Below are 144,179 nucleotides of genomic sequence, written 5' to 3'. Positions count from 1 at the left end.
TGTTTGTAGTTTTGATTAGTGTGTTTTTGCCAATTCAATTTTAGGCATTTCATAGATCAAAAAATATGTGTGAGTATGGAGTATTGATTATGTATATACATTTCTTAGTCTCCAGCAGCTTGCATAAAGTGTTTTGGATTGCAGTAGAATTAGTAAATGACACCCCTGTAGTGTCCAACACCTTTTCCAAGTTGGCCTAGATTGGTGTGGGAATAGTAAATGTCACCACTTTATTGTTCAACACTTCCTTAAAAATGGTTTACGTGAGTATGTGATTATTCCATTTTATAATTCTAGTGGGAAAAACATTGTTCAAGTTGTATTTTTATGTAGTAGAAATAGTGTGTTATTAAATTAGTATTGTTGATGTTTATACATACAATACAAATAGTTGTATGTTTGTAATAAATAATATTATTAATTACATATTGTTATAGAATAAAGACATGTGACACATTTTTCTAATTTTATTAATGTTTTCAAATTTCATTTAATGAAATGTTTACATTTTTAAACATACACATTTCATCTTAAACATAAACATTTATATATAGATAAACACATTTTAATGTATCTTTATTATTACGTAAAAATGTAAGCGTATTTAAATACTATTGCATGTTGTACATTTTCCACTTTTCTTTCCATTGTTTGACATTTCTTAAATTGTTTTAGATACATATTTTCAATATAATTTTAACAGAACTTTTTCAGTAAATATTAAATACTTGAATATATTCACAACATTATTTGACATGTTTTACATGGTTAATAATTGTTATCATTTTTAATACTTGTCTTCAACATTTTATATTATTTCCCCACACAATTGTATAGTGAGATAGACTTTTTTACTTATATTTAGCAGCCACTTATTTTTACTGCCAGCTTCTATTTTGTAGTTTGTGTCATTTTTAGTGTGTTTTCTGGGATCCAGGTCACGGTAAGGAGCTGCTGTTTGTTGGAACAGGTAATTTCCTCTCTTAAGAGTTTTCTAAGGGTTTTGAGAGTAGGTTGGTGTAGAAGGGATGTCTAGCTATAGTATAGTTTGTGAGTTTTTGTACATTTAGGGCCCGATTACAACCGGCAGCCTCACCTCCCCCCATCGTATTATGATGTTTCCACCAGATTGACCGGGAGAAACATCATATTATGACAATTTCACCCGATCAACCCAGAAGAAACTTTGTGGGAGCTGAGGCCAATGCCATTGCACACCAGCACTCTTGGAATGCACAATGTCTGCATAGCAGGCAGTGTGCATTCTGAGGGTGCTGGCAGGGGGGTCCTGTACTGCCCACAACATGGGTGCCTCCAGCACTGACTTTACGCCAGTCTTTCCATAGCGGTGCAACTGCCATGGAAAGGCTCCCGAAAGTGGAGTGATGATCAGAATGGTGGGGGTTAACTCGACAACTCTGTGGCTGACCACGTATCTGATCGCCACCAACCCATCGGGATCCATGATCCTGGTGGAGGTGGTAGTCTCCTGGAAGTCTGACCGTCAGGATCATAATCTGGAGCTCAAACCACCAGGAGTGTGGCAGTCAGACAGCCACCACAAGTTTGGTGGTTCTCAGGCTGCCAAAGTTGTAATCTGCCCCTTAGTTGTATTATCAGTAATTTTTACACTAATGTGTAGTTTTGGTCTTTTATACACTGTTTTAGTAATGCATCATTAGGTTTCATGATAATTAAGTATAAGTGTATTTTGGGAAATATAGGGGGTCATTACAACATTGGCGGTATAAGGTGCTTACCGCCGTGCAGAAGACCGCCAATACACCGCCACAGCCGCGGTAGACCGCCACAGCTATTATGACACACATCACGGAATCTGCCGAAATTCAGACACCCACACAATACCGCCACACCAAAGGTCAACGATAAACATGCGGAAACAAATCCTCCACCTCCACGCCAACAGAAACACGCCCATGCCCTTACGACCCACGAATCCACGTGGCGGTCTTTCAACCGCGGTATTCCATTGGCGGTACACACCGCTGCGCTCAAAATACACACACATCTACAAAACACCGCCACATTGGACAATTACATATACACACACCTGATACACATACACACACCACTCCCACACACCCAACACAATATAAAACACACACCCACATCACCCACAAACCCCTACGACCACAAGTCACGACCGAAGGCCAGAGAGATAGCACAGAACAGACAACCCCATCACACAGAGGCACACAACACCATAACCCACGCAACATCCAAGCACAAAACACCACATACCACCCCACACATCACACATCACACACACCACCCCATGTCACGCCAAAGACACCCCCGCTTCTCCGAGGAGGAGCTCAGGGTCATGGTGGAGGAAATCTTCTGGGTAGAGCCACAGCTATTTGGCTCACAGGTACAGCACACATCAATAGCCAGGAAGATGGAGCTATGGCGAAGAATAGTGGACAGGGTCAACGCTGTGGGACAGCACCCAAGAAATAGGGAGGACATCAGGAAGAGGTGGAACAACCTACGGGGGAAGGTGCGTTCAACGGTATCCAGGCACCACATCGCGGTACAGCGGACTGGCGGCGGACCCCCACTTTCTCCCCCTCAACTAACAACATGGGAGGAGCAAGTCTTGTCCATCTTGCATCCTGAGGGCCTCGGAGGAGTCGTTGGAGGAACGGACACTGGTAAGTCAAATCTTAACTATCATAACCCCCACCCTACCTGCATGATATCACACACCCCCACCATCACACCCTCCCCTATCACCCCAAATCCTCACCTATCTACCTATGACACCAACCACCCATCCCAACCCCAAGACCTGCATGACATAACTAAGAATGGACACCCATCACCAAAGCATGCCCACTGCACAGACCCAGAACACCCCCCAGCCATCAGCACACAAGCCCCCCCACAGGAATGCCTGCACTGGGTTACACGCACACCCAACCATTGCACACCATGAAACACACACATGCAATAATCATGTACTTATACCCCCGCAGGAACCTGAAGGAACGTCACCACACCAGAGGGTCCAGACAACACCACTCCACCCCCAGAAGAGGCCCACAGTGACAACAGCAGCTCTGCCCCACTGGATCTTGATGACCAGCCCGGACCATCGTGGGCCTCAGGACAGTCGGTTCCCCTTGCCCAGCCACAGCCCAATACCGAGCTTACACCCTCTGGTAACACCAGCACAGCACCCACCCAGCGGGCCCAAACCAACCTACCCAGGACAGGTCAATCAGCGGTGTGTCCACCACTACAGGGCACCCAGGCTAACCCAACACCCCAACAACAACAGGGACCCGGGGGCAGTGGTAGTGGGCACACGGTCCAGGGGACGGAGGCACAGGAACACAGGGGAACTGGGAGGGCTGCTGTGCGACAGAGGGAGGACAGGCCAAGGGAACCCACTCTCAACGAGGCCCTCTCCTCCATCATGGGAGCATACCACCACTCCCAGGAGACGATGGCCACGGTCCTGGACAAGTTGCAGGAGACCCTGCGTCTGCAGGAGGAACAATATTTGGGGTTCAGGGAGGAGCTCAGGACCATCGGCTCCGCCCTGGGCACCATCGTAGGGGTGCTGATGGACATTCAAAAGACCTTGAGGGACACCGTGGCACTCCAAGGGGCCCCTGACACTAGCTAGGATGACGAACTGCCCACCACCTCCGCCGGTGCTAGTGGACAGGACGCTCCGCCACAGGACCACCACACCAGCACCCCATCCCCTGCAGACGGACAACCACCATGCAAGCGGGCCCTGAGATCCAGGAACAGGACAGAGCAAGATGGCAAGACCCCCGCAAGGAAATGAGACCATCCTGATTGTCCTCCCACTGTCCCACTTTGTTACCCTGCCCAAATCGTAACTGACCCAGCTCCACTTCCAATGCCCAGATGTGCAATGTACCTGTGAGACTAATAGACTGGACTCTGCCATGGACATTCCTCCACCATCACCCATCACCATTTTACAACCCCCCTTCATTTTTTTGCACTTAAATAAACACCCTTGAAACACTAAAAAAAAATGGAGTCAGTCTATGATTTGTAAATCTGTATTATCAATTACAGTTTCATAATGGGTTACCCATTGGAAGGTTAACATACCTATGTCACACATCACAAGCCCTTCAAGGATGCAAACAGTTGACACGTAGGTTACCACATTTGTGAAACTGAAATGGAAGGGGACAACTCAGTTAACAAATAGTGAGTGAAATGTCGGTACAGGATAGAGGTAGATGTGTGAAAGTTAATGTAATGGTAAAAAAGAAAATGTTCTCACCTGTGTGTCACTAGAAATATTGCTGTATGACTGACTCCCTGTTGTCGTTTTCGTCTTCCTCAGCTTCATCCTCATCACTGTCCACAGGCTCCACAGGCTCCACAGCTGCTACAACACCGTCATCTGGATCATCCTCCTGCAGAAAAGGCACCTGGTGTCGCAATGCCAAGTTATGGAGCATGGAGCAGGCGATGATGATGTCGCACACCTTCTTCGGTGAGTAGAATATACCTGTCATATGGAGGCACCTGAACCTGGCCTTAAGAAGGCCGAAGGTGCGCTCGATAACCCTCCTAGTCCGCCCATGGGCCTCATTGTACCGTTCCTCTGCCCTGGTCCTGGGATTCCTCACTGGGGTCAATAGCCAGGAAAGGTTGGGGTAACCAGAGTCCCCCAATAGCCATACACGGTGCCTCTGGAGTTCACCCATCATATCAGGGATGCTGCTATTCCGCAGGATGTAGGCGTCATGCACAGAGCCAGAGAACATAGCATTTACCTGCGAGATGTACTGGTCTGCCAAACAGACCATCTGGACATTCATCGAATGATAACTCTTCCTGTTCCTGTACAACTGTTCACTCCTGCGGGGGGGACCAGAGCTACATGGGTCCCATCAATGGCACCTATGACGTTGGGGATATGTCCAAGGGCATAGAAGTCACCTTTCACTGAAGGCAAATCCTCAACCTCAGGGAAAATGATTTATCTCCTTACGTGTTTCAGCAGGGCAGACAACACTCTGGACAACACGTTGGAAAACATAGGCTGGGACATCCCTGATGCCATGGCCACAGTTGTCTGAAAAGACCCACTTGCAAGGAAATGGAGCACTGACAGCACCTGCACGTCAGGGGGGATTCCAGTCGGATGGCGGATTGGTGACATCAGGTCTGGCTCCAACTGGGTACATAGTTCCTGGATTGTGGCACGGTCAAACCTGTAGGTCACGATTAAATGTCACTCCTCTATTGTCAACAGGTCCACCAGCGGTCGGTACACCGGCGGATTCCGCCATCTTCTCAAATGTCCCAGCTGACGGTGCCTACGAAGGACAACAGCGAAGAAACAGACACTATTCCTCCAGGTATGTACCCACAGTCACACACAAGAGTACACCAGACAATAAACCCTTCCTGTATGTGTGTTGAGTGTAGGCCTCAGTATGTGTGATGCAGTTGAAAATGAATCCATGTGGGCCCCTGAAATGGCGGCTGCCTGACCTCTAAAGTGGGACAATTGGATTGTGGGGTAACAGTGCTGGCGTTGCACACCGTTGCGGTAGGCGGTCGTAGAGCGCGGCGCAATGCTGCATTGGTTAACATTGGACCCTATGGGTCCCAGGAGCCAATGAAGAGGTGCGCCGGCGGTGATGATGCGCCCCGCCGCAGACGTCACCGCCGCGGACGTCACTGCCATTTTCTATCTGTTCAATCACTAGATACCTGACCTTCGACAGGAGAGGACCTACACTGCTAGTGCTGCTGTGACCTCGATCTGGAAGCGACGATGGCTGCTGCGTCTGGGGAAAGGGCCCCTGCCTTCACTGCACAGGAGTTGGAGAAACTTGTGGATGGGGTCCTCCCCCAGTACACGCTACTCTACGGTCCTCCAGACCAACAGGTTAGTACACAGGGAGCACGTTGTAGGGGCTAGGCCTGGGTGGACAGGGCTGGGTGGAAGAGGGAAGGGGCAGAAGTCATACTACAGTAAAGCATGGGAATAAATGGGCCACATGGTCAGAGTATGGAGGGGGCCACACACATTGATGGTGCAATTGGTAATGACTGTTCCTCTTCCCTTGTGCATGTCATGTAGGTCAGCGCCCACCAGAAGAGGGACATTTGGCGTGCCATCGCCAAGGAGGTCCGGACCCTGGGGGCCCACCAGAGACGGGGCACCCACTGCCGGAAGAGATGGGAGGACATTCGCCGCTGCAGCAAGAAGACGGCGGAGGCTCAGCTGGGGATGGCCTCCCAACGTGGGAGGGGTGCCCGTCGTACCATGACCCCCTGATGTTCCGGATCCTGGCGGTGGCCTACCCAGAGTTGGATGGGTGCTTAAGGACATCACAGCATACACAAGGGGGTGAGTACAACCTCATTCTGCGGACTTTGCGTGCAGTGGAGGTGTCTGGGTGGGGGAGGTGGGCTGTGGGTGTCCCTAGGCCAGGGCGAGTTAGTTAGGCAAGGCCCCTCCGTAATGTAGGCCATGTGGCACTCTACTCCACCTCAGAAAAGTAGCAAGTTGAGGTATAGTTGCCCCTGTGGCATCCATGTGCGCAGAATTCCACCATTGCCATGTAGGCCATATCCATGAAATTGCATGTGCAGATGGCAGGAGCGCGGCGTTGTGCATGGGGCTGCTGCATCTGTCTTGTCCGCCAACGTTAGCGGTATGCCATGCACTAAAACTCTCTTTGTTCTGTCTCCCCCCCTTTTCCTGCTCTCCCTGTCCTTTTGTTCATCAGCATCAACAGGCCGAGGTACAGTGGCACCGGAGCACGAGGGAGCTGCATCCCACATGGCCATGGAGGGCCACACCACAGACTCTGAATACACCAGTGGGACGGAGGGCGAGGGGAGCTTCACGTCGGCCACCGGATCACCAACCAGCGACACAGACACGTCCGCCGATGTGAGCTCCCCTGTGGTGGCGGCACCATCTGTGCGCCCCACTTCTACAGGTACAGCCGCCACCCCCCCTACCAGCACTGCCCTCCCAGCAGTCCCTCAGCGTTCGCCCTGTGCCCGCTCACCCAGGAGGGTGGGCATCACCTTTGACCCAGGTACCTCAGGCCCTGCCCCAGTCACCCCTGCTGCCCTCAGTGAGGAGGCCATTGATCTCCTCAGGTCACTCACTGTTGGGCAGTCTACCATTGTGAATGCCATCCAGGGTGTAGAAAGGGCGTTGCAACACAGTAATGCATTCCTGGAGGGCATTCATTCTGGTCAGGCTGTCCTTCAGCGAACCCTGCAATCTCTGGCCTCAGCACTGATGGCAGCAATTGTCCCTGTGTCCAGCCTCCCCCCTCCAACTTCCTCCACCCAGACCCAATCCCCTGTACCCCAGCCCATCCCAAGCACAACTACAGACCAGCATGCACACAAGTCAACACACACAAGTAGCTCAGGCAAACATAGGCACTACACATCCAACAGGCACTCACACAAGCATCACACCCAAACAGACACAGCAACATCCACTGTCTCCACTGTGTCCCCCTCCTCCTCTTCTCCCTCCTCCCTCCCAGTCTCGTCTACACACACACCTGCATGCACCACATCTACAGGCACTAGGACTCGCACCAGGACACCCAGCACCACACACCGCTCACCTGCACTCACCACCTCCACTACCATTTACACGTCCCCTGTGTCCTCTCCCAGTGTGTCTGTGACGCCCCCTCCCAAAGTTCCCAAACGCCGGCAATCACTCACCCAACATCCATCCACCTCACGACAGCCTCCAGTACCTGCACCTGCACCCAAAACAGCTACAGTGACACCTCCTACAACCACCTCCTCTTCCTCCACTCCCAGACCCCCTCCAGCTACCCATCCCAGTGTTCGTCAGAAACTGTCCCTCTGTCAAATAGACCTTTTTGCCCCCACCCCCCTCCAATTCATCAGTCCCGTCGTAGCGCCTCAGCCAAAAAGCCTCCAGTACCAGTGGTGCATGTTCCAGGTTTTTGGAGTGCACCGGCCACCAGGGCAGGCAGTAGGACCCGGAGCCAAGGCACTGGCAGCCCACCCCCTGTAAAGGCTCCGAAATTGGAGAGTGGACGCCGGGACCGTGTCAAGACTCCTGGTGGGACAACAAGTGAAATGGGATCGAAGGCGATTGGTGAGTCAGCTGTAACTCCAAAAAAGGTGGGGAAGGTCCAGAGGAAGTCTGCCCAGCCTGTTGTGAGTGTCACGGCGGAGAAGTGCGCCATCATTTCTGGCGGTCCAGACACAACCGCCAGCACCGTCGTCATTGGTCCAGAGACCACCGCCAGAGTCAGTGCCCAGGAGGGCTCAAGTATCGTCACTGGTCCAGAGACCACTGCCAGAGTCACAGGCCAGGAGGGCCCAAGTATCGTAACTGGTCCAGAGACCACCGCCAGAGTCAGTGCCCAGGAGGGCTCAAGTATCGTCACTGGTCCAGAGACCACCGCCAGAGTCAGTGCCCAGGAGGGCTCAAGTATCGTCACTAGTCCAGAGGTCACCGCCAGAGTCAGTGCCCAGGAGGGCCCAAGTGTCGTCACTGGTCCAGAGACCACCGCCAGAGTCAGTGCCCAAGAGGGCTCAAGTGTCGTCACTGGTCCAGAGACCACCGCCAGAGTCACAGCCCAGGAGGGCCCAATTATCGTCACTGGTCCAGAGACCACCGCCAGAGTCAGTGCCCAGGATTGCTCAAGTATCGTCACTGGTCCAGAGACCACCGCCAGAGTCACAGCCCAGGAGGGCTCAAGTATCGTCACTGGTCCAGAGACCACCGCCGGAGTCACAGCCCAGGCGGGGCCAGGATGCCACAGCCCCTCTGGGCAATAATGGAACATCATGCCACACACCAATGTCCAGTGTGGAAATCGTCATGCCACACACCAATGTCCAGTATGGAGATCGTCATGCCACACACCAATGTCCAGTGTGGAAATCGTCATGCCACACACCAATGTCCAGTATGGAGATCGTCATGCCACACACCAATGTCCAGTGTGGAAATTGTCATGCCACACACCAATGTCCAGTATGGAGATCGTCATGCCACACACCAATGTCCAGTGTGGAAATCGTCATGCCACACACCAATGTCCATATCAGAACCGCCATGTCAAAGCACCGCTGAACAGTCCTGAACCGCCATGGCAAAGCACCGCTTAACAGTCCTGAACCGCCATGGCAAAGCACCGCTGAACAGTCCTGAACCGCCATGGCAAAGCACCGCTGAACAGGGCAAAGACCGCCATGTCATAGCACCGCTGAACAGGGTAAAGACCGCCATGTCAAAGCACCGCTGAAGAGGGCAAAGACCGCCATGTCATAGCACCGCTGAACAGTTCTGAACCGCCATGTCAAAGCACCGCTGAACAGGGCAAAGACCGCCATGGCAAAGCACCGCTGAACAGTCCTGAACCGCCATGGCAAAGCACCGCTGAACAGGGCAAAGACCGCCATGGCAAAGCACCGCTGAACAGGGCAAAGACCGACATGGCATTGCACCGCTGAACAGGGCAAAGACCGCCATGTCAAAGCAACGCTGAAGAGGGCAAAGACCGCCATGTCATAGCACCGCTGAACAGTCCTGAACCGCCATGTCAAAGCACCACTGAACAGGGCAAAGAACGCCATGGCAAAGCACCGCTGAACAGGGCAAAGACCGCCACGGCAAAGCACCGCTGAACAGGGCAATGCACCGGGTAGGAATGAATGGCCCACCACATCAGGCATCCTTATCCCATGTGCAGCTGGGACAGTGACAGGACACTACCTTTCACGGGGAGACTCATCCAGTCTGGGCACCAGTCACCCCCCAGTACCAGTATGGACCTGCATCAACTTGTGAGACTGTGGCTTTGCACTCCCCAGGATTGAACAGTGGGCAACCCACCCACTGTAGAGACTTGTGAGACTGTGGCTTTGCACTCCCCAGGATTGAACAGTGGGCAACCCACCCACTGTAGAGACTTGTGAGACTGTGGGTTTGCACTCCCCAGGATTTAACAGTGGGCAACTCACCCACTGTAGAGACTTGAGAGACTGTGGCTTTGCACACCGCAGGATGTAACAGTGGGAAACCCACCCACTTGTGAGACTTGAGAGACTGTGGCTTTGCGCTCCCCAGGATACATCAATGGGCATGGAGCCCCGTCGTGGATCTGGCTTTGCATTCATGTGGCTGAGGTGCCCCGCCTTCCCTTCCCCCTGAGGTGCCTGTAGTGTTTCTATCTGATGCCCCGGCAGTGTTCTCTCCGATTTTGGTCAGGTATCTATTGTGGGCCTCGCATTTTTGGACTGTTTGTGCACGGACATTGTTGTGTACATATCTGCACTACTCGGCGCACTTCTCGGATTGTATATGTAAATAAGAGTGATTTTAGAATACATATATATGTATATTTTTGCATGACATGTATAGTGGCACATTACAAAGTTTGACCGAAATTCGCATTGTCTTTGCATTCTTCCGGGGGGATTGTGGGTTGTTACTGTTCTTTTTGTGACTGCATTGGTGTGTATGTTGTAATATGCGAGGGTGGGGGTGTTTGGTGGGTGTCCCCCTAACTTTTGCCTCCCCGTGTCGTAGGTGCTGTACTCACCGGTATCTTCTGCGCCTGCGTCGCTGTTGGTCGTGAAGGAGCAGAAAGACAAGGGCAGGTAGTATTTGGAGTTCCGGGTCCATGGAGTCGTCGTTCCTCGTGGGATGTGTAGAAGGTGAGCGTTTTCCCATAGCAAAAGCTGTTTCCGCCGTGTTTTTATCCACGGTGATTCCGCCCCGGAAAAGGTGGCGGATTGGCCTGTTGTGATACTGTGGGCGGTACATTGTCTTCCGCCTGTCTGTTGGCTGCTTGTCTGTACCGCCGTGGCGGGCGGTGTGTTAAAGTGGCTGTCTTTGTTGGCGGTTTCCGCCAGGGTCATAATTCCTTTTTTTTGTCCGTCTGACTGTTTGCGGTATTACCGCATCTTTAACACCGTCCGCCAGGGTTGTAATGACCACCATAGTGTGTTATGCTGGTGGGTTTTCTTGTTACTTTAGAGGTTTCTGTCTACGAATGTATCCTATGGGGATTGGGAGTTACCCTGTTTTATAAGGAAATCACTTTTTATTTATAGTAAACCAGCATTTATAAAGTCTGATTTTCTGCTTTTTCAGGCGTGTTTATTTTTAAACATATTTTGGGGATTTTTATCGTACCTACATACTTTGGAGTGCTTTAAGGGATGACTAGTGAATTCATTTTATTTCTGAATTTTTTATGGGTTTTTCTGCAAATATTTTTCCCGTTTTTTGTGGATTGTTATTTTTGACTACATAGATACAGAGAATGATCTGCAGCTACAGAACAGTAAGTCACATTTATTTTATTTTATTTGGGTAGGAAATTTTAATTTTGTACTGTTTGTATAAATGTTATGTGATTGTTATTTGGAAATATGTGGTTTATGTGTTGCACTTATTTTATGTGATGGATTGAGTTTGTTCTTTGAGCTTTTTGTTTGGTGATGGTTACATTTCTCATGTAAATAATTTATATATTATTTTATTATCTCAGTCCAATTTTGCCCAATTGATATTAATTCCATAGATCCCACCAACTCTGATAAATTCCCTAATCCCCCCTCGGGGGGTAACATTTGTACAGTGTGTGTAGTATAGGGAGTTCAATGACTGCAACTTCCAGGAAGCACTGTTACTGCTACTCTTTCCTTTTCCAAACACCCTCGGTGTTAACTTCCAGTTGAAGTGTACTCACCTGGGAGGATACAATTTGTCAAGTGTGTGTAGTACTGGGGCTCACAGGACTACAACTCCCAGGAGGCACCTTTATAGTGACTCCAACCACCAGCACAGTGTCCTCTTCTCCAAACACTTGTGTTTGGGAACTCACAATTGAAGTGTAATCACATGGGAGGATACCATGGGCTAGCTGTTGAAAAGTAGAGGGAGTGACATGACTGTAAAGCCCAATAGCCCGTGTTTCTCCAAAACCAAACACCAGCCCAGTGTTCAAGTGCCCAAATATACATATATGTGAACTCTCAAATGAAGTTTACTCTCCTGGAAGTATACCATTTGTCAAGTGTGTGTAGTAGTGAGAGTAACATACCTGCAAAGCTTAATAGGCACTGTTTTTGTAACTCCAAACACCAACACAGTGTTCACTTGCCCCTGGGGGCACAAGATATGAATGATGTGTGTAGTAAAGAGATTGACATGAAAGCAAATCCCAGGAGGCTCTGATACTGTTACCCAAACCACCAGCACAGTGTCCTCCTCTCCAAATACCCTGGTTTGGTAACTCACAAATGAAGTCTATTCACCTAGGGGCATAACATTTGTATAGTGTGTGTAGTAGAGAGAGTGACAGGGCTGCAATCCCAGGAGGCACTGTTTCCATAACTCAAAACACCAGCAAAGTGTTCCCTTGTCCAAGGGCCCCTGTTTGTCAACTCACAAATGAAGTTTATTCACCTGGGAGGATACTATTTGACAAGCGTGTGAAGTACAGGAAATAACATGACTGCAAATCACAAGAGGCACTGTTTTTCTGACTGCAAACACCAGAACAGTGCACATTCAATCAAAAATACCAGTTTGGCAAATCACAGTGCAGTTTTACTCAGAGGTGAAGAGAACATTTGAAAAGTGTGTGTAGTAGAGGGACTGACATAACTTCTAAAGCCAGGAGGTTCTGCATTTGTCACTCCAGTCACAAGCCCAGGGTCCATATACCAAAATAGTCATGTCTGTGAAATCCTCAACAGGGAGGATATCATATGAAAAACGGTGGGAAGTAGAGGGAGTGACCAGAATGCAAATCCCAATCGGCACTGTTTCCCTAACTTCAACAACAAAATCAGTTTCACTTGCCCAAATCCATCTAGTAGAGAATTCCAAAATAAACTCTACACACTGAGAGGATGAAAATTGTAAAGTGTGTGCAGTAGAGACAGTGACATGACTGTAACTCCCAGAAGGTGCTGTTTCCCCAACTCAAAACACCACACCAGTGGTCACTTGATCAAATACCCTTGCCTGCTAAGTCACATTTGAGGTTTACTTCTCTGGGAGTGGCCAGGATACAGATCATGCCCAACTCTGGGATATCTCTGGCTACCTAGCTCCATCTTGACCTGCTATGCCAAGATGAAACTAATGACAACAGGAAGGGCAGCTTACTTAGTGTGTACAACAAGTATTCCTAAGGCCTCAAGCTGCATCACCAGATTGGTATTGGCAGCAGACAAATTCACACTGCAGAAACCGCATGATGACTTGTGTCACATATACAGACTCCTGGGTCTGACTGTATCACTTTTGACTAGGCCTCAAAATGGGCAAAATCCTAACTTGCCTAGCAACTGTTTAGCCTCCACTTGTGGCAACCTGACATTCTCAGACCATTCCCCAAGGTACAATGTTTTGCACATCTCAGCAGCTGTTTCAGGCAAGGAGATCTGGCCTGCTCTACAAATGTTGTGTCAATACAACTAATACCATGTGTACCTGTCACAATAGGATTACCTCAAAATCAAATATGTACAGGGTCTTTGCAAAATGTCACTGTAAACTTTTGGAGGTAGATGTCACAATGCAACCAGTAACATTATGCATTTCACATCAACAGGTTGAGCTGTCACTGGCCACACAGAGCCCACAGAAGAGACTGCCAATGCCCCCATGGATGATGCCCTCAGTGATGAAGATATTCCTGGACATCTGAATGTGGAAGATGATTCACGAATATCTGGACAACCTGGTCAGACATCAACAGTGAGTCTCACTTTGACCACTACATCACCTCCCAGCCCAGTTGCCTCCATATCACAGACAACCATGCACCCCACCAAACTGTGTCCCTAGAAGAGTGTCAAATATCTTGTGCCCCCCAGTCCAGGATCCTGAGTTGCAGCACAACACCGCTGACAATGATGGTCCAGGAACCAGTGGGAGGGGGCACTGTGTGGCAAGAGCACAGGGATGTGGGAGTGGGGCACACAGGAGGGATGCTGTGGGCCAGTGGGGTCAGGCCACTGGGGCTGCTCTTGGCCAGCACTCTATCAGCCACATCTTGGGAGTCTAGCAGGAGTCCCAAGGCATGACAGGTCAGGTACTTGCTGAACTTCAGGAAAAGAAGCAGCTGCAGATTGACTTCCATCAGGAAATACTTGAACAGTGGAATGCTCACAATATTAACATTGCCTCCCTAACAGCGGTGCTGAGGGATATTAATACCACACTGATCAGGAATCGACAACAACAGTTCACCCCTTCCTTTAGTGCATCTACACCAGACCTTTCACCAGTGCCACTCACTGGAACGGAGGTCCTGTCAGGGGAAGAACCTGCCACCGGCCACACATGCCTCTGTAGCAGCAGATCCCCCAACCACACATGCAGGGACGTCCAGTGAGGAATCCAAGAGTTGTGGATGGCAAGACACCCACCACTGCCAGCAAGTGACACCTTCCAAAATGACCTCCTTTGTGTGCTATATATTCACTTTGATGACTGTTCTTCAACCACCTTCCATTTCCAATGGGAGCAGTACACTGGACTTTGGACTTCCAATGGTGTGGCATCTCTTCCAATGATTTCATCTACAATTAACTAACCCCTTCACTTTTCTGTTCCCTCATGCCCTGATTTTATTTTCTCTGCACATTTTCAATAAACCCACCTATCACAAAGTCATTGCCTGCTTGCTTCTGTTCCACATTTTGCTATATAGAGATGTATGACCATGTGAAGCAAATGAGGAAGACACAAGATACTAATACAATGAGGGATGCGTTACAGGTACAGTGTCCTGCTAAGGACTACTACCAACATACACAAACACAATGCTACAACTGTCAGCTCACACCTAACATTTTATAGCACTGTATAGCACATAGGTTGTTAAAATGTCTGGACTGTCATAGGCAAGAATAGCTGACTCATATTGTGTCAAGGTACGTCCCCCCAACATACAGCCTCCCAGACCATGGAAGGAAGGGTCGTGTCAGACATTGTCCTTTAGCACAGGCAAACAGAAAAGTGGATGGTGTCACCAGTTGTGGCCATATCACATACCACACCAGAAAAATCCACCATCACATAAACCAAGGTAAAGTCAGAGAGCAGAACAACAGTCCTTGATTACAGGCCCGTCATAATCCAATGACTATACATCTGGTGGCATGACACAAACATATGTCAGTGTTGTGGCACAGGCATTGTGGCCTGCAATTATGAAACACATCTACAGTTACATACATGTCATACAAGAGGAGATGTTAGCCTATGTGAAGGGTGAATGCTGTGCTTGCAATAGATGACAACATATTTCATACCCACATGATCACACACAATGCAATTGGCCCAAAATAGCACACCAAACAAGTTCAATGTACATGTCTGACCTTCTACCCAAACACTATTCAATCTGCCTTGGCACAGGTCTCATACACCCCAAATCTGTGACCTACATTACCTGGAACAATCATTGTCCACTTCATATGTCAGAACAACATCGGATAGCTGCCAATGTCACAACTCTGAAATCCACATGAGGATCGCATGGTGAAGGTACCTGAAAAAGACAAAACAAGGAGTATAGGCTTGAAAACATACCTATTACACAAATCAAACAGCAATAATCTGGAAAGGAAATGAAATAGCAATGAGACTAGCATAAGCAGCTTCATCAAGGTGGGGATATAGCAATGGCTAACTCATCATGCAGCCTTTGGCTGAATATTGCAGAGTATCAGTTCCCAAGTTGTTGCCAAAACACAACTCCACACATTCTCACATCTACAGTTCTTCATACAGTCACAGTCATTACATCACATGACAAACTTACACTCATAAAAAAGTAGCTGTTGATGAGATCTTCTCACAAGTCAGCTCCTTTCTCTTCACCACTGTCATGCTCACTTGGCAGTTGAGGAGTCTCACCTGGTGTCACTGCAGGCTCACTATCCTCTGGGATGTACAGGATATTCCTCTGCAGGGTGATGTTGTGGAGCATGGAGTATGCCCCTCTGATCTGATACACTTTTCTGGATGAATAAAGGAGGACCCCACGAGTCCAGCCCGGACAGTGAAATCTGGCCTTCTGGAGCCCAAAAGCTCGCTCCATTCCCCATCTTGTTCTTCCATGGGCCTCATTGAAGCAGACTACTCCTGGGGTAGTTGGATTCCTTATTGGCATTAACAACCAAGGAAGATTTGGATATGCAGAGCCTCCTGTTAAGTAACGGGTCATGTGTGCATCAATGAGTCACTCAGTTCATGACTGTAGCACCAGACATTACACACACACACACAACAGGACAGATGTGACTTACCAACCAGTCAGGCCCTCTCTGGGTACATTTTTGACATCAGCTGGGGAATGGTGCTGTTCCGCATTATGAAGGTATCAAGGGCTGACCCCTGGTAATGGGCACAGATCTGTGAAATGTAGAGATCCGCCAAACAGACAACTTGCATGTTGTGGTATACTTGTTCGTTGGCCTGAGGTGGGAACAAGCCAACATGTGTGCCATCAGTGGCCCCCCCACATATGGGATGCATGCCAAACTATAAAAGTCAGCCTTCACATGGGCTAAATCCTGACGTTGGGCAAACTGGATGTAGCCGTCCAGGTGTTTCAACATTGCTGAGAGTACATCTTTCAACACCAGACTGAACATAGGTTTGGCCATGCCACCTGATAGGGCCAATGTATGTTTAAAGGACCCTGTGGCTAGGAAGTGCAATACTGACATGTCTTGTATAATGGGTGGTATGCTGGTTGAATAACTAATTGCTGGAATCACATCTGGCTCCAACTGATGACATAAGTCCACTATTGTTTGCTTAGTCAGATTGTAAAGAAGGATAATGTGGTGTTCTTCCTGGTGTGAAGGTCTGGCAGTGGACGGTAGACAGAAGGTTGTCACATCATTCCCTCTCCCTGGGATTTCTAATGGGGTGGACTGTGCCCCTCTGTTAAATTGCACCTGTGCCCTGCAACATACTATAATGGGGTTTTAGTAGTAGGACCTACATGACAAGACAAGATAAGCATGTTTGTGAGGTCAAAAATGCATTTATGGAGGTATGATGCAGTCTCTAAAGCCCAATATAGCATTTCAGGCTGCCAAAATGGTGGCTGCCTCACCTACTCCACTAGATATTAGGAGCGGCCCATGACATCCGGCAGAAGTTGTCATGGTGGTAGGCAGTTGCAATCGCGCCGGACACAGCCATAGGCTAACATTGATGCCAGTGACGGTCACAGGCCAATGGCTGTGTTCGCTGGTGATGACGACCACGTGCATAGTGGACGTGACCACCATGTTCTGTAGATTCATTCACTTGACTCCTGACACTGCTGTCAGCAAGACCTCCACAACTTGAGCTGCTGTGTACCGCCTCTGAGAGCAATCATTCAATGTCCTGCAGGTGATAGGGCTCCTCTTTTCTCTCCAGTGAAGCTGGAGAGGCTAGTTGATGAGGTCCTACCCCTATATAAACAGCTCTGTGGTTCACCAAAGAAGCAGGTAAGTACTTCATGTGCACAATGTTCTCTGTCTTTCACCATACTTTCCATCCTCACAGGCTAGAATGTGCCTTTTTATGCCAATTAGACTACTCATATGCCTGTTGTTGCAGTCTCTGTGGCATCAATGGGAGGGACAATGTGCAGGTATTGGTGGCCAGTGTCACATGTTACATTCAGTCACGTTTTGTTGTGTGAGGATTTTGGGGTTATAAATCCTCCTTGTGATGAATGCACAAAACTAGGTGGGTAGACATTACTGCCATCCATTAACATCCCTTTCCTCATGATTCTAGTAAATGTCAGACAACATGTATGTACTTGATAGCATGAGATGAGTATGCATGTTGTATGAGTCAGTTGAGAGTAATGTGAGCAATGTGTATGCTGGCACAGAGATTTCTAAACACATCTGCCCTTCCTAAACTGTTGTTTGGAAGGCATATCATGACTCACTCTGCCCTTCAGGTTGCCACACACCACATGCTGATTTGCTGATGGCTACATGATGTACTGTCATTCATGAAAGTGATGGAATTGGAGTGTCATGTAGGTTCTCTCAGCTCAGCCTGCAGAGACCAGGGCGTGTCACATGTATCTCCCAGTATGGGACCTAGTTAAGGCTGGGGTAGAGTCACTTTGGCTTTGCAGCTGTGGTACTGTGCCCACTCCCTTTACCACAGCAGATCCTGTCATGTGGCCAATATGAGGCTCTGGATGGCAAATCCGGCCAAGAATGCCTCACTCCTTTGACTAGATTAGGAATGGGTACATAGGTAAGCCATTAAACTAAGCTATGTGCACACTTAGCATCATTGTCAATGTGTGTGTTAGATTCATGACAAGTCCCCTACTCCCACAGCTCTGTTGTTACCTTCCCACAGGTCACATTTGTCCTGCACAGGCTTACTGCACAAATGACAGTCCCATAGTGCAGACAGTGTGTTGGTTCCTGGAATGCCATAATATGTGACTCAGTAGCCTGTTCACATAGCAGAATCTATTCAATGAATGCCTTTGTCTGTTGGATGTCATCTCTGTAGGATGGACATGCATGTCCAAAGTAGTGTTCTCTGGTACAGATACATAGCACAGAACTCCGCCCCTTGAAGTGTTCATGGGTCTTCTTTTGTTATTGCACATGTCCACGCATGGACAGAGAAGTCACATTTTGTACCCACCATGCCAGTCCCTGCATTGTTACTCATGTTTAATGTCTGATTATGTACACAGGCAATTGCCTGTAGGGACTTATGCAGTGTGTCATTCTCACAGAGTGTGAATGTGCTGGTCCATTCATGCCTAAGGTGTTTTCCCTTCAGAAGCTACATATATGTAGTATGTTTCCGAGTTGCTCACATCACCATGCAGGGTGCTAGAGCATGGGCTACATGATATCAATAATCTTGCTTAGTCATTGTAGAGTCTGAGCTTGGTAGTGGGTTAGTCTGCAGATTGAAAAAAATATGTCTGAAGTCATATCACTGTACTTATTGGCTTGTAAGTGCCACCTTTAGGGAGTAATGACAAATAGGAAAGTCCTAGCTTGATGTTACTGACATGTATATGACTCAACCATTTGTGTTGAAAATTGTGATCATGATCTCTTGATTTCTCTTTTGCATCCATGCAGGTCAACACCCATAAAAAGAAGGGATTATGCAGAGCCATCACCTGAACGGTGAGGGCCCTGGGAGTCCACAGTTGGCAGAGCACCCGTTACAGGAAAAGGTGGGAGTGCCAGAGACACTGGGCCCCGTAGATCGCTGAGGTCCAGCTAAGGATGTCCTCCCAGTGTGGGCGGGGTGCCCAAAGGACCATGACACCCTTAATGACCCGCATTTTGGCAGTGGCCTACCCCGAACTTGATGGACATTTGAGGGCAGAACAGCATCCATGGTGGGGTGAATACAGGGCATATTCCTGGCTGTCACATTGCAAAGTAAATGAGTTAGGTTCTGACTGATTCCCCTGAAAATTAAGGATGAGCCATGTGTTACACAGTAGGTGAATTATTTGTTTGTGTAGACATGTCACATGGTGCACACTGATGTGCCTTGCCTATTGGCTCAGGGACCTAGGACACAACTTGGTAGTATCCACAAACTAATTGCTCTTCAGGGACGACATATTGCTAGGCACATTTATCAATCAAGTACTGTTTGTTGTTGGAGTGTGTGTAATTTCAGACCACTATGCCTCAAAGTAACAGGCCAAAGGTAAGTAAGTGATGGATCACTGTCCTCAGCCATGTGTCTGGGTAAATGGGATATAGGCATTTGCCACCCAGAGGCCACTTGTCTTCAGTGTATGATGGGTGCTGATGCCTCACTGCAGTCTGTTATGTGAAGATGGACAACATACATGTGACAGAGCTTACATTGTTCTCTGGGTCAGCTATAGATCAATACTTTCCCTTGTTAAGTGGGAAATGTCCATCATTGTTTACAACATTCCTTGTGCGTACATGTCAGCATGTGTCCCTTTCTGTTTGGAAAAACATTTGTAAGCTGCTGTTTTATGCGTGGTCTACCTATGTTGATGACATGATGTCTACATTCCCTCATAAATATGTGCATGCAAACTGTGTGTGGAATAGGACATTTACAATTGGGGTACATTTCATATTGGACCACATACAGGAGTGTGCCACCATTGTTTATTGGCTGACACATTCCCTCATGCATCATAGCACGTCATTTGGCACGTACAGTAGCAATGAGAGACATGAGAGGTAGGCCTAGGGTTTTGAGCCAAAATGTGCATTTCTTTGTCCTTGATGTGACATCATGTGGAAAAGTGCACTACACATGTGTAATGGGTAAGGTTTGTGACCTGACGGTTGGCCAGCATCATGGAGTGACTTTCAGTTATGTTATAATCACATGTGTTTGGGTACAAGCATTCATCCACAGACATCTGGGTCTGCATGACCATAATGGCCTTCAACAAGTACTTGCAAATCTCTGGGGCTCTCCAACATCCAAGGGATTAATGGTGTATACCAGAGGTCTTCAGACTTTTTGATGCTGGGGCCCCCCCTTAAAAAAAATTAGGTGTAAGGACCCCCTCCTGATAAAAATTTCTAGAACCTGGTACTCCTCATCATCAATAAGAATAATAAACGTCCCCATTTCCCACAGCAAATAATTTTTACAGTGAGGAAATAATATTAAACAGTGTTTAGCAAACCAAAGGTCAGTGAGTGTGGGGGCGTGGTCAAGGGTGTGGCTAAAAACAAAGGTCATCACTGATGAGGAATTGACGTGGGGCAGTGCCACAAGACGTCTTGCTACACTGCCCCACACCAACACAAAAGGGCAGGAATGCACCATATTTCTGAAACACTGCATTCCTGTCCTTTCCCCCTGCGCTGGTGCACAATTGCTGCCTAGTGCGAACATAGGCAGGATTGTATTTGTGCAGGAAGGGAGACCTTCCTGCACAAAAACAATCCAGAGGGGAATTGCACCTCTTTCTATATGTGCGGCAGAACGCAACACACACGGAAAGAGAAAAAAACAAGGAGAAATTAAAACATTTCTTCCTCATTATGCCTGCTCTAGGGAGGCGTAAGGTTTTGGCACTGCTCCTGTTTACGTGATTTTGTAAATCTGGGGTAACATCAAAATCCATCTGTGTTTCGTGGGAACACCCACCACAATGCTCATGGAACGCCTCCTTGACGCAAAATAAGGCAATGCAGCGGCTTGCGCTGCTTTGCCTTACTCCATATCTACAAGGCCATTCAAAGCCACACAGGGTGGCTGTGCGTCACCTCATACGTATTATTAGGGGGCTTGTGCCACTGGAGCGTAAAAAAATGTGATGCTCCCGCAGCGCAAACCTCTCATAAATAAACCCCAAAATATTCTAAGTTGTTTTTAAGTCACTGTCAGGTGCTACATATAAAAGAAAGCCAGCTTAAATTTAAAATAAATAAAAGAAAGTTGTTACTCAGTGGTAAATGCACTATAGTGCATTATGAAGCCTCTATTATTTAATGCACCACAGAGGTCTGTGTGTAGCCAGAGAGCAACAGAACTAAATCTTGGTTGGTGAAGTTGAGAACAGTGACATGTATTTTAAGTGCCACGAGGTCACAACCTGTGACAGAAAGCACTGTGAATATGTAAGGCATTATTTTATACTTGTATTACAAGCTGTATAAGATAGGCCACTACAAAAAGGTTTAAGATAAAACTGTGGTTTCAAAATGTAGATTTAACTAATATCAGAGCATATGCCATACCTTTTCTTTTAAATAGCTGTCCCTCCAGGTGAAGTAAGCACTGTAGACACACAATTAAAAGCACACTTCACAGGGCAGTTGTTAACTCTTTGCACTATCCCTCAAAAAGAATAAATGTTTGTCCTCACAAACCTTTGAATGATTTAAAGCTGCTCCCAAGCACCCTTTACATTTGCTGATTAGCTCCTAGAGCACGTTTGCATTTCATTCAGGAAGCAGACGCCTTGGAAGACCTCCTCAGCTGTCTGTGGGGCTTTCACAGCACAGGAGACTCAAAGTTCAGCTGAGGCATTTTGAGGATGGGCTGGGGGAATGTGGGACCCCCTTTCCAGGACTCCACGGCCCCCCTGGGGGTCGTGACCCCCAGTTTGAAGATCTCTGGTGTATACTGATGCACTCAGAGTATGTCATTGCAAGACGCTAGTGGTGATTACCCTGGGGCTCGCTGATTCATTGTGTTGTGGATTTTGGGGATGTCTCTCCCTGACATATTGCACATGATGTCCACAGTGTCCATTTCTATGCCAAATGTGTGGCCTATCTAAGCAACATTAATACTATCTCCATGACTCTATTTGGACAAATATCACTTGGTGACATGGGCCTAGTGGAACTGCTTCCAGTGTAACATCAGTATTTCCATGTCACCTTCTCCAGGCTTGTACTTTTGTCATCAACATAGCAGGGTTTCGGAGCATCATTTCTTGTTGTTGGGTCATTATGTGTGTGACAAATAGATGTGTGCATGACCTTGTGTGGGATCTGTATGAATGCATCTGGCATTGGCCTACTACTGCATGACAACAGGAAAATTAGATCTGCTCCATGGGGAAAGCTTTGAGGGTGAAGGTGTCTCCTACTTGTTGAATGGTTATTGGGATTACATAAATTCAGCCATACAATTGTAGTTGAGTGAGGCCCTGATTTTCCAGTGGGCAACTGTTGACAGTTAGGATGGCATGCAGGCATTTAGTATGGCACATGTATGGGCCACTTAGGTGGAGTTTGTTGCTGTGCCCTACTTGATATCATGGTAATGTTTGCTATTCAGAGCTGTTCATGTATGATCAGGGACATGTGATGAACCTATTTCACTTTGTATTTGCAGCATCAGCACAGCTGAGTTGGGAAGCATCTGGCCACTGGACCTCGGGTCAAGACACTACTGAGACAAATGGACCCAGTGGCCTGGAGGGCATGGAGAGTGCCACAGGGGCGATTGGAACATCCTCTTCATCAAGGGATTCTTTCTCCAGTGGACACTCCGTAGCGGTGGCAGACCCATCGGGGTATCCCCCGTACCATCTTTGTCCACCACCCCCGATCTATTACCGCCCTCCCTCTTGCTCCCCACCCAGTTGACCATGCCTACTCACCCAAGAGGGTGGGCATCTCCTTTGCTGCAGGCAACTCCCCCCAGCCCCTGCTAACACCGCGGCCCTCAGTGAGGAGGCTATTGATCTCCTGCAAAGTATCTCTGTGGGTCAGTCAGCCATTGTAAATGCCATGCAGGAATTGGCAACCCAACTCCAACAAACAAATGCATTCCTGGAAGGCATTTATGGGTCAATGGCTGGCCTACAGAGGTCATTTCAGGCTCGGCCTCCTCACTTAAGGCAGCCAGTCACTGCCCACCTTCCGTCCCCCCTTCACCTCCCTCTTCTCAATCCAAATCCCCCCTTCCTATACCTTCCCAAAGCACACCGATTGATCTGCATGCATCCACCTCAACACACAAGAGCAGCACACACAGACACAAGCACCACAAAACACACCAGCACGCAAGCAAATAACAGAAACCCACAGACACAACAAGAGTCACCAGTTACCCAGACACCCCCACTACCCGCATTACACACAACATCAAGCATACCCACAGACACCACCACAACAGTCAGTGACACACTCACCACACCCAGCATAGCCGCAGACACCACACCAACAGACACCCAGACATCTACCACAAGCACCATACCTGCAGGCACCACACAAACAGATACAACGACATCCACCACATCCAGCATGCATGCAGTCACCACCCCAATAGACACACACACATCCACCACTCCATCCCCCGGCACTTCCACCTCCCAAACCCCCAAGACACACAAACACACTCATCCACCCAACAGACACCAGCCAAACACAAGCAAACCTCTTAGAAACATGTACCCATTACAATTCAGGCTGCCAAAATGATGGCTGCCTCACCTACTCCACAACAACACAGCTGACAAAAGCACCCATACTTCTCCCCTCAAGAAGATGCCCACCCCTCCTAAAAAGCAGACAACCATCCCAAACCCAAATCCTAACCCCCCTCCCAAATCTGACCAACCCCTCCAAAGATGATCCCTAAGGTGACTGACTGCACTTGATGCCCCTTCTTGTGGAGGTTCCCTGGCAGTTAGGAGTCAAGTGATGACACCATGATGTGCCTGTGCCAACACGCATGGACTTGCCAATGGCCTTGGACTTTTCATAGTTATATTTGAATGAACCCAAACAGTTGTTTTTGGGGTATACATTTGTCCTGTAATTCCTTTTCTACCTTTATGGTTGTTCCTGAGTAACTTATGTTCTCTGTCTACAGTTGTGTGTGTTTCAGTCTTCTTGCTGATCCATTTGCTGTTGTTTGCAGTATCAGACTCTGTGGGCAGTGCCGCTGTCCCCCTAGACAAGGGCATATGTTGATTATATGGATATGTGTGTGTATATGCATTGGTGGTCTCATGGGATTGTGTACTGTTTGTTATGGTAAGTATTTCATCTTGTGTTGTCCAATGTGAGCATGTATGGTGTTAGACTTGTCCCCCGATATGGATTATGGATTCACCTCATGCGTGTCAGCTTGAGTTTTGTTTGTGCAGACATGGAGTGTGTTCAATTGTGCTAGCTTTGTTTACATTTGACTGGGCATGTGTCCATTCAGCTGTGTGTACCTTGCATCTACTTCATGTACTTCCCCATTGTGCAGATAGGCATGTCATTTGGGTCTAGAATGGTGTATTGTTTGCCCCAGAGATACCTGAAGTGCCAGTTTCTGTGCAATAGTTGTTTGATGGGCAGTTGAGAGGTGATATGTGTCCCCGTGTAGCCTCCTTCCCTGGGTGTTCCTGCTGATCCCATCCCTATTGTGCAGGTATTGTTTGCATAGTGAGGATGGTATATTTGTCTTTCTAACTATTGTGCATCCCATAGTCCTTTCATTGTGTTGCAATGTGTGTGATGTGTGTGCCCATTGCAGGGCTGTTTACTGGGAGTGTTGTTTGTGTTCCATGCCACATCCATACATATTTGTACTGAGTGTGACAGCAGTCTGTGGCATGTGTGCAATATGAGTGTGTGAGTTGTATTTGTAGATGTGATGTTGGTGTTGTGTGAGACAATGTTGTGTACAATTCATTGTCCCTGTGCCTGAGATAAGTGGATGTGTGTGTTGGTGTTGTGTTGTGATGCAGTATGAGTGACCTGCCCAAAGGGGTCATATTGTAACTGTGCAAGTGCCCTTCTTTGTATATAATTCTTACCCGAGACAGAATGAGACATGTACTTGGTGTCCGGAGTGTGACCCCAGTATCATGTGAACGAAGGCACAATGATCCATTGTCACAGTTAACAATGCAGGTAGGTGATGATACAGATGGTTGTACCCACAGCGGCATTGATTTTGTGCACCTTCGATGATCAGCAGCAGCAGGATGTATGTCATGGGCTCCATGGTGGCACCAGAGGTGTAAGGCTGCCTGCAGGTGAGTGTCCTCCTGTATAGTCTCAGTTTCTGCCTGCTGGGATGTGGTGGTTGGACAGCCACGGTCACATTTGTGATGTGCAACCTCATAATGTGTCCGATGGAAACACTATCTCCGCCGGCCTGCATGTGCTGCCTCGTGACCACGGCGGTCTGTGCTTCCTGGTGTTTCCGGGCAGAACTGCGGTGGTCTTTGCTCCATAGGCCAGCATGATTCATAGACTGGTGGTCCAACCACCACCACAACGGCGGTCAGACTTCCGCCGCAACCATGGTGGTCCACGGACTGCCAAACTTGTAAAGAGGGACAAAGACAAAGTAAATGCTTTCCTTTCTGCAATGTTATATAATTAGGTCTCTATGTCATTGTATCTGAAATTAGTGTAATACTTTAAATAAACAACATTTTTTTTCTTTAAACGTTTGTCATTTACAAATAAAATTATGCAACTACTTTTATATTTTATACTCACAAGTATGTTCCTTTTAGATAGTTCATTAAGGGTGTTCTAATATGGAGCAGGTGCTTTCTTTTTTGATGGAAGGAAAAAAAAGTGCCAGTTTTAGTTTAAATGTTAATTTGTTGGTAGTTTGTAGAGGTTGAGGTAATTACATTTATTTTTACTTGCTATTGGGGTGAGTTTATATTTTTTAATAACTTATGTACACTTACTTTGTTTTGTCATTTTGCTGGTTTGTGATAGGTACCTTTTCCTATCAGCTTATCAGTTTTCAAAGTTGCAGTGTTTTCTTTTAGAACATTTGTAAGTACATTTACAAGTACGTTTTAGTTTAAATATAAGTTTTACTTACTTGGTTAGGTAGTTATTGAAATGCATGTATTTCTTCATTAAGGGTCTGGTCAGAGAATCTGGCAGAGTTTCCTAGTCTTGCAGCGTTTGTAATTTCTAAAGTATTTCATTGATAGAATTAGTGTGTCTTTTATATTGTTAATTTTATTGTTTGTCTGATTTTATTAGTTATTTAATTTTAGTTTTAGTCCCTCTGTGGTAAATGTTGATTTGGGTTTTAGGTATAATGTCTGATATATAGTTAGATAGATTCGTATATAATTTCACTGTGAACTTCGCTTGGGGGACCGGGCTTACCAAAGGGGACTCTATTGCCCATAGCTACTTGCGCTTTGAGGCTTCGTATAAGCCCTCCCACCTCTAGGTGGATAGTCTTACTGCTATAGGTGCATGCCTAATTTGCAGTATAAACTCCAAAATTATGATCAGCTATAGGATGCGCAACAATATGCATGCCTCTCCAACTACAAATAATATTCCTAACCCAGATACAGTTGCACCAGCTGGGTCCAGTTGACTGGGAGACTTTCCTAGAAATAGCGTAGAAAGTTGCAGGGGTAGGAGTGGTTGATAGATTTTGGCACTGCCACCATTGGAGTAGGCCCTAAAGGGAGAGCATCCCAGTGTAGCAGCATGGTATTTCACACACACCAGGATGCACAAAAGCAGCCAAGAATAGGATCCAAATTTGGTCTTGAATTGTGGTAGGGATCAGAAGTAAGCTACATGAGGAGGGTTGGTGCCAATTTATAGAGGCATGTGACATTTGTCTTTTCAAAGAAACCTGGAGTATCTCCCCTATTCTTAGGAATGGTTACTTGCCCTTTTGTAAAAATATAGTTTAGCCAAAAAAGAGGGAGACCCTCTGGGGCTTAGCAATCTGGGTTAAGGACTCTCTTCAATTTGTAATTACTTCTATTTAGACAGATCCACTATATATAATGGCTGTTACCCTGAAACTCTTGTCAGATGTGACCCTGACCATTTTTAATGTTTCAGATGGAAGGCCATTCAGGAGATGCAAGTGTACTAATGGAGCTAGACTCTTTGCTAGCTGAGCTCCCAAGTGATTCCTATGTAATAGTGGCTGGGGATTTTAAAACTGCTATAGAACCTTTAATACCTCATGCTCCAGAGTTGACCTCTGACATAGCCTCCCAGTAGCAGATTCCCCAAATCGATCTCCCGTACGTTAAGTAGGCCTGGGCGGAAGGAATGGAGTCCAGCTTCATGGAATTCCGTGGAGTTGGAAAAAACTCAGTGGGATTCCGTGAAGACGGAGTTCTGTGTCTCCCAGAATCCTCCTGAATGCGTCCATCTCGAAGCGTTAAGCAGGGTCGGGCCTAGTCAGCCAGGGCATATTCAGGAGGGCCGTAGGTAGTGAAAGCTACCAGGTCTCTTGTGCACCAGCCTGCCCCGTGTGCACTCCACACAGGGCAGGCTGGTGCACAAGAGGCCTCAAACAGAAGCGTTCGCTGCCTACGGCCCTGGCCTGAATTCAGGCCAAGGCCATGGGCAGCGAAAGCTGGCATTTAAGTCCTTGTTTTTGCACCAGTATGCACAAACAACAACAACAGAAGAGACAAGAACTTACCTTGGTCTTCCCGACGGTCCTCCTCTGGTCAATTGTCTGAAGGCATTGAGTCTCAGCGCGGCTGCCTCCGTCTGGTCTGCTCCGGTGCACGTTGCAGCCCAGTTATAGGCTACACAGCGCAACTGGAGAGTGTCTGGGCTTGCGATGTGCAGCCCACACTGGGCTGCAGTGAGCACTGGGTGAGCTCCACTCCGTTGGTGGGGTTAACAGAGTTTTTTAGAGCGGCGAGTTCCAAAAACTCAGTTGGCTCCGCCAGAGGAGTAGAGCTCCCCGACCATCCCTAACGTTAAGTTGACATCACGGGCAGCCCAAGCTAGGCATTGCCTCTCAATTTCATCATTAGAGCAGCCAATAATAGGACTCCATCAGAGCAAAGGGACAAACCCACCTTCAACTGAGTAGGCCACTCCAGCAGAATTTATTACTTTCTGATTAAAGCCAGTCTGTGGCCCATTGTTAGGGATATGAAAGTTGTGGAGAGAAATGACAGGGACCACAGTGCACTTTCCTTTCTAATAGAAAGTTGTAGGGTTGATAAGTCTCTCCATATTGGCCATCAGGACATTGGGGAGCTAATTTATTCCAACATTGGCAACACAATTTGGTGGAAGCGGGTATAGAGAAACCCCAATGTGATGAATTAAACCATTGAAATGGTTATGTAGGAGGTAGTGAAACTCACTGACAGTGCAGCAGAAAAAAGACCAGAAATATGTTTCGAAGAGCATGACCGGTTATTTAATAACATTAGGGGCCTTCTAGCCACTAGGAGGAGGACTGTAGAGCAAGTTTACCAATAGGCACTTTGGTACACCCAATCCTGTAGGGAAGCTGAAGCCAATCTCCTCTCTGCAGCCAAAGTTGGCTGCAGAGACTCATTTTTGAAGTGTAGACAATGATATAAGAGGGAATTATTGAAGGCTAAGAAAGCTCTCTATGAGTCTCCCTACAAGAAGCTTTAGTAACCAAGGACGTTATGGGCCTCATTACGAGTTTGGTGGTCCTAAGACTGCAAAACTCGACGTGGCAGTCCGATCGTCGCAATCCTGCTGGTTCGATTACGATCCTGACGGTTGGACCACCAGGATTCCGCTTCCTCTGGATCTCCTTTGGATCCACTACTTCCTGGTAAACTAAAACTGTTGGACTCTAAATGTTTAACTTTGATAATGGGGTTCCTTAATTCTTCTTTATGGGTTGGGGTGTTACCTCTGAAATGGAAGCATGCAATGGTCCTACCTCTACTGAAAAAGCTGAATTTAGATTCTCCTAACTTAGCAAACTATCATCCCATCTCTTTGCTACCGGTGTCCTCTAAACTCCTTGAAAAACATGTCAATGCCCATCTCACTACCTTCATTGAGGCTAACAATGTTCTGAGTCTGCCTTGCTGTGTTTTACGGAAAACCTGAGATAACATCTGGACTGTGGTGGTACTGCTACACTCATTTTATTAGATCTGAGTTTGTCTTTTGATACTGTATCCCCCTCCATTTTAAAAGGCAGATTTGAGGACCTCGGACTTAAAGGCTCAGCTCTGAGATGGCTGATTTCATTTTTGTCAAATTCTAAGAGGGGCAGGGAGATCAATGGTCTAGTGTACAGTCTCCCAAGCAATAAAACCAATACATAAGAGTACACTGTTCCAAGAAAGAATAGTAAGTCCACCAGGCTTTCCTCTAGTTAGAAGCAAATGCCCTCACACATCCAATAGGATGTCATGCTTCATCATCGAGCTTGCTCCTCGTCAGACTGGTGCTGCAATGTCTGACGGGCACCCCATGAAGAGGGCTCTTTGCCGGGGATCTTATATTGATACTATATGCCATAGTATGGTGTGTAGAGAAGAATTGTAACCCACAGGTAGGCAACCAACAGGAGAGAAAAGAGGGAAAGATAACATTGGCTCAAAAACCCTCCAAAAACCACAATGCATTGGTCAAGGCAGGGTTTTGGTCAAGGTTAAAAGCAAAAAAACTGGGAGTGCACAGAGAGGTAATGCTTTATCACTCTACCTAATAATATATAATCGAAGATGAAGGAATTACCCTCAATCTCTACCGTAGGTCAACGTTTTTCATACCTGAAGGGTTCATACGGATCTGAGGGGGCTTCGTCAGGACCAGAAAACAAAAACACTTCTCCTCAATAATAAAAAAAGACTACAATGTGTCTAGAAAAATAAGTGCAACAGTCACTTACTCACAAAACAAATCTACACGTCAAACTAGTCGTATGTAGAAGGAGACTTGTGGAGGAACAAAAAAGGAAAAAGATACAATCGCGAAATTCACATGTATACCAATATAGTGTATGTACACATGGTGACGTGACACTCTGTTAGTAAAGTGATTCCATGCCCGGTGACCAAGAGGGATACTGGTGTATTGTGGCGTACCATCCCAAATTAAGGCCCGGGCTCCATAGGGCCGAGCGTGCTGTAGGACTGGCGTTCTATCTACATGGATATAGGAGAAAAATTGTGAACCATAATGTATATCCAAAAGGGATACCCTCAGCATAGTGAGTGACCCACATGGCTTTATCCAATAGATAAGCACACATTGAAATGATAACTCTAGATCAATCGAGATGAGATATATAGTAATCATTCTCCCCCTACATTCTTTTACCTGACCACACTCAATATTACAGAAAAGGAAGGAGAAAATCATCCAATTCATGTCTAAGTTTAAAGAAAAGTAAGCGTTCATATATGACTCAAAAATCACAGACCTGAACATGATTAAAACTGTGTGTCTAAGCGTACTCATTGGCTTGAGAGGGCAATGAAAAGAAAAGAAGAGGTCCCGTAAAAGAAGGTACAGTTTAACTTACTTGCTAGTAACAGTCCCGCACTTTGAGGCCTACACAGAGGACGCGTCCCTGAAACAGTAAAGGGGGCGTGTCCTCCGGGGTAAGTAACGAATGAGGGGACCGGCAACAAGCAGAAACATTCTCTGATTGGGTATCCGGAACAGAGGAATTCCCCTAAGTTGAAAAAATATAAATAAAAGACAGGATTCATGCAGCACAACACGTGCTACAAAACAAAAAAAGGACTAACCTTCCAATCGTCTCGTCCTACACTGGTAATTACCAGTGAAGATGGACTCAACCAACAGTGAAAGGTACCAAACATAAAAAAAGGACTCCGTTCTTTATAAAAAGAGTTTCTACTTGCAAGAGTTCTTTTATGTACGTCCAAAAAATTAAATGCTTGTGTAAATTACAAAACATGGTGAATGTCCCATAGTTAGCATATCTATTACCCTGATATCGGCAGTTCAGAAAATAAAGCCAGTCAAAATTTGCATCGAATGAGAATACTGTGCCTTGCATATAACTGTGTTGAAGGACAAAACTACGAAATAAAATTGATAAATCAAAAATAATATTTGGTGATATATAAAGTAGTCTGTATGGCAGCAGAAAAACAAATAAACTGAATCAAAAAAATATATGTATTTTTTTTAACAAATTTGATATAAATGACAAAATAAGGGAGTAAGACTCTGGGGAGATGCCAATAGCATCTGGTATAAGGAATGATAGGTTCAGGTTTCTACCCACATTGTTCTAACAAACAAATTCAAGAAGATTGAAAGGGAAAACTCATCCAAGGGATATCATGATTTAGTCCCTGTAAATGAGGACCCAATCTAAATACCCAGCGTTGTTCTCTTTCTAAAAGGGACTTAGATCCATTAGGTACATACTTAGGAGCATTTAGAACTATCCACCACATGTCATTTGCAGTGTGGTCTGTCTCAAGAAAATGGAAACTCAGGCCCTCATTACAACCCTGGCGGTCGGTGATAAAGAAGCAGTAATACCACCAACAGGCCAGCGGAAACAAAATGGAATCACGACCATGGCGGAAACCTCCAAAACAGCCAGCTACTTTAACACTCTGACTGCCACGGTGGTAGCAACAAACACCGCGGCGGTAACCGCCAACAGACAGACAGAAGTCAATGTACCGCCCACACTATTACCAGGCACCAATCCGCCAGCTTTTCCGGGGCGGTACCAACCCCATCAAAAGCACGGCGGAAACAGTCTTTGGAACGGAAACCACTCACCTCACGACACCCAATGATGAACCAGGACGCCATGGAGTTACATGTCCTGCCCATGTTGGTTTACCTCCTCATATATCAGGAACATCAAGGATGCCGGCAGCGACCACGGTGAGTACTGCACCTAGCACACAGGTGAGAGGGGGAGGAAAAAGAGAGTGACACACACACACACACACACACACACACACGCAACACGAAACACCCCCATACACAACCACATACACACTAACACATCCAAGTACATCATAGATACACCCGTCACCCCCTGGAAGAACGCAAGGACCAAATAAAATGAGTTTAACAAGTGTAATAATCGAAAATTCAGATAGGTCAAGATAACTTTAAAATATCAGTATATACAAATATTCATAGTAAGTACACAAGTCCGTATACAGTCCCATTAAATGTCTGTGGACCAGTGGTCCCAAAAAGCATGGGCGAAGCCCACACTTAACACCTGCCTCAAAATGGAGAGAACACTGCAGGGGCATCAGGTTGAAAAAAACACAAGCTCCTCAGGAGGAGGGGAGGGAGGGCACCTCAGCCAGATGATGGGACAATGCCACTGCTCCTTGAGGGGGCTCCATGGCCACTGCCTGGTCCTTCCTGGGGAGTACAAAGCCACAGTCTCTCAAGTGGGTGGTTTGACCACTGCCTGGTCCTGGGGAGTACAAAGCCACTTTCTCTCAAGTCGGTGACATGTTCCACTGGTTCTGGAGGGGCCTTTGTGCCCAGAGTGCTTCATCCTGCCAAGGACTGGGGAAGTGGATGCTGTTCTTCACTGGTTCTGGAGGGGGCTTTGTGCCCAGAGTGCTTTATCCTGCTAAGGACTGGGGGAGTCGATGCTGTTCTCCACTGGTTCTGGAGGGGGCATGGTGCCCAGAGTGCTTCATCCTGCCAAGGACTGGGGGAGTGGATGCTATTTTCCACTGGTTCTGGAGGGGGCTTTGTGCCCAGAGTGCTTCATCCTGCCAAGGACTGGGGGAGTGGATGCTGTTCTCCACTGGTTATGGAGGGTGCTTTGTGCCCAGAGTGGTTCATCCTGCCAAGGACTGGGGGAGTGGATGCTGTTTTCCACTGGTTCTGGAGGGGCATGGTGCCCAGAGTGCTTCATCCTGCCAAGGATAGGGTGAGTGGATGCTGTTCTCCAGTGGTTCTGGAGGGGGTCATGGTGCCCAGAGTGCTTCATCCTGCCAAGGACTGGGGGAGTGAATGCTGTTCTCCACTGGTTCTGGAGATGGTATGGTGCCCAGTGATGCTGCACCAGCGGTGTGGCAGTTCCCATTCCCTCACATGGGAGTCTGAGCCACGAGATTGACCTGTAACAGGTAGCATGATACTCCATGGAGGCAGAGCCACACTCCTCTTTGCAACGACTAAGGTTGCTGGTAGTGCCACGGCTGGTGGTGGTGCCTCATGTTGTGTGTGCAGGGTCCGGGACGTCTCCTGCAGCCTCGGAAGCCTGCACACTGGGGATGCTGCTGATGTCCGCTGTAGTGGCACTGGCTGGGCACATCGCGGGGCAGGTGACGGTGTCTTTGGCGGTGTCTGCGGCAGAGATGCTGCCGGTGGTGCAGGTGTCTGCACTTGTGGAAAGAGACACCACGCCATTTCCTGCAGCCTTGGAAGGGTTCCCAATGGGGATGATGCTGGTGCCTGTAGTAGAGGCAGCAGAGTTGCAGGTGGCGGTGCATATGGCGGTGCAGGTGGCTGTGCAGGTTGCGGCCATTGCGGCGGTGGTCACCGCCGTACAGGTTGCTGGTCTGTCTTGCAAAAGGGGTGACACCAGTCCCTCATCCGGAGGCTCCGTGAACTGAGCTGACTTCCCTTTGCCCTTGTGTCCCTTCCCCACCTTGGAAGTCGCTGCTGGGACCTTAGCACTGTCCTCTTTGGTTCTGGAAGAGGCCTTGCTGGGTGGTTGGTGCGGCTTTTCTCTTTGGCAAGCTGGCCCCTTCTTTACCTTGGCAGGTGGTGGAATAGGGTGGTCCTTGGCTTCACTAGGTGGCACACTGGCAGCCCTGATGGGTGCCACCTTCGATGTTCCCGGACTTGCAGGGACCACACTGGATGAGGATTTGGTCGCTGAGGTGCTGGGCTGGGATCTATACATCCTGGCCCTGGGGTAAGGACTGGGGGAGGTGTGGTTAAGAGTTAAATGGCAGATAGGAATTTTTTTTTAGATACACTGGGACGGGAAGATGGAGGGGGTTTGGGAGTCGAGGAAGAGGTAGTGGTTGTAGGAGGTGTACGTCTGCTGAGTGTGGGTGAAGGTGCATGGGCTGGAGGCTGTTATGAGGTGGATGGCTGTTGATTGAGTATGTGCCGGCTTTTGTGTACTTTGGGAGGAGGGCTCACAGACACACTGCATGTGAGCGGTGTGTGGTGATGGGCGTGCTGGTGATGGAGGTAGTGGACGAGGATGTAGTTCATGCAGGTGTGAGTGGAGACGAGACTGGGAGGGAGGTGGACGATGTGGAGGAGGGGGACACAGTGGAGGCAGTGGATGTCGGTGTGTCTGCATGGGTATGGTGCTTCTGTGAGTGCCTGTGGGATGTGTGGTGCTTATGTTTTCCTGAGCCACTTTTGTGTGTGCATGCTGGTCTGATGGTGTGCTTGGGATAGGCTGAGGTAGAGGGAATTGGGTCAGGGTAGTGGAGGTTGGAGGGGGGAGGCTGGACACAGGGACAATGGCTGCCATCAGTGCTGAGCCCAGAGCCTGAAATGCTCTCTGTTGGGCCGCCACGCCAGAATTAATGCCCTCAAGGTATGTATTTGTTTGTGGCAAATGCCTCTCAACACCCTGGATGGCATTCAAAATGGTTGACTGCCCAACAGTGAGGGATCTCAGGAGGTCAACAGCCTCCTCACTGAGGGCAGCAGGGCTGACTGGGGCAGGGCCTGAGGTGCCTGGGGCGAAGGAGATGCCCACCCTCCTGGGTGAGTGGGCACGGGAAACACGCTGAGGGGCTGCTGGGAGGGCAGTGCTGGTAGGGGTGGTGGCAGCTATACCTGCTGTTGCGGTGGGCACAGATGTGCCCGCCACCACAAGGGAACTCCCATCAGAGGAGGAGTCGCTATCGCTGGTGTCCCCTTCAGTCCCCGTCGTGGTGCTCCCCTCACGATCAATAGAGAAAGAGTAGTGGGAATCACGTGACGGGGCAAAACACTATTATCCCCGAGTCTTCGTGAGGGAGTACTCATAAGTCAGCACGTATGGATCCAAAATCTTTTACGGTGCGATCTGTAAACAAAACAGTTCTTTTCGGTAAATTCTTGTGTTGGGGGTGCTGTAGACAGCACGTATGGATCCAAAATCTTTTACGCTGCGATCTATAAACAAAACAGTTATTTTGGGTAAATTCTTGTGTTGAGGGCGCTGTAGACAGCACTGTAAAAGACAGCGACCCCAACACAAGAATCGTACATTATCTTGAAGAGTTTTTCTTGATTAGGATAAGCCATCTATTCATGTTAACACCTTACTTATATTTTGCCCTGAGGAAGTCAATGAGATTAATTTCTCAGAGACGAAACACGTGTTGGCTGTTTGATGTTGTTGTGATGACCACATATGGAATCTTTCTGATGTGATGAACATGTATGAAAACCTCGTACAAGAATAAAGACACTGAACTTTAACTCTGTTTGGATTATATATTGATTTTCCTAAGACCAAGAACCTAACTGTACAGACTCTCATCTTATTTCATACGAGTGCCCTGGCCTTTTGAATCAGTTTGGTTTTTCCTATTGGAGAAACACTGGAGGTGCTGGGAGGACCCTCCGTTCGGGAGCACCGTATTTACTGTCCACTGGCACCGACGGACGTGGAGTACTGTTCATCGTTCAGGCTAGTGTCAAGGGCCTGTTGGTGTGCCACTGTCTCCCTCATGGTGTTGGCCATGTCTGCCAGTACCCCTGCAATGGTGACCAGGGTGGTGTTAATGGACTTCAAGTCCTCCCTGATCCCCAAGTATTGTTCCTCCTGCAGCCGCTGGGTCTCCTGAAACTTGTCCAGTACTGTGCCCATGGTCTCCTGGGAATGGTGGTATGCTCCGATGATGTTGGAGAGTGCCTCGTGGAGAGTGGGTTCCCTAGGCCTGTCCTCCCCCTGTCGCACAGCAGTCCTCCCAGCTTCCCTGTTGTCCTGCGCCTCTGTCCCCTGAACCGTGTGCCCAATACCACTAACCCCAGGTCCCTGATCGTCCTGGGTTAGTGGGTTTGCCTGGGGTCTGTGTAGTGGTGGACACACTGCTGATTGACGTGTCTTGGGGACAGTGGCATGGGCCCGCTGGGTGGGTGCTGTGGTGGTGTTTCCTGAGGGGGGAGGTTCAGTGGTGGTTTAGGACTGTGGCAGGGGAACCGACTGTCCAGAGGTCCCTGATGTGCCAGGCTGGTCATCTTGATCCAAGCGTGCAGAGCTGCTGTTGTCACTGTGGGCCTCTTCTGTGGGGGGATCGCCAGTCCTCTCTACGGCTACCTGGTGTCTGGATACCACGGAACGCACCTTCCCCCGTAGGTCGTTCCACTTCTTCCTGATGTCATCCCGTGTTCTTGGATGCTGTCCCACTGCGTTGACCCTGTCAACAATTATCCGCCATAGCTCCATCTTTCTTGCAATGGATGCCTCCACCATGACCCGGAGCTCCTCCTCAAAAAACCTGGGGTGTCCTTGAGGTGCCATAATGTGGTGTGGGTGATGTGTGAGGTGATGTTTGTTGTGATGTGTGATGTGATGTGTTGGGGTGTGTTCTTTGAGGTGCATGGATGTTGTATGAGTGATGGTGTTGTGTGCCTCTGGATGCTGGTGTTGTCTTTGTTATTCTCTCTGCTTTTTCCAAAGTTGTCGTAAGGGGTTGTGGGTAGTGTGGGTGTGTGTTTTATAGTGGTGTGAGTGTGTGGTGTGTATATGTGTGTCAGGTGTGTGTATTTTGAATTGTCTAATGTGGTTGTGTTTTGTAAATGTGTGTTTATTTTGAGCGCAGCAGTGTGTACCGCCAATGGATTACCGCGGTTGAATGACCGCCAGGTTGATTCGTGGGTCGTGATAGTGTGGGCTTATTTCTGTTGGCATGACGGTATAGGTTTTGCTATCGCCAGTTTATCACTGACCTTTGGTGTGGCAGACTTGTGTGGGTGTCTGTATTGTGGTGGATTACGAGATGTGGGTCATAATACCTGTAGCGGATTTTCGCCGCAGCAACGGTATGTTGGTGGCCGTCAGCACGGCAGTAAGTGGGATTTACCGCCAGGGTTGTAATGAGGGCCTCAGTTTGTTAGTAGCACAACCACATCTAATATTACTGTGATGCTCATTAATCCTAACCCTAACTGCTCATGACGTCATTCCAATGTAGTGTAAGTCACAGGGACAAGTGATCATATAAATACAGTTATGAGTATTACAATTAGTATGTTTCAAAAGACGCCATGTCCCTATGGGTTCCACATACACAGTGTCCAATCGTTTAGTAAGTGAGCACACATTACAGTTACCACATGGGTGATGACCAGAAACTGGGGGGAGATGCCAAAGTGTGGTCTGTTTGTGCATATGTGCCAATTTGGTGTCACTTGTTGTGGCAAGGCACACTTTACAATACATTCTTATGGCACCCTTGCTTACAACAAAGTTAGTTGTCATAAGAAACATAACTGGTCTGAAACAAGCAAGTGAAGAATTTCGGACATGGTCAAACACACCTATCTAGACTTTAACTCCATGCCTCACTGCTGTATTTTTCACAACAGTGTCAAAGCAGTGAAGTAATTGAAAGAACAAACCCAGAAAAGTATACAGATATTAGATAAATAAAAGTGCATGAATGAATCATTGAATAAATAGTTACATGAATGCAAAACTAAATAAACAGACGGCACACCCCTGGAATGTCCTGTTTTTTTTAGACATTCATTAGTATCTTGGTTGCATGCCATGAGAGAAATAAAGCAAGTTGGATACGCAAGCATGTTCAACTGAGGGAAGGTGGCTCACACGGCTGTTCATACAGAGGGACTACAACTTCCTTTCTGCTCCAGTGCCCCAGGAGGTAGTCCCTGAATCACCTGGACCTGTTGCCTGGAAGTGCTACATAGCGTGTTCTTCCTTGCTGCAGCACGGGACGAGAGCCTGTTCAGCTGGGGAAAGGCTGCTCATAAGGAGGGACTACAACTTCCATTCTGCTTCAGGGCCCCAGCAGAAGGTACCTGGAATCACCTGCACCTGTTGCCGGCAAGCACTACTTAGCACACTCTCTTTGACCACAGCACAGGACGTGCACAGGGCACACTGGCAAAGACTGGGCCAGTAGCGGGCTCATCTTGCACCTGTCAGTGGCCGATAGAGGCAGGGCAAAGCCCCCGTCTAACATCTGATCTTAAGAATATTGGCTTTTTTTTTTACAATCATGGGAAAACATGAAGCTAGCCCAGTAAAGAGGTCACCCCTGAGCAAGGAAGGAACTGCTCCCATGGCAATGCAGGGTAAGTCTTCAATCTTAACATACTTGTCCTTAGCAGTAGGTGTGCTCACAGAGGAGATTGTGATTGTAGAAAAAGAACTGACTTCCAATGTTTAGACACAAGAGAGCACTTGTCCAGTGGTCTGCGATAATGTTTACTCCTGTCTCTGGATCTTGCCTTGGTTTCATCCATGGTTCAGGTTATACCCACAGGAACTTGTAGCAGTAGCCGTAATTCCAGTCTTATCACTGCAGTTATTCACCGGCCACCATCATCTCCTGAAACCACCCTGCAGGCCCAAAGGAGGAAGAAGTAGATGGGTCTAAGACAGCGTAACTTAGCGTAGAGCAAGGTTTGTGGTCAGCCACTGAATGAACCGACCCAGGCTACAGAGACCAGCTGGTTACGAAATGTAATGGATGGGTTTTACTCCAAAATTAAAAGTCTAATCGCTAGGCTCCTGGAGCCAACGCTAATAACATGTGGACCAGATTGAGCAGATGATTAAAAACAAAGTTGGATCTGCCCTGCTAAACAATTAATTCTGCTGGCTCACCCTTGTGGAGAAATTCTGTTGAGGTTGGGCGGTCACGATCTGCCCAGGGACTGTGCTCTCCTTAAAGCGGCTGCTAAATTGGGTGACACCTTAGTGCTGGACAGCAACAGGATCTAGTTAACAAAGGGCCCCAGCTTCACTCCACTAATAGGGCAAATGTCAGGGGTCCCCAACCTCCACCTCAGTTGACACCCATCCCGGCCATACTGCAAGATATTCTAAGTAATACTTCACAGGGGAATAAGCTGCGAAAAGTGACTATCAGCCTTCCCCCAGAGGCGACTCCAAATGTTTTAGGGAATGTTCCCTCTCTTAATCATGATTCAAGTGAAAGCTTTGTGCAATTAAAAAATAAAGTGATGCATTGGTTCAGGGCACATACTTCCCTGGGAATCCTTCCTGGCACTTGGAAAAATATGGTTAGGCGAGTGAATTGGATCAGAAGCAGTACAAAGTGTTTCCTGGAGGACTGTGTGATCATTAACTTTTCTAGGGCTGACATGGCTGCTTGCATCTTTGATTCTGTTAGCCCGTTTGCCAAATCATCAATCTGTGCCCTACCACTGGGATATTTGTATAGGCCAAATTTCCTTTGTTTTTCCTACATCGCACCATGGAAGAAGAAATTTGAAGCATGTGGTTCCCTTCATGTTGGAAACCGTGAATAGATTTGCGCCTCTCGGGGCTTTGGATTCTTGTGATTCACTGACTCAGTCTCTCCCATGCCCAAAACTTCCTGCTGGGCTGAACATTTCCTCTAGAGTTGGTAACACTTTGAAATCTTCAATTATGCATGACTTTATTAGCTGGAATGTTGCTGGTCTGGAGCTAAGCTCAATGATTCTGACTGGGTGGAGTATGTGAAGCAGTACGTAGTAATATGTCTCCAGGAGGCTTGGGCTCTAGATAACTGCCACCTGGAGGGATATAAATCGTATTGAATTCTGACTAGAGAACCCCATAAAGGTGGGGCGTTGAGTGGTACACAGCTACAGAGGCACTGGAGGAATATCTCTCTAGCAATAAAGGGCACAGTGGAAATCCTTGATATAGTGTCCCCTAAGCTGCAGGCCTTGAATCTTTCCTTTGCAGGTACTCCCACCACCCTGCTGCTAAACTTCTATAACACTAAGACTTTTCCACAGGTCACTAGTGATTTACTTCTCCTGGATTATTTTCTTGGTTCTCTTGAGGGCACTAGATGGGAGGGACAGGGCATTATATTAGCTGGCGATTTTAATTGTCATCTATGTGAGAACCCCTGTGTTTTGCCCCATAAACCTTGTCATTGTTTCTCGTCAAAGGGCTTACACTTTGATCATAGCCCACAGGGGAATTTGCTGAACTTGTTCCTTAGCAAGTATGACTTGGTTTTTACCATGGGTAAAATTGTGTATTCTACTGGGGTTGAGTTGGTCCCGACCTTTACAGGTAAAGGGTGCATTTCCTTTATTGATTTTAGTTTTGTTTCACCCTTTATTTTTTACCTACATTTGGAGCTTGCCATACATCATAGCCCCCATAGTGACCGTAATCCTAATTGTATCTCACTTAACTGGCACATGGGGACTAAGCAGAGAATTGGAGAGCTCAGAGGATCCTTTAAACCTATTAGTTATGGTAGGCTGATACACTGATTGCAGGTCCGCCCTGACCATCTCCACCTGGCCCTTCTTACTAAATGCCCTCAAGAGCTTACTATTGTTCTAGCGGGTCAGCTTGAGGTAGCATGACCTTAGCTGCCTTTTCTCAAATAGTTACTGAATCCCTTACTCACTCTGGTGGCACTAGTGCTAAAACAAGCATAAGTTGGTTTGACAATGGTTGCTGATTTGCATTTAGGGAACTCAAATGCGCCCTGAAAGCAACTCAGAGAGATGCTACTTTGGTATCTCTTTTTTGTGGTATTCATAAAGGCAAGGTCTCCCGGCGAAAAAACAAGATCAGAGATGATATTTGAAGAATCTGCTCGACCCAGGATGCCTGAGGAATAGTGCAAAGTTTTGGGGTATCATCAGTCTCCCATTTTGGCCCAAATCGACACCTCCTGCTATAGTGCATTATATTGAGGCAGACAGATGGATCTCTCATTTTAGAATGGTGGCTCTGAAATAGTGAAAAGTGAGATAATCCTTCAAGGATAAGGGGTTTGCCATTTTTTATTCACCAGAGAAGTTCAGAAGAGCATTATGGGCCTGTCAAGGAGCAAAGCCCCAGGTACCAATGGAAATCTGCCTTATTTATACCTGAGGAATGAGGCTACCTGGGTGCTGGTCTTGACTAATGTATTGAATGCAGCTGCAAAGGATAGTTCCCCTTCTTCTTGGTTCACTGCTGTCAGAATTCCAGTCCTCAAGAAACAGAGATAGGGGCAGTCCCTCATGTTATAGACCAATCTCCCTCCTTGATTCTATTATCAAGGTGGTAGGAGATGTCCTACCTGATAGGCGTATGCATTGGTCTGAGGCGTTTAACATACTGTCCAACCTCCAGTATGTTTTTTGATCAGGAAGATCAACAGCCGATCAATGCCTAAATCTTTATCTCATCTTGAACAAATTTACAGTGGCTTGTAAAAGAGCTATCCAGTTAGCTCTCTTGGATTTAACCTCAGCCTTTGGCTGGGTTAACTGCAATAAGGTGTGGAGAATCATCTTGAATATGGGGGTTGACCAGAATATAGTATTTTTTTAGGCACTTCCATGAAAACACTGAAGCTGCAGTTAGATACTCTTCTGGCTTTGGCTGTACAGAGAGTTTTAAAACTTTGGGGGATGTCTGTGTTGTGGGGACACTGGCACATCCAAGAGCTTGATTACAATAACATGCTGTTGCTTGCAACATTCAGACTTATTTGGGCATATTCATTACATACTTGATTATCAAGTTTGCAATAACCAATGCTTGTTAGATGTTTCATTTATTCTAAACAATGCTTGTTGTTTATGCACATTGTATTCCAGCTGCTCTGATTATAACTGCCAAAAATGTGCTCTTCTCCTCTGGCCAGCCTCAAGTCGAGTTATGGCGATCCTCGCTCTCCGGTCGGCTTCCTGCGAAGTGTAGGCTGTGCTCTTCCATCTTCTGCTGACAATCCCGTATTTCCTGTAAAAGAGAGAAAATGAGAAAGTTGGAAAAACCCAGTTTGAGTTCTTCTGAAACTTTCAAGCAAGTAACTTCATTTCAAGATAAAGAAAGATTAATTGCTTAAATGCAACAAAACAGAGCAATGTCTTTTACATAGTTTATGACAATAAGAAGAAGCGTGATTTATCATTACGGTGCGAATCCAAAATACCGCTAAACAGACATTAAGGAAAGACATATTTCCTGTAACAAGCACTCCCCTGAGAATTAGGAGATTGAAAATCAAGCTAGTTTATCAGAACTATTATTGACAAGAGATTATGCCAGAACACAAAGAAGCCCTTTAGTCAAGTTGATTGTTTTTTAATTTGGACATTGCTTAAGAGACTCTGAAAATATTGTAAAAAGAGGAAGAGACATGTTCAGCTTTATAGAAACATATACACAATGTGTCAACAATAATTGACATTATGCAATGTAGAATAATTTATGCAAGTTCAGTTTATAAATGAAGTAATGATTTTGCAGCCCAGAATCCTAAAAAATAAAAAAAAGAACCCAGTATTTTGAGAAATCAGAGTTCCTGACGCCCAACACAACACGCAGTCAAGGTTCCATCAGTCAGATTCTGCAGACCACAAAGCAGAAGCTGGTATTTTCAATCCCCAAAGCCCCCTGCCCCTTCGAGAATTTGTGAGAGGGCAATGTACTCTTCATCAAGGTCATGTTAGTCCTCACCAGGATTTCAGAATTGTTCTCCCCTTCGGAACACCTGGAATTCAGATAAGTGGCTTGCACAGAACAGTCTGGCAAGGGTGCATCTTGGCCCTCTTTTTATTTACATTATTTCTAAATAGTCTTGTGTGGGTTTTAGAAGATGAGGGAATAGGCTGCCCACAGGTTAAGGGACAGCCCTTGTCTGTTCTGCTGTATGCAGACAATGCTATTCTAATGGCAAAAACAGCCAAGTATCTGCAAGCTCTTATTAACATGTTCATGGGATTCAAAAATGAGCTTGGCCTTAGTACTAATATAAGCAAGTCACACATTATGATAGTTGGCCCTAGAAGTACAAACACCTTAACATTTAAGATATGGCCCTGTGACCTTCTGTAGGATAAAGCTTTTCCGTATCTAGTTTTATTTGATGCTTGCTTACACTGGATGAATTTACTTTCAGATGAATTGTCTGTAGTCAATAGGTCTAACGCTGCACTCTGGAAATTTGAATCCAGATGGGGGAGGAGACCCTTGCTACAAGTCCATTGAGCGAATGCAGTATCTAAAGTGATGAATGGGAGTGAGATTTGGGGGTATGGTAGACATTACACCTTACAGGTAGTGGAAAACAAGTTTTACACCAGTTGCTCTGTGTCCTTCTAAGTACCCCTACCTATACAGCGCATGAGAAGTTGGGGTCTAGCTAGGTTTGTTACACCATTGCCGTCTGCCATCTTTTATGCTAGGTTGACCTGTGGACCAAAAGAGCCCAATTGAACTGGCGGATAGTACTGCATATCCCTTGACTTCGCTTTGTGAATACCTTGGATTAGGTATATTAACAAAGAGCTCCAGGCCCTGGGGGGGTCTTTTTACTTGCCCAGACAGAACTGTAAAGGCTGATCGTGGTAGGCTAAAAGATAATTTTTCAAGAAAAAAAATAATTAATATTGTATTCATAAGCTTTCCAAAAGGTTTGGGACAGAAGTATGTATTGTTGAAAACCCACCAGTTTAAAGAGCCCTTCCTTACATTGGTAACTTCCTACCATATTCTGTTCCTGCTAACCTGATTTAGATTGAATTTTCTACCTCAGCCTTTAGCAATTCCTTAGGAGTGGCATGAACTTTCATCTTTAGCACCCTGCAGCTGCAACCATAGGTCTCCGCTGAACACCATGCACTTTGTTCTCTTTTGTAAATATTGTGAAGTCCAGACAAAGGCTTATATAGGCCCCCTTCTTAAAGTGCATGGTTTTAAACAGGTTCGCTCAGCCCTGACATTTCTGCCAATGCAATAGTAAGATATTGTATTTCATGTTGCTAGTTTTTTTAAAGTTGCCATGAGTGTGAGGGGTTCGATGATAGATTGATTCAGTTTAATTGTCCTGTACGAACTGCTGGTGAAGTTAATTTATTTTTTATTAATTTTAAGTATTGTATGATCTTTTTATTTTTTTACATTGCTGTGATGATGCTTTTATGGATGTTTTATTACTACGGAGTAAAGCTTGAATTGAATTTGCTAACTTAGTTGTGAGTCATCTAGTCATGTAGTTTGTTGTAACACGTATATGTATATGTTTAATTGTCAACAATTTTACTTCTAATAGGGTCACAGACTAAGAGATTTTAACCCGAACGAGTCACTTTCAAAAATGAAACAAGATGCATGTCATTTTCATTGGTTGTTTTTTTCTTGTGGTCAGTCACTACTGATTTAGAAAATACAATCCATGTTATGCTCTCTCATTGGACATAATCAATACAGTGATAACCTTCAATATGAAATAAACTAAATAGATAATTTGACAAGGCAATTATGAACCGGGAATCACATAGATAAGTGGATGGATTCATTAGTTAATACATTCAACTATCTGTAATGCCTCTTTATTGAATCTTCTATTTTTACAAAAAGTAGAACACTTTCAGCAGAGAAGGTCAATTGAAATAAAATGCATTAGCCACACTTATATGAATTAACACTGACGCTTCTCATGAAGAAGCTGTGAGCTTTATTAAAATTGGAAAAAGTAGAAATCTAAAGGAAAAATATGGAAAAGAGTTAAGAAGTTGCTATTAAAAGTGAAAAAAAAATTGAAAAGACATAAAAGTAAGGAGAAACAAAGAAATGTAAACCTGATGTGTGGCAACGAAAGTCTAAAGCTGTATGGACCAGCTGTACAACCCCACCATTTGTCAATTTCATTCCCAGATGTTACCCTGTATTTGTAATTTTTGACAAGTTGAGGAAGTTCATTAATACAAGCTACCCACAAATGTAATGCCACAATAGGAGACAGTTGGTGATGTTTGGGCCAGACAAGACCCTGAATTGGTCTCTCCATAAAGTGCCCTATTATTCCATATTGTAGGATCCGGCTGGTGGCATGGCCCATGTAACTTATGTGCATTAAACTCCAGCAAAAGGCACCTATTTTTCATGAATGAATGATAACAATGATAATGTTTATGATAATTATTGTTATATTGGTGGAAATACTGATCTTAAACACTATAATACAGACAAGTACAAAAGTGATCATTGTTGGAAATGTAAAGTCACCCCCAAACATTTTGCCTTTTCCCTCCATTCTTTGTTGAATTTATTTGTGTTGGACTTTGGATTCTGTGTGCTTTACCACTGCTAGGCAGTGCTAAAGTGCTTGTTCTCAGTCCCCTAAACATAGTTTGATTGGTATATACCGAACTGGCATATTTAATTTACTTATAAGTCCGAGGTACAGTGCACTGCATGTGCCCAGGGTATGTAAATGAAATGCTACCAGAGGGCCTGCTGCACTGATCTACTTATGTAACCCTGTAAACATGTCCCAGGCCTGCCATTGCAGCCTGAATGCAGTGTCATGCTGCCTTGTTGAGTTTGCATTTAAAACCCTTTGACACGCGTTAAACTCCCCTTGTATTACATTTACGTCACCTGTGTTTTAGGCCCTAGGATAGACCATAGGGCAGGGAGCTGTGTAATTAAAAAGTTGGACATGTACTCTACAGTTTTATATGTTCTGGTAGTGAAAAATTCCCAAATTCTATTTTCACTACTATCAGGCCTACCCCACTCACAGGATAACATAGGATAACATTGGGGATTCCTTATTACTTTTAATAAGCAGTGATTCCTGATTGGGAGGAGGTAGATCTGTCATGTTTAGTACCAAATTACCTCCTTAATGGCAAAGTCGGATTTAGTGTAATAATTTTAAAAATGCCACTTATAGAAATTTGGCATTTATCCTGCTCTTAGCACTGTGTGCCTCCAGGCTGTATCTGACCACTTTCCTGGGGTGGGTGACAACTGGGCTTTGTATATTCCTTCTAGACAGCCACACACAATTGGTGCTTAGGTATAACTTAATGGCCCCTGATAGCCCATCAGGAGAGGGTGGAGGAGCTGGCCACAGCCTCACACTTACACCTGAATAGGCTGTGTCCTGTCACCACACAAAGGGCTGGATACCTCCCTCAGATGTGTATGGAGCCAGGGAAGGAAGGGAGAACCTCTATGACCTTCAAAGACTCATTTGAAGTGTTCCCTCTTTAAAGGCACCACTGGGTATAAGAACTGCACCTCAGACCCTACCACTTCAGTAAACCTCTGGACCTAAGGATACCCACCCAGGAAGAAGGACTGCTGTGCTGCCACAAGGAATGCCACTCTGCTGGGCTGTTACTCTGAAAGAACTGCTTCCTAACTGTGCTGACCTGCTGCCCTTTCTGCCTGGGTGAGAAGAGCTGGACCTTCACCTCCATCTAGCACCTAGGACCGCAAAGTGACACCTAGAGCTAGTTTGCTGGCATCCTGATCTGAGCCTCAGGGACTAACAGGCTCCCCACAATCCTTGTCCCATCTTCAATGAGCTCCTGAACACCCAAGAGGTGCCTCTCAAGGCCTAGGCCCTTGGAAGAGGTTTTTCAGCTCTTCAAGTCAAGCTTTTGGGCTCTTCAACAATGCAAACGCAAGTTCGTCTCTTAGCACAGCAAGTTTTGGAGGCTGCGACCATGAGGCTCCAGCCCGCCTTTCCACAATGCCCAACAAGCTCTTTGCACCCTGCGGACCATCACCAGCTACACTCTTCCTGCACCCGGTGAACTTCTTTCCTGCGTATGGGACTCTTGGCACAAATCTTGAGAAGTTAAACTTCAGCAGGACTAATCTGTGACCATATCCAACCTGTGTTTCATCAAAGATGGCTTGAACTTTTGATTTTAACCCAGTCCAGTGCGACCAGATAGCCAAGGTTGTTGCTTTATGCTTTTAGGCTCTATATTGCAGTGTATTCTTTAAAAAATAATAACTGAAGTTCTTTTTATTGGATTTTTTATTGTTCTGGGCTTGTTTTATTTATTAAATCAAGTTCTATTTTTCTAACCAGGTCTGGTATTTTTTGCGTGGTGTTCTCACTGTTTTACTGTTTGAAGTGTTGTACTAATACTTTACTCATTGCCTCTTATGTCTGACTGCTTTGTGCCAAGTTCCCAGAGGGTGAGCACAGGTTGATTTAGTGTGTGTTTGTGAATTACCCTCACTAGGATTGTGGTTCCTGCTTTGGCAGGGTGCATACTTTGCAAACTAGAAGCCCAATTTCTAACACTGATGATCGGCAGTGAGGATAGGACTTATGTCTGTGCAGTCCCATATAGTAAATTAGTGTACACTATCATTTCACATCTAAATTCGAGCAAATTCTCCATGATTGGCTGTTTTGATTTTTCAAAATGTATCCACTCATTACTTTCCTACTGTGGCTGGAACCTCACCTGCAAAAATGAGATTTGAGCTGGCCAACCTCAAGAGCTAAGCTGTGACCCAGCTCAGAAAATTGTACTAGAATACAGGGCATGCGTGCCAAGAGAATCACACAAAAGGCAGCCTCATTAGGAAACTTTCTAGCATTTTGTACTCACGTACCCATCAATCCCTACATATATTGGCCTGGCAGTTATGACTGATAGAATTTTGTTTTGAATCTGTTGAAAAACACCTGATTTACCATTCTCATTGATATTTAAAAATAAATGCAGACAGGAAAATCGGTTGTTTTCTGTCTGATTTATCTGTAAAATCAGTAAAAACAGAAACTGGGAGCCCTAATCATATTGTACTGCAGAGACTGGCAATCAGGCATATTCTTCGGCACTGTGCGGTAGTGTGAATAATAACCTCGCCAATGACAAACTTAGGGCCATATTTATACTTGTTGACGCAAAACTGCGCTAACGCAGTTTTGCGGCAAAAAAATTAGCGCCGGCTAACGCCATTCTGAAGCGCCATGCGGGCGCCGTATTTATTGAATGGCGTTAGCCGACCGGCGCTGCCAGGTGTGCGTGAAAAAAAAACGACGTACACCAGGCAGCGCCAGCGTAGGGAAAAATGGCGTTTGGGCGTCCCAAAATGGGGCAAGTCAGGCTGAGGCAAAAAAATTGTCTTAACCCGATTTGCGCCATTTTTTTGGGGCGCCCAGACGCCATTAACATGACTCCTGTCTTAGCAAAGACAGGAGTCATGCCCCCTTGCCCAATGGCCATGCCCAGGTGACTTATGTCCCCTGGGCATGGTCATTGGGCATAGTGGAATGTAGGGGGGCACAAATCAGGCCCCCCTATGCCACAATTTTTTTTTTTTTTTAAATACTTACCACAACTTACCTTTTCTTCCCTGGGATGGGTCCCTCCATCCTTGGGTGTCCTCCTGGGGTGGGCAAGGGTGGCAGGGGGTGTCCCTGGGGGCAGGGGAGGGCACCTCTGGGCTCATTCTGAGCCCACAGGTCCCTTAACGCCTGCCCTGACCCAGGCGTTAAAAAGAGGCGCAAATGCGGGGTTTTTTGCCCCGCCCACTCCCGGGCGTGATTTTTGCCCGGGAGTATAAATACCACGCACATGCCTGGGAGTCGTTTTTTAAGACGGGAACGCCTACCTGGCATCTCATTAACGCAAGGAAGGTGTTCACGCCAAAAAATGACGCTAACTCCATGAACTTTGGCGCTAGACGCGTCTAACGCCAAAGTATAAATATGGAGTTAGTTTTGCATCGAATTTGCGTCGAAAAAAACGAGGCAAATTCTGCGCAAACGGAGTATAAATATGCCCCTTAGTGAACAAATTTGATGTGATTCGGGTTGGCTTTGTTGGGCCTTTGCATGGCGGATTCTGGTATATCATGATGAAGGTAATGGCTTGATGATCACTGCAGTGTAGTTGAGAGTGCTCTAGCTAGATGAGAATGGGTATGGAAGAGTTGATAATGCTCAGTGTGATTTTAATACCGGTACTGCCATTACAGGGAAAGTAATTGTTCGCTTCATAATTCTCAATATCTTAATATCAGTTGCACATGTAAATGAATCATCGCTGTCTTAAAAGTGCTATTTTCATAAACGATGCATTTTTCATTTCAATTTGAAATGTCCAAATAAATATTTGTTTCAATTAGTTAGGGAATGCATCAAAGCCCCTAAACCCTTATGAACTGCGTTGGGTTTAATTTTAAACATTATATTTACTTGAACTTCAATAAAAATGGAAAAGGAGGAAGAGAATGAAAGAAGTATCATACAATCAAGAAAGAGGAATAGAAGGTTGCGTGTAAAGTGTAATTGCTCAGTGCATAACTTTGCATATTCTCTCAATCAGAACGCTATACAATTGATAAAAAACATTCCCGATGTGAAGTAAATCAATTACTATAATAACATATGAACATTTTACCATATTGAATTTGTTAGGCCTCAGAAAATAATAAATTCCATTCTCAACAAACCATCATGAAATCCACTGAACTACTTCCATTGAAGTGGTTAAGTGCTATGGGAAGAATCGGTTGAATTTGCTATTGCAATTTAATTGCTCATATCGTAGATAAAATTGTATGACAAGAAGCACTAAAGAGGACAAAACCAAACATTTATGGGAGTATAATTTCAAGTCAAACCGAGATATTCTGCTGTCTGTTACGATACAAAACTTTTACCATGGAAACAAATTATCACTTGTTAAATTCCTTCTTTTATAATAAAATAAGCAAATCGTGTGAATCTCATGTAAGATATGAACAGTCAAACATTTTTGTCTTTGTGAAGGTTCATGTTTTCAAATAAATACCAGATGAGCAGTGAAATTTAGTGTACATTAAGACTATGATACTAAAAGAAATGGCTATCATGAGCTTTGAAAAAAAGAAGAATACTATTTTCATCAGTAACAAATATTTTAGAAACAAAGATCTTTTTAAATATAACTCCCCTGAATTTGCTATCTAAAAAGCAGTGCAAATTACTTGAGCTTTTACATGTAAAAGCTCCTACACATGAAAAGATGAGGTGAGCACGGTGCCCAGAATGCCTTATGCTGCATAGAATCAACACCACTGATAATGTCTATACAAAGGGTTATATTTATAAGAGGCTTGCACCAGCCTTGCGTCACATAGTGTGACGCACATCCGGTGCAAGCAGTAAATCATATTTAAAAAAACGACACAGCATCAAAAATGCTTTGTATTTTAAGGTTTGTGTGGGGCAAGAGCTGTGCTGTATTCAGCTGCGTCACGCATCACTTAATGTACGCAATGTAGGCATTCCCCTGCAAAATCCTACACAAATGTAACACAGTGGGTATTATGGGTTTAGCACTGCGTCACACATCGTCTGGAAGAACAATGCCAAGCTTGAAAAGTGCAAAACCAGGTGTAGGAAATATCACAGTGGCTGTGGTACAAAAACATCAACATCACAAAACACTTTGGCAATCTCTATTACGTCATGGATGTCACCATTCTGCAACATGGAATATCTAGGAGGACTCCACAGTCATCACTGCCACCACCACCATTACATAAGCAGCAAAGGAGGGAGTGTGTTTTCCGGCAGTGCATATCCTTCATTAATATAAGGAAGGAGGATGTCATACAGTCCTAAAGACTCAAGAGGGAGTCCGTCCTGGAATTGCTGGAAATGATTGCACCAATTCATGTGGTGGAATGTTATTGTTATTTATTCCACAAACCAGCACACATGTAACACCTTTCCTGGGCTGATTGATGTAAATACTACTTCTGACCACAGTTGACACAATACACACAGCACAACATTACAGGGAGGATCAACGGCCTGTTATAAAACATAATAAACTGCTGAAGTAGCAATGTGTGGCATTAACCAGAGAAGCAAGACAAGGGGGATGTTTGCCAAACATTACATCAGGAAGCCAGAGATGGTTAATGTGTGAAACATGCATGTCAAACTGCAAGCACAAATGTATGTGTACATACATAATTTCATTGAAAATCATGCAATGGAGGTGTTGTGCATTAACTATCCCCTGCATGGTAAGATTAGTGTATCCCTGGCCTTAGTGCTCAACTGCATAGCTGTGTTCCTCACTAAGTCGGACAGATTCCTAAAGGGGAACATAGACTATGAGTGTGTGCCATGAAGTAGGCCTGTGTCATGGAATTCAGTCTGGTTGGCTCAGGAGGGCCACATAAATATCTGTCCTGAAAGTTGATGTGTGCTGCTGCCTTCACCAGGAGTAAGAAAGAGATAAAGTGGGAGTGGTAGCATACTGTGTAGTGAACAATAGTACTAAACATGACCATTCAACCCTGGTTCCCTGCAGTGAGGCCTACTGGCTCACTCACCTCTTCTAAAGTTCAATTGCTGTGTATTTCACTCACCCCTGCCCAACATCAGGTTGATTTGGAAATGTGTGCATGATAAAAACATGTACAAAATACAACAAACAGAACATATATATTGAAATATGCAACAGTGTGCACATGGTTAATGTATGTGTGCTAGCAGTGTGTATTTTACGTGACACACTATAGTACAATACAAAAGGACTATGGAACTGAACAGTTTGTGCAGACTGAGATTGTGTGCTGCTTGTCAGTATGCTGGTAGTAACATGATACATGTGGATTACAGTATTGGTAATTGAATGTCTTGTGACTGTACACTGAGTTCCGAAGTGGCTGTCCCGCTACATTACATTGAGGACCTTGGTTTCTTTTGTGTATAAAACATGGCTGCTTAGTCAAATGATGAAGATTAGAGGAATTACACCAGATGGAGTTTGACAGTCCTGCAAAGTTGCAAGCTGGATGGGACATACACTAGAGTATGGTAAAGCCAGTCGGTCAGAACATGCTTTTTGCCATGTACCAAACGCAAAATACTACTCAGTAACTTGTTATTGAATCACATTTTGCGATTCGGTATTAGGAAGGGGTATGTTTAGGGAGTCCCTTCCTAAAACAGAATTGCAGTGGTATGTATGAATGTTTTGCGACCGGAATGTGGTTGCGAAACATTCATATTTTACTGACTCCATAGAGGAGGTGGTAACCCATTCGCACAAAGGAAGTGGTTCTCAAGAGACTCCTTTCTCTTTGTGAATGCTTGTGAAAACTATTTTTAAGGGTAGACAGTGGTCCCAAGGACCACTGTCTACCCTGAAAAAATTAAACTGAAATGTTTCATTTTTCTTTTTGAAACACATAAGGGGTTATTACAACTTTGGAGGAGGTGTTAATCCGTCCCAAAAGTGACGGTAAAGTGCCGATATAACACCAGCCGTATTACGAGTCCATTATATCCTATGGAACTCGCATATACGGCTGGTGGTATATCCGTCACTTTACTGTCACTCTTGGGACGGATTAACACCTCCTCCAAAGTTGTAATAACCCCCATACAGTTTTCCTTTAAGAAAAATGGACTGCATTTTAAAAACAAAGTTGCTTTATTTAAAAGCAAAGTCAGACATGGTGGTCTGCTGTCCCCAGTACGCCACCATCCTTGTGTTTTAAGTGGTTCCCAATGGGTTGCAAATTGCGACCTACCTCATGAATATTAACGAGGTAGGTCAGTTGCGACCTCATTGAGAATTGCTAAAATGTGTCAAGGAAACATTAGTACATAGGTGTTTGCGTTTTTTTAATAACAAATTGCAAAGATTGTAAGCTGGAAATGAAACCTATATACATGTGGCCCTAGGTGTGTGTGTAGCATCCGTCATACATCACAAAGAATGGGCCTCAACACAAAGTAGGATGAAAGGGATTAGGCTGAATAGGGAATCCTAAAGACTGGGGCATAGGTCCAAGGATCAAACTTTGTGCAAATGACTGTGACAGGCATCCAGGCACATACCCAGATAAGCATATGTTAATTAATGTGTGAGCATTCAGCTCTGGATAATTTTCTCACTGTGCTGCCATTCTGCCTGCTGTTTCCCTGCGTGGGTGATAAGGATTGCACATTCATCCCTTGAACCCAGAGTAACTCCAAGGGCAATCAGTGGGGCCTTCTGTCATGAAGCCTCGGGGACATAAAAGACTTCCGAACATCTGGACCCTCCCTCCTGGACCTATGGAAGTGTACGTAAGGTGTTTGCCCTAGCAGAAGCCATGCTAAAATTGCAGGTCCTGCCCATCGCTTCTGTTGCGTGGCTCTGAACCCATGCATCACCACTGTTGTGAAGGTCTGAAGCCGTGCATCGCACCTGTTGCACAGCTCAGAACCTGCACATCACACCTGCTGCATGGCTCAGAACCCCCGCATCACAGCCGTTATGTGGAAATTACTGTGGCTACAGAAGTACAACTGTGCAGTGCATTCATCACACAATGTATATTTGCGTAGCAAAGCATTACAAAATATTGATGCAAATGCTAAACACATGCTGGTTATACCAAGTAAGGTGTGTGGTAGGCTACATAGTAGGAATTGTGAAAATAGTTTCACTTCCTGTTTCAGTCTGTTAGTTTGAGCCAGTTGGTGATGGTATTTGAAGAGTGACTGATGGAGATTTTGGCAGTTTGTGGCCTAGTCGGTGTCTGTTGTGTCCCTGTCTTCTCGTCATTGTGTACTTTTTGTGTCTTAGTCTGGTAATTTGCATTAGTATTTGTCTTTGTATTGTCAGGAATTTGTCCTTTTTGGGGTTTTTGTATATTAGGTATAGTTTAAGGAGTGTTCTTTTGGGGTTCATTTTGTTCAGGAGGGATAGGGTCATGTTGGGAAAGAGTAGGGTAATGTTGCCATATCCATTATGCAAAACTTAAACCATAAAGGGGCTGAATTGTTAATATTGTTGTTTTATTTTGCACCATGAAACTTGTTCCAAGTGCGACTCAAAACTTAAAATAGAATTTATTAAGCAACACAGGCCACTTTGTGTGCCTCAGAATAGCTTCATAAATCTAGTGTGATAATTTCAGGGTTAATTGCTGCCTTGCCCCTCGGGGGCTGTTCTATGGGTTGTGTGCGGTGCGTTTGATGACATTGAATGCAGACCGATTTTGAAGCATTCCCAGATTTATTATATGTGATAGACCAGGGAATAATTCTAAATGCTAGCCCTCCTTATTTGTTGGGTAAGGTGGCAATATATGTTTAATTATATTTTATTGTAAACTTTCTGTGTGTGCTGCATTGTGCTGAACATGAAAACACATGAAAATGCCTCAGGCAATTGTTTGATCCTTTCAGTACAAAACAATACAAACCTCCTTACAAGACATGCACCCTTGCAGCATGTTACAAGGTGACATGCATTGCTGCTAGTCAGCACTTTGTGTGTCAGGGCTATAACAAGTCTGATATGGTCCCTACAATGTTGCATACAGTGTATACATATCCTTTCCCATCAAACGAGAACTTCGATATGCCAGGGGCCAAATGTTTCACCCTTGTGATGATGGCATTCACTCTCCTGCTATCTTATAACTCTACTAATTTGTGATCTGTGCTATTCTCTATCCAACCTATCACTTTCAACCTTCTTAGAGAATCTAGTCGTAACTTCAGAACCTTGAACATACACAACCTATTATAAGTCCCCATAACACACCCTGAAGCCTCATAAACTAATCTCACCTCAGATCCTCACTTCGGAACTGCAGATCGGTGGAAACACACGCTGCAGACATTGCAGATCTCGTCATCACTCCTGATGTTAAATGAAACATGGCTGAATGATACCTTATCACCTATCCTGGACATTCTTGTGCCACCCGGATAGCTTAATTTGCAGTTATTGCTCATTGCTCTCCCTAAAACATTCACAAACCATGCCAATGACTTCCTGTGAACATCTAGGTATCTAAATATGGAGCCATGACAAGTTAATATTCAAGCTCCATACCATTTACCGCCCCCGGGAAACAACCTCCCTTTCATTGAACACATAATGGAACCATCTCTTCAAACTCAGATTAACATACCAACCATATCTCCCTTAGGGACTTTAACACACACTTAAGTGATTCTAATGGCTGTTTAAAAAACACCCTCAAAGCATTACTCACAGCCTCAATCTTAACCAGGCTTACAAAGGGCCTACTCCAAAACAAAGGCTCCACCCCTTACCTAATCATAATAAAAGTCAATACCATTCAACTTGAATCCATAACCCCCGTGACTAGTCAGATCAGTACCTAATCTCCTTCCTCATCCTTGAAAGGGTGATGATAACCAAGGGCCAGCCACTAAAACCCAAACAGTGGTCCAGAGACGTGAGAAATATTAATCTAGTTGCTTTAACCTCTGCTAGCGACCATATCACACAGCCTTCCACAAACATGAGAATGTAAATGATCTGACTGATTATTACACACAATCCATGTCTAACATACCTGATGCTATTACTCTGAAACAGCCAAAAAAAATTCGGATCTGATACTCCAAATCCTTGTTCAATGGCGGCCTCAATGAGGAAAGACACATGTTAAGGCTTGTGGAGAGATCTTAAAGAAGCTCTCCCTATATCGCACACCTCAAGCACCTAAGGTCGACAACAAGCTTCTATAACAATCACATCCAAAACTCCAAAGCAGAATACTTCAGAGAGCAATTAAACAATGCCACAAATAGACCCAAAAACTATTTGAAATCATCAATCAACATGTATCAAGTAACTGTAACCATCACTCGGTAGACACTGGTCCCTTGCCAAGTGGCAACAAGTTCTCTGCTTATTTCATTGAAAAGACAAAGATGATTGAATCTGATCTGCATCGCGCCTCACAGCTTCTGTTTACGCAGACTCAACCCAGTCTTCTACCTGTACAACACCTGGCAAGAACCCCTTCTGCTGGCTATACTACTAAAAACAATGCTACTCAGACCGCCTTCATAATCCCGGATGCCTGAGGCATCCTTCGGGCATGTGATGTAAGATACCTTTGACCTTCAACATCTAGCCTGCTCAGCCCTGCAATGTGACTAGCTGCATTACATATTTATACAATATATACATATGGAGACATGAGTGAAAACTTTTTAAAATGCACTTAGATGTTACAGTATTTATTTTAGAATTTGGACTGAGTGCGTAGTTGCATTGTTTACAATGCAATGTCTAAATTGTTAGCTTGTAGGTGGACAAGTTCCATTCACCAGGGGAGAAGTGACAGCTTCCGGGATCCAAATGCAACCAGTAAGTGTACTGAATACAGGGTTGTAGCTATGTGATGTCTGTGCATGATCCATGATAGTTGTAACATTGTGATGTGTATGGCGTGGTATTTATCACCCATCAGCAATTTACCATCACTGTGCCTATACAATAGAACATGTCCACATATTCATTCACAATTGAAAAGGAGCCATGTTATTGTGAATATATGCGCAATATAAGCAGGCTCACAGGATTTATGCATTTTTGCCCCTGTGGTGATGTTTGCATATCTATAGTTTTTATGCATGTGGAGCATGGTCCATCATCTGGTGCTTAATATGTGAATATTATACACAAAACCATTTAGTCGTACTACAAATGGCACAAATGTAACAAACAATGACTCAACAGATGTTGCAGAAAATTGTAATGATCTTAGTTAAGCTTGCCTGGGCACATTTCTGTTGTCTGTATCCATATTTGAGTATGAAACTAGTGCTAGCGAGGTGCAAACAATACCCAGACAGTGTTACCAAGTGTTAAAATGAAGGTATTATGAAATCAGAATGTTACACATATTTTGCTTTTTCTTGAAGCATACTGTACTCAAACATGCTGCATGCGTTTAACCTTTCCGATCAACACCTAAAATTTTGGTCACTCATGCCTGTCCCTGCGTGTCACTTCTAAAGCCAAAGTGGTAAAACATGGAGGACAGCATCATATAGATGCTGGAAATATGGCGGTGACATACCTAGGTTTATCGACATCATGATTTTGACCCATGAAAGGGTACAAATGACGTGATGCACGGGTGTCTGCATTGATACTAGGCTGCCAAAAGGGTACCAGCAAAGGAGAAAAGGAAAGAATGGGCCATATTGCCTCTTTATGTCACACAGCGCAGCAAGTCATCTTGCTGCGCGGCACTGTGTGACATTCTCGTAAATAGGCCTCTGAGTGTAGATGTTCACGTGGCAGGGTTCTGATCATATATAACTTAGCAAATGTAAACGGGATGTCAGTCTGCATATCTCAGTGCAATGTGCATTTTGGGAGCACAGTGCACAAATGTCATTGTTGTAAAACTGATAGTGACCCAGTAGGCTTCAATAGATAGATACTGTTTCATTGGCATGAGTGTGGCCAGCTGGACAAAAGCACTAGTCAGCAGAAGGTTTGACATTGAAATGCCAGCCTCATGCCCCATATATTCACTATATGCCATTTCTCTGAGGCATTCATACAATGCAAGCCATAAAGTATTGTTACAGCACTGTGTAAAAGTTCACATGCAGGGATACACACTGTTAGCAGCATACAACGCATTACAGTGCTCACCTACTGATGGGGTAAGTTGGACTGGCTAGCGCCAATGCATGCACCCTTGCATCATGGTGCAAGAGGTCCTGCATTATACCCTACAAATCTATATTTTGGGCAATAAGGGGACAGGGGCCCTGCACAAGCTGCCACCTACTCGACCAGTTTCCCAATCTGGCCAATACTTTCAAAATAAAAGAACAAAGATTGTAGGGAATTTCTAACAACATCTAATGCTCCTGAGATATAATTTTCAGTTAAAGTCTAATTTATTTTCAAAGTGATTTGAGACATATGCTTTCCTCATTTACTGGCACTCTAACAAAAGGAAACAAAATTACCAAAATTAACCTGAAATATACACATTTAACACACAAATATAATATTGTGCCTATCAAAAAACTTCATCCAAAGTAGAGTTCAGCAACACATGTTTAGCAGCACCTTTAGTCACTTCTTCTGGGCTGAAAATCAATGAACTTTAGTAACCTTTACTATATTTTTGAAAAAGTCAATTCACATCTACATTAAGTACCATATTCATTACACTTAGATTATTCATTGTTTAATATATCCACATGTGTATACAGAGTTTCATATCAACAGTCATCTTGTACATATAAGTTGATGCCCAGATAGATATAATAACTGGTTTCCTGCTTGCCCAAAACAATACAACACCGTCAATAAATCTTAATTTAACTTGTTCTGAATTCAATATACTCCTTGTTTAGAGCAGAACGAATCTGCATATGTATCTATAATAGTACCCATCCACTCCTCATTGAGACTCCAAAACCTGATTCAATAAGCACATTTAATCTAAACCAAACCAGAAGTATATCACCCAGTGCGTGATACTCTTTAAAATAGATATATTATCCCCACTCACTTTCAGTTCCTTTCAATACTCTCAGATATAAAGGAAAGTCAGTTGCAGAATGTCAATTTCTTTAAAATCCCTCAAGCACTAGTAGGCTTTTTGCATTGCTCCTGTTCTGCAAGTTTTACTCCCACCACCATCTACAGTAATATAGTAAAGGCACACTCATATTTTGAGAAAGCCAAGCGGCAATATAAGGGTAAGTATCTCAACTTAGTATTGTTTCAGCCAACCAAATATCAACAGGCTTTTAATTTCACATCAGCTCCATTAACACAATCCATCCTATTCTATCTTCAAAATCCCTCAATTACTAGTGGGCTTTTCACATTGCTCACTCTCCACAGGTTTTGTTATTGCCAGCACCTACAATAGTATGGTAAAAGCATATTCCCATGCAGCGTGGTAAGTGCAAATATCTCCGCTAAGTACTGTCTCAGCTTACCAAATATCAACGGGCTTCTAATTACACATCAGTTCCATTAATGTAATAGACACCTCTGCAATTATATTTGTGTTTTGACCACTGACTCCATGTTGCACTTAGCCTAGGAGCCCCCTGTCACATTGGTGACCATCAGCTTTATTTTGCCTATTGACTTCATTTTATGCTTAACTTAGCGTTAGCCACTGCCATGTTAGAGGTGCAGTTGTTAGAAGTGCAGCTGCAAGTACTTTTCCATGCCCATGTTATGCAGTGTCTTTTTTCACTCATGTTTTTACTTTACGTGCCTGTGTGTTCTTTCTTATCGAGGGCTAGGACATACGTGGGGGAGTCAATGAGAGAAGGATGTACTAGTATGATGTTTATGGTACGGCAGGGAACGGTTTGGATTGGGAGGGGCACCTTAGGATCTTAGCCAGTTCCAATGTGTTCCTATTAAAACTGACCTGAAGTAGCAAGCATTTTTCAACAACTTATGGAGCGGGCAGGTTTTCTAGAATTCTCCTCTCTGGCTTGTTTAAGGTATATAAGAGACCAAGACCAAATTGACCGGGAAGTGGATTGAACTCTGGTTTGACAGGGATGTCTGTGTACGTCACTAATTCCCGTGAGGGTGGTTTTTTCTCTCTTTCTTTTCACGGTCAATCGGGTTCATCGGCCTGTTGCTGGCAGAAGGGATGAAGCGAATTCAACTGTGCCCCATGGTGATGCATTTTTAATTCTTGTTATTTGCTTTGCATTGTGCATGAATATATATATATCTATAAAGTCATTTGGGACTTAGGGGCACATCATACCTCCAATTTGCATTATCTCGAAAAACAATTCCAAAATAATGTCGTCCTAGGGCCACAAAGGGCCAAACCGTCCTCTGCTACCAGAACTGATAACGCATCCCAATCTAGATAATTTATTCACTCCGGGACTCGTTTTAGGCCGATGAATCTTTTGACCCTGATTGAAGACACCTTAAGACGAGATACCTAATCTGCATGTCAGTCAATAGATCAATAACTTCATCAGTATTTACAATAGCAAATCAATTGAATTAATCAATAACATCAATAGAATTGAGACACACCATGACCTTTCAGTCATGAATAACCACACAACATTTCATAAGATTTATAGGCCCGTATTTATACTTCGTTTGCGCCGAATTTGCGTCGTTTTTTTCGACACAAATTTGGCGCAAAACTAACGCCATATTTATACTTTGGCGTTAGACGCGTCTAGCGCCAAAGTATGGGCAAATAGCGTCATTTTTTTGCTTGAACGCCTTCCTTGCGTTAAAGAGATGCAAGGAAGGCGTTCCCGTCTAAAAAAATGACGGCGACGCAAATGCGTCGTATTTATACTCCCGGGCAAAAATCACGCCCGGGAGTGGGTGGGGCAAAAAACCCCGCATTTGCGCCACTTTTTAACGCCTGCTCAGGGCAGGCGTTAAGGGGCCTGTGGGCTCAAAATGAGCCCATAGGTGCCCTCCCATGCCCCCAGGGACCCCCCCTGCCACCCTTGCCCACCCCAGGAGGACCCCCAAGGATGGAGGGACCCACCCCAGGGACATTCAGGTAAGTATAATTATTATTATTATTTTTTTTTTTTTTTGGTGGCATAGGGGGGCCTTATTTGTGCCCCCCTACATGCCACTATGCCCAATGACCATGCCCAGGGGACATAAGTCCCCTGGGCATGGCCATTGGGTAAGGGGGCATGACTCCTGTCTTTACTAAGACAGGAGTCATTTAAATGGCGTCTGGGCGTCGAAAAAAATGGCGCAAATCGGGTTGAGGCGATTTTTTTGCCTCAACCTGACTTGCCCCATTTTAAGACGCCCTAACGCCACTTTCCCCCTACGCCGGCGCTGCCTGGTCTACGTGGTTTTTTTCCACGCACACCAGGCAGCGCCGGTCTGCTAGCGCCGGCTAACGCCATTCCATAAATACGGCGCCCGCATGGCGCTTCAGAATGGCGTTAGACGGCGCTAAATTTTTTGACGCTAAACTGCGTTAGCGCAGTTTAGCCTCAAAAAGTATAAATATGGGCCATAATATTTATTCCCTATTGATTACACTCTACTAGTAAGTTTATTAGTCTCAAAACCATAAAACAATCAACAACAACATATCAACAATGTCACAATATGGCAACTCGAATAAGATTTCATAAAAGCAAAGATCATAAACATTAGAACAAAGCACGACGTCAACATGGGTTAAACTTTAGCAGAGTATTATTAGCGCATTATTCAACAAAGCATAGATTCAGTCATTTGTCTATTTGCATCCGTTTAGTGAATTCCTGAACTAACCTCGAATTAGCACTAGAATGTTGGGCTTCATGCAAAACAATTTAGCAACACAAATTTAGAAAACATCTAACTACGGTCTCTATCAAAAGATAGAAGTTGGTACCTAGAAAGAAAAGGGTAACAGACAATTACAATTTCATCATCATATAGTTACCCTCTGTAATGAGTCAGCATACATAGTCAGTCTTCGTCCTCAGGACATCAGTTGATTCACCATCAGCTAGGAAACACAGCAAAGTTCAGCAAGACGGGGCAATAAAGGACACTTCCCTCATAAGGAGGAAAAGTATAGAACGGGTAAGGCAAGAGTGAGGATGGTTCGAAGAGTCAAACAGCAAAGTCTTTAAGCAAAGTAACAAAGTGGCTGGGTAGTAGCAAAAAGGCAATTAGGGCTTGTAATGGCTCGGAATGGCATATAATGGCTGATTTCTTCTTGTGTCCTATGATTATATCAAAATGGTCGAACAAGTCTCTAATTTCCAATTGGTCAAGTTTTGGTGCATCATTATCTCCATCCAATGGTTTACGTGTCACCTCATTAAGATTGTCACCTCATAACAGTTCTCACTTAGTTTATTGGTTCCTGGGTTTGACGCCTCCAACGGGTAGAATGTCAGGTGAGGAATAAGTGACATTTGTTACTCAAGTCAGTAGTCCCATTGTCTTCCCTCGTCTAAATGACAGTGTACCTGTTGCGAATTACACTGTTGCGCTCCACAAGAATGTCTCCTTGAGCAAGTCGGTTTCTCAAGAGAAGATTTACTACGGTTACACACATCTTCTAGCTTCTGGAAAAGTACAGCTACATGTCCTTCAGCAAGTCAGCACATTGCACATTAGAAAAACACATTAAATATGAAACCGGGCAGCTAGGCCCCGATTCATGCTAACTAAGGCCTAGTGATTAATTAGCAAAACCTTAACATATAACTCTTAATACTAACATAAAATCATACATTAGTACAGTACTATTTCATTGGTAGTCAATTTCATTTATCATCGTATACGTTGGTGGCCACTCCCTGTGGGCACATTTCAGACACACGTTTAGTAAAAGCACATTAATATAATTTCTATGCAGCATCATTATGCATTAATTCGTAAACATTTCATGTTAATTTTGATTATAAAACTACACTCCAACAAGAGTGAAGTATAATAAAATAATTTCCAAATGCCCTACTACTGAAATTTATCGTACTGGTCAGAGATGAGCCTACCACCCTCCATCTATGGAGTGGCTACCTAACACAGAATAAGTCAAGTCAGCAATTTGTGCTGCCTTGTGTAACTCCAGATGAGTTATGCAATGCAGAAGTACCCTAGCTGTACTTGCTTTCCTTATCACCACTCATGGATGTTTGTGACCAGCTTAGCCCCCCTTGCATGATGCTAGACCAACACCAAAAGTGTACATATCTTGACCATGTCTACAATTCACTGTTGTCATAGCCTCATGATTTAGAATCACTGTTGTTAGTGATATGTTTGTTATCATATTGTGACTAACTTTACATATTGTACACCTACACTGACCTCATTTGGATCAGTTCCACATGCAGTATTAGAAGATGTCTTTGTACTGATGGTGTATTATCAATATCTCTATCTCAATATTTGGTGGAGGTCTAGACTTGCACTTATGATGGCATAACAATGTCAGGCAAATTTTGTAAACATCAAGTACATTTACAACTTTATTTAATATGTGTTTATTTTTAATCCCTAGATAACATGGCAGCGGACATGGCAGGAACCTTTTGAGGGCAGATGGGACAGGTACAGGCATAGCAGAAGAATTGCCGAGGCCTATTTTAAGATGCCATACAATTACCAAAGAGTAAAGGCAAGTGCAACCTGAAAGACTGGGAGCAGGTTGCAACCAAAGTCACCAGCAGCACAACCACAATCTATGGCGGGCAATCAGCTGCCACGTGTCAGCACAGAGACCACAGCAGGACCCTCCAGTGTAGCTCAGGTGCCACACACACAGGCAAGGATGGCCAGCCAAGCAGGATCATCTGCATTCAATTATCTTTTGGTCAGGCAGATGGGGAACATGAACAGGAGGATGGCTGCAATTAAAAGGGAGGAGACCAGCATTTGTAAAATGTTGTTATTGTGCCAGGGAGGCCCTAGAAAGGATTGCGTGTTAAATATGACTCTCTACCTCTTTGAGTTCAGGTTTTATTTTTATTTTTTTATTATTTGTTATAGTTATGAAGGGTAGTGTGAATTAGAGTTTAGCATAGGTGTAGGTTTAGTGTAGTTAAATGTTAGTTGATCAATATTTTAATAATAACAGCATACCTCTTTGCACCATTTTGCAAGGATGTCTGTATTGTAGTGTGGACCTTAACTTGGACATGAAGTTACACTTGCCTGGACAACATCCATCTCTATTTGTTCTCCATGCATGCTTTGTGTTGTACACCATGCATGTCACTCATCAAAAGACAACTCTAATTTATATATTAGCATATGTATCACATTAACCCAGTGGTCTCCAAACTTTTTAATGGCGCGCCCACCCCCTGTTGAAAAATAAAAATAATTGGCCATCCCTCAGAATTTTTCACAATTATTTTATAAAGATTGCAATGTTTAAATATGTCTAGACCTATTTCAACATTGCAATTAAGTACTGTTACCGTTTTAAAAATACAATAACATGCTTCTGCTTAAAACAAAGGCCTGTTATCTGTATAATGCTTCTTTTGGCTAGAGTGGGATCACTTGAGGCCCCCCCTTGGGGGGCCCACCCCCCAGTTTGAAGACCTCTACATTAACCCCTCTCCTGAGGGGTGTATCATTCAGACAGACTCACTTGTGTCCCACCTAAGGAAAATGTGTATGGTGAAATGCTCAGATATGTAGATGCACTCACACTCAAGACATGTGAACCTCTCTGTGGCAGAGTAACAGCAGATGTATTTTTGAGGTGATGCTCTTTTACTCAACACCTATGAGTATACACTGGGGAGACTCGGTACACCTGTATGTCTATGGAACCCTCAATTGCAGTATTACCTTGCCCTTGTGCATCCTTCATTGGCACAAGTACAATGCAAAGATATGTTGATCTGGCTAGTATAGGTACACCAATCAAGACTTTGGTGTTGTTGGGTATCATTTTGTAGACCAGTGATATTTACTAGTTAGTAAATGATGTAGTACTCTTCGCGTTGCTACATTATATTCAACATTAGTTACACTGTTTTAACCTCACATGCTACACACATCCCATGTATATGTGGAAATATTGTGCATACATTGTCAGTAGGTTCTCAACGTGTGTCTATCAAGAAACTCCATCTTGTTGATACAATCTGACACAACATTGCAAAAGTAACCATTGCTGATCAGGATGCTGCAATCGGCTAAATTTGTGTACGTGCATATACCAATGCACTATGTCCAAATAAGTTTCTCTCAATCTTCTTTAGATTCACAAAAGTCACATTGGTGTTTATCCTTCCAATATGTCTGTGGACCTTTGGAGCAAAACCAAACAAAACTCAATATGGTTCTGAAAAAAACAACAGATTTACTATCTTGTAGAGGATTGTGGGTCTAGATACAATTAATTTTACCCATGGAATAAAAGATGTACATTTCTGTCATGACTTCAGTGAGGAAGATAACATTGCTATTAGAGGTTGATGCTTCAGATTTATGGGCCCAAGTAGACAAAAACACTGCTGAACAAACAGAAAGTACTATCCTGGGTTCACACTAGAGTGGCATGATGTCTGATGCAAGACAGATTAGAAAACTGGCCAGTGGGCACTTACAAAAGTTCATTGGGAAGTTCTCCTTCAAAAACTGGGGAAATCAACATCTTCCTCCTTTGATGCATGTCCGGGCTTCTCTCAGTCTTGTGGGATTTGAATGGGAGTTATACACACATCAGAGGCAGAAGATGTGATTCCCATTTTCCCAGTGACATTTGTGAGTGTGGCATTCCCTAGCAAGGGTTTGCTGGTTTGCCAACAAATCAATGATGTTGCTGTTGAAGGCACTCGTGATTGCTATGAAGGAGTCTAACTTGGCCTCTAGGGATGGAGGTATTAATGCAACCCAACTGTCTGACAACTTCACTCGTGTCAAATATAGAAGGTTGGTGTTGTTCCTTCTGCATCATGATAGCAGGAATGTCAGCTAGGTACTCATCAATCAAATGGAGCCAAGTGTAGATGTCTATGATGGCCTTTGACAAACCCTTAATAGGGCTAAGGCACATATGGGCTGCCTCAAAAGTGACCATTATGATCTTCATCCCTGCCCAGACTTAATCACCCATCTGCTACTGGACTCCTACCACTTGCATTTGGAAAGCAACTTGGGGCTGGTCAGAGTCCACAGTAGTAACGTCATTGGTTGATGGCCGATGTTCTGTGTATGTCCGTTCATCTGGATACTCAACAACATTGTCTGCTCTTGCCATTTCTGGAGGGGAATTGTCAAAAGAGTCCAGGAGCTGATGGTAAGTGTCGTAATCCATGGGGAGCATGGCGGCGTCCTCAACAGGTTAGCCATCACTGACAGGCTGATCTCCAGAGGGTGGTGTCAGTCCCTCTGAAGAAAGAATTATATGTTTAGGCGATTTCCTGAATGATTATGACATACATTATTTCTGTACCCTTCAGACAGTTTTTTCTTAACTTTAAGTACACAGTGACATGTGGAACACATGTTTCTACAAGTGTATATCACCATGTTGTACTATAATTGCTTTTCACATGGCCAGACATGTATGTTTTTCACACAACCTCAGTATTTACTAGGGGGCCTATTTGTGGAACTTTTACATAACCCAACACAGCTCATTAGCTTGCTGGCTGGCCCTGCCTGAATGAGTGAGTGCAGGTATGGGACATATTTTATATATTTGTGCTGTCTGCCCACACTGTAGCAAAATCTGCTTTGCCGTACCACCATAGAGACCATTCTACCATGCAGCAAATGTCAGTGCATTTTCTCTAGCCATCCATTTGCAGGGCAGCTCTGACCCAGACATGTCAATTGGTATTTCAAGTCACACTGTTCTGCACTCTGCCATTCATATGGCACTACACATCAAGTGCCTTGCTGTGCAGTCTTGCTTGCAACTTGTGCCTGTATTGGACCCTAGAGTTCATCTTTCAGATACATCCACACAAGCAAATACACATCAAACCATCTTGCTGCACTGCATGCAGGGGGATTGTCCTGTTCAAGGCCTTTGTCCAAATTTGACTGGATAATCATGTAGTTTTATAACACACACAGTCATATCCATACTGCACAACACTAAGAACTAATGAACATCTCTGAGGTGGATAGCCTCCTTCATATTTAGTAGTATGCAACAGTTCCTGCTCATTTCATTCCTTCAGAACTCAAGGGATTCATTTCCATAGTCCATCACATAGCTGCACTGTGCCCCACACTCATGGGCATGTAGATGACGCATTTGGCAATGATTATTCAGATACAGGGACTGTACTTTATCTCTTATATTGATGACACCCAGATCAGACTCTTACACTCACCACCACCAACAGTAGTTAATACATGCCATTGATTAACATGGTTACCTGCATGTGAGATGAGTTGTTCATACTCAACATGCCAAAATAGCAGTGTAGACATTCTGCAACATGTACTCACCGTGTTTGTCCACATGACTGGGCCCAAAACGCTCACCCTCCAACTACCACAGACACCTGCCATCATCCTTGACTCCAACCTCATTATAAATCTTCAAATTGGCACAATCCCTTCCACCTGCTTTCATTTTGTTTGCATTGTTAGAAATTTCTACAGATGGCTCCCTCCTGACACCTATCTAACCGTCACACAGGTCTTTATCACATGTTGACTAAATACGCCAACGACCTCTAATTCAGCATCTCTGCACACATGCTACACTTGAGGCAAAATATCCAACACAACACTGCCAGACTATTACTCAGCCTACCTTGACGCACACACATAATGTCACCGCAGAAATGTCCATTGCCTGACCATTCAGACACACTGGCAGTTCAAGATGCTCCTCCAAGACACTCCTAGATCAGACACTATACATGCTTCCACCAAGCAATCATGACCCTCTACTGTGCGTCACTTCCACTCAACCACACCCCCAATATCCATTTGATCATTGCAGAAGGTAGGGTGTTTTCCTACATGCCAGACTACACCTGGGGCAATGTGCCCCAGTACATCAGGTGAGCTGTGTCAAATATGGATTTATACTAATAACTCTACACATGGCTATTTGAGGGATATTACTTGCAGTGGACATACCTCCGCAGCACCTGGAGACCATCCTGGGTGACACATTGACCCTCTACATAGACACAATGGTAAGTTTCACATTACAGTACACTTTGGGCTATGTGGGCCTGACTTAAGCGCGACTGCATGCTAGTGCAAGAGGGCTGCATTAGCACCAGCATATCTGCCATGTCTTCCCGGTCCACACATGATGTGGTACTCTAGTCCAGGGTTTGTACTTTTTAATATGAAGCTGTAGTCCTGTTTTGTGAAGCAATAGATGACAATACAAGTCCCTGTATTGAGATATAATCCCTTGAATGGATTTGTGAAAGCTGGCAGGGCTGGACGGGCTGGTAATATAGGTACTGTCCATGTAAAGGACAGTGATTTGAAGAGTAATCTTTCATGTGGGCTATTTCTTCCTTTTCCCTTTCATGCAGCACAGTGCAATGCAGCACAGCACAGCACAGCAAAGTGTGTGCTGCACTGGCTTGCATGTCAGTTTGGTAAAATATGGTCCCTTCTTTTGACTCACTCTGTAGTTGTTTCTGGTCTCCACTTCAGCACGACCCTAACCTTGCACTCCAGCAACCAGCTCCACTGGGATGAGAGATGCCACCTGCTCCTCCAATAGATCCAACTCCCACTGGACATCAAGCCCTACTCCTGCCCTCATGGCTGCCTTAAGCTTCCTGGCCAGTTTTTCTTTGGTTCTGCGCTTAGAGTCATGACACCTCTTCTTGCAATCCAGAATGGTCCTCTTTGCTTATGCTACACAGTTGATTGCCAAATGGCATCCTTCCTCCCTAGTGGCAATTCTAATGTGACAAAAAGGAGATGTCCTCACTGGTTAATATCTGATTCTTCTCCTCTCTGAAGTTTGACTTCCTCTTCCCTAGATATGCTGACAATGTTTCTGGAGTGGAGATGTTACCCTCCTGGCTCCCTGAGGCTTCTACCATTGTTGTAAGTATTGTGAGGTATTGATGGATTGAATGTGTGTCTATTTAAAGCGCTCCTGCGATTCAAAGCACTCCTGCATCACACAATATTGATTGTGGCACAGAAAGGGGCTTTAAGACCTGCAAATCAACTTTGCATGATGTAAGGAGTACTTGTGTTGCAGCTTTTTGCGACATTCCAACACCGTTGTTTGGGAATTTCTGACACATCTTTGATCCTTGCCCCATGGTGCACTGTACCATAAATATAGCACTTCCATAGGGAAAGGAAATGCTGCAACACAGCACAGTTTTTTCTGACTAAAGACTGCAACAATGCAGCATTGCATCAGTTCTCATAAATATGCCCCAAAGGGTATAAGGAGGACTGATCAGAGTAACGGGCATTTAAGATTTAGCTCTAAGCCAATCCACTAAACTAGTTTGATCTTGCTTTGTATGAAATCTTACAAGTTACACCATATGGGATCAATGGGGTAAGTGCAATATTGCATGATAGTCTGACTTGCAAAATGTGTAATATGTGAACTAACAAAAATTACGTGGATTATTTTTTACTGGTTGTCACCCTGTGGGAATTTTCACACCAAGGTATTAGTGATGTATTATTTACGATGAAGTTCCACTGTTCTACACGTGCCCTTCTGCCACGGCATAACGATTATTGAGGCACCAAGTCGGCATTTTGTTGCATTATTACAGCTATTGACATCGTTGGTGCACGACTTGACACTATGTTATATCTCTTTTCTTAAGAAACACAACATTTAAAATTTTCATATAATTCTTTGTTACCAGAACAACAGTAAAACACTGCCTGTGCGTCTCAGATTGTTTTCATGCTGGTGCTGTGACACGTGCGACAGACTATGGGTCACTACGAAGATAAAACAAAAAGGCGATGGGAAGATTTTATTTAAAAATGTAATGTCAACTTACAAAATTCTTTTTTTTATTCCTCTTGATGGAAGAGAAGTTCAGAGGCTAGAAATAGGGAGCAGGAACTGCTGCAATTCTATATATCCGTCTATTAAACTCAACTAAACATATGTCTTAATTTGACATGACAAATAAATAATACATCCATGACTAAGAACAGGGGAATGTGGTATGGGGGTACTGGTAAGGCATATACTATATATTACCCAGAGAGTAAGAAAGGAAGAGACTGAAGGAGAATGCGAACTGGATTCCTTGTTTTAAACAATCAGAAATCTAACTAGAATATGATAAAGGACGGTAGAGATTTCAGTAGTTATTCTAACAAAAAAGCATAAAATCAAATAAAATAACAGAGTAATAATCGGGAAAGATAATGCTGCTGCAGAGGGAGACACAGCATTACAAGAAACTATAAGAACAAACAGGTTAACAACAAAAAAAAGGAGCACATCAGAGGAATGAGGAAGAAAGTCGACAGGTCGAGCTAAAACAAAGATGAGACGAAGGGGATAAAGTAAACGGTGAGTACATTTGGCTCCTAGTAATTATTCCATTACCTTTCGGTTTCTATTTATCCGTATTTATTTTTTCTCATCTTATTTCTATAAACCCATATGTAAAATGTTTTCCATAAAAAGCATCATTTGCAAGTACAATATTTGCATATTTATTTTAAACTTTAAAACTTTAGCATTGTAAAAAGCTCTGCGGCTATTTTAAGAAACTGCATTGGTTCATTTACTCAAAGTGATGTGAATCTGAACTGGCAATGGCTTGACAGTCACGACTTAAAAGCTCAGAAAATAACTCAAAAAAAGACATAAGGCCTCTTGCATTTATTTTTCAAAATAAACACAGGACAGCACATCTGTACGTTTGTTTACAAATTAGTAACAAGCATCTCCAATGCAATAGGTCTCGCATTTGTGAGAGTTAGAGCTATTGGAGTTGTAAATGATAATGTCTTTCACATATGGAGTGAAGTGGATGTGCCTGGTGCCACAGCATCCTTTCAAGGCCTGTCGCTGCAGGAAAGAGGACACAACAAGGCCGCCATCTTGAGAGTGTTTTTGCCTGATTCCTACAGACTGGCTGTAATACCCTAGTGATGCAACCCTTTCTCGTGTGTTTACCTAAACCTTTATAGCACCAAAAAAGCCACAAAGAGGCACCTTTGTGGCATTTAACCTGGAGAATGAAGGCCTCAAAAGAGTTACCAGCAAAAAAAAGGGGGCAACCATGCATTTCTGCGTGTTAAACCTTTAAAGGAATTATTCCTCTTCATTGGCAATACCAGCCTAACTTTTTAAAACCTTGACTGTATTGAAAGAAAATAAAAGAAGAGGCAGTGTGCCTGCAAATTAATTATATTGCTATATAGCTAGTGGCAGAACCTGCATTACCAAGTGCTATATAAATAACAAAAAGGTATTGCCTGATTGCCCCAACACACAACAGTCAAAGGACCCTAGGGTAGAGGATGTGGTGTAAGGGCCAGAGCTGACAACTTTGGAGCTGGGGAACACGGTTCGATTCGCAGTACTGGCTCAACATTCTGTGATTCTGGCCAAATCACTTAGGCCCATATTTATACATTTTCGCCAACACAGTTTTGCGTCAAAAAAATTAGCGCCGGCTATCGCCATTCTGAAGCGCCATGCGGGCGCCGTATTTATTGAATGACGTTAGCCGGCGTTAGCCGCCGGCGCCGTCTGGTGTGCGTTACAAAAAACGACGTACACCAGGCAGCACCGGTGTAGGGGGATATGGAGCTTGGGCGTCAAGAAATGGGGCAAGTCAGGTTGAGGCAATTTTTGCGCCTCAACCCGATTTGCGCCATTTTTTTTCACTCCCAACCCCCATAGAAATGACTCCTGCCTTAGCAAAGACAGGAGTCATGCCCCCTTGCCCAATGGCCATGCCCAGGGGACTTCTGTCCCCTGGGCATGGTCATTGGGCATAGTGGCATGTAGGGGGGCACAAATCAGGCCCCCCTATGCCACAAAACAAATATTAAAAAAACACTTACCTGAACTTACCTTAATGTCCCTGGGATGGGTCCCTCCAGCCTTGGGTGTCCTCCTGGGGTGGGCATGGGTGACAGGGGGTGTCCCTGGGGGCATGGGGGGGCACCTCTGGGCTCCTTCAGAGCCCACAGGTCCCTTAACGCCTGCCTTTTGCAGGCGCTAAAAAACGGCGCAAAGGCGGCCGTACGTCATTTTTTTGGACCCGCCCACTCCCGGGCGTGATTTTTGCCCGGGAGTATAAATCCGACGCACATGCCTCGGAGTCGATTTTTTAGACGGGAACGCCTACCTTGCATATAATTAACGCAAAGTAGGTGTCCACGCTAAAAAATGACGCTAACTCCATGGACTTTGGCACTAGACGCGTCTAACGCCAAAGTATAAATATGGAGTTAGTTTTGCGTCGAAATTGCGTCAAAAAAAACGACGCAATTTCGGCGCAAACGGAGTATAAATATGCCCCTTAATCTCCCCTTGCTACAAAAAATTCATATGTTCTTGTGTAATGTAACCAGTGTTCATGTAAAGCACTGTAATTCCTTTGTATCTACGTCGTGCTAACTGACCACTATTTCAAGAGGCCCAATTTACATCCGAATGCTAGAGGATTTTTGCTATGAAGCTTGAGGCCGTGAAGTGCTTGGGTCTGGAGGCAGGACTCCTTTTCCACCATTTTGGAGACAACACCTTTCACCATCCTCTTGCCTAGAACTAACCTATGTGCTTGGTTGGTGACCCTCTGGAGGTTATCAAGTGCATGTGTTATCGCCTAGTATTAAGCCCAACTCAAGTCAGGTGGTTAATGCACCCACTGCAGAGGTCTTGACAGAATGAGAATGACACAGATGACAATCCTTACATAGCTTTTTCACCTCTTCGTCTCCGCAAGGTCGATGCATATGAATTATAGCGATGTTGTTAAGAATGACCCCTGCTTTGGAGCACTATGTAATGGCAGAACCTTTACTACCATGTGCTATATAAAAAAAATGGGTTATTCCCAGACTGCCCCAACACGCACCAGGTAGAGAACCCTAGGGCAGAGGATGTGGCGTAAGGGCCAGAGCTGCCGACTTTGGAGCTGGGGAACACTGTTCGAATCTTGCCACCAGATCAACATCCTGTGATTCTGGGCAAATCACTTAGGTTCTCATTATGACCCTGGCGGCCGGCAGTACACTGGTGGTAACACCGCCAACAGGCTGGCGGTGTTCCGCCAGTGTATTATGACCGTGGCACATTAGCCACGGACATACCGCTGGCCCGCCACTTGACCAACAGGCTTCCGTCAGGCTGTCATAATCCCCAACCGCCAGCCTGTCCATGGCGGTAAACATCGCCATGGAAAGGCTGGAGGTAAAGTGGACTCAGGGGGCCCCTGCACTGCCCCATCGCGCATTTCACTGCCCGAATTTCAGGCAGTGAAATGCACGACGGGTGCTGCTGGACCTGCTGCACATCAACATTGCTGCCGACTCTATAATGGGTGCCACCTATACCGCCAGCACTGGCGGTATAGTGGCACCCGCTGCTTCGGCAGACTTTTTGAAAGACTGCCGAAGTCGTAATGAGGGCCTTAATCTCCCCATTGCTACCAAAAATGAATCTGTCCTTGTGCATTGTAACCGGTGCTCATGTAAAGCACTGTAATACCTTTGTATAGAGTTTGCGCTAACTGAGCACTATTTGAAGAGGCCCAATTGACATCCAAAGGCTGGACGTTTTTGCTGGACGTTTTTGCTATCAAGCTGGAGTCCATGAAGTGCTTGGGTCTGGAGTCATAATTCCTTTTCTAACTTTTTGGAAACAACACCTTTCACCATTTGTTTACCTGTCACTAACCTATGTGCTTGATTGGTGGTTGTCAAGAGCATGCGCTATCATCTAGTGTTAAGCTCTACTCAAGTCAGTTGGTTAATGCACCCACTGGAGAGATCTTGACAGAACAAAAATGTCACGGATTACATTCCTGGCATAGCTTTTTCACCTCTCCATCTCTGGAGGTCAATGCAAATGAATTATAGCAATTTTGTTAAGAATGGCACCTGCTTTGCAGGGCTGTGAAATGGCAGAACATGTATTACCAAGCGCTATATAAAAAAAAGAAATGAGTTATTTCCTGACTGCCCCAACACGCAGTAGACAAAGTACACTAGGGGAGAGCATGTGGCGTAAGGACCAGAGCTGCTGACCTTGGAGCTGGAGAACACGGTTCGAGTCTCGGCGCCAGCTCAACATCATGTGATTCTGGGGAAATCACCTAATCTCCTCTTGCTACCAAAAATGAATGTGTTCTTGTGTAATGTAACTGGTGCTCCAGTAAAGAGCTGTAATACCTGTGTATCAAGTTTGCACTACATAAAACTGCAAGAAAAAAATAAACAAAATGCTCCAATACCTTCATGTTGAGTTTGTGCAAACAAAAACATAAATAAAAAAGCTCCCGCAGACATCGCAAAGAAACAGCAAGATGCCAGAATCTGAGGAAGAAACAACAAACTGCCATTAGTCCGAGGCAAAATATAAAAATAGTGCATCGAGTAAGGTATCTCACTGATTGTGCAAAAATCTATGTAACAGTGTCAGTCTCCAAGGCGATAAAGAAACTGCCTCAAAATGGGACAAATAAAAGCACTTACCAACGACAGTAAGGGATTTATGAAAGGCAGGCCCAGGAACGAATTAAAGTGATGGCCGTGGTTAAAGCCCTGAGAATAGAATATAACATGTCGAGAAGAGCAGTGCTTGCCCATTGCTATGCTTGACCTAAATATGGAAAACATGGAGCCTTAATTGACATGATGTGGATAGAGGTTTAAAGCTCAAGTAGGAGAATTTGTAAATGCCAATATCACAGTTTTTAGTGAATAAGGTATCTCTAAAATAACTGCCTTTCTGAAAAGTTAATTGAGAACGAATAGTATGATATGATAACATCTTAACACCAAGTTGCTTTCCTTCACCACATTCCCCAATAAGTAGTCAGTGGACCTACTACTAATATCAGTCAGCTTTACTATGCCGCCTTACCCTCAACTTCCAAATCTGCATGTTACTGTACTATATTTTAGAGTGTTGTAGTTGGACAGGGAGGGAATTATGTAGGTGGAAGAAGCATCTACCTATGGTTTTTAGGGTTATTGGTACCCCAAAACCTCCCCTTCATGGTCCTGATACGCGGCAAAAGAATACTGCACTGTCACCAATATTTAGTTTGTTATTTCAGTTAAGGTGCTTCTCTGCTGTTCAATGAAACCAGGAGTGTTAAGTTTCCCATTCTTGTCTTGTGACTCATAACCTTATTAGGTATAAGGCATATTCCCAGTTGTAGACCTAATCCAGTGGATGGCAGGCAAAATGGTTGGAATATCTCTAGTGGGAGTTAGTCAGGTGCCAGGGAGTATTTTCCCCATAAAGTCTGAGTTATATTCACAACAAGCCAGAGTAGGTGGACCCAAATAATGGTGCTAAGCCTGCTTAGCGCCATTATTTAATGCCTGGTTCAGACCAGGCGTTTGGGTAGCTGTGGACCCATTTCCATGGCCAAACACCATGGAATGGGCCCACAGGTGCCCACATTAAGACCCAGGAACACCCACACCCACACCAGAGGGACACCACACGATGGGGGACCCCGTCCCAGGTAAGTGGAGGTAAGTATTTTTTTCTATTTTTAGGTGTCCCATTAGGGGCCCCTGGCATGGGGTCCCGTGCCTGGTACTGGGTTTAATGGCCTTGCCCAGGGACACTGGTCCCCTATGCTGGACATTGGGGTGGTGGGCATGAGTCCTGTCTACACTTAGACAGGAGTCTTGTATGTGGCTGCTTGTGCATCAGAAAATGACGCTCGGCTGGCTAGAAGCATATATTTTCTGCTAACCAGCCTAATGCAATTTCAGACTCACTAGAGACATAATCCCTAAAGCCACCCCTGCCCAGCTATCATCTTTTTTCTAGACGCTACCCATTCCTTACCGCCATCTTGCGTCAATCCATAAATATGATGTTAAGATGGCTCTAAGGAATTGCATTAGCCGCTTTTAATATTTTTGACGCAAAACTGTCTTACCACAGTTTTGCAACAAAAAGCATAAATATGGGCTACAATCGTTAATATGTCTTGTGCGCCACTTTTAATGTAACCTCTGAACAGAGTGCATTGTGGAAATGCTAACAAAAATACAAAATGCAAAACCTTCAAGGCACGAGTATATAAATGCTTTTGAGGGAGTCACTTTAACTAGCATGACACAACAAATTTAATATTACTTCGTATTTCCTGTATGCTCAATTTTGAAGCAGCCTATTCATGATTTGTGTTTTTTAAATGCACTCTTACTCCTGCTATGTTACGCTACATGTGGGAGCAGAAATGGAAAGCTTAAAAGCTTGCTTCCTTTTCCCCTAATTTGAAAAGATCCCAAGCACAGCATGAATTCTGTTGACTTTAGTGAACAGAGTACATCTGCTTTGTTGAAGAATATGAGGAAGAAGCAGTTGCCATGGTTGTACAAGTGGGAATTCATAACCACAATAGAGGTATGTTTTTTGTCTTCGTTGCTTTCCATCGCTTGAAGTGATGCTTGTTTATAACCATTACAACAAACTGCCCTATATGATGAAACGGGAGCGAAGCAATCTCATCAAACCCTGCTGTGCCAGAGCCTACTAATCACATACAGTGTTAAGAGATAAAAGCAGCCTAGGAGATCTGTGTTCTTCCTCAACATGAAACCTATCTGAATATGTTTGTGCAAGAATGACGTTATCTGCATCGGGCTCAATCATTCTATGACACTCCACACCTGAAAGTTTGAATTCTGGTAAACAAGTAGACTAAATTCAACATTATTTGCGTCTACTGCCGCCACCAGTAATTCTGAAGTGCAGTATTACCGTGGTTTCCTCAGTAATGTCTCAATTTTACTCTTAGGAATGGGAAATTACGGTGCTTAACTTGTAAACGAACGAGTGCCGGTGTCCAGGACTCTGCTCAAAAGCCTGTGGCAGTGCAATTGAATGTTAGAGAGGGGAACACCAAGGCTGGATAGTCCTAAATTCCCCTGATGCCTCTTTAATCCACTTCCAGACACTTACGTCCTATTCATCTCACTTTTGAAAGTTCCTGCTTTCTCTCATTGTAACGTTTTTCCGACTTTTTCTTTGTTTGTCTTTTTCTGTTTTGTGTGTTTTCCCGCTCTTGCTCTCATAAATCTCTGATGCTGGAAATTAAGTGCTTGTCCCCAAAAGGAATGCCAGTGTCCCCCACGTGCAACCATCACCTAAAATTTGAGTACTGTGAAATTACTTCAGAATTTGATATTCACACACCTGATTTAAATTGCATTATTTGAGCTTGTTCCAAGCCTGTACATTTCTGCAGTTTTTTTTGCAGGTGAATTGTCTGGATTTGGCAGGGGGCAGGGTGAAGGAGGGAGCCTCAGAGGATATGGGGTGTTTGATATGTGAAATATGTGAAAGAATTGAGAATGTAATTCCGAGTAATCATCCAGTACCTTTGGTTACCCACTTGGAAAGAGGGCCTTAGATGGCAATCCATATGTAAAAGGTTGGGCACAAGGGTTTCTGAGAGTGTGAGCATGCAGACAACCACATAGAGTTTGCAGGCCTTTACAAAAATGTTCACGTACACTTCACAGATTGTGGTGAACACACAGGGCCTTATTTAGAGTTTGATGAATTGTAAACTCGGTTAAAACGTGATGGATAGCCTGTCCGCCATGTGACAAGTTCCATAGGTCATTTTGCACTTGTATTGAGGAACGTCTGCCATATTTGTGACAGATTATCACTGCTGCCGAACACTAAGTAAGGCCCAGAGTTGGTTAATGTAGACCTGTATGTGCTGGGTGTTTTAATAAAATAAAATGCATTATAAGAATAATTCATATGAGTGAACTGTAGGCCTAACTAAACACTACATTTTAAACATGAATTTTCCTTTCTAAGCTCTGCATGACCCACACATGATACAAACTTCCTACGCTAAAAAAGAAAAGTTCTATTTTCTATTCTTTTTAACCACTTGACCTACATTGGAAATCTCACCTGCTTAAATAATCTTAAAAACGTGTTTCTTTATCAATAGGCTTCTAGTGTAAAGATGTGAGACTTAAAAGGACAAAGGATGTTTGTACATAAAACTTACATGAATGTTCTATCTTTCAGAAACCAGATGGATGTGCAAACTCCTGAGTGTTTCAAAGTTGTTAAAAATGTAGTTGAATGCTTCCTGTGTGCAAAAGAGACTTTGTTAGAATGTATAATCTAGACGGAAACTGTTCCTGTCTCACAATGTCCTTGTCCTCTTATTAGATGATTGAATATTTTCTCCATGAAAACTGTTAAACTTTTGTATAATTGTACTTTTGTAAAGAAATGTGTCAGGGAAAGTACAGATTAGAGCAGGGAGACTGAGAGCTTGAGCTTTGGAAAACTTCATTCTGAACTGATCAGAGCTGGCCATTCTCTTTCACTCTCTCGATGCAGAGGCTGACTCTGTTCTCTGTTCGAGTTCTGATAGCTTCAGGCTAAACGGACTCTCAGATGCTTGTTCCTATTGCTGAGCCTTGACTGCTCTCTTATGTGAAGACTCTTTAGGAGTTACTCAATTTCAACGTGCTTTCCCAACTTAGAAATATAGGTAAGGGTTAGATTTATGGGACACCCTTGGGGCAGCATGGAGTATTCTAAATTAATATAATCTCTGTTGCCTTTAAGAAAACACAATTGCAGACCTATGTAATGAGCGGGGAAATAAGAAACTGCATTCCAGAATACAATATACTTCGAATTTTATTCTCAGGAGTCAATAATGAGAGTTATGAGATACCTAAGTTGTATCAGTTCTGTAAAACCATTGATTTAATTGCTACAAGCTCAGCTTTGTTTTACTAATATAGCTCCGGAGTTACTAGTTGCTAATCTATCTACTACTATTGAAAGATTTCTAATTTTCTCATTCTTCAACACTACTCCTACAGCAGGAATAATTGCTCCAAATACATCTCCAACTAATTGTGTTCCCCATTCACACTGCAAGTGTATCTATGTGTAGGTGTCAGTGTTAATGCAACTGAACTCTGTATATGGTAAGTTTTTGGATAAAGCAAACCTAACTAGCAAATATCCTCTCATTTAGCTATAAATCTAAAATAAACATTCTCTCCACATATGAAATATTCTCCAGGTATTAATGGATCAGCTTCTTGTAATATTTACCTTGGTCCTCCAGACATTTCAAACACATGATCTCAATTACTATTTCCCACTTGTACTTTTCTTCCACTAATCCTGCCCTTGAAAACACACACTCTTTTCCTTTGTGCCTTTTATACAATTTAAGTTTATGGACAGAACTATTTCTCCTAAACTCATCTTCTTCTTTTCTCCATATATTCTTTTGAATATCTTCTTTCTTATATGCGTTTTTTCAAATTGCTCATTTTTCTCTTCTAGAATCAAAATAAAAGTATTTTCCTGTGAGAAATTAAGTGTGTTAGATTTCTCCCATGTTCCTTAACAGTGTTAACAGGAAGAACTAGTCTAACGTAATGTCATGCAGTCTCCACCTCTCTAGATTGAGGGTATAAATTCATGCTCTTCATTAGTGGACCTTTTGAAAGAACCATGTCAAAGTTTGAGAAATAGTATTCAAAATGTATTTGCCGATATACTTGACTAAGGAATATACTACATGAAATAGCATGGCAAAGTCGAATATGGTGATAAGAAATATGTTGATCTGCTGAAGATGGTATGTGTGCACAAACATAGAATTCCTTAACATAAGTTGCTTTAGTGTATTCTTGTATTAGTCTAGAATAAACATTTGCTGAGTAGTCTTCATTAATGTAATCTACTGATGATGTTTTCAACTCATCTTCATTTATACTCGGCTTAGATGTTGCATTCATAAACTCTACAAATTTGTCTGTGTCAGGTGTGAAGTGTAAATCAAAATCTATTGCTACTCCTACTAAAACTATGAGTGTGAGTAAAGTCCCTAAGGATACTTTGCATCTAGTTCTATTAACAGTACACATTTGTGTAGAATCAGACATACTATCAGTAATTGTTTGCAACAGCAAGTTATGTTTTCTTTTTTAAAGTTGAACAATATCGATATCTTCTTTCTTCAGGTTAATTTTCTTCAAGATACTATTTTCTTTACTTTAATATTTTTTAATAGCATCTTCATATAGACATTCTTAACTCTACTCCGTGTTCTTCTAAAAAATGTTATCCCTACTCGGCTGCAGCTTCCTCGGACCTGGGTACTTTTCTTACCTTATTTTAATATTTTTGTTAGCCTTTTTATTTCCATTTTCACAATTGCATTTTAATAGTTCTTTCCAATAAAATGTTTTCGTTTTGACTTTTTCAACGGGGTTCAGTCAAGTTTTTGCTCCAATCAAACAAATCTGAAATTGGAATGTTCAAAATTTGACTGACATAGTATGTCCATTCGGGTGGTTATTATCTTCAACAGGGTACTCTAGATCTTTTGGAGTGTATGTTGTTCCTTTTCTGTGTCACTTATACCACTTGATTCTGCTTCTTGCTTGCTTGTCAGTAGTATGGATTTAACTGACACATTTGATTTTAATTTCTTCTGACTAAGTTTTTGACCACATGGCATTATGTCAATCACTTCTTGTCTCTATTCCAGAAACTCGTTCCTTCTTCTGGATCTTGAAGATTTTCTATTTCTTCTGGGAAATATCTAGAGGTTACATCTTTCAGTTGGTTTATTAGTTCTTCTCCAGTTCCAAGAGCCCTAATGCCACTTTGTAAGGTGTCTGGCAATCGAACCTCTTCACCTGTCAGAGATTCTTCATCACTTATGCCTCTTGGTTGCCTCTGATCCCAGTCATTTCTGCTTTGAGTCTGATTTCATGCAGTGGTACATTCACCAGGGTTCTTCGTTCGGGTTCATAGAACACTATTTATTCATATGGATCTCCCATTCGCTGGGCGTGTGAAGCATGTACTCGGTTTTGGAATTCCACAACATTTCACTGCTGTGTTTGTGATTAGAATTAATTGATATGGGCCTTTCCAATGTAGCTCTAGACATGACTTTTGCACATGCTTCTTGACTATGACGCAGTCTCCAGGAGTTCTCCTCTATTTGCAGTGACATCTTCAACCTGTTGAGAGACAGAGTGTACCACATCAGCCAATCCCTTACAGTAATTGAGTACCATCCCATCTGTGATTTTTACAAGTGCATTTGCTGGAACTGCTTTTAGCCACGTAGCTCTGCCCATCAATATTCATATGTCGATAAACCAGTCTTTCTGTCAGGTGTGCTTTGTAGACTGAACAAAACTAGAGGCATAAGATCAGGCCATTTCAGTGAAGTAGAAGCAAAAACCTTTGCTAATCTTGATTTAATTGTCCCATTAGGCTGATCCACTATGCCTGAAGCCTCAGGTCAATAACTGAAATGTAGCTTCTTTTCAACTTGTAATACTGCATGCAACATTTTTATAGTCTCACTACTGAAGTGAGGACCTCAAACTGACTCTAGAGAAACTGGTATGTAGTACCTTGGCACTAAGTCCTGCAACAATACCTTTGCTGCAGTGAGACTATCATTTCTCCTTGTTGGGTAGGCTTTCATCCACCCGGAGAAAATGCAGACAGTCACCAGGATGTATCCCAGCTCATTGCAAATAGGCATTTCGATTAAGTCCTTCTCCAGCCTGTTGAAAGGACCACCTGCTCTTCCTATGTTACTCAATTTGACTTGTGTTAATTTGCCTGTATTTATCTGTTGACATATCACACATCGATGAAACAATTCTTCTGCTTGGGCTTTGACTCTGGGGTTGAACCAATACTGTTTAAAGGTCTCTATCATGGCAACCCTTCCTAAATGAGTTTGTCCATGGAAGTGTCTTGTCACTGGAGATAGTAAACTATCCAGCAGCGCTGGTCCCACATCTATTAAAACCCAAACATCAAACTCATCTTTCCCATATTCTGCTATCATCTGTCCCTGTTTTTCTGTTTCAGGTGCATCTTCCTGCATTCATCTCACTTCATCCCAAGTGTCTGCTACTCTCATCATCATGAAAAATACATTCTTCTTCTTGATATTTAGTTGTGAATGCTCCTTTAAATGTATGGGCCTCAATTGCACACTAGCATGCCACTTCATCAGCATACATGTTGCCAACTATGATGTAACCATTGTCGCTTTGTTGTGCTGCACATTTCAGTTGGGAGTTGTAGAGCTTCCAGTAATGGGTGAAGCAGATGAGGTCATGAAACCTTGCTGTGACCACAACTTCCCAAAGACATGGACAATACCAAATCCATACTATCTGTAAAGATAGTCACTCCGATTTGGGCTGTAAAGCTGCAAGCTTTGGTAAGAGCAATCATTTCTGCAACTTGTGCTGAGGAAATTCCTTGAAGCCATGAAGCATCTATTATTTCTTTTAATGTACAGACTGCATAAACTGCTCTCAAATAACTTCCATTTGTTCTCAAGCATAAGCCATGCACAAATAGTTCACAATCTGGACATATTAATGGCACATATTTTGTATGTGGTCTGGGCTTGGTGCATAAGTTCATAACAAGGCAATCATGTTTCTAGCTCTCAGATTTATCTCCTTCAGGAAAGGGCAATGATGTGCTGGGATTCAGAATTTGACATCTTTTCAGCACGTTACTTCTTGCAAAAATCTGCAGCTCATATTATGTCAGTCTCACAGTGGTTAGTTGGTGGGTCATGGTCCTTGCAAGCAAAACTTCTACAGTGAGGATCAATGGCTGTCAATGAATGTCCCACCACTATGTTTTCAAACCTTTCAAGACTCATACTTACTGCAGCTACTGCTTCAAAACAGCCAGGCAAAGCAGCAGTTACAGGATCAAGGGTCATGGAAAATATAAGACTGGTTTATAAGCATCCTCATGCATTATTGTTAGCGTTGAGAGAGTGTATTGCTCCCTCTCACTAGAAAATAGTAAGAAATATTTTGAATAGCCTGGTATTCCCAGTGCTGAGGCATGACAGAGACTTTCTGTCAGCTCTAGAAACATGTTCATGTATTAGTTGTCCCATGAGATCGGATCTGGCACATCTTTATGCGTCAACCTAGTAAAGGTATTGCCACCAACAAAAAGTTGGGTCTCCACTGTCTATGTTAGCCAACCACTACCCAAAAACATCCTGAATTCTCTCTGTGTTTTAGGAGGACTCATTCTCAGAATGGCCTCAACTCTCTCTCTCTCTCGACATTTTCCTCATTCCTTTTTCAACAATGTGTCCCAAATATTCAAACTCTTTTTGACAATACTGCAGTTTGTTTGGTGACACTCTATGTCCATTCTCTGCCAAATGATTCATTAGTCCAATGGTGTCAATTTTGCAAGATTCCTTTGTCTCTGATGCTACCAGAAGGTTATCTTTGTACTGCACTAAGACTGCTAGAGACGAAGGAGCATTTGTGACTGGATCTCTTGCCAGTTCTACATCTGGCCTTTGAACAGCAATCTTGCATTCTGCCTATAAATCACTCAGAACCACAATATCAAAAAATGTGTTCAAGTCAATCTACAACACCTTTGAAATGTTGACAAACCTCTCGACGTATTGTACCATTGCATTGGACTATCTCTCAACTTTGAAAAATTATTCATAAATGATGCAAGGTCTCCCCTACTGCAAGGGGATGAACATATCTTCCACCTTGTATCTCCCTCAAAGGATAAGCATTAGATGCCTCTTTCTTTTCAGAATGTGTACTTTGCTTTCTTTTTCCCTCAGCCGCTTCTGCCTTTTTGTTTTACTTCTCATGTTTTCGTGACCATTTACTTTCAAGTTTGTTAAATTCACTTCATTTGTGTATATATTTTAATAATAATTGAGTAAGATGAATTTTCATTCCTTAAGAAGGCATATTTTCAACTGATTCACCATCTATTGCCCCATAAAACTTCTCTGCAAATCGTACTCTTTTACAATTATCAGCCTCATATTTGACAGGTACAATAATTCTCTATCTTGATTCTGATTTATTTGATAAAAACCCAGACATCCTCTAATGATTTATTCTTGGTCTTTCAGCATCCTCCACCTTCACACAATTTCTAGCAGCATCTTCACACCAAGGGGGAGATAGCCCACATTCCAAAACACTACTTTTAACAGGCACTGTATTGAGAAGATAAATCGTCTTCCTTCACCTAATGCTTGAATGGGTAGTGGGGGTGTCCATACCACTATGAGTGAAATTTGAGATGTTGTGATAAGCCCATTTACTGGACTGTTTGAAGAGGCTGCCAGAAATTGTGTGAAAGTCAAGGATACAGAGAGACGAAGTACCAACTTGAGTGCAAATACTAGTCCGGTCTCAGGAAAAGAGAAACCATTAAATGTTCCAAGATAAAAAATTGAATTGGCAGAAATAGAGGACTTTTAGATTTTGTTCATATGGATCATTATCAAGAGAAAGAATAATTTATTTGTAGAGAAATTAAAAGGAGAGCTGCACTTTACATGGCAAATTAACAGAATTAGCACAGATGGTGGCCATATTTAAAAAAGCGTACTATTGCAGAAACGTTTGAGAGTAAATCTGGATAATGAATCCATTGAGAACATGCATTCTTCAGGAATGCAATTACTTATTACTGAATTAAGAAAATGCATATGAAGATGGAGGAAATTTGATAAATGGCAAAACAAATGGTCACAAAAACATAAAAAGAAAAGCAAAAAGACAGAGGAGGTTGCGAGGAAAAGAAAACAAACTGCACAACCTGAAAGAGATAAAGAAACTACTGCTTATCCTTTGAGAGAGATATCAGATGGAGGTCATGTGCATGTGCCATAGAGTAGGGGAGACCTTGCATCATTTATGAACAATTTTCCAAAAAGGAGGGAAAGTCCAACGCAATGGTACACACAGGCTGAAGATTTGGTAACATTTCAAAGGTGTTGTGTATTGATTTGAATAAGTTATTTGATATTGTGGTTCAGGGTGATTAGTGGGCAGAATGTAAGATTGATGTCCAATGGGCAGACGCAGAACCAGCAAGAGATCTGTATCACTCTACCTTAGGAAATGAGTAAGTGCGATGTGGCAATAACATTTTTGAAGGGTAGAGCTTAACCTAAAGATTTGGATTATTTGAGAATAAAACAAGTTCAGCAGGATGTTTAGGAGCCAATACAAGGTTGTTAAGGAGAAATGATGGTGTCTTGAGGTAGAGGTGCTCCGATTGATCCAAGTTCAGTTGTTGATGTTGCAAAGCTAAAGAAGATGACACCTTGTCATTATTGTTACAGGGTTGGCCTTTGGAAGCACAAGTGTCAGCTCAATCCAGAGAGAGTAAACAGTAATCAGATGCAGGGAGGAAATCAATTACAGATGGAAAATGCTGCAAATCAACAGGGACAAGTACCAACACAAAATCAGACTCAAATGCTTCCATCTCCACTAGCACCTGTAGTTCAACAGAATGTTAACGACATGGGATTCAATCAAAATCAGTTACCAAAAATGAAAGTGATTCAACAATTTTCTATTTTTAATGATGGAGATTCAGACTCAGGCACCTCAAAATGATGGTGCCTGAGAGAAGAGGTAGACTGTGTGCTTGGCACAGTCTTGGAGGTATATCAGAGGGAGCCATTTGTGGAAGGTGAGGTGAATGACCACCAAGTTTTATTTCTTATTGACATCTAAGCTACCTTTTCCTTTGTGAGAACTACAGAAGTACCAGACCTATCTGAGTCAGGAGAAGAGATCCAAGTTGTAGGAGTTGCAAACTGACAGATGACAAACCCAATTTCGAAACAGGTTCCTGTCAACTAGGTTCATTTGAAGGAAACCGTAAAATTGTTGATTGTGATCCTAGTCCTATAAATGTTTTAGGGATAGATTTGTTGTGCAAGTTAAATTGTACCATCTGTTGTTCACACAGGGAGCCGAATTCCAAACATATAGGGCCATATTTATACTCTGGTTGCGCCGAATTTGCGTCGTTTTTTTCGACGCAAATTCGACGCAGAACTAACGCCAACTAACGCCATATTTATACTCTGGCGTTAGACGCTTCGGGCGCCAAAGTGCCCGGAGTGTGCGTCATTTTTTAGCGTGAACCCCTTCCTTGCGTTAATGATATGCAAGGGAGGCGTTCCCGTCTTAAAAAATGACTCCCAGGCCTTTACGTGGTATTTATACTCCCGGGCAAAAGAGACGCCCGGGAGTGGGCGTGGCCAAAAACGGCGCATTTGCGCCGCTTTTTAACGCCTGGGTCAGGGATGGCGTTAAGGGACAAGTGGGCTCAAAATGAGCCCAGAGTGCCCTCCCCTGCCCCCAGGGACCCCCCCTGCCACCCTTGCCCACCCCAGGAGGACACCCAAGGACGGAGGGACCCATCCCATGGACATTAAGGTAAGTTCAGGTAAGTATTTTTATTTTTATTTTTTGTGGCATAGGGGGGCCTGATTTGTGCCCCCCTACATGCCACTCTGCCCAATGACCATGCCCAGGGGACATAAGTCCCCTGGGCATGGCCATTGGGCAAGGGGGCATGACTCCTATCTTTACAATGATAGGAGTCATGTTGATGGGGGATGGGCGTCGAACAAAAATGGCGCAAGTCGGGTTACGGCGATTTTTTCGACGCAACCTGACTTGCCCCATTTTAAGACGCCCATACGCCATTTCCCCCCTACGCCGGCGCTGTCTGGTGTACGTGGTTTTTTTCCACGCACACCAGGCAGCGCCGGTCTGCTAGCGCCGGCTTCAGAATGGCGTTAGCCGGCGCTAATTTTTTTAACACAAAACTGCGTTAGCGCAGTTTTGCGTCAAAAAGTATAAATACGGCCCATAATGAGGATGTGGATTTTAGAATTACTAAACAACAAACAATAGAGATCTATCAAATGTTGGCAGCTAAAGATTTGCCCACATAATTAAAAGAGACAGTGAATCCAAAAGTGTAGGATTTTCCAGAAATATATATTGGCCTAATTAAAGGACCGAGCCCAGTAAAAATAAACATAAAACCAGATGTGATTTTTCCAAGAACTCCACAATATCACATGACTCCTGAAGTGATAGAAGGAATAACACCAATAATAAAAGATATGTTAGGAAAAGGCATTCTAAAAGAAAAAATCAGGAGTCCATGCAACTCACCGACTATGGGATCATGAATACCAAATTGCAAATTCAGGATTGTTCAGGATTTGAGAAAAATGAATGATATTGTAATCCTATGTTGTCCTGTGTTACCGACTCCAGCCACCATACTACATCAAATGCCATGTACAGGTGAATAGTTTACAGTGATTGACCTTTGTCAGACTTTCTTCCCGATTCCTTTACACAAAGACAGTCAGTACCTTTTTTCTGCGTGTTTTGATGCAAAATATTAGAATGTGCTGCATCCTGCAGGGCTACACCTAGAGTCCTTATATTTTTAACGAGCTCTTGACAAAGAATGTGAATTCATTGACAATGCCATTTAACTCAGTCCTGGTGCAATACATAGATGGTCTTCTTGTAGCATCAGAGACAAACAAATCTTGCAAAAATGACACCATTGCACTATTGAATCACTTGGCAGAAAATGGATACATAGGGGCTAATTATGAGTTTGGTGGTCTGAGGACCACCATGTTAGTTGTGGCGGTCTGACCACCAACAGTTTGGCGGAGTGGACTGCCATATTATGAGTTTGGCGATGGAGGCAACAGAAGACTGCCAGCTGTCTGCCACCACCGCCAGGCAGCAGAGTCCGCCTTGGTCTGTCTGAGCTACAAACAGGCCAGAGGAGACCATGTTTCTGCTGGACCTTTTAGGAGGTTGCACACCGCTAATGTGACCGCAGTGGTCCAACCACCAGGTAGCAGGAGGCGGAAACACCCCTCCTCTTGATATTTGCTTCAGCCACTGTACTAGTTGGATCCTTGCTCTAGGCAAGACTGCTGGTTTAGGGATGACAACACTTTTGTTTGTAGGTGACTAGGCCAATCCTACAACAAGTTGCAATTGTCGGCTCAACCCTCCCAGCTCACAAGCAGTACCTTACCAAAAACCCAAACAGTAAAATGGGAATTCTTGCAGCCTTTATGCATGGACTCAAGAGTGCGACATCTCAGGGGAGTCGTGGTTAAACGGAGATTACCCTTTTCTCACATGAGCAACACGTCTCAGTCACACACAGGCAATAAAGGAGATGCAGTAAAGTTTTTCATGGGTTTTATTAACAAGACTGCAATCTACTGTAAAACGCATGAGCTGCAATGATTAGGATAATGAACAATGCAAGAAGCTAAATTGTAAAAACGAGAGTTGTGAATATAAAGACCCCCCACCATCTTGGAATCCCATGAGATGTGAAATAAGCCTTAATACCCTAGCGTGATGAACCTAATCTCTATTCTAAAGAGAGCTAGGTGCGTTAAACTTAATATGCCAGTACCAACCCTTGTTACCTTCGAATGAGGTTTCTAGTTCAGACTCCCGGGGGACACGAAGGCTAGGTCTGGTATCTGGTAGGAATCCCTCTGATAACCTTGTCTGCGTTAGATGTATTTATAGTGTTCTTGTAGGACCCCTGACGCAGGTATGTTCCCAAACAATAGATAAGAAGGCATGCATGGGGCAGAAATTACATAAACAATTCCCTCCAAAAGTACATTATGTTCCACACGTAAGTGTGAAAGGGACATGATGTGAATACCTACGTATATCACTTGTCTTTAACGCTGATAGTGTCGCCTTCTCAGAGTGGCACTGATAACGTGAAATCAAAAATCTTCCTAACTATAAACATAGCAGCCATCTTGGAAGAAATAATTAGATAAATGTGCTAAAGCACAGCAGGCTAAGTAGGTTAAAAGTCACTAGGTGACGGGGCTCAGGCCTGCAAGCAAGAAGGCTAAGCTAAACTCCGGATTCTCAATAAAACTAAATAGGATCCACTACACTACCTCTACACAGACAGTCCTATGCACACATGTACCTTACACTGGTATCTTGTATCAACAAAAATAGATGTTGCTAGGGAAAGGCAGACAACACTGGTACCAACATGCTACTCCTTCATTAGGTGACATGGAAACATGTGTGTCACTATGGACACATCCCAAAAAATTACTGCTCTAAAAGTAACACCTGTTCTCATTGAGTCAAGGAGGTAGTGGCAAGGTCACGCAGATGTATTCCACATGTGGTGTTTGTTAGAAATTGGGTCTTTGGTTGACAGTCAGGTTACCCCCTGTTCAAGTAAGGACCCTAACTCTAGTTAGGGTAAAAGAGAATCACCCTCAGCTAACCCCTGCTTACCCCCTTGGTAGCTTGGTAGAGCAGTAGGCTTAACTTCAGAGTGCTAGGTGTAAAGTATTTGTACCAACACATACAGTTACTTAATGAAAACACTACAAAATGACACAACACCAGTTTAGAAAAATAGGAAATATTTATCTAAATAAAACAGGACCAAAACGACAAAAATCCGACATACACAAGTCAAGTTATGAATTTGTAAGATTAAACTCAAAAATAGTGCTTAGAAACACAAAATGCTTTGATGAGGTATTAACATGGCGTTGTGACGGGGTCTTTCCCAACAATCCAACACCAGTGGCGCCGGCCACGGAGTCACATGGACCCCCGGGTACAGTACCTTTGGTGAAGAGTGAAAACAAGCCGATGGGCAAAGTCGGGGATTGTGGCGTCTGTGCGAAACATTGAATCCACGCATTTCGAGTGGCGTCGTTCACGACGTGGTGCGGCAACTTCCACGGAGTCACGGACTTCGGCGGGGCTGCAGTGATGTCGGGCCTGCGAAGGTCGTCACATTCTAGCCAAGATCATGGAGTCGGGTGCAGGCGGCGTCACCGGATTCAGCAGCTGCGTCGGTCCGAAGACATCCAAAGTCGATTTCCTTGAATTTCCACCAGCTTTCCTTTCAAGGGCCCAGGGACTGGATAGGGCACCACTTGTCAGAGCAGGAGTCTCTAGAGCCGTATTTGGAATACAGCACACACATGGTGGCGGTAGGGGGGGGCGGTAAAAGGCACAAGAAAAGTGTGCAAGGCCACTTTTCTTAAATATGCCCCATGATCTTTACACATTATCTGAAAGGCAAGGGGGTAACATCATACAGATGTGCTCTTGTTAGCCTCGGTGTGTGCTGTGTATCATGTTGTCACTGAGTCACATGACATGTCACAGTTCGTAGATGACATGTATTAAGTGAATTATAAGGGACACGATGTGTGACAGCCATATCTTCGTTTTGTCCCACATAGTCACCCTGTGAGGAGAAGGATCAGAAACCTCCTGTGTACCAAACACTGGCAGACTTGTAGGCTATGGAGAAGAGACATGTGATTCAGATCTACAGCCTGGCTTGGCAGACAATTATGAATCTCTGTCATCAGTTGGAGCCAGATCTGATGCCAGCCATCAATCATCCAAATAGCATGCTACCACCCATTGCACAAGTTATGTAGTGTTTCAATTCCTGGTCACACGATCCTTCCAAAATACAGTGGCCCTAACTGCTGACATGTCCTAGCCTACGTTCAGTCTCGACTTGAAGGATGTTCTCTCAGTAATGTTGAAACACCTGGACGGCTACATTGGTTTTCATCAACGTGAGGATTTTGCCCATGTGAAGGTGGAGTTCTATGGTTTGGCACACATCCCACATGTTATGGGAGCCATTGATGGTACCCAGGTAGCCTTTGTTCCACAGGATGTCAATGAACAGGTCTATAAGAACAGGAAGAACTTATCTTTCATCAATGTCCAAGTAGTTTGTTTGGCGGTTCTCTACAACTCCCAAGTACGTACCCGGTTCCCAGGTTCAATCCATGATGCCTTCATCATGCGGAACAGCTCAATTACCCAGTTGATGACACAACTGTACCCAGAGAGAGCCTGGGTGGTTGGTAAGTATGTAATGTGCGTTTGTATAGTATGTCTGCTGCCAGTGAGATGATGCTCTGGACTCATGGTTGCACACATCTCTTTCCCTTAAAGGGGACTCTGCATACCCAAACTGTCCCTGGTTGTTGACACCAGTGAGGATCTCAGCCGTGCCAGGGGAAGTCTGCCACAGTGAGGCACATGGAAGGACACAGCATGTCATGGAACAGACGTTTGGGCTCCGGAAGGCAAGATTCTGCAGCATAGACAAGACAGGTGGAGCCCTCCTCTACTCACCTGCAAGAGTGTGTGAGATCATTGTAGCCTGCTGCATGCTCCACAACATCGCCTTGAGGAGGAACACCCCATACATCCCTGATGAGGGGGAGCTGGCAGTGCCACCAGGTGAGAATCCTGAAATGCCAAGTGAGTGTGACAGTGATGAGAATGAAGGTAGAGACATGTGGGCTGATCTCATCAATCAGTACTTCACTTGAGTGTAAGTTTGTGATGTTTTGTGATTTCTGTGACTCCATGGGGTACTGTATGGGGTCAGGATTTTTAGGGAAGGGTATATCTGTGACCATGAGACAGGGCATCTGATGCTATGCATCACACACCCAAGGGTTGCTGGCTATATTAGACTTGAAGGTGTGATTCTCTTGAAGCTCTCCTTTGTTTGGGGCAGTCAAATTGCATTGTCAGAGAAACTGCAGTATCTTGAGAAGAGTTTACTGTGTCATGTTTTCCGGTACCGGCCTAAAGTCCTTGTTTATCACTTTTTCCTTGCAGGTCTCTTCACCATTCCATCCTCATGTGGGCACTGCAGAGTAGTGTCATTGACTGGTGGCTGTTGGCTTGTTTGACATGTGAAGTAAACATAGATGTTGTTTGCAGATTTGGGTGTATTAGTCCCATGCCCTGGCTGCCTGCAAAGTGGGAGGGTAGATATCTGAGCTACACAATAAACCTGTCTGTCCCAGTATGTTGGTCCAATGGTCTCATGTGTATGGTCACTTGTCATTGTCATGTCAACCTGTGCAAACCATTTCCTCCACCTAAACATTGTGTTGACAAGGATCCTGTATGACCTCTATGTAGCTGTCGATGTGTTACCTCATTGCAGGCCACAGTACCTATACCACAACACTGATATAGGTGTGTAACCTACCAATGGATGGCTGACCATTGTAAGAGGATGGACCTCTGAGGAGGAAATGTTGTACTGTCCTCTGTCTGTATCATAGGGAATGTTAAGCACATGGTTTTGGTATGTGATAAGGTTCAAGCTGGTGACAAAATTCACCAATCTGTTAGCCTGTTCTATGGGACTGGCTCTGTATAGCCATTTCTTCTGTGGTCAGAGGGGTGATACTTTGTGATATCTAGCCAGAAGCAACAATGTTTTGTCATTCTTGGCTATGATAGTCCAGACCTTTTGGCAGCCTATGTGCTGCACAGTGTAAATAAAATGTTTTGTCTGAGTGTGACTTGTTTCATTGTGTTGGTAGTGATCCTCAGCATGACACTGCCTGTGAAATATCCCTCCTTACAATAACATCTTATGAGTACCTCATTTGCGTAAGATAAATTTCACAGTGAGCATCTCACAATGATCAAAAATGACAAATATAGATGACATGTGCATTTGTTGTGTTCATTTACATGTGCACAGGACATGAGAAAGAAAATGAGAAAAATAAATGTCAGACAGTGAAGGGGTCAGTCATGGTGGATGTAATCATTAGAGTAAAATGGAAAGTGGATGAAGGACAGTCAACAGAGTGAATCTGTGGCACACAAAGGGGTTCCAAAAGCAAAGCAAAACAAACGCTGTGGGATAGCGTAACTGGATGGACGGAATGCGGAACCAATCAAACATTCACCCCCAGTCACAGATCTGGGTTTAATCCATCCATTATTTTGCTCACCATGCCACCCCAGTTTGAACCCAGCCATATGCAAATCAGTCTTGACCCTGTTCCTCATGGGAACAGTCCAGCCCGAACTGCCAGGCCAGGTTCTCCCTGGACCGGAAACAAGCATCCTGGGACCGGTTTCGGGGTTTCACCCCTCATCAGTCAGGCTAGCTTGAATCCAGTGGCACAGTGAGCCCGGGACCCACGTCTGGGCATACCCGGCGCACTTAGGGTGGCAAAAGCAAAGCAAAACAAACGCTGTGGAATAGCGTAACTGGATGGATGGAATGCGGAACCAATCAAACATTCACCCCCAGTCACAGATCTGGGTTTAATCCATCCATTATTTTGCTCACCATGCCACCCCAGTTTGAACCCAGCCATATGCAAATCAGTCTTGACCCTGTTCCTCATGGGAACAGTCCAGCCCGAACTGCCAGGCCAGGTTCTCCCTGGACCGGAAACAAGCATCCTGGGACCGGTTTCGGGGTTTCACCCCTCATCAGCCAGGCTAGCTTGAATCCAGTGGCACAGTGAGCCCGGGACCCACGTCTGGGCATACCCGGCGCACTTAGGGCGGCAAAAGCAAAGCAAAACAAACCCTGTGGGATAGCGTAACTGGATGGACGGAATGCGGAACCAATCAAACATTCACCCCCAGTCACTGATCTGGGTTTAATCCATCCATTATTTTGCTCACCATGCCACCCCAGTTTGAACCCAGCCATATGCAAATCAGTCTTGACCCTGTTCCTCATGGGAACAGTCCAGCCCGAACTGCCAGGCCAGGTTCTCCCTGGACCGGAAACAAGCATCCTGGGACCGGTTTCGGGGTTTCACCCCTCATCAGCCAAGCTAGCTTGAATCCAGTGGCACAGTGAGCACGGGACCCACGTCTGGGCATACCCGGCGCACTTAGGGCGGCAAAAGCAAAGCAAAACAAACGCTGTGGGATAGCGTAACTGGATGGTTCCATCAGTAAAAGCTCACTTCCTGATAGTAGGCGTGATCTTGCCATCTGCACCTCCTTGATGTTTGGGTAGATATCCCTGCAAGCTGGGGGGTGGGGTTCTTCAGCTACAAAGACAGGGGTGTCCAAGGCAGGTCCTTCCCCTGGAAGGGCCTTCCTTCCACTGGCTGCCACAGATGTAGAAGGGGCTGGTGTTAGTTAATGGAAGGGCTCTGGTGTTGTTGACGATCCCTGCTCAGGGTGGTGTTGATGTCATCACAGCCCCCTGTTAGTGATGCCATGTGTGCATTGTGGGCCTCACACATAATTTCCTGGTGGTTGTCCTTCTGCAGCTTCTGGATCTCCCTGAGTATTTAAAGTACCTGTCCCATCACTCCATGGGATTGTTGATAAGTTCCCAAAACTTGGGTGATGGTGCCCTGGCCAGAAATACCCCCAGCAGCTTCATGTCACTGGCCTACAGCATCCCTCCCAGGCACCCTACCCCCACATGCCTGCACCCCTGGCACAGCTTGCGACCTACCACTGGTTCCAGGTTCTTCATTATCAGCGGTATCTTGTTGTGACTCTGGTACCTGAGCTGGGGGGCACAAGATGCTTGTAACTGTCCTTGGGGAACAGGATTCTGGGGTGATTGGTTGTCTGCAATTTTGATCCAACAGGGATGAGAGGAGTTTCTGTGGGCAGGGTGAGACTGACAGGTGTTGTCTGACCAGATTCCACAGATGGGCCAGAGCTGTCCTCAATGTCCACACGTCCACATGTCCAGGGGTGCTATCCTCATTGAGGTCTTCATACAGGTGTGGGAGTAGCAGTCTCTGGAGTGATCTCAATGAGTCCAATGGCAGGCAGGCCTGTTGAAGTGAGAAACAGAATGATGCAGTCTACAGTGACATTAGCTTAGGGCCATGATCACATTGGCTTTGCAGTTCTCTTTTATGAGACAGGCACACCTGCTATAAACAGTTTAGAGCTAATATTTGGGGAACAGACAATTTCCTTGTAAAGATTACTTCCTACCGGATGTCTGTGTATTCTTGCACTTGGAGGTCTGTCCATAGGACTGACGGTTCCAGTGATCAGACTGCCTTTTTCCTGCCCTCCCGATTCCAGGTGGTGTTGGGTTTTTCACTATCTTTTGGCGGGCCTGGCAGTGTGACTCAGAGTACCGTGGTCTTTGAGACCACCAACATGGTGGTCTTTTGGCAGCTGCTACCATGGCGGTCTGGGGGTCTGACTGCCAAACTTGTAATGAGGCATACAGTGACTCCAAAGAAATTTCAGTAGAGATAAAAGGAAGTTCTATATTTGAGACATATTATTGTAAAAGGAGCAAGAAAAGTGTTGAAAGAGAGAGTTGAAGCCATTTTGAGAATGAATTGTATTGTATAGTATTGTGTTGGGTTACTTGTAGAGCGCATTCCGGCAAGAAAGCATCGAAGAGCTATTCAGACCAGAGATACAGAAAACGACACAAGCTATCCCAAATATCTAATTAGCAAAGAGCCAGGTTTTAAGACTTTTCCTAAACGAGTCAAAGTTTGACGCAACAAGATGGGCAGACCATTCCAAAGCCTGGCCCCTTCCACCGTAAAAGCCCGATCTCCCCATCTAGCTTTTTTACAGCGCGGCACCTTGGTCATAAATTTGGAGGATGATCTCAGATGTCTTGGTGGTTGATGGAACGACAAGGTGGATTTCAGATAATCGCATCCTACCGAATGAAGTGCTTTGTGCGTAAGACAGAGTATTTTGAAAATAATTCTCTTCCTAATCGGGAGCCAATGTAGGGATATAACACGTCTCTTGGCGGATATAGACTGAGAAAAGTTTAAGGTTAAACGAGCTGCCGCATTCTGAATTGACTGCAATTTATCTAGGGAAGCTTTATTAGCATTGAGCAGCAACGAATTACAATAGTCTAGTCTAGACATGACTAATGCCAATACCACCGGTCGTCTTAGGTCATCCTCTAAAAGATGTTGAATTTTCTTAAGTGTTCTTAATATCCCAAAACAAACTTTGACCAGATGATTGATCTGTAGCTTAAAAGAAAATAAATCATCAAAAATGATGCCTAGATTTTTTGCAACAGGCACAGGCGACGGGCCGCCCCCACAGGCAGGAGGCCACCAGCTATTGTCCCAAGGGGAGTTATTGCAGCCAAAACACATAATCACTGTCTTGCCCCCATTGAGTTTAAGCCAGTTGCATGTCATCCAATTAATAATTGCTAACATGCAGCATTGAAATTTTTCCTTTGTGTCCACCTAATTGTGAGAAATAGGCACAATTATCTGGGTATCATCTGCATAGGAGACGATCTGGGCCCCAAATGAGTGTACCAGGCTAGCCAAAGGTGCCATATAAAGATTAAAGAGCGTCGGACTGAGAGAAGATCCCTGCGGGACGCAACACAGGAGTTGGAAGGGCAAAGCCCGGTGATCACCACATGCCACCATGATAGTTCTGTCCGTGAGGAAGGAGCTAAGAAGCTGCCAGGCCTTCCCTCTGATTCCAGCAAGGACCAGACGGTTACATAAAATAGTATGAGAAGTAGTATCAAAAGCTGCTGATAAATCTAACAGCACCAAGATCGAACCCTCTCCTAAATCGCCTCTTCGACGGATCATGTCAGACGTGGAAATGAGTGCGGTTTCCGTACTATGAGCACCCCTAAAGCCATGCTGCGAAGGGTCCAGTTTACCATTCTCCTGAAGGAAAACTGACAACTCATAGTTAATATGTTTTTCTAATATTTTGGCCAACCCCGGGAGTAGAGAAATCGGGCGAAGATTAGTAGGATCCGCCCCTTCTTTTCCTGATTTTTTAATAAGCGGGATCACAGTGGACTGCTTCCAGGCTGCCAGGAAGATTCCTTCCTGGAGAATCTCCGCAAACACCGGTTCAAGGGCCTCGGCCACCATCTCAGGGGCTAGCTTTAGAATACGGGGTGGACAGAGATCTGTGGGTGCCCCTGATTTAAAAGTGATAAGAAAATAACTAATTTTGTTAACAGAGAGAGGTTGAATATTATCCAATACTTGCACTGGTTCTACCGTGCCTGAAGAAGCTGTATCCACTGCGTCTACCAAAACAGGGAGAGGGGGACTAAAATTAGTCAGCAATTTAATGTTTTTATGATTAAAAAAATCCGCCGCTGACTGACAGAATTGTGGGGAATTTTTCAATGGGACCACCGTAGCTGAGGGAGAGGTTAAAGAACGAACTGTATTAAACAGTTCCTTAGGCGAATTCAAGGCCCCTCTAATAACATTGGAGAAGTGTGAAGTTTTAGCTAGCTTGATGGATGTTTTATACTTTCTCAGGGCTTCCCTAAGAACTCCTCTTTCTGGAAGGGATTTATTCAAAAGCCATTTTCGCTCTTGCCTATGACAGTTTCTTTGAAGATCTTTCAACTCCTCCGAAAACCAGGGAGCAGATTGCGCCCGCCGGCCATTAGAGTTTATCCTGGCCTGAGGGGCAAGCTTGTCAATGGCCCTTTTCAAGCCACACTCAAAAATTTCCAGTTGGGATCCTCCTAATAACTTGGCTCCACCCAGAACACAGAGAGAAGTCAGGATGTTTTTTTTTTAATGGTTGGCTACTGTAGACAGTGGATGCCAAACATTTCCTTGGTGGAAAAACTTTTACTGAGGATGACACACAAAGATGTACTAGATCCGATCCCATGGGACAATAAATGCATGAAAGCATTCCTAAAGCTGAGAGAATGTGTCTGTCGTGCCCTGGCACTGGGAATGATTGATTATTCAAAATTGTTTTTTTTTTTGCAGTGAGAGGGAGTGATGCTTTATTTAGTGCTTCATAAAATGCATGGGGATGCCAAGAGATGGTTGCTTATTTCTCTGTGACCCTTGATCTTCTAGCCTCTGCTTTGCCTGGATGCCTTAAAGTTGTAGCTGCAGTAAGTGCGAGCCTTGAAAGGTGTGATAACATTGTGATGGGACATCATTTAATTGTAATGGTTCCTCACTCTGTCAAAGTTTTCCTTCATGAACCAAGACTCAGCACATGACAAATACCAGACTAACAAAGTATGAAAAGCAAATTCTGGCAGGAAGTAACACTGTGCTGAAAAGTTGTCAAATTCTGAAACCAGTACACTGTTGCCTACTCCTGACAGAGATGAGTTGGATGACTTCGAGCATGATTGGCTTGATATCACAAATGTATGTATAAAGTCTAGACCAGACATAAAGGATGAGCTATTAGTAAGTCCAGATTGCACCCTATTTGTAGTGAGCTCATGCCTCAGAACAAATGAAGGATCTTTGTGAGCAGTGTATGCTATTTGTACAATCCAGAAGATCAAAGAAGCTTCATGGCTTTGAGGAATTTCCTCAGGACAAGTTGCAGAATTTATTACTCTTACCAGAGCTTGCAGCTTGACAGCACAAATTACACTGGCTATATTTACAGATAGTCAGTATGTCTCTGGTACTGTCTACAATTTTGGGCAATTATGGTCATAGCAAGATTTGATTACCTCATCTGGTTCACCTATTAGGAATGGTGAAAAGGTCAGAAAAAGTTTGGAAGCTCTAAAACTCCCAACTGAAATTGATGTAGATAAATGTGCAGAACACAGGAGCAACAATAGTTATGTCACAGTTGGCAACAGAAATGCTGATGAAGCGGCACACTAATGTGCAAATGTAGCCTGTATATTGAATGGAACATTCACAACCGCATCTCAAAATGAAAATGTTTTTTCTATGCTGCTGAGGTTTGCAGACACTATGATGAATTGAGACAAATGCAAAAAAATTTATCTGAAACAGAAAAACAGGGATGGATCAGAGCAGGTTGTGGGAAATATGAATATAATGTTTGGGCTTTAGTGGATAGAATGCTAGTACTACCAAAGAGTCTATTTCGCTCATGAGAAGACATTTCCATGGAAAAAACTAATTTAGGAAGGGATGCCATGATACGAATCTTTAAGCAATATTGGTTCAATCAATAGAGTCCAAGCAGAAGAATTGTGTCTTCGATGTGTGACATCTGAAGAAATGAATTAAGGGAAACAAACGTGTTACATTGAGTTAGATAGGGAGATCAGGTGGTCCTTTTAACAGGATACAGATGAACTTCATCAAAATGCATGTCTGTAATGGGGTGAGATATGTCCTGGTGATTGTGTGCATCATCTCAAGATGGAAGCCCACCCAACTAGAAGAAAAGAGTCTCACTGTGGGAAAGATACTGTGGAGGGAGCTTGTACCTAGGTATGGTATACCGGTTTCTCTAGAGCCAGATCTAGCTTATCACTTCAATAGAGAGAGTATTAAGATGTTATGTGCAGAATTACAAGTTGAACAGAAGCTACATTGCAGCTAATGGCCAGAGGCTCTTGGCATAGTGGAGCAACTTAACAGGACAATTACATCAAGATTGGCAAAAGTTTGTGCTTCCACTTCACCAAAATGGCTTGATACGTTGCCTCTAGTGTTGATGAGTCTACGAAATACTCCTGACAGAAAAACTGGTTTGTCACTCCACCATATATTAATGGGTAGAGCAATGAGATTACCTGCTCTTCCAGCAATGCACTTGTAAACATAACAGATGACATGGTACTTGATGACTGTAAGGGATTGGCTGATGTGGACATTCTTCCTCTTTACAGGTTGAAGCTGTTGCTGCAAATCCAAACCAAGAGCAATGCCAGGCCCTTTGCTCAGGAGACTGGGTCCTAGTCAAGAAATATGTGACAAAGTCCTGTCTAGAGCCACTTTGGAAAGGCCCTTACCAAGTTATTCTGATCATGAACGCAGCTGTCAAGTGTGCTGGAATTGCAAACTGAGTACATGTTTCACATACCCAAAGAATAAAAGATCCTTATGAAAAAAATTATGTTCTAATAACCAGACCCAAGTGCCCTGGTGAAAGTACCACTGCAGCTTGAACAAACTCAGACTCCGAGAAGGAGAACAGTCTGTGATCAGAGGCAGCAAGAGGGACTTAGAGGGTGAAGAAGTCCAATTATTGGATATCCCACAGATTAATATTGGAGCTCTTGGCACCAAAGAAGGATGAACAAGGAACCAAGAAGAATAAGTAACTTCTGGATCAACATCGGATCAAAAATTGATTCTGAGCATCCAGGGGAAGGAACAAGGATGAGAAATGATATACATAATCAAGATGACCTAAAGCTTACAGTCAAAAGAAATTGAAATCAAGTATGTCTGTTGAATCCATACCACTGGCAATCAAGAAAGATGTAGAATCAAGTGTTTTATGTAACACAGAAGAAGAACAAAATACACTCAGATAATCTGAAAGATCTAGAGTATCTTGTAGAAGATACTCCACACCTGAATGGACATACAAAGTCAGTTAAATTCTGAACATTCCAATTTCAGATTTGCTTGACTGGAGCAAAGATGTGCCTGAACCCCCTTGAGAAAAATTAAAAAAAATATATTTGTTTACAAAAAGAACTTTTGAAATTCAAAAGAGAAACAACAAATAAAAACGTATCACTTTATAGACTTTATAATGAAATAAAACAATAAATCTTGAGGAAAAGAAAAGAAAAAGAATAACTTAAAGATAACTAGCCTGAAGAAAGCAGATATAGTTCAATTTTAACAAGAAGAAATTGCAAACAATTATTGGTAGTGGATCTGATTTCAGAGAAAATGTGTACTGCTAATAGAAATAGCTGTAAAATATATTTAGGTATATTATTTACACTCATGATTTTGTTAGGCGTAGCAAAATTGTTAGTTATACAAATGATACCTGACACAGAGAAATCTATGGTAGAATTTATAAATGCAACTTTTAAGCCAAGTATTAATGAAGAAGAGTTACAAACGTCATTTGTAGATTACATGATTGAGGATGATTTAATGTATGTTTAATCTAGGCTAATAGAAGAATACACTAAAGCTATTAATGTAAAAAACTGTTTGTGCATACATGCCATCCTCAGCTGATGAACATGTTTCATATTATCATATTGCACTCTTCTAAGCTATTTCATGCAGTATATTTCTTAGTTTAGTATACAGGTATAGACATTTTGAACACTACTCCTCAAACCTTGACACGGCCCATTCAAAAGTTTCACTAATGAAGAGTATGAATTTACACCCACAAGCTAGAGAAGCATTGTTTTAGACATTTCTTCTTGCTAATACTGTCAAGACTCATGAAAGAAACCTAACATGTCTAATGAATTCACAAGAGAAAGCTTTTGTTCTAATGTTAGAAGAGAGAAATGAGCAGTTTGCTAGAACTGCATATAAAAAGAAAGCTGTTCAACAGAATACATGCAAAAAAGAAGAATATTTGTTTAGAAGAAAATGTCTGTCCCTAAGCTAAAACTAAATAAAAGGCATAAGGGAAAAGTGTGTGTGTTTATGAGAAGAATTAGTGGGCGAAAGATACCAATGGGAAGTAGTAATTTTGATAATGTGTTTGAATTGTCTCGACGATTATGGCAAATATTACAAGAAGACAATCCAACTATTCCTAGGATATGTTTCATTTGTGCAGAGAATGATTATTCTGGATTGCCAGATAATTGGGAGGGTAAATGTATCATGTCATAGCCTATATGCATTAACACTGACACCTGCACACATACACACACACAGTGTAAATGAAGGAACACAATTAATTGGAGATAAGTTTGGAGCAATTATACCTGATGTGGGAGGAGTACTGAAGCTTTCAACAGTAGTAAGACAATTGGTAACTAGTACCTCTGGAGCATAATTAGTAGAAATGACAGGAATTGTAGCAATTAGATCAATGGTTTTGCAGAATTGATATGCATTAGATATTTTGCTTGCAGAGAAAGGCGACGTCTGCGAGACTGTAAATTGAAAAATGTTGTACTTATATTCCTGATAAGAATAAGAAGATAATAGAGTATGCTAAGGATATTTCCGGTCTGAAGCTTGATCTTGAACCTTTAGAAACCATTAGCATAATTGAAAGCTTTGCAAAAGAGGTTCCTTCATTAGGTAATTGGTTTAAGGCAGTGAGAGGAGGGATCCTTAAAACCATTCTTGTTCCTGTTCTAATAGAAGTTTCATGTTTCCTTTCTACATTGGCAGTATATAAGGCAATAAAAGTGTTACTGATAAAGAAGAAAACAAGTGACCTTAAAAAGGGAATTCAAATCAAATGAAACAGCAGATGAAGAATATACAAAATTTAAAGAAAGAGAAAATTTGAAAAGGAGAAGGAGAAATACTGAAGAAGATGAAAACTAACCTTGACATACATTTGTGAATGAAATTGTTGTGATGGTTCCAAACCACCAAATGTGGAAGTTGTTATAGATTTTAACACAATAAAATGTATTAGAATAATAATCTGTATGAGTGAATTGTAGGCCTATCTAAACAATGCAATCTAAACTTGAATTTTCCTTTCTCAACTTTGCATGACCCACACTCGTTTGACTTGCTAATGCTAGCAAATTCCAAACTGCTATAGCTCAACTTACATATATCTTTTGTGACTTTCACATAACTTGCATGAAGCTTCCCATGCTAACAAAGAAAGGTTATATTTTTAAATGCTTGATCTGCATTGAAATTCATGTTTGCTTAAGTAAACTTAAAAGCATTTTTCTTAATGAAAAGACTTCTAGCTTGAAGATGTGTGAGACTTAAAATGACAAAGGGTGTTTGTGCATAAAACTTACATGAGTGTTCTGCCTTTCGGAAACCAGATGGATGTGAAAATGCTTGAGCATTTCAGAGTCGTAAAAATGTAGTTAAATATTAATTGTGTATAAAAAAACTCTTTGTTAGAATGTACCACCTCAATGGAATCTGTTGCTGTCTCATGATGTCTTTGGCTTCTTATTGGATAATGTAATATTTTATCTATGAACATTTTTTAACTTTGGATCATTGTACAGATGTATAAAAATGTCCCAAGGAAAGAACAGATTAGAGAAGGGTGATCAAGAGCTTTGAGCTTACAGCTCTCTCTCACTCTCGCATTGCAGAGACTAACACTTTCTTTTTTACAAGTTCTTATAGCTTCAGACTAAACAGACTCTCAGATGCTTGTCCTGTTAACTATTTTATATTCTATTTCTTGATTTTCTCTAACTTAGATGATTCTCTGTTGCTGAGCCTTGATTGATCTCTTACCAGAAAACTCTTTAGGAGTAACTCAATGGCAATGTGCTTTCCTGACCTTGAAAAATAAATTAGGGATAGATTTTTGGGGCACACTTTCTTCTGTGTTCTGTACCTTAGGCTCCATTAATAAAGAATAAAGAAAAAGATTTGAAAACTAATGAATAATAAAACTTATAAAATGTAACTATACCTCTCATTATTGACTCCCGAGATTGAAATGTGATAGAAGTTATAATAAATATGTTTATTGAGTTGCAGTTTCTTATTTCTCTGCTCATTTCCAAGGTCCACAAATTGAGTGTCCCAAGAGTTGCTGAGGTTTCATAACTTTTAGGACTCTCCACTCTCCCAGATATATGCAGCTTACTGTATAAGTTTATATATAGTTTGCTGCTCTACCTGATGTCATTGTTACTATTACAGTGAAATTCCTAAGGGCTTGTGCAACCAAAGGGTACATAATATTGGTCTGAGCGGCACTTTCACAAAATGATACTAGTTGGTCTTCCTCTGACTTCTTCTCCATATTCACATTAGAATATGTCTCTATGTGCCTGGTAGTTTGTGACTGTGCCTGTCCTAAGATGGCAATTAAGAGCCCTTCACAAGGACTGAGTGGGCACTTGCACAGAAAAACAGAGAAGTTGGTAAACCCCCATTTTGTCAATCTCACTGAGTGCATATGGTGGAGACACTTCTTTTCTTCTACCAGAGCAGATATCCATATTTACATCTGATTGGCCATGACAAATGTTAACCAGTGCAGAAAATTATGCTGTGATTTCCTTCCATATGTGATCTCTCCAAGATCACAATAGATTAGATTTTAAATATTGACCTAGCTATTTATAACAGAGAGAGCAAGGTTCCTATTTATAGCCCTGCCTGTGTTCAGCTTGCTTAAAGAGCAAGGGAGCTCTTCATTATTCTCATCATGCACTAAAACAACTTAATAAACTATCAAATAATCCAACAAGTCTTTAAACAGCTCTGTATGTATTTCACACTGTTAAACAAATACACTATGCTCCACACAGCAAGAACACCTACTGGTAAATTCATGAATTTTCTAGGACATAACTGACAAAATCAAGTTTATGTTTTTTTAGTTCACTTTTTGGAGACATATTACCACAATCACAACTGAATTGACTAGAAATGTTGTTTCTACCTGAGATGACTATTACAAATTTCAGAGCAATACTTTAATCCTGAAACATCCCACTAAGATATTTCACCAGTTAATAGCTGATGAATTTTCAATGGGTGAATGGGTTGTGAAATGGGTAATTATCATAGAAATTGAGTGCAGCATAATCGCTTCCTGTGGTAATTTCTTATTTACTTTGGGGACCCTTGATGCCTAACTTAACCCCAGCAGAATTTTCACATTCAGAAATTAGCAAAATCAGTGGCATCATTTTTTTGAGAGCTAGAAAACAAATGCAAATATGATGTTCCCGAGCTACGTACAATGCAGTACTATGAAGGTAAATATTCAGTAAATGTGGTATCATTTGTACTGCACAAGGTTGTATTCCACTTCCAATTGAATTGTTTCTTAGGATTGTACCATGTTATAAAATGTGAACATCCACAAATACACATGAAAAGATTCAACATAATTAGTAGAGGTTGTTTACTAATGAAGTAGCACAAACAAATATGAATTCTATAGAATCTTTACTTAAAAAAAAATCTGACCCAAAATGTGAAATCCAAATTTGTGAGAAAACTTGAAAAAGAGTATTATAACAAGTGTACGTTTGTGATGGTAAAAGTATCATGCTTTGTCATTAAGTACAGGTAAGTTCTCGTCATCACAAGAAAACGAAACCCCAGGAGTAGCATGTCTGGCAAACATTGACCTAGGGAGTTTAAAAGAACTAATGGCTTATTTATATAAATAAATTATGTAAGTGCTCATTATCCCCACACCTTGGAATCCAAGATGGCTAAAGCCAGGAACACTCTGGGAGCATCTGAGTGGCCAGTGCTTGCAAGTGACATCAGAGACCCCTCCTGATAGGTGCACATCTGGGTAAGTAGCCAATCCCCCTCTCAGGGCTATTTTGGGTCTCTGCTCTGGGTGTTTCCTCAGATTCGGTTTGCAAGACTCCACTAGGACTTTTATGCATCCTTTGCTTCAGTTACTGACTGTCAGATCAACCGCAGACTGCTCCAGGAACCGCTATAGTTGCAACAAAGTATCCAGGAAGGCTACTGTGACCTGCAACTTCAGCTCCAGACAGCAAAAGCAACAATTTCCAGGATGTGCACGCTCTGAGGACTGCCTGTCTTCATTCTGCACCAGAAGAACCGAAGGAATCTCCCATGGAGTGACAGAGTCACTTCCCTGCTTCAGCAGGCATCTCTCTGCAATGATGACTGGTACCCTGGGACTCCTCTCTGGTCGACGAGCATGATCCCTGGAACACAGGTGGTGGACTGAACTGATCCTGACTGTCCAAAGGTCCAGCTGTCCAAATTTGCTGGCGGTAAGGGCTTGCATCCCTGTGCCAGACAGTATCATTGTGCATCACATCTTCTGCAGCTCCTTGGGCTTCTGTGCACTTTTTCCAAACGTTCTTTGTGCACAGCATTGCTCAGGTCCCCAGCACTCTATCCGGTGATGCTCAGCTCCCTGAGTCCTCCGGCAGCGTGGGATCCCTTTGTGTAGCTGCAACAACCAAACTTTGCAACTCCTTTGTCCCCATGTCCTGGGACTCCTGTAGCTGCTGCCTGCTCTTCTGAGGGCTCTCTGAAGTTCTGAGAGCCCCCTCTGTCTCCTTTGTCAGAGTTGAGACCCCCAGGTCCCTCCTGGGTCCAGGCAGCACCTCTTTGATGCAAAATACATTCTTGCGTGAACCAAGGCCTGTTGGCGGAATCCAGTGAAAAAAACAGCCTGCATCCAACGACTCAACATGCTACATCTTTTGCACCAAGCAGGACCCCACAGCTGTCTTCTTTAGTGCATTTGTGTACTTTTCTTCCAACCGAAGAATACACTTTTGCACCTTCATCTAGGTTGGCAGGGGTTCCTGTTCTTCCTGGACTCTTCATCGACTTCTGGACTTGGTCTCCTATCTCCACAGGTCTTAAGGTCCAGGAATCCATCACTGGTTTCTTGCAGTCTTGCTTGGATCTTGCATAATCTTTTTCCACGACTTCTAGTATGTTCTGGTGAAACTTGCTGTACTTTACTCCTGTTTTCCTGGGCTCTTGGGTGGGGTACTTTACTTACCTCTGGTGTTTTCTTACACTCCCAGTGCCCCTCTACACACTACACTTGCCTAGGGGGAATCCAACTTTCGCATTCAACTCTTTTAGTATATGGTTTGTATTGCCCGTAGGCCCATTGCAATCTTTTGTGTTTTTCACTGTTTGCACTATTCTATGACTGTTTACTCACCTGATTGTGGTTACTAGTGCATATATTGTGTATAATACTTACCTCCAGAAGGAGTATTACCACTAAGATATTTTTGGCCTTGTGTCACTAAAATAAGGTACCTTTATTTTTGGTAACACTGAGTATTGTCTTTTATTGTGGAGAAGTTCTGTGTGACTATAGTGGTATTGAAAGAGATTTGCATTTCTCCTATATCAGCCTTGGTTGCTCTGCTACAGCTACCCCTAGACAGCCTAAGCTGCTAGACACTACCTCCACTTCACTAAGGTGGATCACTGGACCTGGTATAAGGTGTTAGTACCTTTGGTACTCACTATAAACCAGACCAGCTTCTCACATTGGTGGCAGTGTTAGGATGTAGTAGAAACCTCAGAATGTACTGGGGGTCCATGGTGGAGCTAACAGGGTGCATGGAATTGGCCCCCCAATACCAGATTTTGATTGGTGGTTCATTTTTACAATCTTAGACACCTCACATGGCCATATTCGGAGTTACCATTGTGAAGCTACATATACATCTCAACATACACGTAGTGCACGCTTAGAATGGTGTCTCCGCACTCACGAAGTCTGGGAAATTGGCCCTGGGCAGCGTGGGAGCACCTTTGCTGGGTGCAAGGATGCTCTCATACACAGAAACTTTGCATCTGACCTTCAGTAACTGAATGCTAGACATATAGGTGACTTGTAAGTTACCTGGTGCAATGAAAATGGCTGTGAAATAGTGTGTGCACATTTCACTCAGGCTGCAGTGGCAGTCCTGAAGGAGTGTTTGCATGAGCTCCTTATGGGTGGCAAAAGAAATGCTGCAGCCCGTAAGGATCTCCTGGAACCCCAATGCCCTGGGTACGTAGGTACCATATACCAGGGACTTATAAGGGGGATCCAGTATGCCAATCTGAATTAGAATATGAAGTCACTAAAGTATAGTGGCAAATTTGGTAAACAGGGAGAGCATAAGAACTGGAGTTCTGGTTAGCAGGACTCCAGTGACACAGTCAAGCATACTGGCAACACCTATAGGCCACGAACTATGAACACTGCGGTCCTGACTAGCAGGATCCCAGTGAAACAGTACAAACACACTGACAAACACTGGCAAACAGGTCAGAAATGGGGGTAACCATGCTAGAAGAAAGCCACCTTCCTACAGTGTGAATTTTCCATTTTTAAGGAGCAACTTATTAGGGACCAAATGGTTACGGGGTGTTTTAACAAAAGGATCCAAGAGAGGTTGTTGACTTGCAAAAATCCAATATTGGAGGAGGCCTTAGAAATTGATAATAGTATTCAAGAATCTAAGGCTTCAGCAAAAGGGAAGAAAAAGGAACATGTTTTTGTTATGGTTAAAAAAAAAACATATTGCTTCATTTAAAATGTGTCCTGCACAGAAAGAACTTTGTATGAAGTGTAAAGTGATTGGGCTTTCTGCCAGAGTGTGTTGCAATTGTCATGAGAGAGTAAATAGAAGGGTCCATATTGTTTCGGAAGACCAAGACGAACAAAATGTAAGCAGAAAATTTAGTAATATGGTGTTTGTGTAAATGTTCAAGGTATGATATTTTCAGGTCTAAAGATCCTATTCAAGATTTTTATGTAGATGATGTAATGATTCCTCTCATGATTGATTTGGGTTCCGAAGTTATTATCATTTTGTGTGCCACTGTGAACAAGAACAATATGATTCATGATCTTTTTTTACCTGTCATTTACCCCGGTGGGTATAATGGTTCTAAAATTAATCTTCAGGGGTATTTTGAGACTGCCATAGGTTTTAAAGGAGGATTTGTGAAAAGGGAAAGTGCATGTTTCTGTTGATGGCCCTGGTGTTCTTTGTGGTATCATTAAGGGTATTTGTGATTGTACTAAAACCTGGGTGTGCTGAACAGGTTTTGTGGTTGGGAGAAGGAGAAAAAATATTGGATGTCTATGATGTAACGCAGTTGTTGGAATAAAATTCTGATAGCTTTAGGAAAGAATTGAGTAAGAACAAAGACTTTGAGCAAAATATTAAAGTGAAAGACACGGTTTAACCTGTTTAACGTAAGATGAAATGTGTACCTCTCACTGTACAAGATTTTTTGTCTCAGTTGTTGAGGAAGATCAGTGAGGATGGGGTGATTCAATCAATTGAGTCTTCATTTTGATTCTCACCCATTGTTGTTGCTTGGAAGAAGAATGAACAATTAAGAATGTGAATAGACTAACTCTCTCTCAATGAGGCAATCCGGGTATCACCAGGTGGTACTAGCAAAGGAGTCATGCCATTTGACATCCTTTTTTCACATGAAATGTTTGTTTTAAATTTTGAAGAATGCAATTTGGCCTAGCGCTCACTGAGCAGTTTTTTGAATATTGATGAGCCAAGTGTTGGGTGGTTTGACTGGAGTTGTGGCATTCCAAAACTTTGCTACCATTGCAAAACCTATATACAGATTGTTGAAGGCAAATACCCAGTTTATTGGGCCATATTCTCACCATTTTGGGGGGAAATCAAAGGCTGCAAAGGGAATTCCACCTGGAGGCCATGCAGCAGCAGCAGACCCACAGTGCCACCATGGCTTCCATCGCAGGGGTGCTCAGGGACCTTACCACCATCCTGCATGCTTGCTCCACCCGCAAGCAGGTCCCTTCCATTAGCCACTACTAACTGAGCCCTCCACATCTGCGGCAGCCAGTGGAATAGAGGCACTGCCAGGGCAACCACAGGCCACTGATGCTGATGAACCCCCCACAAATGTCGTTGTCAATTCAGGCATTCAGCTGGAGCAGATGCTAAGACAAAACCCACTGCCAGGAAGTGACCCTCTCCCGAACATTCTCCCTTGTGTGCCACTGAGACACCCTGTAGACTGTTCAATGTCATGTCTCCACATTGCCATGGCCCTTGGACACTTGACCTGTACTACCTACAGCTAGGAGCTAGGCTATCTACTCTGATGATATCACCCACCATGACCCCACTCATCAACTGTTGGACAATATATGCACAATCATCACTGTAGATCACACAACTGCATTGGTGTCTTTATTTTTAGATGTACAACTGTGTGGTCAGAAATATGTTATATGTGGATGTTCCCCTTAACCAACAGCCAGTGAAATGGACAGTAGAGGGAGGCATCCTCTGCAGGGGACATAGACATCAGAGATGTCCCAAAATGCAGTTGTACGGGAGTCCAGCTTCACACCAGAGTGGATCCACTTATCCAACCTGCAAATAGACAGGGATACACATCAGGATGATAGGCATGGTGGCGCTCAAAGTACATATGCAGTTCATTGTTGTTGTGCTCAGTATGTGTGGACAAGGAAACAGGGCGCAACAGATGACACTTCTACGTCAACAATCTCAGGAAATAAATAACTAATATACTGTAGCTGACAGATGGACTGGGCTAAACTTTACACGTTCAACTGTTGCAAAGGCTAATGTACATGAATGGTTCAAGCAATATGTAGGAGAGGAAACGACTCACAGGGCACAGTTAATTGCTGGAATTACATCTGGATAAGAGATTGTAGGGCATACAGCACACTACAGGCCTGTCCTTTGGAGATGTTAACCTAGCAATTGAGAACATATGGTAGAGTTGAGACCAGTAACACTGTTCCTGACATGCAATCTGTCTCTTACCATGACCCACACATAGGGATAGGTACACTGGACATCTTTACTGCTGTATATGGCGAGGAGGAGCATTGTGATCAATCAAAGAGAACATTTAACACCTGCTACTACACACACACATCTTACCTGTATGTCACTGGAAGTAATGATTGATCAGCTCAGTACTAGAGCAGCTGCACCATCCTCATCTGCCTCCTCATCACTACTCATGTCACCATCACCAGCCACTGATCCAGCTGCCTCCTCATCATCAGCCATGGTAATGGGATCTGACATCTCAGGGCTAGATTGTAGAACATGGAGCAGGCAACTATGATCTGGCATACCTTTTGTGGAATGAAGAGGAGGGCACCTCCAGAGACGTGCAGACACCTGAATCTTGCCTTCAGTAGACCAAATGTCTTTTCTATTACCCACCTCGTACTGCCATGGGCCTCATTGAAACGGTTTAACACATCTGTGGCAGGGTTCCTCAGTGGTGTTAACAGCCAGGGAAGGTGAGGATAGCCTGAGTCACCTGTGTGAATAAAGGTAGGACCTGTTACAATGCAACAATGCAAGTACAGCCACAGGGAAGATTCTGAAGGTAGGTGCCACAACAGAGGCACACATCCAAATACATACATGAATGAGCCAAGCTCTCTCTCTATGTTGTTGTGCCATCATGTGTGAGACATTGCTGTACCTCTGAATGTAGGAGTCATGGACAGATCCTGGAAACTTGACTGTCACTTGGGAAATGTACTGGTCAGCCAGACACACCACCTGAACATATATGGAGTGATATTTTTTCCTGTTCCTATACACTTGTTCATTTGCCTTGGGAGGGACCAAGATAACATGGGTGCCATCAATGGCCCCTATCACATGAGGGATGTGTCCAATATCATTGAAGTCTTCCTTGACAGTGGGCAAATCTTCGACGTGGGGGGAACCTGAAGTAGCTGTCCAGCTGTCCAGCTGTCCAGGTGTTTCAGAAAAGCACATAGTACATCCTTCAACACAAGACTGAACATGGGCTGTGATATCCCTGCTGACAACCCACTGTAACCTGAAAGGACCCTGTGGCAAGAAAGTGTAACACTAACAGTACTGTGGGAGAGATGGCATTGGGATTACGTATGACAGGCAATAGAGCTGGCACCAACATGGTACATAGATCCATGATGGTCAGACGATTCAGACCATAGGTCTGGATGATGGGCCTCTCTTCCAGGGCAGCAAGGTCGACTAGCAGACAGTACCCAGGTGCATTTCTCAATCTCCCCATGACAGGGTATCTAGCACAGATAGGAGAGAATGTACAATGAGTCAATAAGCACTCAACACATGTTATCAGAACAATTTTTTGTGGCACATACCTATCACTGTAGACATGCCTGAACAGTTGACACACACTATATTGGGTATGCAGAAGCACCATATTAACAATCCATGTTTCCCCTTGCTGGCCCTGTACAACAGTTAGTGGCTTGCAATACATGTCTAATGTTTCATGTTGTGAGCACAGATGGGTCCTGCACGGACCATGTATGTACTAATGCCAGTGACTTATATGGTTATACTACCTATGAGGCACCGAGTACCTTGAGATGCACTTCATGTGACATCTGCTAATATAAAAACACTGTGCTATGAATGTCACATGTATGAGCCTAAACATGATGGCAGAACATAGGCCTGCTCAGCATTCTGGACATATAACTACTATGACCCACTTATTTTTCTGCAACAAGGTATTAACTGTTCATAAAATGACAGCCGCCTGTCCTGCTTGCTCTCGAAAGATGGAAGTGGCCTAAGTCCACTGGTGTAAGTCATCATGGAGGTAGGCAGTCTCAACCACCGTTCAACTTCTCATTGGTCTACATTGCTTCCAATGGGGGACTGGGGCCAATGATGATCCCTGACTGCGGTGACAGTCATGTACGAGGCAGCCATGGCTGCCATTTTCTACCACTTAGCTCACTTGGCTCCTGACACTCCTGCAAGCAAGACCTTCACTATGTGAGCTGCTGTGTACTGTCTCTGGGAGCCATCATGCCACGTCCTTCATTTGATAGGCCCCAGCCTTCACCCAAGAAGAGCTTGAGAATCTGGTGGAAGGGGTCGTACCCCTATTTGCACAGCTGTGTGGGGCACCAGAAGAGCAGGTAAGCCCAATGCCACCATCCTGTTTGATGGGGTATGTGTCAGAGTGAATGGTGTGGGCATACTTGCCAGGGAGCACATGCATGCAAGGGGCAAGGAGTTAAGGCATGTGACCTCTTACAATGGATTTGTGTGGGCAGTTGATGTGTCTGATGTGTGTAGTCCACCACTTTTGATGTTGTGCAAGTCTTCATTACTTTCTCCTTCTGTCTGATTCACTCATCCAGGTCAGCACTCCTCAGAAGAAGGGGATTTGGGGTGCCATCGCCAAGCAAGTGCAGACCCGGGGGGTCTATAGCTGGCAGAGCACCCATTGCAGAAAGAGGTAGAAGGACCTGAGACACTGGGCCCGGAAGACCACGGAGGCCCAGCTGGGGATGTCCTCCCAGTGAGAGAGGGGTGCCTGTCGGACCCTGATCCCACTAATGGCCCACATTTTGGCAGCGGCCTACCCTGACGTGGATGAGCATTTGAGGGAAGCACAGCAGCCACAAGGGGGTGAGTACCGACAGTATCCTCGGACTTGACAGGCCTTAAATTAGATTGGGGGGCTTACTGCTGGGTAAATGTGTTGTGGTCAATGCTACATGTACATCGACAATGGGAAATGGGTATTTAGTCACCTTGGCAGAGTATCTATTGTAGATGTGTGACCATACTATGCTGTCAGTGGGTGTACATTTCCCATTTCCATTCCTCTCCGTGTCTGTAATGTGTAGATGCACCAATGACATGGGAACATGTGTGACTCCATCCTGGCAATACAATGGTTGTGAGTGTTTGGATCAACCTAAGCACTGTGTATGACCAGATCCATCCATCTGCATTAGTGTACCTGAGGTGTAAGTCCAATCCCCTCTGTGTAGCCATCCTGTATATGCTACTGAGTTGCTCTCTTATAAGTACTTAAACAATATACATCTTGTACTGTAGCTGGCATAGACTGATTGTGGGGCTGGCATTACAGTTCCACAACATTAAGGGCCTCAATGGGGCAGAAGTATTGTCCTGATAGTTGATTTTGCATGTATAGGTAATCTACAGAGTGTAGGGTATGTGTAGGGAAACAACCATGGGGTACTGATAAATTATATTTAATGAGGACAGATTGCACAGATAATGCAGTCCATGGAGGTATTATTGTGGGGATTTGGCCTTTTCAACAATGTAATGGTACAAGATGTGGTAAGTGCCCTGGGGTGTCCCTGATTTTTCACCATTGTTTGTTCATGTCATGTATGACAAAGCCCTAGCAAATCCTATGTTGCAATGCAGAGCAACTGCCTTCATCATGGTGAAATGTTAAATTGGGTACATATCTGATGTCTTATGACTATTGCAGCTTTGCTTGGGCAAAAGGTAGTGTCTGAATTGGAATGGTAATGTTATGGCATGACACATTGCATGTTCATGTGATGATCATTTTCAGTCCAGGCTCCTCAGGCTGGCTAATGTGATCGTGGGATGTGTAGGTGTAGTACAAGCTGTGGTATTTGTCCATGAGTGCCACATGAAAACACATTACTCCCCTCTAAGATGTATGCTGTCTGGGCTCAGTGACAGGGTTTGTCATTTGTCGAATGATGTTTGTGTGGCTGTAGTTGTCATTGTGCGTAGTCCAACTACTGTTCCTGCATGTGTGGTGGCATTGAAATTGGTCCATGATGTGATATGTGTGTTCCAGGGGTACATATGTTGTCACACTCCACTCAGTGGATGTGTGATATGTGGCACATGGCCCATGGTTGATGCAGTGAGCGGTATGGTGAGTAGTGATGTATGTTTTGGGGGTCAGCTGCTCTGAGAATGTCATAGGGTCTGACTGGTGAAATGGGTATGTCACAGCTTTACATGGTACACCTCAGACATGAACTGCTTTGGTGTGTGCCTTGTTTTGGCAGGATCCAAGTAGTACTCCATTTTGCCATCACTGTACTGAGTGGGCAGGCAGGTAATATGACAGCTAGATGCTGTGTGGTCTGTGAGTGGAATATTCTACTGTGTAATTGTCATGTTACAGTGGACATGGAGTAATCAGGTGTTGTAACTGTAGAGGCCTGAAGTGTTGTGTTATGTCAGCTGTCCACCCAATGGGTGAAGGTGAATGGAGAGGTGAAATCTGTATTCAGCCATACTATAAATACAGCATCCTAGGCATGATGTGCGAGCTAATATGCCTTTGGTTGGCATCATGAGGGTGACTCTAATAGTACAGTCCTACTTTGGTATTGTTGTAGGTGTGAGTGTTAGCATACAGGTGTGGGTAGTAGTGACATGTAATGACATGATGTTGTTTATATGTATTGCCATATGCAAATGTCTAGCCATGATATGTAATGTAAGAGATGCAAATGTTCATATGTGTCTATCGGAAGTATGTTTGGACCCTGTCCCACCCTATCTTTCTCTCGCTCTCCCTCTCTTTCTCTTTCTTTGTGTGCATCAGCATCATCAGGCAAAGGAGAAGGGACACTGGCAAGTGGGGAAGCAGCAACCCACGGGGCCGAGGAACCTGGTACCAGCGAGGCAGAGGAACCAATTGGGATTGAGGGAGAGGGGCGTGCCATGGGGGAGACCAGATCTGCCAGCTCATCTTCGGAATCCTCCTCCAGTGGACACTCTCTGGCGGTGGGGAACCCATCTGGGAGAACCCCAGCACCATCATTGTACGCCACTCCCCTTACTAGCACCAGCCTCCCTGTAGCTCCCACCAAGTTGCCTGTGCCCGCTCACCCAGGAGGGCGGGCAACTCCTTCGCTGCAGGCACCTCTGCCCCAGTCAGCCCTGCTGCCCTCAGTGATGAGGCTATTGACCTCCTAAGGTCCATCTCTGTGGGTCAGTCCACCATTGTGAATGCCATCCAGGGACTGGCTGCTCAAATCCAACAGAGCAATGCATTCCTGGAAGGCGTTCACAGTGCCCTGGCTGCCCTCCAGAGATCCTTTCAGGCTCTGGCCTCCTCAAGGGTGGCAGCCAGTGTTCCTTTGTCTACCGTCCCCCCTCCACCCACCTCTTCCCAATTCCAAGCCCCTCTCCTCACACCAATCCAGAGCACACATTCACACAGGCATGCATACACTTCAACAGACACGGTTGGCACTGACAAACACAAGCACCACAAAACCCTCTACCAGCGTGTGCACAGACAATACCCACCTGCAGACATAACAAATTCCGCTCCCTGCACTGACTCCCCCACCACACCCTCCTTCATAGCCATTACACCTGACACTCTTGCAAGCAGCACATCATCATTTGCATTTCCAGCCACCAGTCCCATCTTACCCAAAGTCACCACAATACCTGCACCCAAGACACCCATAAAGACGCACCTTACCACCACTCGCTCTACTCCAAACCCTTTGTCATGACCGCCCCTGTGTGCCTAAGAAACATTTCCTACATGCGTTTTCCATTTTCCCTAACCCTCTACCACCCTGTGAGACCCCAGAACGCTGCGTGTCCCTCCCCAGGTCCAGCCCTTCCACCTCCAAGTCCTCCTCTGCAAGTGCCCATGCCACTCCCCCTGCCAAAAAGTCAACCCCCCCAGGCCAAATCCAAGAACCCCCTCCCAAGCCCAACCCCTCCCTTGGACCTTCTCCCCTTCACCACTGAGGTGCCCACCTGCCCCTTTTGTTGTGCCCGTGTGTGATTTGTGTGTACTTGTGTATATGTAGCTGAATGTGTGTGTTGGTATGAGTGTGTGGTTGCATGTGTGTGTGGCCGTCCCAACTGTGTGTATTGTGTGCATGTGTTCTAATGGCTTTTCCTCCAGTGCGTGCTAGGTGTTTGTACTCATGGTTGTTGTCTTCGTCGTCGCCATCGCTGGTCCTGGAGTCGTAGTGCAAGCAGGAGTAGTGGGAAAGTTCTGGTTTCATGGTGGCTCTGGAAGTGTCTGTGTTCATGAAGGTGAGTGTCTTCTTTTTTTGAGTTCATTTCTGCCAGGGTTTTGGTGGTGGTGTGACTGCGGCGGAAACCTTTGCAGTGTCTGAAGGTGCCTACAGCCGTCCGCAGCGGCCTGACTGCACTCATGGTACTTTCAGTAGTTTGGCTGTGTTCTGTTGGGAACACCGCCATGGTCATAATTTGGTGGCCTTTACCACCAGGCGGTCAGAAATGCTGCCGCTGCTGTCAACATGGCGATCCCGGGACCACCAAATTCAAAATGCCCACCTATGTGTTTAAGTGAATTGAGGCAAAGTTTCTGAGAGAACCCAACACTAGCTAATACTAATACTATGTCTTACACATTTTTTTTTCTAGAGAAGTTTTCCATCATAGCTTTTGTCGGATAATGGGGTACAATTCATATCAAGTGAGATGAGAGAATTTCTTGAAGATGCTAGTATTAAGCATAAGAAGTCCACTTTGTCTTATCCTTAGAGTAATAGTCATGTTTTGAGGATGAAAAGGTTGGCGATTGAGTCCACCAAAGGTGCTTCTGATCTCTGTGTGGAGAACTCATTGCATGCTAAGTAGTGGGCATACTGCAATACCCCCCATTGCCTCACATGGAGTTCCACTGTTTTAGCTCTGAAGGGTCACAAGGCCAGTGACAAGTTTTTCTATAGATGGATATCAAAAATCAATGAGAAGTTGAAAATGGTGTTGAAATGCGAGCAGGGCCGGATACTTGCTGAAAATCATAATAACCCTTTTGAAAGTCAGGTGAGCAGTAACCAAAGGCATAACATGCTTCATGAATCTAAGAGCAGAAGTAGTTTTTTTTGGTAATTCGGTTTGTATATAGTTTTCTAGTAACATGTTAGAGAAGGGGAATATGAAGTATGGACATGTCCAAGTTAATGATGAGTGTTGTTAGTTGGGCTGTCAAAATAACTAATGGTCAATGGTGGAATTGTGAATGTGTAGCAAAGGAGGGAGGCAGGTCTGAAGAAAGCCAGTTTTAAAGACAGTTCAGGGGGTGGGGGTTTGAGGAGGAGTGGGTGCTTTATCTTCAGGTGTGCAGAGTGAGAGTAGTAGCAGGCAATTGTGGCGTGAGAGAGAAAGTGTGAATAGACAATTGTGGATGGGTGAGCGGGAATGTTAACAGACAATTGTGGCATTAAAAACAATTACCTGTGAAATTTAAAGCTTATGTTTTGTCTTGGAAATTAGACTTTCTAGGTTATCTTCAATTGTTATTTAGATTATGGGCCTCATTCCAAGTTTGGCTGGCGGCGGGCGCCGCCAGCCAAACGGGAACTGCCAAATGGCCGCTCCGCGGTCAGAAGACCGCGGATGCCATTCTGGCTTTCCCGCTGGGCCGGCGGGCGACCGCCAAAAGAGCGCCCGCCGGCCCAGCGGGAAAGGCCCTGCAACGAGGAATGGAGCCGGCGGAGTTGCAGGGGTGCGACGGGTGCAGTTGCACCCGTTGCGATTTTCACTGTCTGCTAAGCAGACAGTGAAAATCTGTATGGGGCCCTGTTAGGGGGCCCCTGCACTGCCCATGCCAGTGGCATGGGCAGTGCAGGTGCCCCCAGGGGCCCCACGACACCCGTTCCCGCCATCCTGTTTCTGGCGGTGAAAACCGCCAGAAACAGGCTGGTGGGAAGGGGGTCGGAATCCCCATGGCGGCGCTGCAAGCAGCGCCGCCATGGAGGATTCCCCCAGCCGGGGGAAATCCGGCGGAAAACTGCCGGACCCGGCTGGGCAACCGTGGCTTCAAAGCAGCAGTCGGAATACTAACTGAAGCACCGCCAGCCTGTTGGCGGTGCTTCAGCCGGCCTCCTCCCTGGGGTCATAGACCGCCAGGGTCAGAATGAGGCCCTATGTATTTTTATGTATTATTATTTTTTCTACTTGTTCTAGGAATGTTGGTTCTGTTCTGGGAGTTTTATAAGTGTTTAGTGTTTGTTATATCTTTGTCTTAATCAATGTTCTGTTCTTTAGAAGATAATTTGGGGGTGTGATGTTCTTGTTGTAGTGTGCCCTTCCTGGACTCCCTGTGTTAAAAATTCTATGTTTTATTGTTAAGATGTTGTCATTGTTATGGAAAAAAATTAGATGTGTTATGTCTCGTTCTTCTGACCGTTTCAGAACTTTCAGTGTGTGTGGCTTTGGGAGTTTTGAAACGGCAAGCAGACACAGTTGAAAGTGCAGTAACAGTAGGGTATACTTACTGGTTGCTATTGCCCCTAAATTGAATTAATCTTGCCTATAAAAAAGGCTTTGTTATTTCAGTACGAAGTTGACTGTACTTTTTTCTATGGATACTAGACACACTGATCTGTATTGTCAACTTTGCTGACCACAAACTATGGCTACATTAGAAGCACAACCTCATCAACAAGGGTACATTTGTATTAGATCTAGGTATATTTAAAATTGGTACATATTGTATTCATCATTAATAATACACAACTGTGTATAAAACGATGCATACTAATAATGCGGGATGACAAAAGGTGGTGAGCGAATGAATGCTGGAGTAGATATTAAGCGAGAATTCAAAGGGGGAGTGGGGAGAAAAACTTCTGGTTTGTATATAACCAGGGTGTAGGAAACACTGAGTGTGTCATTTTTAGCATAATTTATTGTAGGGATGGAGAGAGACCATTGCCTGACATGTTTTTTTTTAATTCCTTCTTATGAGAAGCCCTAATAATGTGTTTTTTTAAATGCCTGGGTTTTGTACCAGAAGATGTAGGCAGTTTTGTAGCTGGAGTGAGAATCAAGTGCTATTTAAGGAAGTTTAGGACTGCATAGATTCTGTCAACTTTTCTCATGTGTGTCATGAGCCTGGCAGTGGAATGTAGGATAGTTTTCAATGACGTTAGAAGGGTGGACATGTTTTTTTTAAATTCCTTCTTATGAGAAGCCCTAATAATGTGTTTTTTTAAATGCCTGGGTTTTGTACTAGAAGATGTAGGTAGTTTTGTAGCTGGAGTGAGAATCAAGTGCTATTTAAGGAAGTTTAGGACTGCATAGATTCTGTCAACTTTTCTCATGTGTGTCATGAGCCTGGCAGTGGAATGTAGGATAGTTTTCAGTGACGTTAGATGAGAATTTGCTAATCCAATTACATGGATGTTTCCTCAGTCGACATGGGATATTACCAGAGCTTGAATATCAGATTTAAAGTCTAGAAATTAAAGGTCAGCTGTTTTGCATAGTCTAAGTTGGAATCTAGTATGTCTAGTAAGTTTTTGATGTGACATTCTACATTGAGCGCTGAGTTTAGAGTTTTAAGAAAGAAGGGTGGTTAGAGCCTCTGATTTATTAATCGTTTCAGGAGGGTGGGACTTAGAGCTGTTTTTCATACTTGAGCTGATTTCAAATATACGTCGGGCTAGAGTATCAAAGTAGTCAGTCATATATATATTAAGATACTGCTGAGTAGCATCTTGATACTGGTGGAATTGGTACCTGCATTGATGAAGATCTTACCTTGTTGTTTGACATGCAGGTTGAAGAGAAGGGACAAATATGGTTCCTTGTAGTTCTCCAAATGGAACAACAGAAGGTGTGGATGAAGAGCTACTTGTTGGTATGTTAGAGTTTTGTTGGACAGGCATATTCTGACCCAATTTAGTACATAGCCCTCAATGCCTGTCCTTTTGTATGCATAGAGGAGGAAATTATGATTGATCATATCGAAGACAGCGGATTGATCATGGAGTTTTAGCAAGCAGCATTTGCTTTCATTAAAGACCCTGTAGGATTAGTTTATGATCTTGAACATAGTAGTTTCTGTGATGGCGCCAAATGAAGAACCAGATTGGAGCCTTCACAGTAGCTCATATTTGCTGTGAATTTTCCTAGTTGAATAATCATGAATTTTTTCTGAGACTTCCGCCAAGAAAGGCAATAAGGTGATGGGTTTGTATTTATCAACATTATCTAGTCAGGGTTGGGATTTTTAGAAGAGTTCAAACATTTCAATTGCTCCTCACCATTGCAATCAGCATGTTGTGCCTGAGTGCTGTATTCCTGTCTTTGTTTTGAAAATGAATTTCTGATTTACAGTGCTAATATTCAATTCATAGCATCACCATTTTGTATATGAATATAGAGGGATATCTCCCTGATATTGTATGTTTATGGGTATAATAAGTACTACTCAGTACCCTCAAATCCCACTGATTCGATCTATATGATATTCTTTTTTCAAGTGCTGGTCCTCAGGTTAAACTGATTTCTTCCTTCAGAACATATGCACTTCACATGACTTTCTATCTGAATACCTAACAACCTGTTGACTGCAAGTCTTATTTTAACAACTTGTGATTTTTCAAATGATTGTTTCAGCACATTTCATTTTTCAAAGTAGCTTCTGAAGTTGAATATTTTCTACTTTAAAGCCATGTGCCAGCCTTAAAGGCTTGTCAACTTTAAGTTGTTTAATTTGCCTGCAAATTTATCGTATGCTTGCTGGTGCCTACTTGGTAAAAGTAACAAAAGCAAAACCTATCCTATAAAGCAAAGTCTCAAAGCCATATTATTTTATCTGACAATTTTACTAAGAACGTGCTTGAAATATATGTCTCTGTCCCAAAAAACAAGATATGTCATCCTCAATTTCTTCAGCAGAAATCTCATCTGTCCAGGTGCTCCTTCCAATCAACTCTACAAACAAGTTATTTTATTTCCATGGAACTCCTTCGGAAAGAGATCAGGCCCTTTGGTCCATTCCAGGAAGAAACAAGCAAGAGACTCAAAGGGTTGATAATAAATGGTCCTTTATGAATAAATCAGTCACTCAAGTGGAACAGCGTGCCTGTGATGTTCAAGATGCTGCAACAAAGTTAGAAGTTTAGAAGATTTTGGAAATTACATTGCTGCTCTTCAAATGCACAGTGAAAACATGGAGAATTGAAATCTGAGAAATAATCTCTGAATTTATGAGCTTGAGGGCATTAATCAATATGATTCTATTACTGTCTTTAAATCATTCATTCTTAAAATATTCAGTTTGTCTACTTCAGCAGCTTTCAGCATTTAATGAACCAATAGATTGGGCCCAACATTGTCTGCTAGAAGCAGAGATGCAATCATTTTATTTCTGGAATACAATGACATGTTTAAAGTAATTCAAGAAGTCAAAGAAACAACTCTCTTTGCCCACAAACAAGATTTTCTTCACCCAGGATGCAGCCAGAGTGACTACATGTAGAAGGAAAACAATCTTCAGACCAAAGACCAGCTCTAATTCAGAACCTGGTTTAATCCATGTGTCTCTTTAACGTTATAAACAATGATTTAAGTATTACTCATGACTATCAGTTTAAGTTGACAAAACATATTAATGATTGAAGGGGAGAAGAGATGGAGATATCTACAGATTCAATTTTGTTATGATTGTTGCTTAAATGTATATTTCTTCAGGTAGTGTTTTGTTTCCTATTTTGCATACCTCATTCTTTTCTGGAGTCGTCATAGTATTTTTCTTTTTTGCTATGGGTCTCTTGACACTAGTGCTCCCCTTCATTGATTTTCATGTTATTGGTGTCCTGGCCGTCAGAAGAAAAGTTGTGCCATCCTTGTCTTTGCTGTTTCCACACTCCTACCAAAGATCGATGTATAGGTAATACCTTCAATCACCAGCTTAGTGTTTCTTTTACCTGTTATGTTCCTCTATCCTTTCCTTGTTTCTTTCCCATTCTTATATCTTCTCTCTGTTTCCTATTGTAGTACTTTTTCCTATTTTCTCCTTATATTCCTTATGAGTGAATTATTACTCTCACTTGTTCTTACTCGGTGTAAACATATATTTCTTTCTTATAATTACTGTGTTTGTAATGCATAGTCATATCATAAAATGTTAAAGTGTTAAATAATCCCACCATGGCCAGTTCCAAGCCTGGCTGCAAAAGGATGAGGGTTAGGCGCAAGACTAGTTACCCCAACATGTACAAAATTTTAGCTACAGAAATGTCAACCAAAAGACAAAAAGGCATCCCACCCTTAGAGAGAGAGTAATCTCCTTCATAAAGATCTATGAAACCTTGTGTTGAAAGCCAGAGATAGATGGAAGCCATAAAGCCGATCCACCTGCTTTCGACCAAGACCATTACTATTAGGACAAGGATGTAAGGATCATGTACGAGACAGTCCCAGTGGCAGTGGAGATGAAAGAATACAACCTTGCCTTGCTTGGCATCAGAAAAACCAGATGGACACAGTCTGGACAGCAAAGACTGGCTCTAGGAGGAATGCTGCTTTATTTTGGACACAAGAAAAAGAGTGCCCCAAAGACTCAGGGAGTAGAACTGATGCTAACTCTTCCAGCCAACAGAGCTGTAATTAGGTATAAAGCCCACAGACCCAGAATCATCACAGCCACCTTCAGCACAAAGAAAAAGAGGACCAACATGAATGTTATCCAGTGCTATGCACCTACAAGTGACAGACTCCAGTCCATTCCAGAGAAATGACCTGAGAGAGCATTACCATATTGATGAGGGACCTCAAGGCCAAGACTGGAAGCGACATCCCCAGGTACAAAAAAGTCATGGGCAACAATGTCCTTGGCAACATGAACAAGGATGGTGAAGGTTTTGCAGGCCTCTGCACCCTGAATAGTCTGTGTACTCCCACACAAAAGACTACTGTTAGAAATGGGGTCTTTGTTTGGCAGTCAGAATACCCCCTGTCCAAACAAGGACCCTTACTCTAGTCAGGGTAAAGAAGACTCAACCTCAGTTAACCCACGCTCACCGCCTTGGTAGCTTGACACAAGAAGACAGGCTTAACTTCAGAAGCAATGTGTAAAGTAAAAACACTACAAAAATACACAACACAGTTTTAGAAAAATAGAAATAAAACAAGACCAAAACGACAAAAATCCAACATACACAAGTCAAGTTATGAATTTAAAAAACAAAAGAGTCTAAAATCCTTTAGAAAATAGTGAGAACGTTGTTAGCATACAAAAGTACCTGGGTAGCGTCAAAATAAAACTGCACAGACGAGGGTGCATCGAAAAAGGCAAGCAATGTGGTGGTTTCTCACCTGCAAGTGAGAATGTGCTTCGTTCCTTCTCCAGTTGGGACAGCATGTGGATGGATGCAAGAGAGTGTTGCGCTGTTCCGGACAAGCACCTCGGGTCCGTGCAGGCTTTGCGTTGATCTTTTGCGCTCAGTGATGTTGCATTGAAATCTGGTTGCATGGTGTCCAGAAACCGCACTGCATGGGGGCTTGCGTCATTAACAGCAGCGGCTGCGGGTGCTGCACGTCATTTCTCCAGCCACCTTGTGTCGATCTTCCAGCCATGGTGAGGGTGCATGTTAACTACGAGGCCGGCAGCACATCGTTTTTCAGCCGCGAGGTGGGTGGTACATCTAAAGTTTTCCTGCACAGCGGTCTTTCTGTGTGTTTCTGTCCTTTTCCACCCGGTTCACCTTTCCAGGGCCCAGAGTCAGGTTAGGGTACCACTTGGCAGGCAGGACTCTCAGCAGAAAGCACAGTTACTGGCAGAGTGAAGTCTTTGATGTCCCTGAGATTTCAACAAAAGGAGGCAAGCTCAGCCCTTGGAGATTCTTCACCAGGTTCTTCACCAGTGGGAAGCCACACAAAAGTCAGTCTTTTCCATCTCTCAGGCAGAAGCAGCTACTGCAGGCCAACTCAGCAAAGCACAGTCACAGGCAAAGGGGCAGTACTCCTCCAGCTTCCAGCTCTTCTCCTTGGCAGAGGTTCCTCTTGGTTCCAGAAGTAATCTGATTTTCAGGGGTTTTGGGTACCCTTCTTATACCCCTTTTTGCCTTTGAAGTAGGCTGACTTCAAAGAGATGTCTCTGTTGTTTTCAAGATCCTGCCTTGCCCAGGCCAGGCCCCAGACACACACCAGGGAGTTGGAGACTGCATTGTATGAGGGCAGGCACAGCCCTTTCAGGTGTAAGTGACCACTCCTCCCTTCCCCTCAGCCCAGATGGTCTATCAGGATATGCAGACTACACCCCAGCTCCCTGTGTGTCACTGTCTAGAGGAGAGGTGTAAACAGCCCAACTGTCAAACTGACCCAGACAGAGAATCCACAAACAGCCAGAGTCACAGAATGCTTTAAGCAAGAAAATGCCTACTTTCTAAAAGTGGCATTTTCAAACACTCTAATCTAAAAACCAAATTCACTAAAAGATGTATTCTTCAATTGTGAGTTCAGAGACCCCAAACTCCATATGTCTATCTGCTCCCAAAGGGAATTTGCCCTTTACTAATATTTAAAGTAAGCTCCCATGTTGACCTATGAGAGAGGCTTCGCAACAGTGAAAACCGTATTTGGCGGTACTTCACTGTCAGGACATGTAAAACACATAAGTACATTTCCCACCTTTAAGATGCACTGCACCCTGCCCATAGGGCTACCTAGGGCCAACCTTAGGGGTGCCTTACAGATATAAAAAGGGAAGGTAGGTCTGCCAAGTGGGTAAATGGGTACACTTGCCAAGTCTAATTGGCTGTTTAAAACTGCCCTCATAGATACTGCAGTGGCAGATCTGAGCCATTTTACAGGGCTAATAATGTGGGTGGCATAACCAGTGCTGCAGGCCCACTAGTAGCATTTGATTTAAAGGCCCTGAGCACCTCTAGGTCACTTTACTAGTGACTTACTAGTAAATCAAATATACCAATCATGGATAAGCCAATGTACACATACAATTCATACAGGGAACACTTAAGCACTAGTCAGCAGTAGTAAAGTGTCCAGAGCAAACAAACCAGTAAAAACAGAGTCCACCACACAGAAACAACCTGGGAAGTAGAGGCAAAACGTTAGGGGAGACCATGCCAATGATGCCAAGTCTAACAAATACAAAATACAACATAGGTGTCACCAGACTATTCAACAGAGGATCAATCTTGTCTGCATTGCCAAGAAGTTCTGGAGGTCCCTGCAGTTTGTGAGAGTGATGAGAGGATTGACCATGGCGCCAGACCATCACCTTGTCATGGCCAGGCTAAAGCTAAAGCTGAAGAAAACATCGATGGAACAGACAAATCGATGCCAGTGATATAACACCACTCTCCTCAAAGATGCACAGAAATGGAATGGATACTCAGTCACTCTCGGAAACAAGTTTCAAGTCCTGCAAGAACTAGAGGATGACAGAGACCCAGAAGGAAGTCAGTGGCAAAAGATCAAAGAAACAGTGACAGTAATCTGTCAGGAGGTATTGGGTCCCAACAAACACTAGCATAAAGAATGGATCTCCACCGAGACTTTCCACAAAATTGAAGAGTGAAAGAAAAAGAAAGCTGCATTCAATACCAGTTGAACAAGACTAGAAAAAGTTAAAGCTCAGGGCGAGTACACAATAACAAACAAGGAAGCAAAAGGAAGCTTAAGAGCAGACAGGCTAAGATTTATCAATGGCCTTGCCACATGCCTAAGATGCATCAAGTCATGGAAACTCGAAAGAACTCTATGACATAGCGCAAAAACTATCCAGCAGATACATCAAGCCAGAAAGACCAGTTAAAGAAAAAGCTAGAAAGACAATCATGGGTAATGAAGGCCAACAACAAAGACCAGCTCATGCCAGCTCATGCCTCATTTTCCACCAGACATACAGGCAGCTGAAGAGGATATGCCAATCGACTGCAGCAGACTAATAAGGACGAAATATGGCAAGCCATCAAATATCTGAGAAATTGGAAGGCAGCAGAACCTGACAAAATTTCTGCAGATCACTGAAGGAAGACATTGAAACATCAGTAAACATGCTATACTACATGTTTGGAAGGACCCGGGAAGAGGAAAAGGTGTCATCCGACTGGAATGAGGGATATTTCATTAGGTTCCCTAAGAAAAGTGACCAGAGTAACTGTGCAATCTAAAGAGGGATTACTCTTCTATCAACCGTAGACAAAGTGTCCAACAGAATCATCCTAAACAGAAAGAAGTAAAAAGTCAATGCTTAGCTGTGTGACCTGTGAGACTAGCAATACCAGCAAGCTGATTTCTGCAATGATAGATCCTGCACAGACCAGATAGCAACACTGAGCATCATCACTGACCAGTTGATGGAATTGAATGGAAATTAAAGCTATTTTCATTTACTTTAAGATTCATTTTATAGCATGGACAGAGAGACCCTTCAGAAACTCCTCCACTACTGCAGTGTGCCAGATAAACTTATAAGAATCATCAGGAACTCTTATGAGGGAATGACTTACAAGAGGGAAACTCATGCATGGGAGCCTTTCAAGTGAGGACTGGAGTATGCCATAGTACTTTCCTCTCGCCTTTTCTCTTCCGCCAGGCCATAGACTAGGCAGTGAAGACATCCACAGCAGGTAGAAGAAATGTAATCCAGTGGATACCCTGGACACAGCTCAATGACCTGGACTTTGCAGAAGGCCTTGCCCTACTCTCCCATTCCCATCAGAAGACCAACAATGTTGTAGCCACAAGAGAGTTACTTGGTATTAACATCCACAGTGGAAAAACCAAGATCCTGAAAGCTAATACAGCCAGCACAGCTGCAGTCACTCTTGCAGGCAATACACTGGGAGCGGTTGAGGCCTTCATCTACCTGGGCAGGGTCATTGGCAAGCAGGGCAGCATAAATGATGAGGCAAGACAAGAAGCAGCAAAGCAAGCATTGCCTTCTGTAAGCTAAAGAGGATCTGGAGCTTCAAGGACCTGAAGCTGCCAAACCAACAAACCAAAATCACATTTTTTAATACCAACGCAAAATCGGTCCTTTTGTATGGTGTAAAGACTTGGAAAACAAAAGTGGCCACCACCAACAAAGTCCATACCTTCATCAACACCTATCTGAGAAAAATCCTCGAAATCTACTGGACAAACGATATCAGCAACAGTGACCTTTGGTAGCAAACTTCCCTACTCCCTGCCCAAGCAGAATGGGAGAATGCCAGTGAAGAATCTTCACCATAAAAATTATTCTTACAAAAGCAATTTTCCAGCTTCTTCCTTAATACCCAAAACCTTAACAGAAAATATGTCTTATAAATTGGAAGCATGATTCCAGTTCTGATTTTTTGCAATTTACAAAATAATAATTGATGTTGTAGTAGTATGATGTAGTGTGTGTGAGTGCATAGGACGTTAAATTGCACTGGAGGAAAGCTTACAAAGTTACCTATTCTCCATTTTGAGAATGTTGTTGGTGTAAAGAGGAGCCTAATTTCGTACCATTTTCAAGTATCATGGTTCCGTTGTCCTAATTTAGAGAATATTTTTTACTAATTATTTCTTATAACACTTCTGGACATATTGCACCTGTATTATAAACAATCATATTTGCTTTTATTATCTTAGACATTGAGGCTTTGGCTCCCCAAACCCCATGCTGAGCCTTTTTTCATGTTTGGCGGACTTCAAACTTAAGGCATCCTAGCTTTTTTGACAGAGTATACCCAGGTCAAATTTGCGTTGTTTTTTAAACCATCATGGTGACTCTCAGGCTACATGGGGTTTGTGGATTTCCCTAGAGGGAAGCAAGAAAATATCCAAATCATAGCACAATGTTGGCTTGTTTAAAAATGGGAGAAAGTGGAGTGGAAAAAAGCACATTTTATTTATTTTTTAACTAAAATGGCAACAACAAAAGGTTAGTTCTGCTAAGATCATTATCTTTTGAGGTTTTTGGTACAAACAAAAGTGTAAAACAAAGCAATTTTTACCCCAGTTTTTCTTTTTCCTGGATGGTAGTTGATTCTTTTTATTTTTGTCATTTGAACCTAGTTGTAGTTTATGGCGGAAATAGGTGTGACTCTCATGGGTGAGCTGCACAAGCTATACATTTCTCAAAACTAGACCATATTTCAAATTCAACAAAGAGTCGTTTGTGTAGATCATTCATCATTTTCTTAATTGCTGAAATAAAAAAACATATTCACAATAAGTAAGAAAAAATATTAATTGGTGACAATTTTTTCATTTGAATTGTTTTGCACCAATGTTCAGTTTACAAAAGTAATGTATTGTTACTTATATTATACCCTCCTGGTCACTGGGATATATAGTATTTTGTAATTGTCAAAAACTATGTGATGCAGAAAAATAAATATTGAGGAGCAGCTCATAATTATTCTTCATTGGATGTGAAGGAGACAGTGGTTATTTGTACAACTTTAAATTTGAGGTTGTGAACAATGTTCGTTTTTGTACACTGTCTTACATTTGGAAGCCAAAAGGGCAGGACATCTAATGATAGTAACACATTTGTTGTACTGTTTTGTGTTGCAACTCTTCCTGATATAAAACAGCAACCCTGGTGTGTGACTGGCCCAAATACCCATGAGAGGAAGTGCCACAACACAAGACATGGAGAAATGCAAATTTTGTGTTGAAAAAATACTCCATTTGGCAATGTGGGTAGCTATGGCATTTGAATCCAGGCTTGACCACCATCCAAGGAAGCCAAACAAACCTAGACATTTAAAACAAGCATTGGTAAATGCAATGGTTTTGCCTATGTGATTAAGAATAAGCTGGCAATCATTATGAAACACTCCAATTATAAGGAGTCTGTCTGCAAATTAGTCCATAAAAGGTACACCAAGAAGATCTACCCTGCAATAGACTTACAAACGTGTGTGGTTAAATATCCACTTCATATAAAAAGGAGATCTGGTGGGGATTAAAGGACAAGAAACCGATCACCTGCTTAGTTGTGGCCCAGGAGCACAGTGTGACTCACAGGCTTATGATGCGTGCCGCAAAGTGAGAGAAACAGAAACGATTTGCGCAGGCGCTGTGTAGCCAAAATGTAAATTCTATTTGCTTTATTTAAAACTGAATAAAGTCCCCTGCTTCAGGTAGTCAGGCTCCAAACAATACGTTGGCATGACATCATACTGTGTGACTGACTATCTAGATACAGAGAAAAAGAAGTGCATTCCTCGCAGTCACAATGTTACAGAGACAATTAAATCTAAACACAGCATCAAAGCAAACAACTCAATTATATGAGAGATGCAGCCATCCTTTTTTGCATTGGGCCATTCTGCAGCAAAATGGCCTAGCTCACTTTCATGGAAAGCAAGGGGTGCGGAATCTAAGCCCCTTTTAAGATGTATATGAAATAAAATAGATTTCACAAGCACAGCGCAAGCGCTGTGCAGACGAAACCTAACAAGCACAGCACAAGCGCTGTGCAGCTGAAACCTAAAAGCTAGACAGCCAGAGAAGTCCAGCGTTGTATGACCTGCATTGGTACCACTTCATTGTTTTATTAACAGTATACTGCATACTGCAAACTTTGACTAAAATCATGCATTTCTTGAATATTTATATGTGGGAAAGTTTGGGAACTATGGACCTCCATAAAAAATTCCTACAACCCAGCATTTCTACACTTCTCCCAGTTAAAAAGATCAACTCACTTATGTTTTCCGTACCTAATCCCCGCAAGAGTATTGGCACAAAATACAATGTGGAGACATCCGATATTTTTGTCATAAAAAAATATCCTTTTTGGCGATGTGGGTAGGTGCTGAATTTGGGCCTGGCCTATGCTGCCAAACACAGACATTTCTGAAAACTAGACACGTGGGAAAGTCCTTAAAATTTAGCTAACATCACACATTTTCCACTTTCTGAGAGGGAAAGATTTTGAATCTCAAGGGATCCACAAAACTCATACTATTTAGCTTTCCTACACTTCTGCCAATAAAAATACTGTTCCCACTGTGTTGTTGGACCTAGTCCCTGCAACAGGATATACCCCAAAGCAGAATGTGGAGGCAATACATTTTAGCCATGGGGAATTCCCCTTTCTTGCATTCTGGGTAGGTGCAGAGTTTTGTCCCAGGTTCAGCCCTCACCAATGGAAACCTACCAAAACCAGACATTTTTGAAAACTAGGCACTCTGGGAAGTCCATGGTGGTAAGATTTTATGGATCTCACTGCCTTCTCTTATTCACAATGCTCCGCAAATTTCAAACTTTGGCTAAACATATTGTTTTACATTCTGTAAATGAACATTTTGGAAGCTGTGAGCTCCACAAAAATCCTATCACCAAACATTCTCAAACATCTCTCAATAAAACGTGCACCCTACGTTTTTGGCTGGACCTAGTGCCCAACACAGGGCCTGATGAAAACTGAGACCATGCACCCCTTCCATGCACAGTTTTCCAATGAATAATTTTATTGCAAATGTCATGAATGATCTAAAATGTGGGGTAATTAGTTGCTCATGGGAAGGGCACAAGTTATAGTTGCCTTAGGGCACAAGTTATCGTTACTTCAAGTAACTCTAACAGCTGAATTCCTATGGTTTTGTGCATGTAACCTAACATAACTATAGCATCGTTGTAACATTTGGATAGTTTTTTCAGTGAATTTCTAAAGGTTTTTAAATGCTAATTGCTAACTAAAATGTCTGTGTAACCTTTGTTTTTTTTGTGAATTTCTCTTTTTTAAAGCACTGGGAGGGGGGTGGTTGGCCACAGGACCTGGCATGCATCAAGTCACATGGCCAAAGGCTGTGCACATTGGGAGTTGGCCGCAGGGCCTGGTCTGCAGCCAGACCCTACAACAAACTCCCCATAGGTATCCAGCCACGCAGGGCCTTTAGCCAGGCAGAAAGGGCTTCTTGGTCATTTTCTGCATTTGCATACTTGTAAAAGCTAAAAGGAAGACCAAAATGCTGAGTTCCCAAATGGAGATGACAAGAAAAAATCATTGTCACAGTAACTACATAACATATTGCACTCCAACAGAGCAACAATGCATTCACCTCCATCAACAGTTTCAAATAAATTTTTAAGGTAGAACTGCAGAGAAACACACCTGCTTGTTATGGCCAAGAGCAATAAGTTAGGGTGATTTGTACTTTATGGAAGCAGAGCTTCAACTAGGGCACATTCTTTGTTTATATTTGTAAGGGCTTCCCGTTGAGGTCTAATTGCTCTGAAATGACCATCTGCTCCAGAATGCATCCTGATCTGCATATTCATCCAAGAAAAGGCCACAGTTTTGTGCAAAATGTATTTGCAACTAGTGTACTTTCTACTGCCTAATTAGTAAGTGCTACCTCGTTAGAAAAATGTACAGTATATATTCCAGAGCAGAGCTGTGTAAAGGACCCCGAAGTAATATCTCCAATGACCTTGTGTATCTGTCATTTTGGCAATGTGATTGTTCCTCAAGTGTCTTCATACAGAAATGAGCAATAACAATCATCATGTAGAAAAGAAGACGAGACTACAAAGAGTTGAATCTCTACCAAACAAAAGTACTTCCTCTTAAATATATAAAGTGAGTGCTTCTTTGTTTTGTGGTGATGTGCTCATATTTCTCTACGTCAACATTGTGTCTCCTGGGGACAGTGAGGGAAACCTCAATGTCCCTGCAGTCCTTGCTGGCTCCACGCTTCCAGCGGGAGACGGCATTCCTCCCAAACACAGGGAGCAGCAAATAATGCTTCTCCCTGCATGCGCAAGCAATCCTTTCAACAGTTTTTCTGCCAGCTGTCAAAAGATGAAAAGTTTACTCCCTGTGAGTGAGGAGCAGTTTTCCTGCTCCTGCCTACAGGGATCAGACTTACAGTGTGCTCTCACTTGGTGGAAGCTGTCAGTGCTGTGGCTGAAAACGGCCCAGAAGGGGAGCCATTCAGCCCCCTCCCACTTTTAATTTAGCCATGCCCCAGGAAGATGGTGGTCTTGGGGCCGAAGGTGGGTCCCCTCCCCCGTTTTAATTGTTCTGTGTCCTGGAGAGGTGGCCGTCCTTGGGGCAATTTTACACTAAGGAGGGGGTCTGCACTCCCCTTATGTGCTTTTAACTGAACATGGTTACATTGAGGAAAGTGCATAGTCAAAAAGCATAAGTTTTCTTAGTTCTTTGAGTAACCCCATGAGTGCCTGTCATTTCCTTTACAGCAGTATTCATGTGTAAGTGAGCTTCTCCCTCACAGGATCATGAACCCCCCAAGAAGTATCAGCAGCCGCAGGTGAACAGAGTTGGATACACACATACATATAGATAGAGAGAGAGAGAAAGAGAGAGAGAGAGAGAGAGAGAGATAAGTATAACTAGCATCCCGGCCATGCAGTGCTTATGACCTCATATATTATATCGCTCATGACATGTTCTATGACATAATTTTTGACCTCACTGATGAAATCTCAAATTAAATCATTGATGGCATCACTGGTGACATCACTGATGACATCATTCAGGATTCTTTTGCACACATGCTCTATAAATGGGTATAGCATCAGAGCTATGAAATTAAGTACAAAATAGCTCAGAAGTATATACCCTCAGGTGTAGAAAGCATGGGTTATCGGGCACCTTACAGTTAGTAGAGTTCATATTAACAGTCAAGCACAGAGATGCATACAGTGTTCATTCTGAATACAAATGTTCAGAGAAAGCCAAGTTCCTAAAAATAATGGATGGCTGTTCAAAAAGGAATGTCCTCCTATGATCGGCTTTTACCTCTATAGAACCCCTGACAGTCACTGAACCTAAAATTACAAATTAAGTAGAAAAGTTGGTACTGTAGACAGTATTCAGTCTGTAGAGAGTGTTCACTCTGTACCACACTGTTTTCAGACAGTAAAACTCTCATGAGAAATACACTACAGAGTAATGAAAACGTATGTACTCAGAACAGTGTACACTCTTTACAACACTTGGCAGGAAAACACTAACCACTTAAAATAAAGTTTGTCTGAAGCTGCTAAAGATTGCACTGTCTGCAGGCTTCATACTGTAGTGAAAACCTTACAGATATACCCTCTTCAGAATGCAAAACAAGCACATGTATATAGCCTAATTCCTGATGCACACAGTAATCTATGTTATGTAGCAATTTATTTTCATGCTGAGACAATTCTGTCTAATAACTCAAGACTGCTTACAACACGCAGGGGTAGATTTAAAAAACTATCACCTTTTTTTTTTTTTTTTCCCTTTTAGTGCAGCTTTGACATTGCAGCATTTACAGTATAACTCCACAGCATTTTCCCTGTGTGTACGACAATATCCATTGATCCCTATTTCCTCCGAGTGAGTGTGTGAGATTGTCCACTTTCCAAAATGCCCATTCACGTCTTCCCCTCTTACCAGAGCGAGACACACGGCAGTTCCCAAGTCCCTTTCAAAGCGTGTTTTCAGCCTTGCTAACAGCGTCTGCCTACAGCGTCTGATGTGTCTCTCACAGATCCATAAACAATCCGAGAGAGCAAGGCGTCCCCCGCGCCCCCGCGATCTCCGGCGAGGGAGTAGGGGGATCTATTTGGAAGCGGCAGCGGCTGGGTTCCTCTAACGAGGGGAATCCTCGCTACTGCAGCACAGCATTCACGCGTTTCCTCCGACGCGAGGGAGACAGCAGGCAGCTCGGTGCTTGGTTCCGGTGGGCGGGGCTTCCCGAGCCTCTCCGCTACTCCAACACCATCTTGCCTTGTTTCCTCTCACTAGAACTGGCGTCAATTTCAGCTACCAGGGGCCACACACAACACACACCTTTGCGCCATAGTGCAAGGGTGAGTGCGTGAGTCTAGAATAGGTTTTCTACTGGAAGGGTACACCCTTCCACTACAAAATACTATGCTTAGACACACTTTAACGCATTTCCGACTTTGTATGCATGCTGCACAGTGCACCAGTCATGCAAAGTCAGAAAAAAAAGGAGAAATTGATTTTTTTCCTTTTAACACCTGCTTTCAAATGGCATTAACTTTTGGCACAAAACTCTGTCTACTGTTGTTTGTAGATGTGGTTTTGCGTCAAAAGACGTGGGTGGTTGCATGGGAACGCCCATGTACCACCCATGTATGCCCATTCGGCACTAAGTAACACAAAGCAGTGCTTCATGCTGCTTTGCGTTACTTTAAGGGTACTTTCCAGCACAAAATAAGTTTTGTGCTGGAAAGTAAATTAGGAAAAAAACATTTTGGTGGTCATTCTAACCCTGGCGGTAAAAACCGCCAGGGCGAATGACCGCGGTAGCACCGCCAACAGGCTGGCGGTGCACCGCTGGGCATTCTGACCGCGGCGGTTCAGCCGCGGCCAGAAACGGAAAGTCGGCGGTGTACCGCCGACTTTCCGCTGCCCTTGAGAATCCTCCATGGCGGCGGAGCGCGCTCCGCCGCCATGAGGATTCTGACACCCCCTACCGCCATCCTGTTCCTGGCGGGTCTCCCGCCAGGAACAGGATGGCGGTAGGGGGTGCCGCGGGGCCGTAAGAGGGCCCCAAAAGAATTTCAGTGTCTGCCTAGCAGACACTGAAATTCGCGACGGGTGCTACTGCACCCGTCGCACTCCAGCAACTCCGCCGGCTCCATTCGGAGCCGGCTTCATCGTTGCTGGGTCTTTCCCGCTGTGCTGGCGGGCGGCCTTTTGGCGGTCGCCCGCCAGCACAGCGGGAAAGCCAGAATGGCCGCCGCGGTCTAGTGACCGCGGTGCGGTCATTTGGCGGTAACCGCATGGCGGGCGGCGACCGCCGCCCGCCGCGGTTAGAATCACCGCCTTTGTGCTTGTTAGCATCACTTTTGTGATGCTAAGCTAACCCAGCACAAAATGTTTGTTAATCTCCTCCATTGGTATATTGTATGTAGGATCTTGCCCTGTTGAAACATTTTTTACAGAGCCTAAAACCCTGTGTGGATCATGCTAAACACCAGTTGTCAATGGTCATCTGCAAACATTTGTAACATGTTCAATGCCTGTACACAGTTACAATGTATTAGGAGTAATTTTGGCCCGGGGACCACATAACCCAGGGCCTAAGTGGTTTTCAGAGGGTGGGGGGGCACATGGCCCTCTTCCATGGGCCAAGTTTATCCCTGGGGACCCGACCCCATCCCCAGGGGCCCCTATCCCATGTGTTCCGGTGTTATTGTCAGGAGGAGGGGGGGGTCATGGCCCCCCTCCACAGGATGATTTTCACCCCTAGTACCACATCCCCAGGTCTTGCACAGTTAAAGTGGTGTCCTGTTGTCCACCTAGGGTACCCATCATATTGTCATTGGCATACGTGGGGTGAGCTGAAGGTCCCCATGACTCCAGTCAGCTCTCAGCATGCAACAGGGACCGGCACTGCATCTGCTATCGGGGAGCTGCTCCTAATGCTGCTCCCTCCAAGCAGGAGCAATATTTTGATCTGTTTCCCTGCTCACTCCAGTGTAAGCAGAGACACAGATCAAAAGTGCACTTCTAGCAGGCAGGAGCATTTTTTAAGCTTCTGCACCACTGGAAGTGGACTTGGGGACATATTTAAGAGCCCCTAGTGCCAACAAGCATCACTTTTCGTGACCCTCCGGTGGTGCTTAGCGCTGCTCCATATTTACAAGGAGGTGTAACGCCACTTTTTTGTGATGTTATGCTTCATTGTAAATAATGCCCACTCCGACCGAGTTTTCTGCAACAGAGGCGCATGCAATGGGTGTTGCAGTGTGCATTCATATTAATGTTCCTAAAAACACACTGAAACATATATAACGATTTTATTTTTCACGATGTTACATATGGGTCCTTTTGTTTATTTTGAGTCTTTTTACTACGTTCATTAATTCACTCGGGATTGGCTTGCACTATAAATATTTCATGACAAAATTGCCCAATAAATTGGGAAAGGCTGCATAGCTGAAATGTGAAGTTGGCATCTCAATGAACCATTTGCTTGACTCGCAAGGAGTGCCCTGCTTTTCATCATCTTGTTGCTTTTGTATAGATATATATATCAGTGAAAAAACTAAGAGGGACATTATAGTTAGGTTCTGAATTTACTCACAGGAAACCTTAAAAATGCAGCACTTGTAGTTACAGACTGTTATGTCAAGTAACTATAACTCATGTCCTAAAGTAGCTATAACTCATGGCCCCGCAATGCACAGTTTTTTCTTCACTAATTTCAATGCTAATGCTTCATTTACATTTTTAATAACATTACATTATAGAAGTTGTCATAAGTGCTTTAATATCTGGGGTAATTAGCAGTGCATAGCGAGGCCACGAGTTATAGTTACCTTAGGGCACGAGTTATAATTACTTGAAATAACTTACTATATTTTCAGAATTTCTAAGGTTTTGTAAGAGCAAATTCATAACCTAACTATAACGTCCCTGTAACCTTTGTTTTTTTAGTGAATTTCTATATTTATTTAATTCTTTTTCCTAACTGCAACGTTCCTGTAACCTATGATAATTTCAGTGAATTTATATCTGTTTTTTAATGTAAAGTAATTTTAATTACTATACGTTAATCTGTGAGTGGGGGTGTGAGTCTTTGAGTGGGTCTGTGAATGATTGTGTGTGAGTCTCTGAGTGGGTCTGTGAAAGGCTGCCTGAGTCTTTGAGTGGGTCTGTGAGTAGGTACATGAGTTTCTGTGTGGATCTGTGAGTGGATACGTGAGGGTCTAAGTGGGTCTGTGAGTGGATGTGTGAGTGTCTTAGTGAGCCTGTGAGAGGGTTCATGAGTCTGTAAGTGTGTCTGTGAGTGAGTGCATGCATTTCTGAGTGGGTCTGTGAGTGAGTGCATGAGTCTCTGAGTTTATCTTTGAGTGCATGCATTTCTGAGTAGGTCTGTGAGTGAGTGCATGAGTCTCTGAGTGGGTCTGTGAGTGAGTGCATGAGCCTAAGTGGGTCTGTGAGTGTCTGTGCGGGTATGTCAGTAGCTGTGTGAGTGATTCGGCTACAAAGGAAATGTTCCTGTCCATTTGTCCACAGTTTTGCACAAAATGTCTACCCAACTTAAGTACTTTCTACTGGTTGGTTAGTAAGTGCTACCACATTGGGTAAATGTCCAGTGTGTTTTCTACACTACAGCTGTGTAACGGACCATGAGAAAATGTCTCCAGTGACCTTGTCTGCATTTAGTAATGTGATTGTTATTCATGCATCTCTCTCCAGAATTCTGTGACAGCATGAATTTGGCTATAGAGAGCCCAGCAAAACAACAAAGACATAAATCTCTACCATATGAGTGTGCCCCTCTTATTTATTTTCTATAATTGATTCTTTGTTTTGTAGAGAAGTCGGCATATCCCTCTGCATCATCAACACACCACCAAAATTGTCAGGACACACATTGGTGGGGTCTCTTAGTATGCTGTACAAGACTTTTGCATATTACTTAGGGGGACAGTGCAGAGCCAAGCGGGCAGAGCTTTATGTGATTGCACATTTGCATACTGGTAGCAATTTGAAGGGAGACCCACAGACTCTAGGGGAGGGGCCACACAGACCCAATCTCAGCCAAGAAAGTCCCTTCCCCAGGGGCCAGGCCATTACCTAATGGAGAAAGGGGAGAATCTTTGCCCCAGGGACCCCATCCCCTGGGGTCCGACCATCTGTCCTGGTGCCCCGTAGGGCACCCAGTGTGCAATGGGACTGCAGGAGGAACCTCAAGATCCCCATGGTCCCAAGTGGCTCTTCACCTCCTGCGGGGACTGGCATTGCATTTGCACTCAGGTATTTTCTAAACATGCAGCTCTCTGTCTGCAAAAACAATCAATTCATCACTTTCCCTGACCGTATCTCTGCAGACAGGAAAAGAGATGAAACCTCTGCTTCCAGCGGGTGAGAGCACTTTGACAGCTCTCACCTGCTGGAAACAGGGTGTTTGCTCTCACTTGGCGGGAATTGTCAAAGCTCCTGCCACATCAGAGCAAACAGCTATGTCCCTAGGGTGGGAACCCCGGTACATAGCAGGAACTGGTCAAGGGGGATGGTGGTCTCAAGGGTCACTATTGGCTCTAAGAAGGGGGCCGCATGGCCACCTTCAACATTTTAATTTAGTCCCAGAGAGGTGGTTAGTCACCAGAGGCCTGCAGGCAACCCCCTTCATCATGTTATATCAGCCCGCAGAAGTGGCAGCCTCCCTTAATCACAACAAATTGCTACAAGGAGGTGGCAGTACCTAGTGCTGTGAGAGGGCTGTACGGGCCCCTTGCATAAGTTTTTGATTCAGACCTAGGAGATAGAGGTCAAGGGGCTGCGGGGGTCCACACAGCCCCCTTAATTGAAACAAACTGCCCAGGGGAGGTAGTGGTACCGGGGCTGTGGGTGGCATGCAGGCCCTACATATAAATTTCTGATTCAGCCCCGGGGAGGTGGCAGTCCTCGGGGCTATGGGGGAGGCAGCAAGGGCCTCCCTCCTTACAATACAAAATTGAGCCCCGGGGAGGTGGTAGTTCTTGAGGGTGTGGGAGGCAATGGAGGCCCCTGCATAAATTTGACATTCAACCCTGGGGAGTGGTGGTCCCCAGGGCAATGGAGAAGGCCCTATGGGCCTCCCCTATTATAATTAATTTTTTTGCCCTGAGGAGGTGGTGGTCCCTGGGGTGCACAGGGCCACAGGGCCCACTTGAATTCCTGAACTTTATCACCCCGGGAAGGTGGTCCCCCAGGCTAACACAAGCCGAGGAGGAGGGCCTTATGTGCCCACCTCCTTTTTGAAACCCCCAATTCCTCCCGGGACCTGGCCCACCTGGGGAAAAATTTTCAGAAAAGGGCAGGAGACCGCACTTTTAAAAATAATAATCTCAGAAAAATCAGCAGATCCGGATTTGTGTATTTTTCTGAGATTTTGTTTTTTTAATGCTTTTTAGCCCTGGTGAGGGATCCCTAGACCAAGGCTAGAGGCTCAGGGCAACCTTCCCATGACCCCTCTTTTTTATTTAATATCTTTACCTGTGGACTCAGCTTTTGGCTGCCAGCACTGCCTTGTTGAAGTTTTGGCAGCCAATCAGATATCAGCATAGGGATAGATGGATCCACGGAGGATCTGTGTACCTAGATATCTATTTTATTTAAACTCTAATATCTCAAAAAACTACTGAAAGGATTTACAGCACTTGCACAAAGCATGCTCTCAGGACCAAAAGCTAGCTTTCTACCAAATTTGGTGAAATTCCGACCAGCGGTTCTGGCAGTAGTCATGTTTAAAATCCCTATAGGAAAATGCATGTGGAAAATGTGTTTTGGGACCCCCCTTATTCACTGCCCTCAGCTTGATGGAGGACCCCAAAACTTTCAAGACAGCAGCTGAACCGACTGAAGTATAAGTTTCAAACATTTTGTAAAGATTCCTCAAGCAGCACCAAAGTTATTGGCAAAACAAAAAAAATTCTTCTTATGAATATAACTACATATTGGCGACCAGCAGTAGGATTTATGTATACATGTGGTATCGAAGCGGGGTGGAAATGTCCAGTCGAAGGCGTCAGCCGAAACGCGTAGACATTTTCTGTTTGGATAACAGCATGGATTTTGCAACGTAATTGAAATAAACAGACGAGAATTCATTGATTGAGATAATCTTTGATTTTTCCTATAGTGTCGGCATATGTGGAAATTTTGACCGGTTTGGTGCAGCTGTACGATGAGTGGGCACTCATTGTTGTGCAGGATATGGACCGCGCAGCTCCTGGACACAGAACGGCTAGCACGCCGAGAACAGTGCGCGTGTTTTTTTTAACCAGGAGACATGAAGATTTGAATGCGTCATGCAGTACTTCGCCGCATGTCTGGGGATTCCGTAATGTGCCACTCATTTGCGTAGGTGTTTTATGTTCTTTTCCGGGGGGTCGGAGGGCGCCCATGGCTAACAGGTTCCCTACTGTGAACTTATGAGTGTACAGTTCAATAGATTTAACAACAGGGCGTTCGGCTCTGATGCGGCCAGGGTTTGGCCTTTAAAACTGGCAGACCAAGACAATTCACTATATTGACAACCGACTACCTTTCTTTTTTGATTGTGCACGTCTGTATTCACGTTGATGAAAAAGTGATATGATTGACATGCTGTTTCTATTGAATTACATATATTTGAGCATGAGACTGGAATCTTTTTGAAATCTAGTAAGATTGGAAGATTTAAGATTTGACTTTATGTGGTATATATGAGATTTATCTCACATTCAATCTCTTAAAGATTAGAGCAATATGGCAGAACGCAGAATTTTATGGGAAAAAGCAGCAGTGGAACTTTTTGATGGAACCACTCTCAACTCAGATGCCTCTCCATCCCAGTACACATGCTAGGGATGCTACTAGTGGGACTGCAACACTCATTGAGCCACCCACTCAAGTAGCCCTTTAACATGTCTCTGGCCTGCATTGCAGAGCCTGTGTCCAGTTTACTCTGCCATGTTAACTTGGCATTTAAAACCTCTTGCCAAGCCTTAAACTCCCCTTTTATTGCATATATGTCACCCCTAAGGTAGGCCCTAGATAGCCCATAGGACAGGGGCTGTGTAACTAAAAGGTAGGACATGTACTTTTAAGTTTTACATGTCCTGTAATGAAACATTCCCAAGTTTGTTTTTCACGAATGTGAGGCCTACTCGTCCCATAGGCCAACATTGGGAGTTCCTTAATATATTTTTAAGCTGTAATTCCTGATCAGAAAGGAGTTGCTATATCATGTTTCATATCATTGGAATGGTAATGATAAATCCTCTTTACTGGTAAAGGTGGATTTATAATTACTATTTTAGAAATGCCACTTTCAGAAAGTGGGTATTTCTCTGCTCTTACTGCTCTGTGTGCCTTGCAGCCTGTCTCAATACACACTTTGTGCATTCTCTCTAGACAACCACAAACACACGAAGGGTGGGTGTGACAAAGGACTAATCAGCATTCATCTGCATTGTGATGGACCTTCCTGGGAAAGAAGGATGGAGGGGAGCTGACACTTACATTTTAATACGGAAGTGTGTGTCCCTATACACAGGGCTGATTACACCTGACTGATAGTCTGCAGCCAGGGCTGGGATGAAAGTGGGACCTGTGCACTTCTAGGAGCTGCTTTGAAGTCACCCCCACTTCAAAAGCACATTGGGGTATTTGTGCTGGAGCTCTGACCCCATAAAATCAGTACACTATTGGACCTGGAAGAACTCTGTTATGGTAAACACTGCTGTGCTGTAAGGATTGCCCCTCTGCCTGTGCTGACTGTTCTGAGAAACGGCTTCTCTGCTTTGCTGAGCTGCTCTGTTGCCTGATGATGTCTAGCCTGCTGAGTACAAGCACTGGATCCACCTCACTTGAACACAGAGTGACCCCAAGGGCTTGCTGGCTAGTCCCCTGTCCTTCTGCAGTCTTAGGGACATCAAAGACTGCTTGCACCTCTCCTGGTGCTTCAGGACTCTGCCATCTGTGAATCCTACCCATGCCTGAGGTGCCCCCCTCCAGTCCTGGGCCTCAGAAGTGGGTTTTGCATCTTATTTCTGCTAAAGACTGACCCATTGTCACCACTGCACCAGTCAGAACCAATGCATCGGCCCTTCTGTGCAAAGGCTGTTTGACAACAGAGAATTCACTGCCTTTGTTTCTCAAAGTGATGCTCTGTGTGGCTTGACAATGATTCATCACATTCATCTCAACAGCAAGACTTGACAATGGCGTAGTAACCCAACTGCGTGGAAAATATCGCAGCAGCACCTTTGCATTTGCCCTTGACATTGATGCTTGTTCCATCCAAGGTACTCTTTCAGGGGACCCTTTATGGGCTCTGTAGCCTGCCTACCCTCCACCACGGTCAGCCTGAATTTTGGATTTGCACCGGTCCTGCACGACCTCAAGTAACCTTTTGACAACTAGTGACTTCTAAGCACTATTTTTAGTTTAATCTTTAAAAATTAATATCTCAACTTTGACTGATTGGGTTTTCATTGCTTTGGACTTGTTTTACTCAGAAAAATATTCTCTATTTTTCTAAACCAGTGTGGAGTCTTTTTGTGCTGTTTTCATTGTGTTAATGTGTGTGTGTGTGTTGCACAAACACTTTACATATTGCCTCTTTAGATAAGCATGCCTGCTCTGTGCCAAGCTACCAAAGTGTGAGCACAAGTTGTCTCTTGTGTGTATCTAGCTTACCCTGACTAGAAGTGGTGGGCTCTGCTTGCACAGGGGGCATACTCTGACAACATGTTTGGATGGTGATTACACCTTCAACAGTATGTTCTCTGTTGATAGGCCTGCCACAGCAAGCATTGGAGAAATATTTAGGGGTATATGTACATGCCTTTTGCACCACCTTAGAGCCGCCTTAGAGTAAGAGGAGGCCCCCACTGTGACCTAATTTACAAAGTGGCGCTATGCTTGCATTGCACCACTTTGTAACCCCTTGTGTAACATTATACCTGCCTTAGGTATAATGTATGCAAGGGGAGTGTTCCCCCATAGAGATGCCAGAAAAATGTTGCAAAGAAATTTACAAGATTTCACTACACCATTTTTTCCATCATTTTTAATGTCTGCTCAGTGTAGGCGTTAAAGTGACGCTCTCCATTATACCATATGAACCTCCCTGACCTTTGCTAGACTAGCGTCAACATTTGTTACGCTAGTCCAGCAACAAGCCACAATAATGTCAAAAATGTCAACGCCATTGTCCTAACCTGCATCATGGTGCACTGTGTAGTAAATGCAGTGCTATCATGGGGATGTTAGGGGGCGCAAGGCAGTGCAAGGAAAGTGGTGCATCAGAGCTGATGTGCAAATTTCTTGTAAATATGCCACTTAGTACCTTTCCAATGCTCTCACATGCTTTCTTTGCAATAGGTTTGGTCCTTACATCCTATTAGTAGTTTCTCCTTTTGAGATTGATATATGCTTGAGGTTCCAACATTATTGGCCTCAGTACGAGTTTGACAGGCAGTGGAGGCTGCCTGCCAGACTCTTTCAGATGGAAACCTGCGACTCAGTTTTTCCGCCCGCCGGCCCTATTATGAGTTTTTCGCTGGGCCAGTGGGCGGAAACAGTTTTTCCTCCCACTGGCCCAGTGGAATACTCACCACAACATTGACGCTAGCTCATAATTGAGCTTGTGGCAATGTTGCGGTGTGTCGAGTGCAGCAGCACCCGTCACGCTTCTCACTGCCCGTAATTCTACAGTGAAAATCATGACGGGGCTGTCCATGAGGGCCCCTGCACTGCCCATGCCAAGTGAATGGGAAGTGCAGGGTCCCCCATGGGCTCCCCGGCATCCTGTCTCTACCAGCCTTTGCATGGCCATGCAAAGGCCGGCAGAGAGGGGACTCGAAATCCTCAGGGCAGCGCTGCTTGCAGCACTGCCTTGGTGGATTAAGACCGCCAGCACCACCAGGGTGTCGGCTGGCAGCAACCTGGCGGTGCCAGCGGACAGAACATGGCGGGTCTGGTCTGCCACAGTTGTAATGGGGAGGCTGGACTGCTGCTTTGGCGGCGTTCTAACCTGCGCTGCGAGTCTGGCGGTCCTAGGACTGCCAGACTCGTAATGAAGGCTTAAATCTATAAATTACAGAATTATTAAATTATATATAAAGGTTATGTGTTTTGTATGTCAAAAATATAATACAGGATTTTTTTAATGTTTTATATATTTACTTTTTTGACACTTCTCTTTGTATGGGTTGGTTGGTTCTGTATTATTTGTATTTTATTCTTTTTCGTTTATTTTTATTGTTACGGAAGATAAATGTTTTGATGTTTGAATTTCATTTAAGGTTTTTGTTTCTAAGTTTTTATTGGTTATTCAGAAATTTATAAAAGAGTTGTTATTAATTAATCTTAGGGTTCGTGCCTCATTTTGTTTTTAGAGTCGAACCTACAAGTGCATGTGCTAGCGCTTGTGTCTCGCTTGCGAGACTCTGTAGTGTTCGGTACAGGACTTGGAGCCTGCCTGTCGCTCACCATTTATTGGTTTGTGTGGCACTCTTCCTAACAGCTGGCAATTTGTCAAGGCATGCCTTGCATCATTTTCATTCCTCTGTGAGGAGCAGGGATCTAGTACTAATTAATTCAACTTAATTAGTGCATGTCCGCTGCTCCCCACATGCTAGAGGTACTATTGTGAAGAGGTGAAGGCTTGTGAGTGGCAAAAACATGCCAAGCAGGACAAACATCATTGCAAAGTTTTATTTTTTAAAGCTAGCTTTCCTATATTTTGCCAAGTCGTCTTCTCTCACTTTCCACTCATGTTTTCTTTTGTTTTTGCTCAAGGGCCCTGTTCATAAAAGATGACAATTAACTTGCCCGAAATATTGCAAAGCAACAGTGTTTCTTTATTATGTGTAACTTCTGAAATGGTGCTTTAACACAATCATGCAGTACACCACAAGCCACTTCACTCACATCTGCCCCCACTTCAATCCTCCCAACTCACCATAATCTAATCTGCCCCACTCCAATTCCCCCCTCAAATCAAAACAATCTGTACCACTCCAAAGCAATCTACCCCACTCCAATCAAAACAATCTGCCTCACTCCACTCTGCCCCACTCCAACCCAAACCAATCTGCCCCACTCCAATCCAAAACAATCTGCCCTACTCCAAAATGCCTCAATCCAAAACAATCTGCCCCACTGCAATTTGCTGCACTCCAATCAAAAACAATCTGCCTCATGCCAGTCTGCCCCACCGCTAACCAAAACAGTCTGCTCCACTGCAATCCAAAACAATCTGCCCTACTTCAAACTGCCCCACTCCCATCTGCACCACTTTAATCCAAAACAATCTTTCCCACTCGTATCTGCCCCTCTCCAATCTGCCCCACTCCAGTATGCCATACTCCAGTCTGTCTAGTTCCAATCAAAAACAGTCTGCCCCACTCAAATCTGCCCGCTCCAATCTACAACAAAAAGCCCCACTCCAATCCATCTCACCTCAATCCGATCCACTCTACCCCATCCCAATTCACCCACTCCAATCCACCCCCTCCCATCCAATCA

Source organism: Pleurodeles waltl, chromosome 1_2 (genome assembly GCF_031143425.1).
Source record: "Pleurodeles waltl isolate 20211129_DDA chromosome 1_2, aPleWal1.hap1.20221129, whole genome shotgun sequence".
In the NCBI taxonomy this organism is placed as follows: Eukaryota; Metazoa; Chordata; class Amphibia; order Caudata; family Salamandridae; genus Pleurodeles; species Pleurodeles waltl.
Note: the sequence above shows the minus strand (reverse complement) of the source record.